Below are 138,180 nucleotides of genomic sequence, written 5' to 3'. Positions count from 1 at the left end.
GTATCTAAACACATACCTAAATATAGAAAAAGTACAGTAAAAATACGGTATAAAAGGTAAAAAAAATAGTACAGGGCACTTACCATGAATGCAGCTTGCAGGACTGGAAGTTGCTCTGAGTGCGTCAGTGAGTGAGTGGTGAGTGAATGCGAAAGCCTAGGACATTACTGTACACCACTTAGACTTTATAAACAATGTATACTTAGGCTTCACTGAATTTATTTAAAAAATTTATCTTTCTTCAAAAATAACCTTCGCTTAATGTAGTAAGCTTTATAAACTTTTTAATTTTTTAAAACTTTTTGACTCTTTTGTAAATAATACTTAGTTTAAAACAAACATATAGTATAGCTGTACAAAAATACCTTCTTTCTTTACATACTTATTCTTTAAGCTCTTTTCTATTTTTAAAATTACTTATCCTTTTTTCCTTTTTAAACTTTTTTGTTAAAAACCAAGACACAAACACATACACTAGCCCAGGCCTACACAGGGTCAGGATCATCAATATCACTGTCTTCCATCTCCACATCTTGTCCCACTGGAAGGTCTTCAGGGGCAATAAGCTGCAGCTGTCACCTCCTATGATAACAGTACCTTCTTCTGGAACATCTTCTGAAGAACCTGCCTGAGGCTGTTTTACAGTTAACTTTTTTTATATAACTAGAAGGAGTACACTCTAAAATAGCAATAAAAATATAGCAAATACATAAACCAGTAACAGTCATTTATTGTCCTTATGTACTGTACATAATTGTATGTGCTAAATTTTTATATGACTGGCAGTGCAGTAAGTTTGTTTATACCAGCATCACCACAAACAAGTGAGCAATGTGTGCTCTACAATGTTATGACAGCTATGATATCACTAGGTGATAGGAATTTTTCAGCTCCATTATAATCTTATAGGACCATCATACTTGCAGTCTGTCATTGACCAAAACATCATTATGCAGTGCATGACTATGTACCAAAGTGAAATGCAGGAGACCTGGATTTTAGTCCCAGTTCTACAACCAATTAACTCCTTAACTTTGGGCAATTTGGTTCCTGTAGTTTGCTAGGGATGCCATAATAAAGTACCCAGGCTGGGTAGCTTAAACCAGCGGGCCCCAACATTTTTGGCACCAGAGATAGGTTTTATGGAAGATAATTTTTCCATGGATGGTGGGGCGGGGCAGGAGGCAGAGCTCAGGGGGTGATGCAAGCGATGGGGAGAGGCTGTAAATACAGATGAAGCTTCACTTGCTTGACTGCTGCTCACCTTCTGCTATGTGGCCCAGTTCCTAAGTTTCATGAAAGATAATTTTTCCATGGACCCAGGTGGGACATGGAGCAGAGCTCAGGTGGTGATGAGCAGCTCTGTTCCTAACAGGCTACAGACCACTACCGGGCCACAGGCTGGGAGTTGGGGATACAGGCTTAAACAACAGAATATTTTTTCTCACAGTTCTGAAGGCTAGAAGTCTGAGATCAAGATGTCAGCAGGTCTGGTTTCTTCTGAGGCTTATCTCTTGGCTTATAGATGACTGACTTCTCTTTCTGTCTTCACATCATCTTCCTTGGATGTCTATGTCCACATTTCGTCTTCTATATAAGGACACCAATCACATGGGATTAGGACCCACCCAGATGACTTCATTTTAACTACCCCTTTAAAGATCCTATCTCCAAATACAGTCACATTCTGAGATACTGCAGGTTAGAACTTCAGCATACAAACTTGTCAGCCTGTAAGAGTTTCCTTTTCTGAATCTTAGTTTCCTCTCTCATAAAATAGAAATATTAGAATTGGTCATTTCCAAAGTCTGTTCTTATTCAATGATTTTTATATAATAAATCACAAATTACTTTATACTTCATGGACTACAAAATTAAAAATAACAGTATAAAGGCTCAAGAATACTAATATTCACCAACAGAAATATCTGAAATCATGATGCCATTATAATGTTAATGAAAACCACAGATGGTAAATGTTCATTTGAATTTCAAGTAGTTGCAGCTTTTCAAATGTAGTGAACCGATTCAGCAAACTGCATAGTAGGGAAAATGTACATAATTATTTTTCCTGATTCCAATAGGACACAGCAGGACACTGCAATATCTGTTGAAATGTCCACTGATAGAAGCTAAAACTAAAAGGGTTTTTATTGAGGCTGCAAATATCAGGTAATTCTATAATACCACATAGTCTACAGTTTGAGAGTATAGGAAGATTTGTATATTTGCACTTCTAGTTATTTTTTTTGGTAATGATTTTATAGCTAAGTTTATAGCATGGTATATGTTTTCTTAAAGTTTAGCTTTCTTTATTAATGACCTGGCAGGGGAGAAATCTTTGTCTCTATATTCACCTAGAGAAACTCAGGCAAAAAGCCACTTATAACCTCTCCATGGTAGATGCAGCGGCCTCCGTAAACTCTTCCTGTACTTTTTGATCAAAGCCACAGCACCATGAATGCCTTCAGTGAGAAGTGATCTAGACCAGTGGATAATTAAATTGGCCACATAAAATTGTCTGAGGATTACATTAAAAATAAACTTATCCAGGCCTCATACCAGCATATTGATTCAGTATGTCTAGGATAGAGCCCAAGAGTCAAAATTTTTGAAAGAACATCATCCCATCCCCCGACTCCTGCCAGAGAAGATTTTGGTGTAGCTGGTCTACCTAGGTTTGGCAATTGCTGATAGAATCCTGGATCTCACATATATAATTTTTATTTGTCAATTAAAAACAAGTAAAGAAAGAGGTAGCATGAACCATTATGAGAAGCAATATAGTGTAAGAGAAAGCCCACAGATTTTTGGAACTGGAAATGCCCAGGTTTAAATTCTGTCTGTCACTAACTGTAAGGCTTTGGGTAAGTTTGAGTCTAAACAGGAGTGCTAAGGCTTACCTTTCAGCACACAGTAGGTGCTAAATAAATAATAGCAATTATTATTATTACCCCTGCTCTTATTTTCATTTTCTTAAGGCTGGTCTTACGGCATCTTCCAACATATTTTATTAAGAACTTCTTTGTGAATCTGTATTTAATAGCAGCAGACATTCCAGATTTTACCCACCTGCCTATTCCAGGATCTAGAAGATCTTATTTCAGTGTAGAGGTACACATCAGTAACAAGTATACATCTGCAACATAAAATATCAGTGCTTCAGTTCTCATTGACTGCAGAAGAAAGATTTTGTTTGCTTGTTTGTTGGCATCTACCAAATAAAGCAGAGGCTGAAAGTACAGCAAATTTACCACGAGGTAGCCCACAGTGTGCCCCTACCCAAAAATAAGATAAAATATAAAACAATTGATAATGTCAAGCATTTAAAAATCTTGTAACCAAATTTAACAGTATATATTTGGTTGCCTCTTTAGTGAGAAAAACTAGAGAACCAGAGAACAGGAGTAGAGGGAGAATGGTATACTTGTTGGTAGTTTTAAATTTTTGTATTTTACTTATTTTGTACATATTACTTATTCAAAATATTATTAATTAAAATGCATCCACTCTGAATTATACTAACATTGTCCAATTTATATTTCTCTTTCAGTTTTATTATTCCCAACTTTTCCTTTTTCTAATTCAATTCTAAACATTTCCTTTAAAAGTAGTACCAATTATCAATTTTTCACTCTGGACAGATAGCCACTCTTGCAGTTTTGCCTCCAATTTCATTAAGCATTTCACTCAGCTTTGGTCATCTGAGGTTAGGAAAAAATTCACCTCTCTCCTGGGTCTCTCCCCAGGGAGAGAAAACAAAGAAACTTCCCACCAGCTTCCAAGCCAACTATTTCTTGTTAGCCACAGTTTAGGCAGTTCATCCTTGGCCTGTACCCAGGACACATCTGGAAGCTGCAAGTTAAACCGCTCGTTCTTCTCTTTTCACCTCTGAGATTGGTGGATTGATGGGGTGTGAGCTGCCCTGGTATTTTGTCCTAGTTCTTGGAACACTGTAATATTGCCTCCTCATTTGAAAGTCAGAACAAGAGTAGGAGGGGAAAAAACATTTAACACAACTTAAAATATGAAAGCCATTTTAATTGTCTTTAAACCCTATTGGGTACAATGAACACTATTCTGGAGATGGGCACACCAAAAGCCCTGACTTAAGCATTATATAAGAAATTCATGTAACAAAAACACTTGTACCCACTTAATTAATATTTTGAAATAAAAAATTTAAAAAAATAAACCTGAGTAATAGTAATTATATCAATGGGCTCAGGGTTCTTATTGCTGCTGGATGGTTAGTGGAAAATATATGTCCTCAAAAACTTTGAAGCCATCATATTCAAGATGCAGAGAAAACAAAACAAAAGGAAATGAAATCTTGAACTGATTCAAAGCCAGTTAACTCCTAATTAGCCGGGACAAACTAAAGTAGAGGCCCTGTCATTGTAACAGGTGTGGTATTATAGTGTAGGGATCTTTGTTGAAGAAAATCTGCTTCTGGCTTGTGTGTAGAGCTGAAAGGTCCTGAAAGGGGGTTAAGTGAAACAGAAGGCATGAGGGTGTGTCAGGCTCTGCACTCCTCACCTCTCTGCAAGGAACTGTAGGGCCTTCTGCCTCAGACACTGGGAAGGCACACCCACCTTCAGACCCTATTTAGGGACCTCATTCTCTGTTTACTGCCCCACCTGCATATTTTTCCTCTCCTAATTCTTGACCTTTCATTTTAAACTCATTAACCTCATGGGCTTCATTTCTATTTTTAATATGACCTCTCTCAGTAGACATGTTTTTCATTGCTGTAGTAGCTGGATCTCTCCTCCTCACTTTACCAACCAGCTGTGTGACTTTGGGCAAAGTACCCACTCTTTCTGTGCCTTCCTTTTCAAGCTATAAAATGGAGATAGTAATGGTGCCTGCCACACAGGGTTCTTGGGAGGATTAAATGAGATAGAAAGAGGTACCTTTCTTACAATAGTGCCTGATATGAGGAAAGCACTATATGGGTCAGATGTTATAATTTCTATTGGAAATTTCACTTATTTTTCACTTATTGTATTTTCAACTTTTAACTTATTTTCTTGAATTTTAATTTCAGCATTATCCTGTTTTTTTTTTTTTTCTTTCTCTAATTGTTAGGTTTCTTGACCTATCATTTTAAATCATTATGTTTGATTTGGTCTACTCTACTGTTTGAATTTTTCAATAGTTTATTTTAATTGCTAGTTTTAGGCCTGTCTTTCTCTTGGGTTTTGTTGATCCCTCTGTTTTCCTCTGTTTTTTTTTTTAAATTTTTTGGGGTGGATTGGATTGGTGTTGGTGTTGGTGGGGGGATATGTGGATTGTTGCTATGGTGGTGGTGATTTTTAATGATTTGTGTTCATAATGGTCAAAAAGAAGTAAGTCTGGAGAAGTGATTAGTAAACTTTGGTGTGCCTCAGAATCACCTGAAGGGCTTGTTAAAGCAGAGACTGACAGCACCACGCCCAGAGTTTCTGATTGAGAAACTAACATGTCTAACAAGTTCCCAGGTGATACTGATGCTGTTGGCTGGTGACCACATTTTAAGAACCACTGGTCTGAAGAAGTATGAATATGGGAGAGAGTCCTTCTTAGAAACTAGGGAAGACCCTTTCCATGTACCATAACCTAGTTCTAACAACACACCCACGTGCTTTATTTGATTCTCCCCAACACATTCCACTCTCCACTCAGTTTGAACTTTTCCCAGGGCCATTAACCCTCCTCTATATATGGGTCACTGATTTGCCGAAAAATTTACTAAAACCTCACACCATTCCCCTTATGAGAAAATCTGTGACTTTGATTCCATGATATCCAAAATGTGTTGATATAATAATTGGGTTTTAGGAAAACCTTAGCAATTGCATTTCAGGACAGAAGAGCAAGGTGAACTTCATGCCCAAGAACACGCAGTTCTGACACTTGTGAGGAGCCGGGCTACAGGGGTCCCAGAGCACACTACCCCTACCCCCAGAGTGCTATGGTAGAAGTCAGTTTCCTGTTACTGCTTTTAAAACAGTCATTTCCAATATAATTTTGGGAGAATGACAGAGACAACTAAAATCCCCACCATGGTCCATTTTTGTGCCTTCTCTTTCTCCCAAGGGTAACTGTTTCTCTAGTGGATGTGTATTCTTCCCATGCATGTTTGTGTAATTTTATTATCTGTATATCTACCAACAATATATAGCATTATTATGTATTATATACTATTTACATAGCATAGTTTGTATCTTTTTTCCCACCTTCTGATCATGATTTATGTCTCCCCTCTACCTCTATTACCCTGTTCCTAAATCCCTTCAGTTGCCCCAAATTCTGTAATACAGAGAAATGGCTGGACTAGGCTTTTCCCATTTTTCTCTGTCCCTAGAGAACAAAGGAGACTATTCGAAGAACATTATAGTGTCTAAAGTATCAACCTTGGGTCTAAGCCACCCTGCTAATTCTGATAACAGACCCCAAATCTCTTCCTCCTCCTCTTTACCCCAAATCTCTTATTGGCTTCGTTTCCTCCACTGAGAGACTTTCCCCTTGAAAGGACTATTCCCCAATATCAAATAATCATCCTGCCTTCTTCCTACTTTACTTCTCATGCTCTGCCCTCTCAAACATACCATGAAGTTTCAGAATGTGGGAAGTCCCTTAGCTCTCTCCACATCCTGACTCCTGTTGGGAGTCTGACCCAGTGCCTGACTCCTGCCATCTCATCAGGAAGCCGCTGTTCAAGGGGGCTAATGGTCAGTCAGAAATCCTGCAGACTCACCACCACCTCGACCCAGGTGGGCTAAAGCCAGGTGGATTTGGAGTGCACTGCCCTATAGGAAATGACACCCTGGCAGGCCATGAGCCACAACCAGGGAGTGTGTCTTTGTAAGTCTGGTAGACCTGGGGCATGATCTGCATTCTCTAAGAGTCCCCTCTTAGATTTTTGCTGGCTGGAAATCTGGCAGGAAGGGCCCCAAAATGTTGTGCATTTTAAATATTAATTGCCTGCTAAAGGTCTGGATTTTAGAGCATCCATTTCCCCTATATTTGGCCTTTTGGGCCTTTTATTCTTCTAGCCAGGAGGGAAAAAATCTTTTTCAGAAATAGGGATGGATCCACCATCCTTACCTCTTTCACTTTTAGGGCTGCTGCTGCAAAATTATCCAACACATCTGGAAAAAAATCTTTTCCTGTGATTTTTGATCTTGCTCCTTGGCAAGCTATATGTGTCTTCATGCTTAAGTAATAATATAGTTTATTATCTAACCTGGACAGAGTGACAAATGCTAACCCATTTGGAGTGCTAGTACAACAGGAGAATACCAGGATAGTCCAGACAAACTAGAATGCATGGTCACAGTCACCCTACATACTATGCATGTTTCCTCTCCAAGGGGAAACTTCCAGAAGAAACTCTCAGCAAACAGGTTGTGGTGTCACTCCTGCCAGGACCATGACTGTGTTTGCAGCTCCAGGAAGTCTTGAGACTGGCTAAGTTGTATAAAATATATTTGCACAAATGTGGAATCTGTAGTCCAACTCCCTGTGTTCTTCTGGTGGGTTAATCTGTATGAATCTATGTTATATAATAAATGGAACTTTCATTATCTGTGCACAGTTGTGTTCCTGCCTTAGCTCAAAACACAGGCATTTCCATCAACGTTTCCTTTCTTTGGAGAAAGTGTTAGGGAATTTCACAAACATTTCTGTCCTCTCTCAGAAAAGCCAAGGAAGAATCTCCCATTCTTAGCAACTCTTAATTACCAGCAACTCTTCATGCAAAGAGAAGTGACTTAACTGATTGGGTAGACCAAGAAGAAACCAGTATTCATTAGGCCACATTTCTCCATTGGTCGGGGCTAATAATAGTATATGTAATATTTATTGAGTGTTTGCTATATGCCCACAACTTTACATGATTTTATATCATGTATTAATTTCTTATGGCTGTCTAGCCTCAATTGGTTCAGAATCTTGAAAGGAGGAAAGGAAAGGGATTGGGATCTCCCTCACCTTCAACTCCATAGACACAGGCTCTGGTACAGGCAGAGCTCAATCCAATCCTCCAGTCATGGATGCTCATAAAGCATCCCACTGTAGCAGTCACCACAGTAACAGCAACAAGCACTCAGAGAGCACCTACTAGTGTTGCACACTCTTCTGTATGCATGTATTAATATTAACTCACTTAATCCTCAACACAACACTATGAAGTTGGTGCATTCAGCTGAAGAATCAGACCAGGAAAGGTTACATGATTCACCTAAGGCCATTGCTATTAAGCTGGCACAAACTGGAAAAGAAGCAAAGTTCTAGAGTTGGAATGACAGTTTGGGGGTTTGGGGTTAGTGAATAAAAGGGAGGAAGAAAGAGCTAATATCAAGCTTTTTGAGTTGGGGTCAAGGGGACATTGTAGGATTGACCTAGATAAACTAGAATTTGGAAAAGTCCTATGTGTTTATAAATGTTATCCTGCATCTGCTGAGATAATTGATAGCTGATTAAACATATTTTTTAAAGATCGCGTAACAACAAAATAAATTCCAGTTATTTTTCAACTAGAACAGCAGACTAGAGCAATCCTCAAATTTATCAAAAATGGTCTTCTGATAGAACAGTTAAAATTTTTCACAAGGGTAAAGCAAAATTATTACCCCAACTATTCTTTGTAACTTGATTCTAAATGATCATATGCTACATTTGGATGAGTTGGACACAGACTCATATAGAACAGAAAGATAAACATTGTTTTATAGACCAATGATGTGGTTATATTATTATCTTGAATTATAAGTGTCCTGAACAAACAATTTGACTCTGCAAGCTCATTATTGCCAGAAAACTGAGTTACGGACGAACTTTTTTCATGTGAAAATAATTGCTTTTTGGAGGATGTCCCAGAACTTTTAACTAGTTTATAAACAACAAGCCAATATAACAAGTTATCTCAGTTAGTTATCTTTGTGAACATTTAACAAATAGGGCATTTCCTTGGAGAGTATGTGAGGAAGTAGAGCTGCTCAAAGTTAGATCATCAATGGCTGCTAAAATGACAGTTTAAAAAATTTTTGTTTGTGTGGTTGTTTTCTGAATAAAGCATCTGGTTATACTGCTTTAAATTGTTTTCAATCTAAATCAATCGTTGCCATGCTACACCAAGCAGAACTTTTGGATTCTATTTTATGTTCATCTGCATGCTAGAATTGATCTAAAATTATATTTGGGGGAGAACTTTCGCTCTCTGCAGGTATTTGTGTAACTCACTTCAAATGGAGGAGGTAGGACAAAGGCCAGCATAGCAGCACGTATGATAATTGAGTACACATCTGCTTTGCATCACACCCTTCTTACTCTTTCTTCTCTTATTCCAGTTCTAATATATCCCATTTGATCACATTTTATGTATTATTATATGTTGCTATAAATCACTTTTTTGAAGAAAGGTATAAAGAGATTATAAGAGAAAATAAATATATTTTAGTACATTATTTCAAATATATTTATATTTATTCAAATATAAATTCAACTACTGGTGTAAATATACACACATACACATTGAAACTCCTCCAAAATTTGCATAAGAACTTGTTTTTCTAGTTGAACAACTCAATTACTTGCTGAATCCAAGGTGCTAGACCTTAGATTATAAAACACAGTTAAAGCCTCTGGGTACTGAATATTTTATTTTCTCAAAAAGGAAAATTTGCAATAGTCACCTTTCCTAAGGAGATAGTATCTTTCTAGTAAGGCATACTTTATCTTGAATAAGAAAATTTGCATGCATATTTAATGCACTATTTCTAAGTATATCTGGAGATAATCCTATTTCTTTACAGGAATGGCCAACACAGAATCAGTCATCCTCTCCAGTTGGTCTTCCAATTGACAAAAGACTAAAATTTTTCCCTCACCCCCATGAGCTTGATACATACGCTGAAGCCCATGTCCAGTGCTCAGACTGTAAGACCTTTTACTAAAATGGTATGCCTGGAATTTAACAGTGACAAGTTCAACCATTTCTGTAAGTCGTAACTTTGGGTGTTATTCTTTACATAGAACATGAAAGGGTTTTTATTGTTACTTGACAAAATATTACTTCTCCAAGTTTGCTTCCCCCCAGGAGAAGAGTCAGAGAGAAGATCTTTGCTACACGTTGTTTATTTGACTGGTGATCCCAGGACACAAGAGTGAGGGATCAAAGAAAATTAGTTCAGAAAATAAGAAAAGCCAGTGTGAGGAGGGTTCATTACCAAAGTTCTCAATATGGGCAAAAGAATTCAATTCACCAAGACCTACTGAAAAGCATACACAATGCTTCCCAGAATGGTCTTCCTGAAGGAGAGGAGGCTGGAGTATCTATCCACCAGCTCCTGTCTCTCACTGGTTTAAGGCTGTCCTGGTAGTTAGCTCACCTGTACTTTCAGGTTCCCCTGCATCAGAGAAGAACTTGGGGCAGAAAGCATGAAAATACTGGCTCTCACTTGAGGTGAGAAATGCAGTCTGAGCTTGCACAGGATATACCATAGCTACAACTGAAATCAGAAGTAGACCAAAGGAATGAAAATCAGTGTTCCAGAGGTGTCTAAAGAGTACCCAAGTGTGGTTGTAGATGGTTAATGTGGCAACCTCCAATGAACCACACTTCTTGTGTAATCGCCCTTCCACTGTCTCTGGGCTGGGCTTGTGAATGCTCCAGAAAGATAACAACAGAAGTGTTGCTGTGCCTGTTATGGGCCTAGCCTTTAACTGATCTGGCAGCTTCTACTTCCCACTTCCTGAAATGCTTACTCTAGAAACCCAGCCACCATGACTTGAAGCTCAACGTGGAGAGGCATCTGGCTGAGAGGTGTAGCTGAGTTCTTGGTCAGTGCTCCAGATGGCTGATGCTGTCCCAGTGAGCAGTACCATGTGGAGCAGAACTGCCCAGTCAAGCCATGGAATCACAAGCCATAATAAAATGTTATTTTCTGCCATTAAGTTTTGAGGTATTCATTTTAGTCAGCAATCAGTAACCAAAATATCAGTCAAGAAACCCATAAACAAATAGTGTTCCCTAAGTCCCTAAGAGGGACAGCCCTGTCTTCCATGACATGTCCATAGGAGAACTGCATTTTCTAGTTTTCTCTATCTCTTATCTAGCCATATAGCAATGCTTACCTTATCCCTGCCCATCAGTGATGGCTCTGGAGGATTTAGAGGAACTTTAATGCCTCTGAAAGTAAATACTTTTTATATCTCTTGCCAAATTCCTTAGCTGAGCATTACTGTGTAAGAGATTTTCATGTGTGCTCTAACCTGCTTCCTCAGAGTGGATGGTTATAGAGTTGCCATATTCATTCAATGTTCATTCAACAAACAGGCATTTACAACTCAACTGAACAAATGTTTATTGAGTACGTACTATGTGGCAGGCACTGTTCTAGGTACTGGCATTATGACAACAAAACAGACAAAAATCCCTATCTTCTTGGAGAGGGGAGATTGAAAATAAGCAGAATAAATACGTAGATAATACAGTATTTGAGAGTGATAAGTGTTAAGGAGAAAAACTAAAGCAGAGATGGGGAATAAAGAAAATATTAAAAGACAGATATAAAATATTAGATTAAATGGCCAAAGATGGCTTCACTGAGAAGATGGCATTTGAGTAAAGGCCTCAAGGGAAAGAGGAAGGGAACCACAAGCAAATCTAGGAAAAAGGCAGAGAGAACAAGAACCAAGAACTTGAGAAAAGACTGTGCCAGAAATATTCAAGAAACAGTGATGAAGCTATGTGGCTGGAGCTAAGCGAGCAAGGGAATGGTAGCAAAAGATAAGGTCTGAGAGTTGATGGGAAACTAGATCTCACAGGATCTTTTAGTCACAGTTAGGAGTTTGGCTTTAATTCTGGTTGAGAATGGAAATCATTGGAGAGTTTGAGAAGAGAGGTAATATGATCTGACTAAGAGTTTAAGAGGATTATTCTGGCTTTTGTGTAAAACACAGACTGGAGTAAGGAGACCAAAGAAGAGTCAGGAAAACCAACAGAAACATCATTGCAATAATCCAGGTGAGGGAAGAACGACTTGTACCAGAATGGTAATAGCACACACAGCAAGAAGTGGACACATTAGATAGGGGTATAATGGAAAACAGACCGAGCAAATGGGATTTGCTAACATATCAGATGTGAGATGTGATTTAAAAAAAAGAGAGAGAGGCATTAAGTATTACTCCAAAGTTTTGGCCTAAGCAACTGGAAGAATGGGGTTTTCATTAACTGTGATGAAGATGTTTGAGGGTTTGAATATAAAAATTTTAGTGTTAGATGTATTAATTTTGAGATGGCTATTAAACCTCCATCTGAAGACGCTAAAGAGGAGATTTTATCAAGCCTAGAATTCAGGATACAGGTTTGAGCTAGAGATATAAATCTGGAAATCAACAGCACATGGTATTTAACACATTAACTACCATGTAAGTTGTATCTAACTCATACTAGTTTTGAGCCCGGGGCCTTGTGAAGCATTATGTAAGTCACATGTCTCTTCACCTTGGGAGACGCATGAACTATTTTTCAAGTTGCATATAATACACACAGAAAACAGTAAAAAATAACAAATTTTTCATTAAATTAGAAAGGATCATTTTGTTTTCTAAGTTTTATTCTATTTTTGTAATCAAACACAGTGGCCCCAAGGAAATTTTTTTTTTTTTCTAGTGTGGCACTCAATGTGTTACAGCCAGAGGACTGGATTAAATCACTAAAGGACTGAGTACAGATAGGAAAAAGAAGGGGTCTGCAGACTAAGTACTGGGCATTCCAAAGTGTTGAGGTTGGGAGAGGGAGAGCGTACAGGGAGAGCAAAAGAGATTGAGAAAGAGCAACCAAAGTAGAAAGAAAACCCGAAAAGTGTGGCATCTAGGAAACCAAGTATAGTCATCAATATCAGTGGGGAATTGGTTCCAGCTGCCCCTGAGGTTACCAAAATCCACAGATGCTCAAGTCCTTTATGTAAAATGGTGTAGGACTTGCATATAACCTATACACATCTTTCCATATACTTTAAATCATCTCTAGATTACTTAAAATAGCTGATACAATGTAAATGCTACGTAAACAGTAGCTATACTGTATTGGTATTGTTTCTTTATTTGTATTACTTTTTTATTGTCATATTTTTTACTGGGTTTTTTCTTTCCAAATATTTTTGATCTTGGGTTGGTTATATCTGTGGCTGCAGAACCTGTGGCTATCAGAGGTCCACTGAAAAGAAAATGTTTTAAGGAGAATGTAACCAACTATGTCAAATGCCACATATTAATAGTTCAAGGAAGATGAGGTTTGAGAGCTGACATAAGGTTTAATTGTACAAATTGTATTGGTGATCTTAATAAAAGCAGTTTTTGTGGAACAGTGGTGATGAAAGCCTAATGGATTGAGTTCAAGAGAGAATGAATTCTCTCTTGAGCAGAGAAAGTAGAGCCAATCACTATAAAGAATTTTTTAAGGGTTCTGTATTAAAGAGAAGAAGCAAAATGAAACTAGCACAGTAAGAAAATTTTTTTAAAGATAGAAGAAATAATAGCAGCTGGTATGCTGATGGGAATGATCCAGAGAGAGAGAATGATTGTGATTGAAAAGAAAGGTGAGAACTGCTGGAGGCATGCGTTTGTAGGTGAAAAAGGATGGCATACAGTGTGTCAGTGAGGGGTCAACCTTAGCCAAGAGTAGGGACAGTTCAAGTTCATTCTTAGTAGCAAGAAAGAAGGTAAAGAGAATGGACACTCATGTGGGAGATGAGGTGGGAGAGTTCATGGAAGTTCTCTTTTAAAGTCCCCCATTTTGTCAATCAAGTCAGACCAAGGTCATCAGCTAAGAGTGATTATGGTGAAGGAGGTATTGGGGATTTGCAGAGAGAGGTTCAGAAAGTACAAAGTAACCAAGTAGGAGAGTATAGTTTGATATATATAGCATCGCTGCAGGGTAGCACAGAGTATCCTACGAAGGGTAGTGGTCACGAGTGCCAGTGAGAGCAGTCAGCATCACTGTGTGCTGCATTCCATTCCCCTGTGTGGGTGCAGGAGCAGCAGAGAGTTGGATTTAACCAGGTTGTGTTTGGCTAATTAAACACAGCAGCACTCATGGAAATATCGTCTATCTCTTTCCTAACACACAGGAATGTTGTTCAGAGATTTTGGTGATTCTGACTCAGCTTTCAAAACTTCACCCAGTGATGCCTTACAAAAGTTTTGTTTGTGTTTTGTCATTCACTTTTCCTTTCCCATCCTACAATTTATATGTTTTCCTATTCTCAATATTATGCAATATAGTTGTACCGTGACTAATTTTTCAAAAGGGGACAATCATGGAAGGAGAGGTATAATTAGGATTCGACAATATCTCAATAATGTTAAATATCATTTGTGAAGCACCTTTTTATGTCCTTGGCATTTACCATACATTTCTAACCCTTTCATCAAGTTCCCCCATTTTAAAGGAATGGAAATTTAGAGGGTAAAAAGAGTTGCCCAGTTAGTACATGCAAAAGTTGAGATCCAAGTCCTTTTCTCTTAATACATGTTCCACAGTACTGACTCTGGCCACTACTCCACACTCACTAGCCCTTATTTGCAAAGGCAAAAATCAAGCTTTTGTTGTCCTAGCTCCAACTGTGGCACTATGAAATGCTATTATGTGGGCTTGCTCAAAGATCCATAATCCAAGGTGTCATTTCTAGTCTTTCTTTGCAAACATCAGATCTCATCTGCTTCTGATCTTGAGACAAAATCTTTCATTTTCATGCTCCAATCCTAACTCATTCTTAAACAATGAACTTGTACTGGTGTTCTCCTGTCCAATTTTAAGCTCAGAATACATTTGCCTATATATATAATACCTTGGCATCATTGACATTTGGGACAGATGGGCTTTTTTTCTGTTTGTTTTTTAACTGCAGAGGCCTGCCCTATACGTTGTAGGCTGTTTAACAACATCCTGGACCTCTATCCACCAAATGCCAGTAGCACCGTTTCCACAAATATGACAAACAGAAATATCTCCAGATATTACCTAACATCCTCTGGGAGGCAAAACTATCCCTGGTTGAGAAGCACTGGATTAGAAGTAAAGATTAGATTAGAAAACTAATTTTAGTTTAAAGAAAATCTTACTCTAAATTTTATATTGCCCTTTATCCATAACAATTAAAGATGTCACAGTCTAAATTAATTGTAATAGCTCCTATGCTCCTTTTATACTTTGAAATAAATAAACCTATAGTAGCATTTATCACATTTCATTATAGTGCTTAAAAAAACCCAAAAAATCTCATACATATTTCTGGCTACAGGACTAGCATCTCTGTGGTGGCAGAGATTGTGTAATAGGTATGCTTGCATCTCCAGCACTTGCAAAAATCCCAATACATAGTATGTGCTCAACGTGTGCTTTTAAACTGTGTTGGGAGGAATTTCATGTGCTGGCTTTTTAAATTATCTATGCCTATAGAAAACCATTTATTGTGTTTTGTGACCTTTATTCACATCACCGTCCTGCCACCTAGTGGCCAATTACCCAAATTATATGTATAATAGCTAGGAAGAAATAAGCTAATATGCCATATTTCTCAAATACAAAAATTTGAAAGTACATGTACTATCACAATATAAAGAAACTTATGATCCACTTCCATATGTATGCAAACATATTTTTAACTACTGAAATGTTTGAAATTTTTAACTTTTTGCCTACTTGAATAAAATTAATTCACATGTATAAGGATTTTAGCTCCAATATATAGCATTTTTACTTGCAAATAAATGAATACGTAATGTACACATTGCCCTCCTTTGATTTTATACAAGGTACTTTCCCAATCAAGCTCAGGCTGTGCTGCTTTTTCCCTCAGAGATCTCTTTCTGTAAAGAATCTAAGACATTCAACAAAACACCTGCAAGGCCTCAAGACAAGCTCCTCATCTAGCAAGATTCATTGATGGATTCAACCAAAGTTGTTCCACTATGTGGTTTGAAATAGGCAGTTTTTGAGCAGTAGCCTACTGGTGTGGTTAGAGCATCGAACGAATTGACCCATCAATTCAACCAAGCAGATCAATAGGAAAGTAGTCTAAGTGTAAAAAATTAACTGTGAAGAAGCATCTTCATTATTGATTGAATGAGCTTCTGACTAACTCAATGCTTTCACCAATTATGATTGTATACTTTTAAGTATCTCATTCACTCATTATCCCATTGTTATAATAACAATATTACAGTTAATAATACAGATTGGATGGAGGGGACCAAAGAACGGAAGAAAGGTAATAGATAAGGGTTAGCAATTCAATTTCAACTTTACTGTTTAGCATTTGAGAGACTATAAATCAATTATTAATTCATATTCACGAGTTACAAAATGTATTTGCTTTAGCAGGAAGGCATAATCAAATGTCTCTAAAATATGCTGAATTTTTCTGTCTCTTATCCATTTGGTTGAGATCATTAAACATGCTTTGAAGTCAAATGTAACAGATGTATAAACTCTCAGATATTTCTCATTCTTCCTAATATTAGCTCCTGATACATCATTGATTTGAAAGATGAACATTTATTTCTAATATTGCAAACTTACCAGTAGCATGACCTCATTTTTTCACTCTCAGATACTTAAAATACCTAAAGAAGTTTAAGAAGTTATTTAGACCAACTCCTCATTGCATAAATGACAGGTTTAGCAGCTTGTCCAAGGGAATGGAGCTAAATGTGGCAGCTGATTCTAGAATTCTCAGCTGCCGTGAGAATAACTATTAGTCCTAAGGCTGCACACACCACCAACAGTATTACAAGGTGAGACTCTCAGGTCCAAGCCCGTCACGCTTCACATCCCAGTGTACCTCACTAATCTGCAGGAGTTCCAACTTCTCTAAGTCATTCTTTTTCTCACAAATTCTGTTATCCTTTCTACTTTGCTCCCTTCCCAAGCAACCCTTCTATTGTCTCTTGTGACTCTAATCTGTGAGTAGAAGTCCCCTTTCCTTCAATTATTCCCATCACCTCCTGGCCTAAATTGAAACCTACCTGGGTCATGGGGGAACATCAGAGCCAGGAGTTGAGATAGGTCCAATTCTTACTCCTACTTGTTCCTTCCAAATGGTCTCACCCCTTCCCTCCTGCACTGTTCTTTTGATGCTTATGCCATCTGGATATATCACTGTTTTTACTCCTTTTTACTATCTTCTGCCAACCTCCTAGTAACACCTCCGCATTTACCAAAATCTTCTCTTCCTTGCAAAGAGTCTTCCATTCTACCTCATTTCCTTCCTTTATCCTTGGCGATTTCCATACCTAAGTGGATGATTCAAAAACTCCCAGCTTCTTAGTTTATTTACTTCCATATTCCAATGACATTTTCCTTTTTCCACTTCAATTACCCATTCCATGTCACACCTTAGACCTTTTCATCTCTTAAAAAAAATCTCTTTCAAAAAATTCAAATAAAAACATCTAACTTTCCTTCTACAGCTTCCTATGCATTCAGCTCATTAATGCAAGAATTCCATACAACCACATAGTTCTTCAATGATGTGGGGACATTCAATCCTTTCATTGCACTACCTTCTTAGTATTGATCAGTCCCCTCCCTTCATTACTTCCCATCTTGTTCAGCACAGATTCCATCATCATCAAATAGTTGCCCCTTTGAAATGCCTTCAAATTCCAGTTCCTTCTTTCCCTCACTTGAGCTCATTTTACAAACCCCCAATCCATGGATGAACTTACTCTGCTTCAGACTTTCTATTTGCACCTGAGCAGAAAAGTGTTTGTAATAGAAATCACTCAGGCCATAATTTGAATCTCTATATAACCCAGAAGTCTTGCTATAGTTCTCTTATGCTTGCTTTTCTGCTCCCAGGATGATCATATCAATTTGGTCCTTCTCTCTATAATCTCCTACCTCATGTCTCCTACCTTTATCACTTAGCAGGTATACTTGCTCCATACTTTATTAGGAATATGGAACTATCATACGGAAGCATTCTCATCCTCCCAGGACCAAATCATCCAGCTATCTGCCACTGAACCATCTTCCCTCCTCCATCAAAAGGAGGGGTTGAAAAGAGTTCTTCCTCTAAGAGAGGCAGTTTCTCTACTTGTATCCTGGATCCCTTATTCCAACAGTTTCTCAAGGATTCTGATCCTTCTAGCCTCTCTCCTTATTAAATCACCCCTATTTCCATGATAAAAAAGTATTGCCCTGAACCCATATCTTCCCTTCAACAGCAGCCCTGATTCTTCTTTGTTTGCTTTCTTATTGATGGTCTGCCCTAATTAGATTTAGGTTTATGACTCCACAAGCATGAGGACATTGGTAAATTTATTCCCTGACGTATACCCAAATTCTAACTACCTCAATGCCTGGCACATAGTTGGCACTAAATATTTTTTATAATAAAAGAATGAAAGCATATCTGTAATATAGCAATAATTCGAAATCAGGTCCATTTTTCTGTTCAGATGGCATATGAAAAAGTACGCAACATCTCTAATCATCAGGGAAATGGAAATTAGAAAAACAAGATATCGTCTCACATCTGTTTGAATGACTATTATCAAAAAGATAAAAGGTAACAAGTTTTGTTTGGTGAGGATGTGGAGTAAAGGGAATTCTTATATACTGTTGATAGAGAAATAAATTAGTATAGCCCTTGTGCAAAACAGTATGGAAATTCCTCAAAAACTTAAAAATAGAACTACCATATGATCCCACAATCCCACTTCTAGGTATATTTTCAAAGGAATGGAAGACAGGATTGTGAAGAGATATTTGCACTCCCATGTTCATTACAGCATTATTCACAATAGCCAGAGATAAGGAAATAAACTAAATGTTCATCAATTAATGAATAAAAAAATGGTATATACATATATTACTTAGCTTTAAAAAAACAAGGAAATCCTGCCATTTTTGGCAATATGGATGAATCTTGAAACAATTATGCTAAGTAAAATAAGAAAATCACAGAAGGACAAATACTGTATGATTCCACTTAAATGAGGTATCTAAAATAGTCAAACTCATAGAAGAAGAGAATAGAATGGTGGTTGCTGGGACTGGAAGATGCAGGAAATGGGGAGTTGTTCAATGAGTATAAAGTTTCAGTTATGCAAGATAAGTAAGTTCTAGAAATTTGCTGTACAAAATAGTGCCAATAATTAACAATAGTGTTTTGTGCACTTAAAACTTTGTCAAGTGGGTAAATTTCATGTTCAGTATTCTTACTATATACTCATACAAAAAATGCAAAGAAACAACAACAACAAAAATCCACCAGGAAACTTCTGGAGGTGATGGATATATCTATTACCTTGAGTAGTGGTGATTTCACAGGTGTATGCATATGTCCAAACTCATTAAATTGTATACAGTAATAATGCACAGTTTTTTGTATACTATACTTCAAAATAAGAAAAATAAAGTAAGGCATGAGTCCTCCAACTTAGTTCTTTTTCTTCAAGATTGTCAACTATCCAATGTCCTTCGCATTTCTATCTAAATCCATTTTAGAATTAGTGTGTCAATTCCTGAAAAAAGTCTGCTATGACTTGCAAATAAATTGCATTGAATCTACAGATCAATTCGGGGAAAACTGACATCTGAACAATACTGAATATTCTAGTACATGAACATAATATACTACTTCCACTTGTTTAGGTCTGCTTTAATTTCTCTCAGCAATATTTTACAGTTTTAATTTAGAAGTCTTGCATATATTTTGTCAAATTTTACAACTACACAAGAAGTTGCCAAAGAACTCAACATCACCCATGTTCTACGGTCGTTTGGCATTTGAAGCAAATTGGAAATGGGAAAAAGCTCGATAAGTGGGTGTCTCATGAGCTGACCAAAAATCAAAAAAATCGTCATTTTGAAGTGTCATCTTCTCGTACGCAGTAACAAACCATTTCTTGATCAGATTGTGACGTACAATGAAAAGTGAATTTTATATAACAACCAGTGATAACCAGCTCAGTGGCTGGACTGAGAAGAAGCTCCAAAGCACTTCCCAAAGCCAAACTTGCACCAAAAAAAGGTCATGGTCACTGTTTGGTGGTCTGCTGCCAGTCTGATCCACTATAGCTTTCTGAGTCCTGGTGAAACCATTACACCTGAGAAGTACACACAGCAAATCAAAGAGATGCATCAAAAACTTCAATGCCTGCAGCCAGTATTGGTCAACAGAAAGGGTCCAATTCTTCTTCACAACAATGCCCAACTGCATGTCATGCAACCAAAGCTTCAAAAGTTGAACGAATTGGGCTACAAAGTTTTGCCTCATCCGCCATATTCACCTGACCTCTAGCCAACTGACTACCACTTCTTCAAGCACCTCAACAACTTTTTGCAGGGAAAATGCTTCCACAACCAGTAGGATGCAGAAAATGCTTTCCAAGAGTTCCTTGAATCCCAAAGCACAGATTTTTATGATATAGGAATAAACAAACTTATTTCTCATTGGCAACAATGTGTTGACTGTAATTGTTCCTATTTTGATTAATAAAGATGTGTCTGAGTCTAGTTATAATAATTTAAAATTCATGGTCCAAAACTGTAATTACTTTTGCACCAACCTAATAGTTCACATGATTCCAAAGTCTTCTCTTCCCTTTCTTCAATGACTATGGAAGCCAAACGTGAGGATGGCAGAATCTTGAATCCCTGAGTCTTTTCTAGGATTCAAAATCCTTCTCATCCAGTTTTCAACCTAATTTTAACAAAATATAGAACATTCTAAAAAATTTGCAACATGTTTTTGTTCTTCCAAAAAGCTTATGCACTGATAAAAGGTTTTGTTAATTGTGCTGATGAAACTGCCTTGATTCAGAATTTCACGACTAACAATTTAAACAGAAATTATGTTTTACTACCTCCACCCTAATTTAAATTTAGTGTATGAAATGCAAAATACCTTAGTGTATAGCTAACTACTGTTTTTTAAAAGACTCCAAAATCTCTGTTATTATACATAATTTATTTTTTATTCACCTGGATTCTGATGTGGGTTGAGCAGCTCTCTTAGGATTTTGAATAAATGGGGTCAGCTGGAGTGTTACAATTCATGGTGACGTAGTCTGGGCATCCTATGCGTGGGCTTACACCTGCCCCTCAGCAGGTAAGAAGCCACAGCAGAGCCTTGAGTGGAGGATATGGCATGATTAAGCGAACAGACCAAGTGGTGAAATGACCGAGAGATACCAATAATCTTTTCTAAATCAATGCTGGGCCATTTATCCCACTAAGGCAAGAAGAGATATTCAATTAGTAACTGATTCCTAAACCAATCTGGAGATTTTAGGTCAGTCTTCTAAATTGGATTTATAGTATTTTGTCTCTCCCACCCAGTCCTAGGCCTTTGCCTATCCCTCCACTTCTTGGACACAAGGAATAAGCTCCTCAAGAGAAAGAATGGTGTCCTATTTAGCTTTAGATAAACAATGATCACCAGAGTGTCTTGCACTCTGCTCTACCATTTGTAGAATTGATAATGGTCAGAAAACAAAGTTCTCTGTTCAGTAGGGTTCTCCTGATTCCTGGTTACCTTGGCAGCTGAAAGGGGCAAGAGACACTACCCACAAAGCAGCCGAAAAACCTAGCTGTGCAAAGACAGCTACTGTTCCCAGCAGTATATGTGTGGTAATAAACACTATCGTGTATTTTCTTTCTGCTTTCCTATGGTGGTTAATGGTATATATACATATACACACGCTACAAACACACACATATATTTTCTCCACAACAGTGATAAAAGTCTTTTTAAAAAAGATGTGTGTATGTGTGTGAAGTGTGCAGGGGGAAGAGAAATTGAAGATAAAGTTGTGTTAACTCTTGGAATTTAGGTCAGACTGGGAATTTCTGATGTGTTTACAGTCATCCATTTGCATAAGTTGATTTTCACAGAGTGAAAAGCAATTACAAAGAGGATCTTTTTCTTCACTCATCCCCATGGTATTCTGCCCAACTCTGATGTTGGGGAAGGAGGGACAGCTACAGAGAGACACAAGTTATTTTCACCAAGATTTTCTGAGACATGAACTGGAAACACACTTTTGAAGTTTTTACCACATTGGTAAGAGTGACTTATTCTGTAAACTCCAGGCCCTTGCAAGTTCACCAGACCATGCCCAGTTATTCTAGGAAAGAGGCATGGGTAGTTCAAATCTTCATCTCTATGACTAAAATCACTGAATTGTGAGTTTGGCTCAGGCTTCTTGAAAGCCACAGCTATTAATACTGTGGTGTTGGGGAGGAAGGTGGGCTCATACTTGCCAAATGTTTGCCTGAAGAACCAATGTTTGGGGGATGTGCAGTTTTATTGGTGGTGATGACCTATGGCCAGACCACAGAGGCTCGTTAGTGCTGGAGGACACGAGACAATGGCAACACACACTTACTTAATGCTGCTTTCACTGTGGCTTGCTTTGAACCAGTAAGCAAGCAGGGCAAAGGACATCTATGAGATTAAGCATATAAATTAGTGGCTGTGACAACTGGGAGGTGTACCCAGAGTTTGGGGAGCTCATCCCCCCAGGGGGATGAATCAGCAGGTCAGAGCAGCTCTGAATTCTGGGCTCACTCTCTGCCTTTTACATCATTTCAGGCTAGATGAGGGACTGTCCACACTCAAGACTCTACCCTGACGCCATGAAATAAATGTTTGCTGTGCTATAGTCAGATAACTAAGTTATTTTGTGTTTCATTTCTTGCTACATCATTGTGCCAAGCTGAAGTTTACTGCAGCAGACTGACTATGGTCTAATAAACAGGAATTTTGTTTTTGAGTAAACAATCCACTTATACCAACTGTGGTGGTAGCCATGATTGCCTACCCAGCAATGTTTAAAGAGGTCTATGCAGACATGTGGAGATGGGCAGAAGCCTCACCCTGTCCTTTGCGTCACATAAGAGATGAACAGGTGAAATCAAATGATGACAAAGACTGGAACTAGGCTAGGCTACTGCTCCTCAAACTCAAGTAAGACACAGACCCCTTTTAAAGGAAGAGGTATTCGTGATCTCTACCTTACTTTGAGTTCTCCCCAGAACAGATCCTGGGGCAAGAATTTAAGGACAAGTAGTTTATTTATGAGAAAACCAGTAAGAGAGTGGAGAAGCGTTGCAAGAAAAGGCAGTCAGCCAACAAAAGGTACACTATTAAGCCAGCTACTATGTTGAGTGACTGGACACATATCACCGAAACTGTTTCACCTCATTGATGAAGAGGTTCAGGTATTTATAAACTCAGTCATTAATTGAAGACTATTCTGTGGGAGTTGCTAATTCCTCAGAATTTCTAGCCTGCCACACATGGACAGGGTTCCAGAAAAAGCCTTCCAATATAGAGATGCATGTACTGACAACTGAAAGTACATTGGAACACACTGAAATCATTTTGAAAGAATTGAAAAATGGTTATTATTACATACCATTTATCTAGAAATTGAGCTAGAAGAGCCACAAAAATCTCCCAATAAAGGAGTAGTCAGGGCTTTGCATTCACAGTATCCCCAGAAAGAACGTGCAGTGGTTTTCAGGGCTCTTGGTGGATTGACTCTCCAAAAGTTCTTATAGGATGCATGGTAACACATTTACTTAAATAGAAAAATAAAGCCAGCTGATGGGCTCTGCCATTTAAGCTCTGCCTTGTAGCTCTGCAACTACAAGGTTTTAGTGAAAATATATTTAAAGCACATAAAGAAAATACTATGTGCCAGAAATTACATTCTTTGTAATTAATAAACTCATGACCTAAAAATTTAGAATTTTAAAGTAAGCATATACAAAGTAGTTTTAGTTTAAATTTTAGTTTGAAAAAAATTTAGTAGCTATTATGAACAAAAATGTTTGAAGATCATTGTAGCTCACTGCTACCATTTACACACCCAAATCCCATATTGAGGAGGGTGAATCACTACGCACTATGCTTCGGAAAATCTCTGTGAAAACCAAAACCATTATACAGTCAGAATTCTTGGTTGCCAGATTTAGGCTGGAAAGGAATTTGTTAAAGGATATTCAGTATCTCACATAATAGTAACTGTTTTACAGATAAAATTTTGAGTTTATATCTACAGATGATCACATATCCATGGATATGTCATTGTCTTTTGTAGGTAGGTAGGTGTGGTATGTCATTTGTAGGTAGACTTTTTCAAAGGTCAGAAGGAATTTATATGCAAATACTCAAAGGCAGGTCAATATTTTTCAGATATCAATACCACTGGGAAGAATAGGAAAGACAACTAGGATATTGTGTAGGCAGAGTAATGCCCCTACCCAAGATGTCCGCATCCTAAACCCTGGGAACTGTGATTATGTTACCTTACACAACAAACAGCTCTTTTCAAATGAGATTAAAGTTAAGGACCTTGAGATGGGGAGGTCATTCTGGATTATCTGGGTGGGCCCACTCTATTCACATGAGTTCTCCAAAGAGGAAGAGATGTGACATGAGAAGGACTGGTCCCTCTGTTGCTGACTTTGAAGTTGGAGGAAGGGGGCCATGAGCCAAGAAATGTGGTCTTTAGAAGTTAGGAACAGCCCATAGCTTACAGCCATCAAGAAAACAGGGACTTTGGTCCTACAATGGCAAGGAACTGAATTCTGCCATTCATCTAAGTGAGAGTAAATGGATTTTCCCCTAGAGCCCCCAGAAAGGAATACATTTTGCTGACACCTTGATTTCAGTCAGACCCATCCCAGACTTCTGACTTACAGTACTGTAAGATGATAAAAGTTTTGTTGCTTTAAGCCACTGAGTTTGTGGTAATTTGTTATGGCAGCAATAGAAAAGTAATATAGATATGCAACCTCATGATATTCCTGAATTTTGACCAAAGAAAGTCACTGGGGAAAATGCACTGGACCTAGGCAATTTAGAACATGTTCGATTCATTCTAAACAACTTAAGTTCTATTGCTCATGACTGTCTTTATCTGAGGCACAAAATCCTAAATTCTAAACTTCTCATCAGAATTTCTGCCACAGAGACATTAAGTAGAAGATGAGTTTCTTCCACCCAAGTTACTGTTTAATTCATTTGTGTGGTTTTTTCATTATATTTTCTTTATTCTAAGGTGGATGCTCCACTGTCATGTTAAGTAGGAGTGGTATATGTTCAATGTTTACCTAAATCTTAAGTCTTCTTGGAAAAGCATCTACTGCATTCTCAGCCTCTATCACTCCTGTGGTTTCTGCTGTTTTTTTTTTCTATAGGCTTTGTCTTCTTGCCCAAAGTCATTGTATTAGTAGTTGACAGAGCTAGTCTTTGAACCTAGATGGTCAGTCTTCGCTGTACTACAGTGCCCAAGGGAAATACACAACAGCATGAATAAAGACCATGATGTAGACAAAGAGTCATTTAAGGTAATTCAGATGAGCACTTGTGACTCTTCTTTCAGATTTCTGGTTAGGACAATTATAAAGAGGGAGAGGCAGATTCAATACTTTTCTGCCTCTGGTGCATTTATTCCATTTTTTTTCTTTAGTATTAGGCATCTGTTATTTCTAGTAAGATTCTGTAACAGGGGTTGGAAAGCTACAGGCCTTGGGCCAAATTTTTTTGTAAAGAAATTTTATTGGCACTTAACCACAACCATTAATTTGTATATCATCTATGGCTGCTTTGGGGCTACAACAGCAGAGTTGATTAATTATGACAAAGGCCCACAAGACCTAAAATATTTATTATCTGGCTCTTTACAGAAAGTTTGCAGACCCTTGTTCTCTAATGTCAAGAAATGATATTTCTAAAGCTTTCCTATCCATATTACCAAATTCATTATTCTGACCAGCCTTACATATTATCATAATGCTCATCTTTGACTAGCTTTATATGATTCATCCATTCTTCTGAACTTAACATCTTATACCAAGAATAACTAAACAAACAAACAAAATAAAACAAAGCAAAACCTCAGGTTAGACTACAGTGGAATATCTGTGTTGTTTCCTCTGTATATCCCTTTCTTCCTACTGTTGGTATTTCAATCAAGAACACGCAGAGACTTTTCCAAGTCTTTACCCCATGTGATAATAACTCACGTAATGGGATTTTTCATGCATGTGCCATGATAGAAAATAAATAATGATCTGCATTTTAATATATGCACCAGAAATGAAATTAAAAATCACCCATGTGTCATAATAATGCAGTGGATTGAAACAAATTCTTAACAGGTTTTTTTGGAAACAAAAAGAGATACTTCAAATTAAAGACAGCTGTTTTTAGGGGACGTTAATCATTGTTTTTCAGCTTCTCAACATCAGAACTATTTCTTGAGAATTCTGTACTTTCTGGGTTTGGGTAGTAGGGAGAGCTCAACAATGTATCAGGCACTTTTTCCCCTGATGTTTCTTATAGCGAGAGAGGCCTTGGCTCTGTTTCTGACCACCCCAGAAGCTGAATTGGGCGATAGTGCTACAAAACCGTGTGACTGACAGAAAACCTACTCTGATGGTCATACCAGTTGTAGCAAGAACAAGTTCATAAAGGAGCATGCCATTGATGCTAGATGGTGGCATCTAGGACAGTAGATACTGGGACATAAGCTTCGTTCTGTATTGTTTGGCAATGGTGGCCACAGGGAACTGACCCAGCTTTGCTATGTGTTGGGGATATGCTACCTGGCTGTTCCTAACTTCTAAAGACCACATTTCTTGGCTCATGGCCCCCTTCCTCCAACTTCAAAGTCAGCAACAGAGGGACCAGTCCTTCTCATGTCACATCTCTTCCTCTTTGGAGAACTCATGTGAATAGAGTGGGCCCACCCAGATAATCCAGAATGACCTCCCCATCTCAAGGTCCTTAACTTTAATCTCATTTGAAAAGAGCTGTTTGTTGTGTAAGGTAACATAATCACAGTTCCCAGGGTTTAGGATGCGGACATCTTGGGTAGGGGCATTACTCTGCCTACACAATATCCTAGTTGTCTTTCCTATTCTTCCCAGTGGTATTGATATCTGAAAAATATTGACCTGCCTTTGAGTATTTGCATATAAATTCCTTCTGACCTTTGAAAAAGTCTACCTACAAATGACATACCACACCTACCTACCTACAAAAGACAATGACATATCCATGGATATGTGATCATCTGTAGATATAAACTCAAAATTTTATCTGTAAAACAGTTACTTTATATTACTAATTATTGTATGAAGAACTGAACTAGAATCCAGGCGGCCTTCATTGTAGGTTCCACTATGTGATCACCAAGCTTCTTTGGGACTTAGTTTCCTAATCCACAAGATGAGGAATGTGGACATGGAAATTTCTAGGTTCCCTTTTAGCTCTAAATATCTATGATCCATGGTCTGAAAGAAAAAGGGTGTAGATGGGAGAGTAATTCTCTTTTAGTTATAAAAACAAAACAACAAAACTTATATAATAAGAATTTACTAGAAATGGTAAGCAAAAACTTTGATAATTTTTTCATTTTTTCTGCCTCATAGGTGTTTTAATGTAATTTCAGCCATTTGCTTTCCATTACTGACTTGAGGTTACTTATGCCTAGCTTTTGTCAATATTATTGTTATACTTCACTCTCATCACTCCATTTATCTTTCTGTACCTTCTCATATTATACATCCCTCATAGCCTAACCTCAGTATTTTTCTGAAAAGAAATCAATAAATTAGCTTTGTTCTCTCTTGCCATATAATGTTAGTAACAAGTCCAAATCAATCTATTCCTTTATTGTGGATTATACCACTCAAGAATGAGTTCATTCAGATTGAAGATTCTGGAAACTTAAAGTAATTTTTGCCATCAACATTAGTTTCCAATTTTGGCATGCCAAAACCACAATGAAAAGGACAATATAATTTTACTTGTATTGCAATATAAGCCACTAAAAGCAACTAATCTTTAAAAGCCAAGCAAAACAACAAAAAAGCAAGCAAATACACTCAGCTTAAAACAATGTTTCTTATTCTGCTTTGCTATACTGATAACGCACACATAGTAATTTAGTTTAAAAAAAAGTATTGAAAATGTTCAGGTGTGGGTGCTCCACTTGGATTAGTCATCCACTCTGCGTGCTATCTAAATAAAGCTAGAGTCACACGAATTCAAGTACCCTTCTAAGGTAAAGTCAGAAGTGTAAGAACTGCCTACCCCCAAAAATTAGACTGGTTCTTCAGACCTTTAAGGTAAAGCATATGCCACTGTAAGTACAACCAGTGTGTTCTGTGGCCTCACCACTGGCTGGCAAGAGTGTAAGTCATGTTTACATAGTTCTACCAAATGGCCCCATCTACTTTGTTAACAAGCAGTCCTGTTTTCCTGTGTCTCCCCCTACTCTTCCTATCCTTTTGATTCACCAACCACTACTATTAATACTATGCCACCCAGGATTTGCTATCTGCCTCACAATTGCAGAGGTTAATTTCTTAACCTCTTTTAATCACATTGTTTCTGCCTTTCCATTCTTACTGCCACAAATCAGATACACCTGGACTCCTGCTAGCCTTATCTTCAGTTCCTACCTCCACCATATTTCCCAAAAGTGTTTGTGTACATTTTCCTCAAGCCCCAATTTAGGGGCTTACCTTTTTTGTGAAATCTTCTAAGATTCTAACTCATATCCATCTTCCCCTTAAGCACTTAAAATGTGTACAGCTCAATTTGATCATAAAAAATGCACTGAATAAAATATTGTATTGGAAAGAGCTCTGTAACTAAGAAAAGGTTACCTATTATGTAGTCTATGTCCTTGAACAGTAACAACTAATGTTTATTGAGTGCTTATTATATGCCAGGCTCTATAAGAATTACTTTTAGTTCCCAAAAAGCTGATGAGGTAAATACCATCATTTTCTCCATTTTACAGATGGGGAAACAGAGGCATACAGGGTTAACTAATTTGCTTAAAGTAGCACAGAATCAAAATCCAAACAGTTCCCGAGTCAAGAGTTCTTCATCATGATCCTACACTACTTTTCAATTAACAAGTCAGTTGTATTTTTTTCCATCTAAGAAATGGAATTAAAAATACCTGCATTTTTTTTTTTTTTTGAGACAGAGTCTCACTCTGTTGCCCAGGCTAGAGTGAGTGCCGTGGCATCAGCCTAGCTCACAGCAATCTCAAACTCCTGGACTCAAGTGATCCTTCTGCCTCAGTCTCCCGAGTAGCTGGGACTACAGGCATGTGCCACCATGCCCGGCTAATTTTTTCTATATATATTTTTAGCTGTCCATATAATTTCTTTCTATTTTTAGTAGAGACGGGGTCTCGCTCATGCTCAGGCTGGTCTCGAACTCCTGAGCTGAAACAATCCACCCGCCTCGGCCTCCCAGAGTGCTAGGATTACAGGCGTGAGCCACCGCGCCCGGCCAAAATATCTGCCTTTATTACACTAAATGAAATACACGAAAAGCACTTTGTAATCTATAGTGTTAACTAAGATTTCCATATCAATTACTTTTATTTAAAATTTGAGATATTTATTTTTTTCAATGCACTAATTACTTCATAAGCAAAGCTCTGTAACTACTCAGGAATTTCCTTTTAAGGAGAGACCATGATTTATATATTAATGTACCCTTTTCTGCTTAGGAGAACCCCATATAGATCCACTCAATACATATTACTGATTGGTTAATACCCCTGCAACTTGCAGGACTATAAATCAGTTGTAAATAAAAGTTAGGTTAAAAAATATTATTTTAATTTTCAAATTACTATTGGGATAGTTTTGCATGAATTATTCACAGAGAAGAGACAATTCATTTTCCTCAGATTCTAGGAGTCTGATCCTTCAGGTTGATGTTTTCTGCTCACAATCTAGATTCAGAACTAATGGAATGAGTGTCTCTTCCAAGCATACTTTGGTTGATGCTTTATCAGTGATAGAATATTATTCAAATAAGTAGTACTTTGGAGAGATTTTGATTTGTATTAAGCTGAAACTCACTGTATCTCAATTTTTTAGTTGTCAGATGTTTTTATATATATATCCATTTTTCTCTGTTGGAGCTTTAACTTTATTCTTTATGAAATGCTAAACTATGTTCATGGACTCCCAAGATCACAAGCTAATTGAGATAAATCAAGTATGTATTTTTGCATCCAGATGTAACTCATTTTTTGTCTTAATAAATGAAATTTTCTTTATCCATGGGGTTTCTCTCTACATCTGTGATCCTCAGGGACTACAGAAAATACAGCAGTTTTGGCCAGGCGCAGTGGCTCATGCTTGTAATCCTAGCCCTCTGGGAGGCCGAGGTGGGTGGATCGCTCGAGGTCAGGAGTTTGAGACCAGCCTGAGCAAGACCCCATCTCTACTAAAAATAGAAATAGAAATTATCTGGACAACTAAAAATATATATAGAAAACAGTAGCCGGGCATGGTGGCACATGCCTGTAGTCCCAGCTACTCGGGAGGCTGAGGCAGTAGGATGGCTTAAGCCCAGGAGTTTGAGGTTGCTGTGAGCTAGGCTGACGCCACGGCACTCACTCTAGCCTGGGCAACAAAGTGAGACTCTGTCTCAAAAAAAAAAAAAAAAAGAAAAGAAAATATAGCAGTTTTAAGTCATACGTAAAAAAATTTTCAGACCAAAGAGATTTTGTGATGCTCCATAAACACTGCATATCTGCTATTTACCTAGCATATTAATTTAAGGGAAACTATACAAGAACATACTTGTAATGTATTTATGATGAAATTAGTTATATAAATTACCACATAATGTCATGGTAACAAAAATTTTCAAAACAAGCACACTCTAAGGGATGAAAAACTATATAGATTATTCATTTTAAAAAGGTGGCACAGAGTTTTTTTTTTAGCTCCTTACTAATAGTACCTCACTAACCATTAATTAGTACTTGGTTTTCTTTTAGTGCAATGCCTAAAATCTGCAAAAAAATATCTATTTTTTTCATCTAGGGAAAATACTTTTATTTGCTTCCCAGAAAATATAGGACACTCACAACCTAATTCCTATTTGTGGTTTCAAATAGTTCAGAATAAGTTTCACTACATAAAATATTAAACATTTGGGAATTATCTTGTAGGTAGTTTTGTGGGTATGCTCTAATGAAAAGAAATTCTTCACTTTTCAGAGGAAATCTGCTGACATTGCAAGTTATTTCAAAGCCATAATTCTTTAGCTAAGAAATTACAAGCCTAACTGAAATCATAAAGATATTTTGTGAAAAGGAAATCGCTCCTGCATGTGTTTTATGTATAAATTTCTAACTTTAAGCCTTTGTAAGTTAGGCCACCACAGTAAAATGAGGCACTATGGCGTTTTCCAGTGCTGTTTGGATATCTGGAAAAATTCACAATGATAGCTGTGATAGAAGCTAAGGAAACTGAGGCCCAGAAGAGTTTAAATGACTTGTGTAAAGACAACAATTTTTTAGCAGGGCTAAGATTAGAACCCAGTTTGGTGCTTATTCCCAAGTCTCTTTCGGAATCTGTCCTTTCATGTTGGTGCGGCAGCCTTTCATTTACCAATTTCAACCTGAGGAAAGAGAACTCATGGCGTGGTGGAAGCGTGAACATCTAAGGGATATTCGCACAAGTTTTCCTATTTGGCTTCAACTTCTTAAAGACGTAACAACGCCTCCATTTTGGAGCACTTTTAGAGACAAATACAGAATATACGAACATGCTTTTCAGTTGAATTCTCCACGGTTGTACATGTGGTGCAACGTGCGCAACCTTGTCCCTCGCCATTTACCTTCTTTTTGGTTATTTCCGTCTCGTGCGGCACAAAGCTAGAGATTCCTCTGCCCGCACCTACATTCCATACGAGACAACACTCATTCCTCTTCTCCTTTACTCATAATGAAAACACTACTCCATTTCTTCCTACCGGCCCTTGTCTTTTCGCAACATTTTCTCTCGTAACTTCTCCCACATTGCCTTCCACTAGACTAGCAAAGCCCTTCCAACTTCTCCCTCCTACTCCACCTTCAGGAAGCTGCTTCCACCTCTCGCTCGCTTTTGTCTCTCGCGGCTGCCAGATCCCTGCCCGGAATTACAGTGCGCACGCGCACTAACTCGTCACCGCTTCTCTGCTTCTGCTTGGTTGGCCCGTTCTTCCCTATTTCCGATTCACGGTGGTGCGGCAATTCTCGCGATAATTGCTGCCGCCTACGGGCGCGAGCGTCTATGTGTTTCTGGCTGGCCCTTTTAGCTCTGCTTGTAGCCGGTTCCTGTGTTGCCCGGAATCGCCGGGCCGAGCAGCATGACGTCCGCCCTGGAGAACTACATCAACCGTATCCTCGGGCTGGCCGGCGCGAGGGCCGCCGGGGCAGCGGCAAGGCCGGCGTCCGCACTGGAGCGGGGCGGGTGCGGGAGAGGCCGGGCTCGGTGGGCGGTTGGGACGACCGAGCACGGCGGGATCCGGGAGCGGGTGAGCGGATGAGGACCCGGGAGCAGCCGGTCCGGGCTCAAGGCTCCTTAATTTTATCCTAAAAAAATAAAAGTAAAAACCCAATGTAATTATTCCGAACTTTACTCTCTATAAAAAAGTATGCTCTTGATTCCTTTTTAGTATTTTCCTAGGGCCTCTGTGTTCAAGTTTGGCAGTAAGATGAACAATTGCCATAGTGACCACGATGGTTTTGTAAATCTGTGTACTTGTTTTATTCACAGGCTTTGCTTATTGTTCGAGGATAGCAAAAAGTTTAAAGATGGTTCACAAACTGAGTTTTTGCCCTTTACCACTTGAAATCTCAACTTGTTGATAGAATGAAAATAATGCTTGCTGTAGTAATGGATAATAGCGAGGTGCAAGTAACTTAAAAACCCACGTGAAGTCTTAAAGTACAAATGTTACCGTTTTAAAGCCTCAGGACAAAAACACTACATTGTTTCTGTGTACGAATTGGGGACAAAAATTAAATACCGAAGGCTTTAAATTATGCAAGCGTTATTGGCACCTTGTGACATTGGTTATAGGTTTTTTTCTTTTGAACTCTAGAAGCCAGGTCCTGAAACTGTGTTAACGTGCCTGAAATCATCCAACATTGATTAACTTAGCATTTATCCAATTTTCATTTTAGAAATGAAGAAATAGGGCTAAGAAAGGGAGAAATAGCTTGCCCAAAGTCATAGATTGTCAACATTCCTAGTTTAAAAAAAGTTCCAAAAATCCAAGCTGTTTGAGACAGGGTACACTGATCATATACAGAAAGAGATTTGCTTTCTTTCTTTTTCATTTTTTAATTGTGTAATTATGACAAGGACAAAGTAGTTAGAAACAGTTTTTATGCAGGGAATGTAGTGGCTGTGTTGATTACTTTTACCCTAATTCTGTCACTCTTTTCTAGTAATTCAACTCATTCCCTCACCAGAGTCTAAATTTTCAGTTCACATTCTCTAAGAAATACTTTCCTTGATTCAATGATCAGGAACTGTTGCTGTTATTACTTCTGATGGGAGAATGATTGTGGTAAGTCTTTGGCATTTTCATTCTCTACTTTCTTGTAGCCTTATTGTTTATAAATTTTTATGTAGAACCTAAGATCTCTAATGCCTAGGCACTACGGTACCTGTATTGCAGTTTTATTATGATTCAGCTCTTAGCACTTTGCTGCCAATCCATATTTTCTTCATTAATAAATATGTTAGTTCCAAGGCTTCTAGGAGCTAGAATAATAGGTTCTGCCCTTAGAGAGCTCCTAATTTAGTCTGCAGGTCTGTATTTTAAACTTATTTATCTACCTCTTCCATTTTTTATTTCCTTCCCCTTTCAGTGCCCTGACATTTGCCACATGAATCATAATTTTTTGAAAATTTGAGTATACTTCTTAGAAACTTTTTTATGATGTAGATGCTACATATATATGAGTATTTAAGGCTTCTTTGGTCTTAATATTCTTTGAATATTTTAAGGTTTAATGCCTTATGTTTTCTGTAGGACATATTATGATTGACTCTAAATTTATATATATTATTGACCTCCTTTAAAGGCATTTCTCAGTTGCTAATTTATCTCTATAACAAAGATAAAACCTTCCTATGGCTGATATTTGTATTTTGAATTTGATCTGAGGAATTTATCTCATGTTTTTGGCTACTTGATTATTTCTTCATTTATAATTCATATTGTGATTGCTTCCAAAAAGTTTTAAGGCTGCTAAACTTTCTCTTCTTTTTAACTTTACCTAATGTCTTCAGATAATTTAATCCCTTATTTTCCCATTCTGCAGTTTTGTTTTTGTTTATTTTCTTTTTAATCCTTGTGATTTTTTTCCCCCAGTGGGTTGTTAATGACTATTACTAGTCAAAGTTTTTAAATGTATATCATGTACCGGGCACATATGTGTGCCCATTATTTAATCTGTAGTACAACCTTGTGAAGAATTACCGCTATATTCTGTGTTGGGAACCAAGCTCAGAGAAAGTGAGTCACTTTCTCAGAATCACAAGGATAACAAGTGGCAGAACCAAACTAGGATTTAAGTTGAGTTTTGACTCGAAAACCAAAGCCAGTTGCCTTGCTTCTTTCTTAATTAAGGAAGCAATGGTGGTTATTTTTTAGGCCCCTCACATTGTATTTTGTCAAATGTGGGCAGTTTGAAATATTTTAATCTCAACACTTCAAGAAGCCTATTGCTCTTAACAGATATTTGCAAATAATTTTTTTTATTTTGAGTAAACCTTAAGTTCACATTTTCTTGTTTTCATTAAGAGGGTAGATAGTAAACTGGAGAATTATTTTTTAATTTTATAGAAGAAAGAAAGCGATGTAAAAAGAGTATCTTGAGTACTAAAGTTCAGTAGTTCTGTATTTCTTTGACACATAGTTTACTTGATGGAATAGTTATGTGTAAAATGAAGCCAAGAGGTTATGTATGGGTGTTTATGATAACAACCATTTGCTTACAAGTATAGTAAATGATCCATGTTTTGTTTCTCTTCCAAATTCTGGGTTCTGGGTTTCTCTTTATTTCATTCTGATTTTACGTATTTTGATTTTCAGAACATTAAACAGTTTAACAGTAATCTTGAGAGATTTAACCAGCCCAAACCAATATAAGCTGCTGTTTCTTCAGAAACTTGAATAGAATCTGAGTTACCATGTTATGCAAGGCCCATGTCTCCCTTTATTCAAAACCAAGCTGCTTTCATAAAACTTTTGCTGATCATTTTTTTCAAGTTCTGTTTCTAATTATTACAGTAACATTTGCATCTACTTTACTGTGTTATTGGGAGAATTAAATAATAAATACCTGTGATACACATTAAATAATAAATACGTGTGAGACACAGAATACTGGCAGCTAGTAAGTAGTCATTAAGTATTATCTGTAACTACCGGTTGAAGTTTTTATGTATTCATGGGACTAATTTGAATCTCTGAAAAATGGCAAATTATATTTACTTGTTTACAGTGTTAATAGTATAATGTAGTAGTTCACTGGTCTGGCCTCTTGTGGTTCAGATCCTGGCTCTGCTGCTCACTTCCCATGAGACCATGAGAGAAATTCTCTGCTCCTTAGTTTTTCTTCTTTGAAATGGGGACAATTATTGTATTATCTTGAAGGGTAGAGATTAGTTGAGATAACATGTGCAGTGTGTCTAACAAACTGTCTAGTACTAGTATGTATAATAGTATGCAGTGATACTGTTACATTGCTATAGTTGGTATGTAGGGTTTCTCCTTGTTTATATATTTATATATCATTTTCCCTTAAATTTCCCTTCTTTTAATTTGTGTCCTTAGAATGTTAGTTCCTGGACTACATGAGCTTTTATGATACTTGGAAATACTCACATTAGTACATATAGGTGCCCTTTGTAACTCTGAACAACTCTGCATACTAGTCAGATACGTTGTATAGGTTTTTTTCCCCCCCTTTAAACAACCAAGAGGTAGGTTTTGTACCCTGGAATACTGTCGGTTATAAAAAAGGCATTTTATTTGACAGTAGAGTTATATTTAAAATCCGTACTTCTGTTGGAGTATCTGACAACTAAAATGGTTGTAAGGTTGAATTTACACATTCATGTAAACCCAAATATTTCTCTTTTGCTCCTGGATGTTTTCTTTACAGGGGACACTGAAAGGTTTTGACCAGACCATTAATCTGATTTTGGATGAAAGCCATGAACGAGTATTCAGCTCTTCACAGGGAGTAGAGCAAGTGGTACTAGGATTGTACATTGTAAGAGGTGACAACGTGTAAGTAGATTATGTCTTTTTAAGGCAGGTTAAAATTATACTACAGGTGTACTGCCTTCCTTTATGTAGACGTTTTCCCCAAAATATCATACTATATCAACCATACAAAGTTAGTAGAATCAGGCACTCATTTGTTTTGTGAATGTGGCTTTTCTTAAATTTGCTTAAAGTAAAGCAGTTCTATACATTTTATGTCAACATTTCTTCAGGTGCCAACCAAAGCCATCTCTTTACAAATTAAACTTTCTCCTGAGATCAGTTCATACCTCTGATAGTTAGGTGTCCTGGATAGGGTCCAGAAAGGGCCTTGCTTCATACCAAATACTTAATTAGAGAGGCTTCTTAAAATGGTCTTCCAAATACCTGAATTTCAGCAGAACGTAAATATATTGCGAGAGTCCAAGGCTAGAAAATACGTTTGAAATCTCTTCTTGGCACAATTTTAAATAATTCGTGGTCTGTAATATGGCTGTTTTATAAACAAGGACTTATGCATTGCTTATTTTCTTTTTTTAGTATATTGACCACTTAAGATGTCCCATTTTTATCCTGTGGCCTCAGTTAACTTGGGACACACTGATACACCAGTTTGAGAGTATTTTAGTGGTAGCAATTTAAGGGAAGCCTGCAGCTGTATGTCCAGTACTGTCCAAAAGAACTTTTTGTGATAACGGAAATGTTGTATACCTGCATTTTCCAGTACAGTAGTCACTAGCCATTGAGTACTTGAAAAGTGGCTAGTGTGACTGAGGAGCTGAAATTTAAATTTTATTTAGTTGTAATTAATTTTAATAGTTATATGTGGCTTTTATTAATATAGTTATAGAGGCTAGAAGAATTTGGATCAATTCTCTAGTGAGTACTGTATTTAACCAAAATATGACTGGAAGGTAACAAAATATAAAAAGATGAAGGTACACTTTATTTATTTAAGTTGTGTATGTTAACTAAATTGCCTTTACATGGATAAATTATTTGATCTTTAATCAAAATTAGGGGTTTAAAGCTGGGCACATGGCATGCACTGAGTAGTCCTAGCTACTCACAAAGCTGAGGCAGAATGATTGCTTAAGTCCAAGAGTTTGAGGTCAGCCTGGACTAGACAGCCAGTGAGAAAAAAAATCAAGGGTTTATAAAATATTCTATAGAGATGACTTTTTAGGTGGAATTATAAGGTGAGCTGTAAAGAATAAGAGGGAAGCAAAGCAGGTAGGGCCCAGGTCCCCTGATTAGAACAACATTGATTGGTTCTGGAATGTATAATAATTGATTTAAAGAAGATTTCTTCTACTTTAAAAATGTTTTTTTTTTTTTTTTTTTTGGGAACTTCAGTTAAAAAAAATTTAAACCTTTGCCCTAGACCTAGTGGTGTGCTGGAGCCAGCTAATACTGGCTCATGAAAGCAGATTGTTATATTTTCAGGAATTTGGCAAGCTGGTTGATTGTTAGTAGTTTGAAATTGGGCATGGTGGGAGTATTTTGCAATGGATCTTAGTAAATGCTGCAAACCAGCCTCCCCGTTTTACTCCAGAGAGCTGGTTTTTAAACACTTACCAGCATTCCACTACCTACTTACAAGGATTTTAAATGATACTAAATATTTAAGAGTAGAATTGAGGTCTTTAATTTGTTTTATTTTGAGAAAATATAATCTACCAGAGCAAAATTGGACCAATTTCTATATTATAAATATTCATCTTTAGAATTTACTCTCATTAAAATCAAACAAATGTAAACCCAACAAATAACAATTTTGTATGGGATAATGTTTCATAGATCAACATCCTGTCGTCTGGGTAATAGCATTGATTATATCAAGTTAGAGGGCTATGGGTTGGTTACCTAGCATGCTATTAATGAATTTAATGTTATAGATGTTACGTTATTGTTGAACAAGGAAAAGTTTCCTGGCTTTAACCCTAGCCAGTCAATATCAAAAAATCATTTGTTAGATACCAGAGTACCTACTGCTACTATTATCTTTGTATATGAAAAACTGTACTTTTTAAAAAGTCTTAGATTTAAGCGGAAACTGAAATATCATAAAAAGGAAACTAGTAGGTATATTAATATATCATTTATGGATATAGTTCAAGATTACTCAATAATTGATACTTACATTTGCCGATTATTTTAGTAGTAATTTTTTTTTCTTCAATACAGTCCCAGAATTGAATTGAAATCATAGGATTTGGAAGTTTTGGGTTTTTATACCATCCCTATCCCATATGTGTCTTTTTCCTTTAAAGACTCATGATCCAATCACTTTATGCATTCTGTCCCTTAATGTTGGTTCCTGTTATAATGTTTCTTCAAATTATTTCTTCCTGAGTTTTATGACTTAAATATATAATTCACTGACTCATGCAAATATTTGCTTTTTACCTTAAGTAGTTCTTTTTACTATGCTCTCTCAGTTTTATGTTTTGGAAGAATGCTACTAAGTGCTTTGGTTTGATTAGTAAGATTTTTGGAACACATGCAAATTTATTTCAGAAATGCAACTGTTTTAACCCTTTTTTTTTCATAAATAATTATAGTGCAGTCATTGGAGAAATTGATGAAGAGACAGATTCTGCGCTTGATTTGGGGAATATTCGAGCAGAACCTCTAAACTCTGTAGCACACTGAAGAAAAACTACATACTTGGACATCTGTAAATCTTTGTACAGAAACTGCTTACTCTGAGTATGATGTGTGGAATTTTTATGAACATGTAATTGTGGATTTTGACTATATTGATTCATTGTAATATGTAAATTAAAATATTTCTACATTTTATTGAAAAAACTTTGTTTTTGCCTAACTCATAACTTTGGCAGCTTGGTTTTATTTTTCTATTAAATAGAGTGAAAATCTCATAATCATTTTGAAAACTTAGAAAAAAATCAGGACTTGTTCATATTTTAATATTTATGGAAAACTAGTGTAAAAGAGATATTTGTATGCACAAGTCAAGCATACAGACAACATCACTAGTACAGGGTATATATGTTTCTTACCCTGATTTTGAGAAAGTCACAGGAAGGTAAATCCCATTTTCTACAGTTACGTGAATCATCAGCATTTATCACACTGCACTGGTGGTGGTTTACTAGTGCTTTTGAAAGTTTCTTCCCAGTACTTAGGCACGGGTAGCGTAAAAATGTGTCTGGTTGATAAAATGGAAAATGCTGTCAAGGTTTTAATAGATTGGGCCCAAAATTGAGACTGGAATATGAAGGATGACTGGGAAAGATAGGATTGATGGAGAGGATATTGGTAAAATCTTTGGATGCCCCTTAGGTTACATATGAAAGAAATATGAACACATTAATATTGAATTTTGTAGACAGTATATAATCTGAAAAAATTGATTCTATGTAGTTTTAAAAGCCATTGTAGCTTTTAATTTTGAAGAATTGTGGAATTTCTAATATTAAAGTTTTTATTGTTTATAAATGTTGAATAAATTAAGTTTATTTTGAAGCAGTGCTTGCTATCATTGCCAACAATTTTTCATAACTCATTGGTTTCATAAACTTGATTTAAGAAGAAGTAAACGTGGTTTTTTAAAGAATCCATAGAAACTATGTTCTAAGTAGTGTTTAGATATCCAATCTAGTCCGCAAAAATTCTCATTGACTCGTGTAGGCCAAAGTGTGTATCTTTGTGATGAGAAGAAAATAGAAAAGAATTTGTCCTTGTAATTCAAACAAAATTTAAGTAGTTTTTTTTTTTTTTTAATGAAAAGTACTTAAAATAGATGTTGGCAAACTTTTTCTGTAAGATCCCTACAGTAAATATTTTCAGGCTTTGAAGGCCATGTGGTCTCTGTCACAGCTACTCAACTCTACTGTTATAGTACAAAAACAGCCATAGATAATATTAATACATAAATGAATAGTCATGGCTGTCTTCCAATAAAAGGGCATTTATAAAGCAGGCAGGGGTTGGATTTGATTTGAAGGTAATAGTTTGCTGACACTTGGCTTAAACAATACAAGTTCAGTAAGAAAAGATGAAGGCCAGTTTGTATAAATTCTAGAATGGAACTTTTCAGAGAGTTTAGAAGTGGCTTTCATTCATATTTTTTAACATTTGAAACTTTTATTAAACATAGTTTGGGGGGAGGAAAATATCTTCACTCACAGAAACAAGCCTTGTACGGAAAGAAATGTTAAGACAGTTTTCTTCATTGGTTACCAAGCACTTATCACCCTGGAATAACTTGGTTGATATTCTATGCTGTCTCTGGGAGGATTAGAGAGAGGCTAGCTAGTATTGGCTATTCATAAATATTTGGCTTTTGTAGTATGAGGTTTTGTAATCAATTTAGTAATAAAATGAAAATGATTTCAAAGTGTAAGGCAAACTTAGGCAAGTTTAATTAGGGACTGTGAACCAAATATTCTATTTTAATAAATAATGGTATTTTAAACTGGTAAACTAATACCAAAAAATCAAGAATATATATCATTCAATTGCTAAAGAAAATGTATTCTAATGGTACAAGTGAAGTCTAGAGTAAGATCTTTTCTCAAAATACTTGACACATCAGCAGACTACACAAACAAGGAAATAAACCGTAGTTGTTTCCTCAACAGTAATGGGTATCTTTGAAATCTTCTAAAGCACCTTATAAAGATTGATTTTCCTGGTTGATGTTGGAAAAAGCATTCCCAAAATATAAATTATTGCCTTTATTAATGGTTTATGGGGAAAATGAATGATAATGTACCAAATGGTATATGTAATTCTTTATTCCTGAATGCACATGGTAGGCTTTTGATGCTCACCATTCAAATTGGATTTCTTTTTTCATGAGAATTGTAAGGGAACCACAGCCAGAGTGGTAACAAGATTAATATGCAGTGTCAAGTTTTTTATATTTAATGAGACTTTTATTCTATAATCAGTTTCTTATTTATAAAGAAGCTCAAATCAATTTTAACCTGTAATTACCTCTGTGCTTTGTGACTCAGGCACAATCTAAACCCAGCTTAATAATGACTCAAAGAGGTGTTTCTTGGCAAGATATTTTCATTAAAGTAATTGGAAAAGGGCAATTAACTGCAAAAAGGACTGAATTTTTTTTTCTTTTTAACTGAAAAGATACTATCTAAAATAATAATTTAAAATAACGTTGCACTTTGATAGGTTAAATGGCTTCACATGCTGATAATTTTGGCTTAAATATTACAAATCTTAATCCAAAAGAATGAGATACTAAAGATAACATTTGTTTAAATATGCTGCTTAACAAACACTGTTATAAAATCATTTTGAACTCTTAAGCTAATGTGAGATTTAAGTATGATAAAAACTTTTAATTGGTATTTAATGCAAACATAGTATAACCATGTCAAAACTTTTCTCAGACATGTAATAGCATGTGAACCAAATTGTCTAGTAGCTAGAGTTATAAAGCAGCCCTTAACTGCTGATATATTAATAGTATATTCTGTGCCCATCACCTTTAAAATTAGAAGGTAGCATTTATTGAGTGCCTGCCATGTGTCAGGCATAATGCTAAGTGCTTGCAAAAATGATCATTTTACATATAGAAAAACAGAATCAGGAGGATTAAATGCCTTATAAGAGGTAGCACTAGTAATAACATTTCCAATTTGTCTTTGTACTCCTTATACAATACTGCCTATCAACAGAAAGTATAGTCTCAAAATCTCTGCTATCAAGCATCTACCAGAAGCCTGATTGAGAAATACTTAGACAATCTAAGGCTGTTCCCAAAGCTGTAATGTGGGCCATTTTCATTATAATTACTGGAGGTGCTTTATAAATATTCTTGGGCCCTGTTCTCGTTGACTGTGGTTCAGTAGGTCTGTCTGTTATGGGGTAAAAAGGAGTAGTCACTAAACAGCAAAGGAAAGCGTGGTGGAATTATTAAAAGACAGTGCTTGCCATGTGCTGGGATGAGTTTCTAGTTACCCCATAGAATCCTTATCTTTAAGATAAAAATAATAACATCTATCTTCCTGGGTTGTGACAAATAAAATTAGACTGCATTTAAAACACTTGGTATGATTTCTAGGCAATAATTGTAAACAGCTATTCTAGTATTTAAAGGCCAATGTGGAAAAGTCACAAATGTGGGTCTTCTGCCACCTTAGTTTTTCAGTCTGTCCCACTAACTACTATATTTCTACAAGAAAATACAATATATAAATTTTGAAGAATTCAGATTATGTGGAAGTTGTGTATAAGTTTACACTCTTTAAACAAGTATACAATAAAATTAAATTTATTTCTATCGCAATCATATTCCTCGTGGAGTTTGAAAATGAAAACTCAGACTTGTGTAGTTATTACCTCATTTAATAATTTTAAATTCCATTTAAATTATTTTGAGTTTTCTTTAACTTGGGCTTTTAATCTCAGTTTTTAGGTTATGAACAAATTTGATAAAATTGCTTTCTGTTTACATATAAAATTGAAATGTTGACAAAGGCAAACCTATCTCCATTCAGCTTGATGCTGATCCATTAAATGGCATAGTGCTCTCATTCAACCAACAAAAAATTCATTTAATTGTGAGATATCTAGTATTTATGCTCCGTCCTGTGTATAGGAATTATTTATGTGAAATTTGGTCAACTGCTTTGATGTGATCTTCATTCCTCTCTATAGTGGGAAACTACATAACCTGGACTCAATTAGTCTTTGTGAATCGATGCTGCCTCCTAGTGGTCACTGCTTCCTTTTCTTCGTGTCAATAAACTTTAAAAATAGACTTTGGAATTTTGTCAGGCACATTTGTCAAACTGTTAGTACATGCCGGGCACTGTAGCTGACATTCTGGGTGTACCAGAGAACAATATTAATAACTTCTTGTCTTTGTGACGTGTGTATCTATCTACATCTACCTCAACCAAATCATCTTGACTCAAAGATCTACCGTCCAAGGTCGTGAGTTATTTCATCAGATTCTTCTAGTATCCTAGGATAGTTTATCGGGTCTGGATTCATTCAGAGAAACTAGAAATGGTCTTTTTAAATGGATATAATTTATATCAATCATTTTCTCCATCTATTTTTCTGTTTTGATATTGCTAAGTCTGTGTAGGTTGCGTAATTCTAAGGATAAAGACAAAGTTGAACTTCGCCAGAAGAGTTTTCTATCATTAATTAACAGTATGCCATCTGCTGCCCATGGGCATCATGTGGGAAGTGGAGGAGTTGGGAACTACTCTTCAAGACATTTTTCAGATTTTTTTTCAAGACATTCAGGCTGCGACTGCGCGGGGGAGGGGGGGCGCGGGGGTGTTGCCTGGCAACCTAGGCCCGCGCAGGCCCAGGCCGGGGGTGGGGGGAGGCCCAGCCTCTTCTGGGCTCCGCACGGGTCTACTTGGGTCGGGGTCTCCGGTGCGCCGCCTGCCACGTGCTGAGAGGCAGGGCTGGCGTTTAGGAGCCCCAGAAGCTGCCTGGCCCGACGTGAGGAGTGCAGCCTGCGGCGCCATGAAGAAACTTCTCCGCTTCTGGGGGAGGAAGGATGAGTCCCCCAGCCGTTCCTCCTCAGACTTGCCCATGGGCCTGGGCTACGACCTTCGAGACCAGGATTTAAAGAAACCTCACAAAGCTGCTTCAGTCGGGGATTTGGAGAAGCTGAACAAGTACTTCCAGCTCAAGAAATTTGATGTGAACATGCGGGACAAAGAATACAGGTGACCAGACCTGAGGAGCCGGCGGGTAGGAGGCGCTAGGGCTTCCCTGGTTCGCCAGTCAGAAACGAGCCACGGTCGGCTGTTTGACACTGGTGGTCTCTGGGTTTTACAGAGCAGAGAGATTGGTAACCATTGGCAGAGAGTCACACTCCAACTCTCATCTTCTTAATTTTTTTTTTTTGTAAGTGCTTACCTGGGTGCTTGAGGGCGTTTTTGTCCTCCCTGATTCTGTCCACTCCTCCCACCACCTTAACCTCCACGAGCACTCCATCCTTTGCCCATCTTGGTGTTTTGCTCTTGTTCCCAGCTGTGTAAAATTTACCATTTTACTAATGGAAGAATAGGAAGAGATTAGGGGCGACCCCCAAGAACAGTGGTTGTTAAGATTTTAAGACTTCAAAACACCAAAAGAAGTAACTTTTTTTAAACAAAAGAAACTTGTTGACTTTATTAATATTTAACAAACTTATTTGGGCAGAGGATAATTTTTTCCTCTTCTTTGCTGCACATTCTTTACCACCAGTTTGCTTAGTTCTGAATTCATCGTGTCAACAAATATATACTGCAAATACATGTAACAATTATATAAACTAGGTAATGTGTTAGATTCTGGGATAATATGGTGAATAAGCTAGACAGACTATTTCATAGCCACATTCATTACCATTGAACTTGTCAAGTCACAAAGATTCTTCATAGCCAGAAAGTGCATTGATACACTGCAGTCAGCTATATAGCCTCTGTTACACCATTGACTTGACTTCAGTTACAAGCGACTTTTGAGAATCTCCAGACTCAGCTGCTCTTGAGCTGGGCTTGACAGACAAGAGGGACTTCCCATGTATTAACAGCTGAGTATCCAAGTTAGCTCTATAACAAGTACAGTTTATAGGATCTGTCTTGGCACACTTGAGAGCACAATGGCTGCTTCAAAACAGGCATTTGAACTAATTGTTGAATCAAAATTTAATATGCCAAAAAATGTGCTAATTTAATGGTAGGCAGTAGCACATATTATCCTACTCACATATTTATTGTGTATATTCATCTGCTTGATTATGTCCCATAAGTCGTTTAAGCTATCTTCACTCTTTTTCATTTTTTTTTTTTTTATTTCTCTGATTGAATTCTTTCCATGAACCTGTCTTTGTATTGACTGTTTTCTTCTGCTTGATTTAGTTTGATGTTGAACCCTTTAGTAGTGAATTTTTTAGTTAGGTTATTGTGTTCTTCAACTTTGTGATTTCTGTATGGTGCTTTTTAATATTTTCTGTCTCTGTTGAAATTTTCACTTTGTTCCAACATATTCTCTTGAACTCTATGAGAGTCATTTTTAATTCTCTAGCAGGTAATTCATATAGTCCATATGATTAGGGCTGGTTTCTGGAGCTGTATCTTGGGTTACCTTGGAACATCAATGCTTGTTTTTTCATTTTTCTTTACTGTGGATGTTGGTGTCTGTGCACCAGACAAAGAAGGAACCTCTCTCAGTTTTCCTGGATTTGCCTCATGCAGGAGAGAACCCCTACCAAAAAGCCTGGCCAGAGATTCCAGAAGTCTGTATCCTCCTCAGGGAGAAGCAGACAGCTGTGCTGTTTTGTCTGCGTATTTTGTGTTGAGCATCTATCAGCCCAAGCTGCCACCTCCATTCTCCCTCTGGTGGCTGGACTCTGCTGGACCTGTCAGAGCTCCAGGACTGGAGAGATGGAGGCCAGTTCTTTGGACAGCACCAGAGCCGTTGGGGCACTGGACACACAGATCAACTCATTTCCCTAACAGAAGTTGAGAGCTGAGATTTTTCATGCAATTGCTCTTTGCTGAACAGGGGGTAGGATCAATGGTGTCTACCAGTTCAAGCTGCTACCTCTGATCTTCCCTTGTCTACCAGACTGTGTTGAACCTGTCAGTGCTTCAGGACTGGGAAGAGTCTCTGGGGAGCCCCCTTAAGGAAGTTGGTGTGCTGGCAAGACAAATGCTTTTCTCTCCCAGGTAGAACTGGAAGCTAATGAGTCTTCCTGATCCTATGGCACTTGGTGGTGGGGGCAGTGTCTTCAGCAAGAGGGTGTCCTGAATCTTCTTTTTAGCTTTGATGAGTCTGGTTTTGCATTTTCTCAGGGTTCAGGAGACTTTCAATTAGTTTCTGATTTCTCACAAAGGAAGTTTGTCCTTACACTATTTCTAAATGGGTATATTGTTGGGGGAAGGAAGGTGCAGAGTTTCCTACTCTGTCATGTTACTGATGTCACTCTGTTTAACATTTTTAATATGGATTACCTATGAAAAATTTCCTCAAATTGAAGAGTATCTTTAGAAAGCTCAACAACCACTTACTGCAAAAGCAAAATTAATACATATTAAGAAACAAAATTATGTGTTTGTCATTAGTAATAGGAAATATGTACTATCTGTGGCTGCCTTAAAATCTTTGGGGGAGTTTTCAAGTCATAGAGTATGAAAAGTTTCATCTTTCATCATAATTGGATAACTGGAAACTACATGGTTAGAGGATTTGTGTTCAGCTTGCTGGTAGCATTATGTCCTTCTCTTTTAACAAAAACAGAGTTGTCCAATCTCTTATATGGCTTTTATCCTACACTACACCACTGAATTAATTTACAGGGTTATGGATAATTTTGGCATGACTTCATTCAGCAGTCAGTTCTCAGTCTTACTTTGCTGGCATGTCAGTCAAGTATTTTATTTGCTGTATCAGTAATATTTGAAATATTGTCTTGTCTTTCAGAACACTAGATTCATCTGGCATTTATACTATTTTTGTGGATACTTCTTTTCAGACTCCTTTGCTGACTTCTCTTCATCTTTCTGACTTGTCAACATTTAATGGGTCCTAACCAGAAGTGATTCTCATTCTCTCTCTCCCTCTACCCTCCCTCCCTCTCTCCCTCTCTTCATTCTCCTGGTGAAGAGAAATTGGCTTTACATATCTATATTCCCAATGCCTTTATCTCTGGCCAGACTTCTCTCCCAAACTCTAGATTCATATATACATATATATGAATATATATTATATAAATATATATGAAAAAAATATATAAAATTGCCCATATTTACACTTTGATATCTGAGATGTAGTGATGTGCTGGTTTAATAATTTGGGGGTTGGGAGAAGGGAAGGAAAGCTCTGATTCATAGAGTTTGTTGATAGTGGCCAATTTTAAGCCACCAATGTGATGTCAACTGGCTTGCAATATTCCTGAAGATTTAACATTTAGCTTATGAATGCCACTAGCTCCATATCATTGATTAAACATCTCAAACTGAGATCTCAAACATCCCCAAACCGAAATCCTGTTATTCTTTCTTTCTCAGACCTGCCCTTCTCTTTCTATAAATGCCAAATCCTTTCTTTAGATTGCTTAAGCCACAAACCTTGGAGTTATTTTTGACTCCTCTCATTCATTCACATCCTCTTTCTGATTAAACAGTAAAACTGTTGGTTCTACCTTCAAAATATATCTAAAATGCAACCATTTCTTGTCATCTTCGTAACTACTACCCTAGTCAAAGCCACCATTATGTCTTAACTAGAATTGTGGTGGCCTCTTAATTAGTCTTTGGTCTTTTTCCCTTTTCAAGTTTGTTCTCAACACAGCAGCCAGAATGATCCTCTAACCTGTATGTCAAATGATATGACTCCTTGCTTTCACACTGTCTAATCACTTCCCATCTCATTAGAGGTGAAATTCAAGTCCATGCAATGGCCTGTATAGCCCTACATGATCTTCATCCTTACCCTGTTACCTCTCTGATCTTAACTGCTACAACTCTCACTTTCATTCATTTATCTCCAGCTACACTGGCCTTATGTTCCCACAAAAATGCAAGAAATGCATTTCGAATATTGGGACTTGTTGGGTCCTCTGCTTGGAGTGCTTTTCCCCAAGATAGCCATATGACTTGCTTTTTCACTTTTTTTAGATGTTTATTCAATTGTCACCTTACCAGTGAGGACTTCCCTGGCTACTGTCTACCTACAGTTGTACCCCTTTCTCATTACTGACATGTCTTATCCTTCTTCCCTGCTAGATTTTTCTCTGTAGCGCTTAATACTGACTGACATACCGTGTATTTTTCAAGTTGTTCTTTGTTTGACTCTTTTGCTGACATGTATGGTTCATAAGAGCAGATATTTTTGCCTGTTTTTGTTTTGCTGCTGTATCCTCATCACCTAGAACTCTGCCTAGCCATAGTAAGTGCTTAATAAATAATGTTTGCATAAATAAATTAAAGGATAAATCAATATATATACACATAAATATAAAGGTACTATTCAGCAATAAAAGCAATGAATTACTGATACATGCAACAGCATGGCTGAATCTCAAAAGCGTCATGCTAACTGAAAGAAGCCAGACACAAAAGACTCCATTTATATGAAAGTCCAGAAAAGTTATAGTGGCAGAAAGCAAATTAGTGGTTATCAGGGGTTTTAGATACAGAGGGGAGGGAATGACTGTAAAGGGACGTGAGGGAACTAACTTTTAAGGGTGATAGAAATGTTCTTTATCATGATTATAGTAGTGGTTATATGACTATATTTTGGGCCAAAACTTATAAAATTGTACATTTAAATGTTATATATAGATGATACCACAATAAAGCTGAATACAAAAAATCTCAGACTATATTTCTATTTGAATATTTGTGTGGGGGGAGGGGAGAGTGTGAGAAAGAGAGAGAAAATCTGAAAAGATATGTACTGAAGTTAAATTTGATATTTCTGAAAAGAGATGAACTTTGGAAAAGTGGATAGAGTAAGATGGCATTGGGTGCTGCTTTGTGCTGTTTGAATTTTTTAAATGGTAAGTTACAATGTTTTATAGAATGTTTAAAAGACTCATTTTAGATGCATTGTGTTGAAAGTTTCTGATACCTCATGAGCATATTATGTGCATATTAATAATGGCCTATGGAAAGATATTGTTATATATGTTTTCTAGTAAAAATAATGATACTACAAGTTGAAATTTCTGATTAAGATGGTAGGGGGAAACTATGAGCAGGATAACACAATGGCCTAGTAGGAAAAGCATTGTTTTGAGAATCAAGATCTGAGTTGGAGGCCTTATCTGCATCTATATAACCTTGACCCTAAGTCTCCTCATTTATCAAATTGAAGCTACTACAAGATTGGTGTTTTTTAAACCAAGATCTGCAAAGCCCTATAGCAAGCAACTTCTTATTAAACCAGAAAAACTTCCTGTTCACGTGCTCTCAATAGTTGTCTTCTATTTTTGTTTTTATTTCAAGAGCACTGTGCCTAGTAAGTTTGAAAATGAACAGGAGGTGTTTAATATCTCTTCTAGCTATAAAATCACTTTTGTGGTTTTTAATAAAAAGTTCAGATCTATATGTAGTCTGGTAAGTGAAGGGTCATTTCCAAATTAATATGTTCAGCCATATTACTCAAACCTAGATTAGATATGAAGTGCCCAGCCTAGAGTTGAAAATGACCTAGTAGTATGAGATAGCTTCCTTGGTTACCTCTCCTTCACTTACCCTGAATTCTAATTCATCAAGAGCCCAACAAAGTCAGTTAATAAAAGAGGTATTGTCATGATGAGACTCAATTGAAGACTACGGCTTTCCCTGGCTCTTACTGTCTAGTGGAGAATACTTTTCACTTCAGCTTCCATAGTAATCATCCAGTCTTCACATCCATTCAAGTCATGCCTTTTGCTAAAGTTCAATTTGAGATTTCAGGGATCAGATCATTCATCACCTGTCCACAGTGTATACTGACAATTCTTCCACCAGTATATGAGAGTGAGAGACTGGGAGAAAACAGAACTTGAATAAAACAAAATGATACCAGCTAACCTGAAACCTTAGAAACCGGGATTAGGCTTTGCAGGAATTTAGCTTTCTGTTTAGATAAGTACTAAGAGTTAAGAAGTAACAGTATAAACTAAAGTCTTACGTTGGGAATATAATACATTGATAAAAGTTAAGGATTTTTGACAAATGGAATAATACTCTTTTTTTTAAAAAAAATGTTTCTCTAAGATATCTATAAATATACTTTTTGCATTCAGCCATTCCAGAAAATAGAGTGGGTTTTGTTTTTTATATTAGATGGAAAAACATTTATATTGGCCTTGAAGCATTTATATTATATATGTAAACATTGGGATTAGTGGCCACACAAAGACATTATTTGCTGCATACTCCAGTGGTGAGCCTTAAGGACAGTTAAACTAAAACTTGAATGTAAATGTTAAATGTGTATGCTCTTAAAACATTTTGTCATTTTAAACTAGGGTGAATCCTTTAAAAGGATGCCAAATATTCTAAGTAAATATCTTCTTTATAAGACTGTTCTGAAGATTTGAGTGATATTGGGAACTTTGTAGTGTGTTTCATGCCTGCTCAAGAGAGACTGTTTTCAGATTTTGTGTAAAAGACCACAGGCTATATTGCTAAATACTTACTTAGAAAGCTGAATCTTTCATGGCTATTTTACATTATTGAATTTGTGGCTGATTTCCTAAGTTCCTTGGAGCATACGGATGAGTTCTGAGATTTTTATCAAGGATTTAATTGTTTTAGAAGGTTTTAGACTTCAAACGGAAGAGTGAAATTATCCAGCAGGGTGCAGTAGCCACTTTTGGAAGACCTCTTGGGACTTACCGAAATGCCCTTTACTTTCTCTTAAAAGAGAGTGTTGTGTGTTTGTTGTAAATTAATTAAAAAGAAAACAAGTTGGAGTGGAGGGAAAGATAGATCTAAAGTTTGGGGGGAAACTGCCAAAGTTCTTTGGGACTAAATTCTTAATATATGTATAATATATGTATAATGTATAGTGGAGGAGACAGATCCAAATGTTTGCCAGGATTTGCTATGCTACTGCAGGGAGTTATCTTAGGTGGGCTTAAAGCTATTTAGCCCTATGTGTTTGGGTTGAGGGCTGGAAAAACTTCCTATTACATAAGGAAGTTCATCCTTAAGCCACATTATGGATGATAACAAAAAGGTTAATCCATGCTTCCTTGTATCAGGATTGAGAAACCAAATTAGTTACTAGAAATTTGCTTAGTAAGAATGGAATCACAGCAAGGTAAGGTAGATAGTTTGGGGGGGATATTTTATTTAGGTCATAAGTCTGACGAATCATTTTTGTCTTACAACAAAGTATTCCTTTCCAATGACTGAAAAGTTTGGGTTCCTTAAATTCAGATTGTCTTTTCCATGGAGGATATTAATTAATCATGGATAACTTTTGGTTTTATTCTGTCATCCTAGCTGACCATCCTCTTCCTGATTATAGTCTTTCTTCAGCTAGGGAATAATATAATTGATTAGAGCTCTGGTTTTTATATTGTAGTTATATTACAGTCTTGCTTTGCAGAGATTACATTCAGGTAAATTTGATTGGAATTTCAGCATTTCCAAACTGTTACAAACTATTTTTATATTTTCTTGATTTATTTCCATAAGTGGTAAGTTATATCATTGTGTATGAATTTTGATAATTTTACCTTTTGAAAGTTACCTTAATTTTAAATCTTTGAAGATTATTTTTGCTACTCCTACGTGTCAAAAACATGTCTGTTGAGGTACCCATAAAGTACTTCTGAGGACCTAAAGTGAAGCAGGGAAATGCTATGTAAGTTCTTTTGTTTGGGACATGAGCTATGCATATATAGATTCTGTATTACAAAATTATTTAAAAACAAGGATATAATGGTATCACCTTTGTAAATAAATAAAAATTTATTGAGGGCCAGTCCAGTCTAAAAACTTCAAGTTAAAATGGAGTTAATTAGTATTCTGTCATACTTCACAAATGTGTGTTTGGTTTCTGGTAGGCTACCTAGAGTGGGGTTCTTTGAGAAGTAGAAACTAGTGTAATAACTTAAAATGAGGTAGAGATCTACAACTTAGAGGATCCTTAGGCTTTGACCTTTGCGTTCATTTCTCAGATGCAAATGCCAGCTTTACTAGCTGACCAAATAGAAAGAAACACACAATTAGGGGTAGCATGTCATCGAATAGGCAATGTCTTTTCCTCCTTTTACCTATTGGATGTATCTTAGGTTTTAAATACAATTCCTAAATTTTATTGTGATACCTAATTTTATCATACTTTCTAACCTATTTTTCAACTCATATAGTTAAGTTTTCCTTAAAGTGAAACCAGTTAAATATTTGATCTTCAAGGCATTTACACAGCCTTTTAAATTCAGTAAAAAACAATTATAATTACTGTAAATTTTGTGTAAATATAACTAAGTGCATGAAGCAAACACCTTAACAATATACAATAAGTAACTTCTCAAACAAATACTCATCTCTAACTTTGTGTTTTGTTATATTGATATAGAACACCTTTGCACTTGGCCTGTGCTAATGGATATACAAATATTGTATATTTCCTAATTGAGAAACAATGTGAAGTAAATGTCCTGGATAGGGAAAGCAGATCTCCATTGATTAAGGTATGTTCTCTTTCTTTTTCAATATGAATGTGCTTGAGTTCTCCTAGTTAATTTTCATTAAGTTTCATACTTTAAAACATAGTATTAAACATTAATTTATCGTATCTTAAATAGTAAATTGATTACACATCTATTCTCGTTGCATTGACAGGCAGTACAGTGTCAAAAGGAGAATTGTGCTACTGTTCTTCTAAGCTATGGTGCAGACCCAAATCTGGCAGATTTTAATCATAATACTGCTCTTCATTATGCTGTCTGTGGTCAAAATGTCTCATTAGTTGAAATGTTGCTTAAACACAGAGCTAATCTTGAAGCTAAAAATAAGGTAGGTTTCCATTAAAGAAAAAGAGTTTACACTTTAGAAAGAAGATATTTATTTCAGACAACTAATATATGTTGAAATACATGTCATATGAAGAATGAATTTTCCAAACTGAAATTGGGGAGGAAATGAGATTATAAAAAACTGACAGAATTTTTCTTCCTTTAAAGTCGTCATCCATTTCATTGCAGATTGTAATGCTGACCTCCAAAGTAACGTCATATTTACAAATGATAATTGTGCAAAGGGCCATATCAAATGAGAAATATTTGATTCCCTTATAAGTCGATATTGATAAAAATTATAAACTCCACCCTTTTTTCTATTCTATTCATATACTCATGAATAATAAAAAGCATAGGGTTGAATTAGCAAATTATATTATATTAAAAGTAATCTAACTCTCCTATTGAGACATTTTGGATAATTGATGAATGCTTTTTTTAAAAAAGCATCTAAATGCTTAGTTTACTGATATTTTATATACATGACTATCCAAAATAAGTGCCAGTTTTAGAGATTTAAATGAAACCCCATGGAAACCTGTTATGAAATTATGAAATGTGAATTGGTGATATGTATGCTGCTCATCACTTAATTATTCTAGGCTGCTGTTGCTCACAATTTGAATTAAGCCTAAATTAGAAATTTTAATTATTTTTGGCTGGCCCAACTTTGTTTTCTTGATTTTTAGAATTATTTTTTGTTGTGTGTCAAAATCTTTTAAGAGTTAAAGTATGTATTCAGAAGTTTCTTATAAGCACACTTATTTTTTAAATTGAATTTAAATCTAAAAGACATGTAACTTTAGTATGGTATTTTAAATAATCATTTTGAAATATTTTTTTTTAGGATGGGTATACTCCACTTTTACTTGCTGTTAGTGAAAATAATGCAGAAATGGCAAAATTTCTTCTGAGGAAAGGGGCAGATGTGAATGCTTCAGATAACAATCAAAGGTATAATTAATAAAACTAAATATATAGCCTATAACTACAGCTAAAAGGATAAGAAATATATATATAATATATATATATATATAGTTTTGATATTGGGAATATATAAGGCTGTATGACATATGATTTTGGGCAAATTACCTAGACTCCAGGATCTGTTTTTCTATTTATAAAATCAAACACTTGGACCAGATTGGTTGGTTATTATTATTAATTATTGTTTATAACATTAGAATCTTACACAGAAGACCAACTATTTTAGTTAAATGGGGGTAGGGGAACCAAAGCCTCAGACACTCTCCTTCATGGAATTTTAAGACATATTCTTGAAAACACTGGCTTTCAGGGAGCAGAGATTGAAAACTATCAACCCAGCTGCTTCGTAGGGACTCTTTATCTTTAGACTCCGTGATATAATCTATGATTGGCACACTTTTTTGAGCAGATCTGTCCGATTTTTTACATTCTTACTTTGACTTTTTTCCTCATATCCTACATTTGAATAGTAAATTGAGAAGACTGATTTTAAAAAATGACATGTCTAAGATCCATAAATGGACGTTTATTTATATCTCTTGCTCCAGAACAGCCCTTATGATTGCTATCAGTGATGAACCAACAAGTTTAGTAAATCTTCTTCTTCAGCAAGATGTGGATCTATCTTGTCAAGATATTTATGGATTCACAGCTGAGGAATATGCTTCTTTTAATGGTTTTAGTGTGTAAGTGATACTGCATATCTTTTAACAATTGTTTAGGGTTTGGTTGTAAGAATTAAAGCATGAAGCCCAAAGTACAAAGGTATAATAGGCTCAGCAGCAGGTGAGCAGATCTGTGGATCCAGGGATTACTGATTTCCTCCATTTGTAGGGTCTAATCAATATAAAAAGTAAAGGTGAACCAAGTGTACAGATTAACTACCAGTGACATGAGAATGGGCAGTATGCCAGGACTAGGAGTTCAGGTGTCTAGTAACATAGCCATTAATAAACATATGGGCAGCAGATTTGGGCAAAAGATGATTCCTTCGCACAGTGCCCTTTTATTGTCTTTAGATATTAGTAATGTAAGGATTTTATTCATGCTTTGAATATGATTGTCAATGTTTCATTAGTTAACTTTGGTGTGGTAAGTTCTCAGAATTCTTAAGTATATTTTCATTATACCCAGAATAAAAAACATTTTCATGTTCAAACCAGTTTTGCACTGAAAAAATAGAAAAAAAATAAAAAAAGATAAAAAACATTTTCATTATGAACATGAATTTCTGATTTTTAATAGTTAATAAGAAAACAAGATACAATGAACAGAAATTTAATTTATAGCAAATGAAGTTAAATAACATATAGGATTTTAAAAAATAATTTTATTTTAAGAGCAATTTTTAATTATGCATAGGTTTTTTTAGTTTATTGTTATTCTACCTACTTTATTCATATTTTAGTAATACTTTTTTTATCATTAATTACATATGAAAAGCATAGGTAGGGGGAAGAAAAATAATCATATACACACATATAGATGTTTATTCTTAAAGTCTTGATTGATCTTTACACACTAAAGAACTCATATTTTATTAAATGTATGAACCATAATTGAATACAGTATTTCCTTCTTTGTAATATTAAACATGTGTATCTTGTTTTACCTTACTTTAATCGAGCCATATACATAAAAATTTAGATAGAGATAAATAACTGGTGAATATTCATACTATAAAAGGATTTTTCCCTCTATATATATGAGATCCTTAATGATTGTTTTTAAATTTGAAATTTTCATGATCACTTAAAAAATTTGGGTCTATGAAACTAGGAGACACATGTATCTGTTCAGTAATGTATCTATTGATCAAAAAACAGTACTTGTATATTGAAATAACTTGTTTACATCTATAAGTTTTATGAAGCCATTATTGGGTAGTTAGATGGGAAGGAAATCTCACAGACTTTTTTCATCTTCCCCAAATGGCCTTTAGAAATTCTTTTTGTAGATTGCTCCATCATTAATTGAAGAATAAATAGAAGCATGTTGACCATGAAGTTTTTATCCTCTCAATATTTTCATTTTTTCAGCGTTGAAAACTCTAAGAGAATTGCATTTTCTCTTTTTTTCAAAGAGGTGAAAGGGAAGAGAGGTAGTTTCCCAGTGACTAAGCAATTACCTTTAGTAAGGTATTGTGGGAATGATCAGCATTTAATAAAAATTCTCTTGTAAGCTACAGTCTAATTCCTCCATTCCTTCTTCTGTATTTTGTCCCTCTATGCAAGGGGACCTAAGCTTTCTTTGATTGTGACTTTTGTTGCTGAAGCGTCTGTTGCCTATCTAAGCTACTTAAGCAGGTTCCTCTGCTTAATAGGATTATTTGTTGGTGCTCTTCCCCAGTAAGTAGGTTCTGTGGCTTACTCAAATGGAAGTACAGACAATGTTTCTTATATAGTTTTTAAAAATAAGCAACACTGTCACAAGTGAGGGACTTACAGTTAGCTTTAACCCATACATTTCCTCATTCCTTTCACTGAAATTCTGAAACCATATGCCTGCTAATCAGTGACTAGAATGGACTCTTTTCAGTCATGGAGAAAGGTTTATTCTTCACTGGGTGTGTTTCAGTCCCTGACTGAGTTAATTGTCTTCACTTTGTTAAATTATAATTCAACCCAAGTGCTATGAGGTGAATTTTGTTCCTTCAAAATTCATTTGTGAAAGCCATCACCCTAGTACTTGAGAATGGGACTATATTTGGAGATATGTAAGTTTAAAGGGGTGATTAAGTTAAAGTGAGGCAATTAGGGTGGGCCCTAATTTAATCTAGCCATATCCTTACAAAAAGAGGAGATTAGGACATAAAGAGAAACACCAAGAGTGCTCATATTCAGAGGGATGACTTCAGTGAAGAGGACAGTGATCTACAAGGTGAGGAGAGGCCTGGAACAGATTCTTCCCTTATGGTCCTTAGAGGAAACCAACCCTACCACAGCCTACAGAACTGTGAGAAAATAAGATTTTGTTTAAGGCACTCAGTCTGTACTGTTTTGTTATTGCCGTTCTAGCAAATGAAAACACCAAATAAAATATAAAGCCATTTCTTCTATTTTGTTAGTGACTTTTTAAAAAAATCATATTTGTGATAGCAGGAAGAAAAGAGGTGCCAGAGAATGGGAGTACATGAAATTAAAATGATGTCTGTTGACAGAGTTGGCTTGAGCAGAAGCTTGAGGGAGGGTCTGACATACTTGGGAAGGCACTGGCTGGTGCCTCAGGTTTTTTTAAAAATAATTATATGTTATGAATTAAATGAAATTTTTGTGAATGCTGGAATTCATACAAAATTTCTCTTTATGGATAGATACCCACAATTAATTTGTAATTATGGAATGAAGAAAAACATTAAATAGACATATTATACTGAATAGACAACTTTGGGTACTTACATGTGATACAGAAGAACTGAAGGAAGGTAAGAAAATACTAACTGAACAAGTTTTTCTTGTTGCTTTTTGTTTGTTTTTTTAGGAAAGGAAACAACTTTCTTAAGTAATACTTAAATTTGAAATTGAAATTTTCTTATAATTTGAAATGCCAGATATTTTTAAGAACTGTTCTTAAGAATATTTGTGATTAAAATATCCTGATAACCATGTTGACTAACAATGTAAAGATGTGATGTAAAAATATACTGAATGATTAAGATCTTTTTTATCTGCAGTCTCTTGACTAGTTATAAAAGACAAAATTTTGCACATATATAGATATTTTACTAGATACAAAACTCTCATAAAATTTTTATAAAGATACTTGAAATAAGCACATTTGGTAATAGTTAATATATAACAAATCATTACATAAAATTTAAAATTAAGTAACATTGCGAAGAACTAAATTTACAATGCATCAACTAAAATAATTTTTGGTGTTCATTTTCAAAAATACATGCAGTTATTTTAAGTCTGTGAAACATAGCTGTTTTTTGGGTGAATATGTCTTGCACTGACTTTTTTCAGTTGGATTAAAGAACAAGTCTTAGAACTATCCTCTGTATTCACCAGGAACCACACTCCTACACTACCGTAAACAAGAAAAAATTAGGGCAGAGAGGGAGCATGAAGGCAATTGGAGACCATATAAGTGTCACAACTGTTCGAACCTTCTCCATCCCCCAAGTCTATAGTGATGATGCTTACAACTATGCCTGGCCCTATGGACTACAAGTGAATATACTTAAAAGAGAATGTCACTGAATTCCGCTTAATCTACACCCTTGTTTCCTTCTCTTCTACACCTCTGTCTCTTTTTGAAATGTCCACACAACTATAAAAATTAAAGAATTTCTATGGTTTACACGTCATTTCTCCAGGGAACTAAGACAGTAGAAACTATAGAAACATTATTCCTACATTTTGCGTGTCTCCTGAGGGTAAACATTTAAAACCACCCCCAATAATTTTATACTGGCAATCAATCCGTTTTGCCAGTTTCTTGTGAAATGTTAATCTTCATATGCTTTAAAGCATAACAGAAATATTACATCAAGAAAATTACCAAAAGACACAGCAAAAGATGATAAACTTAAAAAGTTCTATTTCTGTCAGATTCAAAGGGGACAACTTAATAATTTTGATAAAAATAACTATAAAATGAAGAAGTATCAATGCTAAGTTATAATTGTGTTGTTGCTAGGCATAGAATTGAAGAAATACACTTAGGAGTGAAAATATTTAGACATAAATGAAGACATTACAAATGTCATGTGTTTTCTAGATGTGCAACCCATTTCCACAAATCCTTTGCTGATTCCTTGGATTAAAAAAGTCTACTTTGAAGGAGCTATGAAGTGAACTATCATAACATTTTTGCTGACTACCCATTTGAAGAAAAGTTTGTTAAATGGAGAATAATTTTTTTTTTACCTTAAAAGCCATGATGAAATTTCAAAAGATAAACATCTGTATCATGAACCATCAGCTGAAAAGATACAATTCGTTTTCAGTACATAGACAGAGAAAAATTTGTAGTTAAAATATTGAATGATATACTGGTAAGAGTAAACTGTGTTAGGCATGTATTGGAACATTTAAATGAAATAAAAATACTAACATCTCAGCTACAAAATGGAAGAAAAAATTATAAATTATACTGTGTACATCAAAATTCTCTTTTATTTGCAAGTACTTTCATTGACAAAGCCTTTTTGATTGTTTTGCGATATAATAATACTTTAATACCCATTCAGGAAACTTGGGTATTATATTAATAGAAAAGAAAGAAAGAAAATGCATAAGCCAATGTCTCATTACCCAAATAAAACATTTATTAAATTTTTGGCATTTTTTTAGTCTTTTAAAATTTGCTTATCTTTTTCTTTTTTGTCAAAGAGAATTTACAATTTTACATTTTTATTTTTAAAAACACAATGCACTGTATGCAGTTTTCCCTGTTCCCCTTACTGTAGCTTAAACACATTAAGCATGGTCTGGCTCCAGGACTCTTCCCTGGAAGACCCTTTAGCTATTGCCTAGGACAGCTCCTCAAGGGACCTCAGTGGCTACTCTGCCATTCTGTAACTTCCAGTGCATTGCTATCTGTTCTTCTCCTCTTTACCGTTTGGAATGCAAGCTCCACGAGAGCTTGAACTTTGTGTTCCCTACCAGTAGTAAAATGCCTGGTGTATAGTAGATATTCAGTTTGCTGAATTCATAATAATAACTGGTACTTGTCAGACACTGTTCCAAGAACTTTACATATCTTAACTCATATGATCTTCACACAGTCTTGTTGAGGTAGAAAATACTCCTATCATCATTTTAAGATGAAGACATTGTGGTACAGCATGGTTCAATGACTTGCTCAAGGTTACTGAGATAGGAAGCTGAAAGCTGGCATATAAACTCACGCCCTATGAATTTGAACCTAGCCAGTCTAATGCCAGAATTTGTGCCATTAACCAATATACCACACCATCTCTATCATGAATGGATGAATATATATCATCCTTGTAAACTCTATTTTTAATGGCTCAAATGGAAGATTTTAGTATTATTTGAAATTTACTTAAACAACTCATTCATTTAAATATATTTAACTCCTTTCTAGTATTAGACGATATTGAAGAGCTAAAGTGGAGGAAAAAAACCTGCCAATTCCTGTTGTTATAAGTCAACAAACACTTAATTTCCACTATGGTTTCAATCAATGATTCTTAACTGAGAGCAATTTTGCCCTCCCAGGGGATATTTGACAATATCTGGAGAGATTTTTGGTTGTCAGGACTTGGGAGCGATACTGCTAAATAGCCTACCATGCACAGGACAGCCCTCACAAGTAATTAGCTGGCCCAAATCGTCAATAGTGCTGAGGCTGAGAACCCTGATCTGGATTCTGTGTTATATGCTGGGGAGCAAAGTTGAAAAAAACATATTTTCATATTCTGTGCCTTCAGTGATCTCACAGATGTTTAGTTTCCCCCATCCAAGTCTTTCTCAACTTAGTAAATGAGAGTCAGAACATGTGTAGTGTACCTTTACCATTAGCAGAGAAGGAGGCAATGATAAATCACCTTGAGTAGATTAGGGAAAGTCAGAGCAATTTCAAATAAAAAGGAACTTTTTGGCCAGGCTTGAAGGATAAGTAGGGTTTTTCTGGGTCTTCCAATCAAAACTTATTCAACTTTGATAAAAAATTTAATTCATATTAGAGGCAGAAGCAAAACATCCAAGAATCCGAGGGGAGAGAGAGAGGTCATTTGTGGAAGTCACCACCAGTTTAACACTGGTGGGGTAGATGAGATTTGAATTGGGTCTTGAAGACTAGGTGGAATTTTTACATGGGGCATCTAAGGAGAACTTAGGTGGGACAGAGAAAGGATTTTGTGTATTTTATAATTGAATTTCTGTTGACTACCCGTTGGGGAAAATGTGTACTCTAAGATGGTATGTTGTAGTACAGATATAGTGCACAGATATTTGGCCTGAGTTTAATTGCCAGCTCAGCTTCTCTAATACTGAGACATCTCTAGGAGCATTTTTGTGAATTCTCTCAAGTATTTCAACTCTTAGAATATTGTCAAATTGAGAATGTGTCTGATAATATCTAAAATAGAGCTCATTTACTTTTCCTTTAAGAGGTTTGACAACAGAAAACAACTATTTAATGCATACCCAACTTGAGATAAACATTTAAACTTCCTTTAAGTGATCATATAAATAGACTACTTTTCCCATTCATGTGGTCAGCTTGGAAGGAATATACTTCTTGATAAATGAAGTCCTCAAACTTCAATTCTCCTTCTTCCCCTTACTAATTTAGGGTTATGGCACAAAGTTGTACAAACTTAGTACATACTCTTGGAGGGAGCAAAGCTGGCCAAACCATGTGCTTTGACACAAGTCTGTGTCAAACAAAGAAAGGGCACATTTTTCTAATTTTCAAAGATGCGTGGAAGTGACAGGATGTTTTTTTTCTAGCAGAAGCCCATCACCCTCTTGCACTCTTGGCATCTTCCCTGAGGAGAGTGTGCTTAGATAGCAGCTACTTCTTCAGCCTGGGTCTCAGAAGGAGACACACATGGTGGAGATCTGAACTCAAGCCTAACTGATATCAGGAACCTAGCCAGGCTGGGCAGGGCCACAGTCCTTACCCATAAGTAAGAAATAAATGTTTGTTGTTTAAGCTCCTGAAATTTTGAGATTGTTTATTGTCCCCAGCAAAAAGCTGACTAATTGTGGGGAGAGGGCCACAACATATAGCTCCTGGCATTTCTTTCACACAGTCCCAAGAAATGTACTCCTTGCCCCATTCCTGGATTCCAGATCCTCCGTTCCCTAATTGTCACACAGCAGCTCAGGACTGCACTCCTCATTGGTCTCTCTTATTATGCACAGTTGTTTTCTTCTTGCCAGTGAAAATTGCAAGAGACTTATCATTTCCACAGTGTGCATCTCACTTGCACTGAGCTTACCTAAGTACATTCTGCAGAAATCAGGCCTATCCCCACAAAAGATTCTTTTATCAGCTGAAAAGAAAAAAAAATTCTTTATTACATAAGATCATGCTTTTATCCTGCAGTCTTTTCTGAGATTCAAATGAATCTCACTCAGGTTTAGGTAATCACTTTTTTACTTTAAAAAGATATACCTGGTATTTATTTCCTAAGAAGTTATAGTTTGCTGTTGTTGCTGTAATATGTTACCACACATTCAGTGACTTAAAACAACACAAATTGATTATCTTACAGTTCTGGAGGTCAGAAGTAAAAAATGGATTTCAGGGGGCCAAAATTGAGATGTTGGCAGGATGCATTCCTTTCTGGCAGTTCTAGGGATGAATTTTTCCTTACCTGTGTTTTCTAGTATCTAGATGCTATTCACAGTCCTTGACTTCTGACTCCTAGCAATCACATCACTCCTCCCTCTGCTTCTGTCCTCAAATATCCTCTGATTTCCTGACTCCTTCTCTCACTTATAAGAACGCTTGTGATTACATTCAGTCTACTTAGATAATCCACCATAATCCCCCCATCTCGAGATCCTTAATCTAATCACATCTTTAAATCCCTTTTGCCTTGTAAAATAACCTATTCCCAGATTCTGGGCATTTGGATGTGGACATCCTTTGGGGGAGGGTGCATTATTTTGCCATGGAAGTATATATTTAAGAGCTGAAGAAGAGGATTTGGAATTACTTACTAATTTTGTTTAGTTTTAATTTTGAAATGATCTCAAATTTAGAGAAGAGTAGTCTAGTTAGTTCAAATGATTTTTCTGAACCATTTGTGAAAGAGAATATCTGACCTTATGTTGTATCACCCGCTAAAACTTTTGTATTTTCTCAAAATAAGAACATTCTCCTGTATAACCACAATACTTACCATGTAATTCTCAGATTTCATTCATTTTCCCAAATCTTCCAATAAAGCCCTTCATAGCAAAAGAATCAAATGTTGCCTCCATTTATCATGTCTCTGTATTCTCCTTCACTTTCCAATAAATCTTTGGTCTTTCTTTCGTTTTTATGACCTTGATACTTTTGAGGAATTATGGTCCAGTTTGATAGAATGTCCTGATTCTGAGTTTGATAATGTCTCATGATTGGATCCATGTGATGTGTCTTGGATAGAATTATCTCGGAAGTATTGTTTGGTTCTTTTCACTGCATTTCCTTATGTGGCAAGCCACTTCAATTTGCCGTTTACTTTGATCACTTGATTAAGGTGGTAGTGTCTGCCAGGCTTCTCCAGTATAAAGTTACTCTTTTTTCTGTTTGCAATAATATGTATTTCATGGAGAGGCACTTTTAAACAATGTAAATATCCTGTTCGTCATTAAACGTGCCATTTATTCCTTTATATGAAGCTTGAATTCATGGTTTCCTATTTTATTTAATGAATTATATAACTACATGATGCTCAAATTTTGTCAGATTTGCATTTCTAATTTTTGTTAAAGACTGGATATTTTAGGTAATATATTTAGCAAGTCTAAGTTCTGTTTTGTTGCTTTCCATCTCATGGTTTTGTTGCTTATGTTATTATTTTGTTAGCATTTTAAGCTATAGGGTTCTACTCTGCAACTTAATTCCCCATGTCCTTAATTCTTCATTTTGATTTATTACTTGTTTCATTAGATTTTGTCAGAAAGACTTACCTGCTAGTTGTCTTTATATTTAAACAATAACTTGACTGTAACATTCTTGGTTTACATTTTCTTTCTCTCAGGATTTTGCTTTATTGCAGTTTGCAATTGAATTCTGTTGAATAAGTCTGAGGCAAACCTAGTCAATTCCTTTCTTCTAGGTGACTTGATTTTTCTGTCTGGATGGCTATAGTGTTTGTTTTTTTAATCCTTGAAGATCAATAACTTAACCAACAAATATCTTGATGATTGTTCTCTATTAGTGATTCTTTAACATTTTGGTCTCAGGACTTCTTTATTACAAATATAGTTTTGACCTCATTGGTCTCCACACTTTGAGAACAGCCATTTTTATTAATTCCTTTTTTCAATCCACAGATTCAGTTCTTCCATCAAATACATAACATTTTTCTGCATTAAAGCTTTAAATACTTTGAAAACTTTGTTGTCAGATTATCTCTTTCAGGGACAATAGTTATCCCTAGATCACTTTTTTCTGGTTTTTGTATTCCTCATCTTTTCTGTAATTACTTTATCCTTTTTCCTTTTATACCCTAGCCTTTTTCTCAATGCCTTTGATTCAGTTTTCAGCAATTTATGTTCTATGCCTTGCTATTTTTAATTTGTATCAGTTCTGTAATGGTATATTTTTAGTTTTTGGCTAGTTTTTCTTAACTTGACCGCCTCTCATTTTTTCTCATTCTGTGTTCTACAGTCCTGTTTTTGAGCAATTATTTTGTTGGACTCTTGATCTTATTAACTCACTCTGTAGCATGATTAACTTGAGCAGTATCTCCTTCTATTTTGGGGGTTATTTTTCTTCCAAGTTGTATTTATACAAATTGTACTTTTGTGTGCTAAATTCCTTCTTTATTTATTCATTATTCCCCTTTTTAGGAGGTGGGTACAGTGTGATTCTATTACTGCCACATCATTTCTTTTCATTTTCTCATGTTTAGCTTGGGCAGTTCCACTCAGTTCTTCTGTTTGTTCTTTTGCTTTTTTATTATGCTTTTTGTTATTAATTATTACTGCCTAAGACTAGTGTATAGAATTCTGTTTTAACTACTTAAATAAGAGCAGTATTTTTAAATTTGCTTTTAAGGACTAGTTTCTTTTTTAAATATTTGCTTTTATTGTCTGATTTTAATTTGAGGTTTTATATGGAAATGTACTTATAATGGCTTAAAATTATCTTATTGTAGAAATGTTTGTAATTTCTTTGATAGGGTTGGATTACAGTCGAGCTAAAAATATAATTAAATTTGAAAGTGATAGTATGTGTCTTTTTGTCATATCACAGCACAGCTATATCTTAAGTTTCATCTGAACAACAAAAACTTTAGTCTCCAAAAAAAAAAAAAATATATATATATATAGCTGGGTGTGGTGGTGTGTGCCTATAGTCCCAGCTACCTGGGAGGGAGGCTGAGGCAGGAGGATCACTTGAGCCCAGGAGTTTGAGGTTGCAGTGAGCTATGATGATGCCACTGCACTCTAGCCAGGGTGACAGGGTGACAGAGCGAGACTCTGTCTAAAAAAAAAAAAAAACACAAACAAACAAACCACACACACAAAAAAACTTTAAGTATGTGTAGTGTCTCAAATAAATGTCTGATAAAATACTTTCAACCAAATATTCTGTTAAATCTATTTAGAAATAACTGCCATATATCTTTACAGCATCAATACTTAAAGTATTTCCTTATGCACATTAGGTAGTCATGCTATATCCAAAGATGATGTGTTCAAAATTTAATATAAATGTTAATGTAATCAGGTCAGGTGCAGTCAGAAATTTTGCATAAGTTGAAGTCTTTCTACATTGAAGTCAATGAGTGATAGGTAGAGTTATAAGCCATCTCATTTTTCTTAAGTAAATAACAAAGTAAATAACAAAATAACAATGACAAAGCATTTTTAACTTCTTTATCTTGCATTTTGGGCTATACCAGAGAAAATAGCAGTGTTTTAGTGCTATGCTCCAATAAAAATAAAGAAACAGATTAAAATGAAAACCATGAAGGTTATTTTCAGTTTTTCACTATTATAAACAACATTTTGTTGATTCTTTTTATATGCTCAGATTTGTATACTTGTCCAATTATTTTTTGAGGGTATAATTCTAGAAGTAGATTTGCTGGATAAAAGATGTTTTAAAGCGTTTGATACATGTTCCCAAATGACCTCAGAAAACTTGGGATCCATTTATATTCTTATAAATAGAGAATAAATTTATTTATCCACCACCCCTTCCTGTCTCTCTCTTTTGCTCCTGCCAGCCCTGGATATTAGCAATTTTCAGAATCTGCCAGTTGGATGCTAGTGGAGGGGAAACATTTTGCATACTTAATAGCCATTTGATTTTCATGGGGCAATGGGGGCGGAGGTGAGAAAGTGTGAAATGCCTATCATATCCTTTGTCCATTTTCCTGTTTTTTTGTTTTCATGAGTACTTAAAATATTAAGGCTACAAATATGCATTTATTGCATATGACAAAGTATGTAGTTGATTTAACTTTGGTTCAACAGATTTTAAGTTGGTGATTCCTTGTAGTAGTCAACTCTACCTCTAATATTATATTTATTCTTCACTGAACTCTTACATATTTGAATATTTCTTCTTCAATGATAATATTTCCTTCTAGACATAGTTATTATTTATAAATGATTACAGTGTTTTAAAATCTAGACTGGGTGTGGTGGCTCATGTCTGTAATCCTAGCACTCTTGAGGTCAGGAGTTCAAGATTAGCCTGAGCAAGAGCGAGACCCTGTCTCTACTAACAAAATAAGTTAAAAATCTAGACTGTTTTACTCGTGGAGCTACTTATGGCACATTTTCATCTTATTTATACTTATTTCAATGATGAATAATTATGAATCTTTTATTTAATCCCTGTAGTTAAGAAAGATTTCTTTTATATAACCTTTCACTTCTTGTCTTTTTTCTTTTTTTTTGCCATGCTTTTGATTCATAAATAATTATAAGGTAATAGGAATTTAGAAAGATTTTGTTCTGGATAAGATTAAGATTTAGGGTGCTTTTAGAATATTTTATTTGTTATTTGCTTCCTTTGTGAAAAAAAAATCTGTCTTTATAACAAAATCTATAATTCTATAAAATCTTTTTCCTATTTCCCTGTGTAACTGCTCGCCATCTAGTGGACAATCTAAATGCTGCTCAGCTTGGTGAAATAGAGGGCATATGCAGGACCTATGGAGATAAAGATTGAAACTGATCAGAGATAACCCATGGCAATGGGTGCTTTCCATTAGTGTCCACCAGAGCAGATTACATAGGATAAAAATATTCACAATTTCTTCTGCTTAGTCGTTATAGGCTGATATTAAAGATATGTAACCTTACTATAGATGAACATTGTTCTTATTACACATGCAGTATTCAGCAACTGAAGGTGAATAAGTAATTTGTATAAAGATATGCAGCAATTGTTTAAAAGAACCAGTACAAGTTGGGAAGAAGAGATAAATCAGAAGATAGGACAGTAATGAGAGGTGGAGAGGAAAAGGCAAAGTCGAAATGGAAGAAGTATTAAAAATGTGTCCAAGGGAAAAGAAAGATAGGATTAAAAATGAATTGAAAGAAAATAAAAAATATGCTTTAATTTTTTTGTAACGTATTTTAAATTTCTGAATTTGATTCTTTCTTTCACAGTGTTCTGTAGGGAGAGAATTCTTTATCCAAGTTTTAAAGTTTTAAGATATTTGAATACATAGAGATCCATGAGTCAGTTCTAACATATAGAAGACTTGTTATTTTGAAAGAATTTATATCTTCTCTAATACCTACTACATTTCTTAGCACATAATAGGCACGTATTAAAATTAATATTTGTTGAATAAATGAAATGCTTAATGGATTATAAGTGTCTTCCAATGATTGCAGCATCTATAATTTTTATACTTCATTATATTTATTCAGTTGAGTTATTAGCAAGGAGAAGGATTAGAAGCCAGAGGGCTTGTTCTATTATTACTGAAGAATGTCTATACTAAATGTTCAATTTATACATCTGAACTACATGTGCATGTGCGTTGACTGATTTGATCCTTTGCACTTTTTCCATATTCAAGATTCTCATAATTCAGGGACATAATGGGTGGAGTTGTACTACTTTTACTAGGAACTATCATTTCACTTGGAATTTTTTTGAGTATTTAACTAGCAGAGACCTTCAAGTAGGATTGAGGACTCCTGATTGCCTTGAGCTACTGAGGCAATTGAGGGAGGGTGCTGGAGAATAAGGTTAATCAATGTATGCTTTAGAAGTTTGTATTCACAAATAGAAGTCAAGTGCTTCATCCAACAAGTACTTACTGAGTTTCCATTATATTTCAGGTATGTACTAGGCATGACAGTATTAAGATGAAAAACACCTTATAATCTAGAAAGATTTTTCAGCTAATTGGAGAGGTTACAGATTGAAAATCTCTTACCTTCTTTAAGAAATTATGCTTTAGTTTATATGAGTCCTCATGCTTTGTGTGACAGGCACAATAGTAAGGTGACCCCAAGTGATCTATGCCCTTATATAATCTCCCTTTGAGTATTTGTGGAACCTGTGAATATGATAAGGTATGCTTCCTGTAATTATATTACCTTAAATGGCAGAAGGGAGATTATCCTGTTTGGGCCTGACCTAATCATATGAGCCCTTTAAAACTAGGTCTGGAGGTCAGACACAGAAGTCCAGAAGTCAGAGATACAAGTATGAGAAAGATGTGAGGGGAGGGAAATTCACTTGCTGGCTTTGAATTTGAAGGGGGTTATGTGACAAAACCTGAGAATAGCCTCTTGGAGCTAAGTGTATCTCCCAGCCAATAGCCAGTAAGAAAAACTGGACCTCAGTCTTGCGGACACAAGCCATTAAATTCTTTCAGCACCTATCTAAGCTTGAAAGAGAACCCTACGCACAAGCACAAGATGAGAAAGAAGCTTGTGGACACCTTGATTTGAGACCCTGAGCAAAGAGCCCACCACACCATGACATACAGAACTATGAGTTCATCAGTGCTTTATAGCTTTCAGTATGTAGTCTTTCACCTCCCTGGTTAAGGGTGGTTTTTTTTTTGGTGCTATTATAAATGGGATCATTTTCCTAATTTACTTTTCATATAGTTTGTTGTTAGTGTATAGAAATGCAACTGAGTTTTGTATATTGATTTTATATACTATGACTTCACCATGATCGGTGGTACCATGGATTCCTACTTCCCGCTTCAAGTTTAGATATCTGTATCCTACTGCTCTTTCAGACAGACACACCCCCACACACACACTTCTTGCTAGAAGAATCACCCAACTTTTTTCATAAGGGACTTTCTTCATAGCCAAGTGAGCCACGTCCACTCTGGGGCTCAAAACTCTTGGGACTGTTGAAGAATCCAAACTTCAGCAGAGGCCCTGCAGCATTATGGGTAATCTCTAAAGCTCTCATGCCGTGGAATATTTTTATTATTATTACTAATAACCTGTTCACCAGTGTTCACAGCTTCTTTATTTGTAATAGCCATAAACTTTTCACAGCCTACATGTCCTTCAAGGGGTTAATAGCTAAGCAAACTGTGGTACATCCACATTGTGGAATACTACTCAGCAATAACAAAGAACAAACTATTGATATACATCACAGCCTAGGTGCATTTCCAGAGAATTATGCTGAGTGAAAATAGTAAGGCCCAAAAGTTTACCTATTATGAGATTCCACTTACAGAAGATTCTCGAAATGACAAATTCATAGAAATGGAGAATTGACTAGTGGTTGCAAAGGGTTAAGGAGGTACTGGGGAGCAGGAGGGTTGTGAGCATGGCTAAAGAAAAGGTAACATAAGGGTTCCTTGTGATGATGAAAATGTTCTATGTCTGTCATTTTGCATGGGGGAAACCAGGGTAAAGAGTAAATGGGATTTCTCTGTATTATTTCTTACAACTGCATGTGAATTGACAATGATATAAAAATAAAAAGTTTAATTAAGAACTATATACACATAAAAAATGTTACTAAGGCAAAACACTTTGAACATATGGGCACTTCAGGATAGTTTATTTCCTCCAACCTAATATAACTATCAGAGAGCTTTATTTTATATTTTTATGTCCTTGAAAACTCTATTCTATGTAGTTGGAGAGCCAGGTTCTGTTCTATGTGTAAATATTTATATTTCTCCAGACATGCAAGTTTTTAGTAAAAATAGAACTCTAAAAAGAATGATGTATTTATTTTTCTAAACAATAGGTGGCATCTGAGTTTCACAAATAAAATTGATGATTCATGCTCATGTATCAGGAAATGTAATTATATTTTTCAAATTAATTTAAAATTTAATTTACATAGTACTCATCTTAGTTTGTGATATGTTTATAAGTATTGATTAATTAAAAGAATACATTTTTTTCTAAAATTAACACTGGGAATTTTGTTACTTTTTGAGGAAAATAAACTATAGATTTCATGATGTAATTATATGTCCCTTTGAATATAATTTATATGTTATATGAAAATACACTCTTATTCTTGAATTTGTACTGGAAGTTTTAACTAAAATTTAGTAAATTCTAATGCATGTCAAATGTCAATTTTTCTAATTTCGGTTAGAATTATTCAGATGTGTAGAAAGGTCTAATATAACTATTCAACATACGAATGATTCATAGCATTATTTTCTAATAAATTTAAGTTATTTAGAATACCAGCTTTCTCACTCTGTGAACTTTGACCACTCTCTATGTCTCCAGCACAAAATGTTTTTTTCTTCCCTCCCTTTCAGGATTTGAAACTTATTCTTGAGGGCTGTTTTAAGCCTGGGGAACCACACTGGGTGAGACTAATCATTTCCTATTGTTTTCAGGTGTTCAGTACCTCTATTCTAGTTTAAAAAAAAAAAAAAAGGCCTGGAGCGTATTCAGAGCTTTTGACTTAATGATTTCCTAAGAACCACTAGGCTATATTTGTTCTGAATATGTTTATATTTTATGTTTTCATTCTTTCATGGTGCCTGCCATCATATAACCATGAAGAAAGGCCATTAAGAAAGCCACTTGCCAGCCTTGCTGTGACTGTCTGGGTCCTGGCTTTCAGGCTGTAGCCCCCAGACCAATGGGATAAAAGCCCAAACCTCAGGAGAGTGGTAGAAACAATGCCAAGTTTTCCATTTAGAGAATGGATTTGAATCCATGCCCTACCATTTTTGAGCCCTGAAACTATGGTAACGTTTTTAAACCTATCTGAAACTCAGTTTCATCTACTACATGATCTGTAGTGAAAATTAATTTCAGTTAAATCATATATATGTAAGTTATTCTATAAGAGATGCCCTATTCATTGTTTTCTTCATTAGAAAATAAAATTTTAAAAATGAATTCAATTTATAAATTCAAGCTATTGTTAAAAGAGTACCAAATATAAATTTGCAGTAATACCTAGCTAGCAGTTGTAAGCTATGGGAAATTTAAAAAAAGAAAAGAAAAGGAACAAAAAAGTGAAAGAAAATTTTCTGTCTTTTCGCTTTGAAAATTAGTGCTTAGGGTAGAAATGTTCTGTATTGTTACAGTCTCACCCTATTTGATCATAATATTACTATAAGATCTTCAGTCTGGGAGTTTGGGAAACAGAAGCTGTCAAGAAAAGGGAATATTTTCACTGGAGAAGGTGAAGACAGATTTGAGGAGAGGTGAGCAATGCTGGCAGGGCTTTGGCACTCCAGGAAGTTTGTGTGTGTGAGAGGGCAAGGGGTGATTAATACTGAATCAAGGATGTGAATGCATGGTTTAAAAACCTAAACTAAGACAACATCACCTCACAGCAGTATACTATCATATCATAGTCATACACTGTCAGATATTTAATAATTTAATGAAACTGTATCTTATCTCCATAAGGACAGCTTTTTGAGTGGTAATGCTTTATATCCTTGTGTCCCTTAGAGTGTCCAGCACTATAATATATGATCTGATTACATAGTAAATGCTCAATAACTGATGGCTTAAATTAGCTTTTCCTTCTGTAAAAATAAATTCTTGAACTACGCATCTAGATTACAAAATGGTTTTTATTTAACTCCAAGGTATGTATCAGTGCACATATTTTATTTCAGTTTTTACTTTTATCCTTGTCAAGGATTTACTGTAGCCAAATCCCTTTAATCAAGAGTTATTTATTTTATATAAATGCCATGCATTGTAATAGAAAGATTTTAGGCCCTAGCTATATTTTCCACTTGAGATGGCTGTACCTTTAAAATATATTTGTAACTGCCAGGTCTAGGTAATGAGGAAAATATTTTGTCTAAGATCTTGCATCTATTAATAATTAGCAGGTGAGGGAAAAATTCTTATAGCAATAGAGTAACCTAATCACTTGAGCACTCTGTCAGAATTTACTAAAAGTTTGACTTGTGTAGGGAATATGGGTAAATTTTAGGTACTTTAATCATGCCTTAACAGCTTTTTTCTTTTACTTCTCAGTTTATGCTGTCTATAAATTATCAAAGCATTTGCAAATGATTTAATAATATATCCAGATTTTTTAAAAAGAATGCTATACTAAGTTATTTTAAATTGGATTCCATACCAATGGGAATTGTATAACCCTTATGGTGCACTAAGACCATAACTAAACTCCTCACTGGGGAGAACATGGTTGAAAATTATAGTAATAATTGTAGTGTTTTTTTTCTTAGTTGATTTACTTTTGTAATCACTATGTTACCATTAACTGGTCAAATCAAATTAAACCTGCTGAATTTAGGGGAAACATGGCCTTTGTGTTCTGTGCTGAAACATTTCATCCACAACCTGACCATCAGCAAATTCCATCAATATTCAATTCTACAGCCCAGTATGAAGCAGAACCTTCCCCCACTGCACATGTACTCATGGGGAGAGAAGTTAAAGAAGAGGGCAATGACATGGTCTGTTGGTTTTTATTTATGAAAACATGGTTCTCATCTAGTGTGCACTGGATAGGAATAACGTAGCACATTGCAAACACTTTTTTTCACTTCTCTGTGGAAAATGGTTTCCATGAGCAAATTTAAATAAGGAGGAAATACGCTTAAATTTTTTGTATGGAACAAATGCTGCCCTCATATAATGTGTTTTTTTTTTTTTGGGGGGGGGTGGTTTGGCAACACTGATGAGGTCAGCATAACCTGTTGGTTTTGTAAACTGTCTAATAAATCTCCAGTCCTGCTATATATTTAGAATAACACTGTGATGGGACAGAAACATCAGCAGTAGGAATGATTGTTCATGCAAAATGATCTAGTGCTAAGATTAGTTTAATTTTATTGGTGTTAGTGAACGTTTTATATTGTAGAGAGTCTTTGAGATCTTGTCTTTCATGTTCCCTATTAATCTTAGTAACATGGAAATTAATCCTTCAACTGCTAAATTGTAGCTGTTGTAATGTATTTGGCAGTGAGTGGTGGTAAGTTGCCTCCCCGATTGGGCCTCTTCTGATAGGTGCCATTTATAGAGAATTTGACCTACTATTGCAGCTTGAAGAAATTCTAAGTTATTACATGAATGGAGTGATTCTACGTGTTGTATGTATCACACGTAGAATATCAATTATAACAGAGTTCTAGAAAGAAACAATCGAACTTAGGGATTAGAAGAGATGTTAATAAAAATGAAAAATTAGAGAGTTATGTCAGAATTAAGGAAACCAGCAAGGAAGTTGGGAAATTTAGACAGTAGCAACATTGAGATGTCCAATCTCAAGCCAATATTGAGAAGCCCAATGAGAGCTGGAGTCCTTAGATGAGGGGTGTAGGACAGGAACTGTAGTAGTGAAGGGATAAAAACACTGTCAGTAAATACATCTTAGACAGGGAGTCGGGAATATACAAACATCTTTCTTCTCCCACCCTCTGATCTACTGACGCCTCCAACTGGCTGAATACAAATGGGAACCAGTTGGCCAAATGCAGTCCAGAGGATTCAGAACCTTGGGGCACAGAGAAGGGCTGAAAATAAATCTAGGGCAAGATAGGTGGACAAAAAATGAATAACCAGCAAACTCTGACAAATATAAATTTTATTAAAATAGCCTTCTGCAATGGCTATTTCTTATATGAATTTTTCTACTTTGGGTACCAAATAGACCCTTAATTGTAAGGCATCTCCATTTAGCAATACTTGGAGAGGTTCTTTAAATCAGAACTTAATGTGCTGTGGCTTACTGGCTTCTGGTGTGAAGACTTATAGTGGAAACTAGATATTTCTATAGAGTAAGTGGGCTTGAGTGGTGCCTCAATCTCAAATCTCCATTTGTATCTTCTAATATACATGGAGATCATGAAGCCCAGGAAGAAAAAGTCTTTGTTCTCTGCTCACCAATGGGGTTCAGACAACTTGATGGTTAAAGGGCTGCTCCAACAGATGGTAGTCTGCAAGAATAAAGGGAAAATGGAATCTGTTAATCCAGCAGTGGAGCTTTAGTTGGCAAGAAAGTATAGGTTACAACTATATGACTGATTTTGAGCAATTTTACTACTTCTCACCCCATTGCCTGGGAAATCTTTGCTGAAACCGTGTTGTAGTGTTGGTGGTGTTGCTCAAACCAGGGAAAGTAGTCTGCTATGCAGGGGCAGTGCCTCTCCATAGGGTTATCCTAGATTGAGCTTTGAAATCCCAGCTTGGTTTGTTGGGGCAAACAATGAAAGGACTATATCACTAACCACCAGAATATTTTATACCTCAAGCAGCAGGACCCCTTCCCTACTTGTATTGAATGTAACACAGAATACTCATTCTCTGTACTTTTCAAAAGCAATAATATAGATTTCCTACTCATAAGCCACAGCCTCGGTGATCTGAAAGGTAGCACTTCTTTTGTCAACTTTGATGTAGTGGATTTTCAGATTTATTTGGCAACAGTTTCTCTAGTGTGGCAGCAAAGAAGATGACAGTGGAATTCCAGATTTGGACTAGCCTTCTGGAGCTCCGTTATCACTTTTATAGGACAGTGAAATCAGTTGTGCCTTGTTAGCATAGGCACCAATGATTTAGGTTCTGTAAAAAAAGACTAAACTTCCCATAGCCTAGCATGTGGGTAATTGGAGCACTGAAGTTTGAATATTAATATGATTATATCTGCATTAACCACCTGGTGGAGCTTACATATTAAAGTTTTAGCTTACATACTAAACATGTAGTTTATAAACTATGTTTATGAACTATATGTAAAAGGATAATCTATTAAAATATTATGTATATGTTCCCCCTATAGCTTTTTTTTCTCCCCATTTTAACTAGTTGATAGATTTATTGCTATCTTGCCTCAGGAATTGAGGAAGGTGGAAGTCAGAAGGGCTGGAACTCAGAGGTTGTTCTCTTCTTTGACAAAAGCCTTTTGAAGAGGAAATGTTAGCAGGAGAAAGCTATTGATCACATTGATAGAGGATAACTTCCTAGAGACTGGGAAGGGGCAGATGTCTGCGGGTTCTGGGAGTGGTTCATTTTTTTCATTATTAGCATCCCAGAGAGGCAGTATGATCTTAGAACTGGTTTGCCTATCTTCCTGAAAGATTCCCATGTCCCAAGTGTGGGATAGATAATCAGAGGACAGAAGCTCAGGCAGACTGGAAGAATGATTGTCAGTACAGATTAATTGGCAGTAACCAAGAACCTACCTGGACCTCTATATAACCTTGGGGGAGGAAGGAGCCCTGAGGGTAATTTAGGTTGAATTTCCTATTAGCATGGTCAGTGAGGTTCCAGAGTTGTAATTAAATTCATTTACATAAAATGTTGACATATTTGTTATATTCTTGAATGTGTAGACTGAGCTTCCTTAACCTTACCAATGATTACTATAATTGGGGTTTTCTGCCAATTACCTATGAATCCTTTTGATTAGAATGTGATTAAATGTTTTAACCAATGAGGATAGGAGAATCATCTTTGTCCTAGTCCAAATTGGATTTCTCTTCTTTTCTACCTCAAGTCACATGAATCCTCATATTATTGTCTCCTCTTGTGGCTGCAGAACCATGCAAAAAACCATTGAAGGCACTTTTTCTTTGGCTCAGGAGACACCCTTTTCACTTTACACTCCACACCTCTCTTCCCATTATTCTCTCCTCCTCACAAATGGCTCTTAACCTATGTTTACTTTGTGTCTTGTTTGGATCTTCTTATTTTTCTCTTATTTGAATTTGGTAACCCAATCCTAGATTTCTTTATCCAAGGTGGAAGACATAATGGAAATTGTCCCAGGTTTCATGACAAAACTCTTTACCCAACACAGCTCAGACCTCTTTGATGCCATTATCACCTCTGTCCTCTTCCTCAATACCTCAGCCCCTTACTTAATCCAAAGAAGGTTTGTGAATCCAGGGAACACTTTCTAATTTTTAATTTTTGAGTGTTGTCTAATGTTTCTCTTCTCCCTTAGAGTTCTGAGTTCTGTGTTCACTGGAGTGAGTGGGTGAACCACCATGACCACTGGTAGCCTGTAGGGAACCTCTAAGGAGAGAAACTCACAAAGGCTTCCTATGTGGATGGGCACAGCCACGTAGGGCAGCCTTTGCTCTGTCTGCGTACAGCTCTGCAAGTGGAGCCTGGGCTGGGTTTTAGTTCCCACTTAATTCCTCAGTCACGTGCCTTTGTGCCCAGACTCCACAAGTCCTGTGAATAGTATGAAGTTCTATTTCCCACTTCTTTTGGTGAGAAAAGTTAATTCCTAATTTGAGATTGTTATAGTATTCTGTTTTTATAAGATGCTGTTCTGTCTTCCTCACAAGGAAGGTGTACCAGCGTTTCCTATATGCAACATGACTCGATTCTCTGTTGTGTCACCCTAGGAAACCTATAAATTGAAGTGAGGCTGGGAAAGTTTATTGTAGCCATTATCACCACAATTTTAATGTGTATGTTGTTATGCATGTTACTACTTTCATTGGTTGTCTTATTGTCTATATCTAATGGATTAAATTGGCTTTGGAATTTGACTTATTTTTTTCCTCTAAAACATGGTTTCTCAATGGCAACACTATTAGCAAGTCAAGATGGATAATTCTCTGTTTTGGGAGGTGGTTCTGCACATTGTAGGATGTTTAGCAGCATCCTTGGCCTCTACTAACTATATGCCAATAAGCATCCCCTTTCCCTGCTCATGACAACCAAAAATGTCTCTAGACATTTCCAGATGTCTCCCAGGGACACAAAATCACCTCTGGTTGAGAACTACTGTTCTAGGAGAAGCTGGTACGATAATGCATAGTAAAATTTCTTTTTGGATATGTTGTTAATGTGCACAACATATACTGAAAGTTTTGTATTCCCTTTTCTTGTTTCTCTTGTTTATATGAGGAATCATTTACCATTGGAAAAATGTATTGGTGGTGTTTTGTATTACAGCAATTTCTCTTAGCTCCACAGTTAGAAACCTTAGGGGAGGATCTCTTAAGAAGGCAACATTTAGATTAAACAGAAATGCTTACACACGTAGCTTATTTGTATGTACTTATGTGAATATGTTCATATATAAATTTATTTTTTTCTGTTATATCTGAGGACAGAAATTCAAATGAATTGGTGGAGCTGAGCTTAAAGAACAAGGCTGGAGAAATGGTGTTTTAGTTTTTCAACACACGCACAAAAAGAGATAACATTGTAGTAAAATTCGAAATGTAAGCATTTTGCGGTAGTTTTAGAAACAGGGAAAACAGATTTCCTCAAAAGGCAATATTTTAAAAGATATGCCCAAAACAGAATTTTCCTGTGTTTAAAGACAATAAAGTTTATATCCAACACATTTAATTTGTTAATAAAAACTATTCATTCTTAAGAAATTTCTAAAAGGCATACAGTAAAAAAATACTTGGTTATTTCCAGAGAGGCTTTATTCCAAAATTAAGCAAACTCAAATTTAATCCTTTTTTGTGCTGTGTTAAGTACATCTATTACACTACTTTTTGCTATAAAATCTCTTCTGATAGAAAGCAGCAAAAATGAAATCTGTGTTTTGCATGCCAAATCTTCACAGTGTTTCCCAGCTGTGTTGGTGTTCCAAGCCAGGCTCTTTCTCTTTAGAGTTGAGTGTAATGAGCTATAATTGATGATGGCAATGATGATGATGAAGCATGAAGTTTCTCATGTAAGCTCATTCAAAGGGGTTTTGAGAAGTCACTTCTGTGTCAGAGTCTTAAGTTTTTATAGTGAATGAACAAAATTATATTTTAACAAAAACTCTTCATTTTGAACCTGATAGCATCTTTTTATTTTTTTGCTTACCAATATATATTCAAATTCTTTTTTTATTGTGGAGATTTAAAAGTAGATTTATTTCCCAGAGCTTAAGCTTCCTCCATTCTATCAATGATCTTTTCTTCATTAATACTTGTGATATAGCTTAAATAGCCTTGAGAAGAAAGTTTATAAGTTAATAAATATACTGCCTTCATTCTTTTGGGGGCTGTTGCAATTTTGCTACAGATTTTCGAAGTAGTGTGCAGCATTTTATGTCATTAGCAAGTGGAATGGGTATATCACATTAAATTCAATAATATCGTGATAAGTTGTGCTCATATATTCAAATTTTTAAAGCATGCATATTGTTAATTAGAGTTTAATAATACTTATTTATATTTTTAAGGTAACATTTGTATACAACGAAAGGTCCAAATCTTAAATCAAGAAAAATAAATGTAGAGACCTTATACTAAAAATATAAGAAATTCAGTTAGGAATCACTGACTTGTCCAAACATAAAATCCTAGAGTTGAAAGAGACCATTAGAGGTCCTCAAGTTCAAATATTCTAACTCACTACAAATACCCTTCCCATAAACATGATGTCCCCTAGAATGACAGTGGATGAAGAAACTTCAAGGAATGATGAGAAATATGAAGCTGTCAAAGGGTTAGTATCCTTTCCTGGGTAAACATCTTTACAACTCTGTTGCCCACATGTTAGTATTCTTATTTTATGGAATAGAAAACCACATCTGAAGAAGGAAAAGTAACTTGTTTATAAGTTTACAGATGGAAAGTAGTTGAGTTGGCACTTAAAACCTCTGGTTTTGCGAATTTATTGTCAAATCTCTGTCCACTCTAAAATATCACATAAAAAAATTTAAATCCCTGTAAAAATCATATTTTCTGTAATTGCCTTTTTTACCCCGATATTTTTGAAAAAAATTTTCATATATTCAGAAAATTTTAAAGAATTTATATATGCCCTTTACCTAAATTCTTATGTTCTGTACTTACATTATCACATATCCATCTATCCAGCTCTGTGTCATCTATCAGCCCTTTTTATTAATTCATTTCAAAGTAAGTAACAGACATCAGTACTTCTCTTCAAATACTTAAGCATGCATTCTTGTGAACTAGCATTTAATATTTATATTTTAAGGTAACACTTATATACAATGAAATGTCCAAATCTTAAGTATACCGTGAGATGAGTACTCACAAATGCATATAACTGTGCAACTCAAACCCCTATGAAGATATAGAACATTGCTCAGGAATGTTACCTTCCCAGTTAATCCCCTTCCTCCATCAAAATTCTTTTGATTTTTTTTCCACAATAGATTAGTTTTGTCCTTTCTAGAATTTTATATAGATTGAATCATACAGTATTTACTTTTTTGGGTGAAGTTACTTTCACTCAGCATAATGCTTTGAGATTCAGCAATGTTGCTGCATGTTACTTTTTTCATTTGTCATATTGAATAGTATTCCACTATAGAATATACCACATTCTGTATATCCATTCTCCTAATAACACCTGAGAAGTTTACAGTTTTCAGGTAACATGAATCAACTGTCATGCGCATTTTTGTTTAAGTATGTGTGGACGTATCTTCTTATTTCTCTTGGTTAAATACTTAGGAGTAAAATTTCTGTGTGATAGGGTAGGCTTATGAGGTTTTTTTAAAAATAAGAAATTGCCGTATTTTCTCAGAGTGTTTGTACCTCTTTACATTCCCATCAGCAATGTATGAGAGTTCCATTTGCTCCACATCCTCACTATCATTTTAGTGTTGTCTGTTTTTAATTTTAGCTATTCTGGTGGGTTTGTAGAGGTTTTGAATTGTGGTTTAACTGGTATTTCCCTAATGCCTAATGGTAGTGATCACTTTTTCATGTGGTTATTGGCCATTTGTATATTTTCCTTTGTAAGCTGTCCAAATATTTTACCTTTTTATAGATTTACTTTTATTATTGTGTTAGTAGAATTGTTTATATATCCTAGATACTAGTCATTTGTCATATTTACATTTTGCAAATAAGTTCTTCTAGTCTGTAGTTTAACTATTTATTTTCCTAATAGTATCTTTCAATGAGCAGGAGTTTTACGTTTATGGAGTCTAATTTATATATATATTTTTTCTTTTTTGGTTATTGTTCTCTGAATCTTCCTGGAGAAACATTTGCCTACTATCAAGTAATGAAGATATTTTCCTTTGTTTCCCTCTAAAATTTTATAGTTTTAGCTTTATGTTTAGTTTCTTTTTATTTTTAAACTTTATTTTCTTATTGGTATATAATACATGTACATATTTGTGGGGTACATGTGATAATTTACTACATTTATATCATTTTTAAAGTTAAAATCAGTGTAATTGAGATATCCATCAACTTAAATATTTATCTTTATGTTATAAACATTTAAATTATTCTCATTTAGCTATTTTGAAATATATAATACACAATGATAAACTATAGTCACCCTACTGTTCTATCAAAGACTAGATCTTATATCTTCTATCAAACTGTATATGTGTACCCATTAATTAACCTCTTTATCCCTCCCACTGCCCTACCATTCCCAATCACTGGCAGCCACCAATATATTCTCTATCTTCATGAGATGGACTTTTCTGTTTTTGAGAAAAGGCATATAAATTTATGAATATGCACATCAGGGAGAACCACAGAGTGATTACCCCCATGAGGTACACTTTTTTTTTAGCTCCCACATATGAGTGAGAACGTGTGATATTTGTATTTCTGTGACTGGCTTATTTCACATAACATAATGGCCTCCAGTTCAATCCATGTGGCTGCAAATGACAGGATTTCATTTTTTTATGGCTGAATAACATTCCATTGTGTATATATACCACATTTTCTTTATCCATTCATCCACTGATGGGCACTTAGGTTGATCCCATATTTTGGCAAATGTTAATAGTGCTGCAATAAGCATGGAAGTACAGGTATCTCTTCAATATATTGATTTCCCTTCTTTTTGATATATACTCAGTAGCAAAATTGCTAGATTACATGGTAGTTCTACTTTTAGTTTTTTAAGAAACTTCCATACAGTTTTCCTTAGTGGCTATGCTAATTTACATTCCTACCAGGAGTGTACAAGTGTTCCCCTTTCTATACATCCTTGCCAGCATCCATTATACCCTTTTTGGTAACAGCCATTTTAACTGGGATGAGATGATATCTCATTGTGGTTTTGATTTGCATTTCTCTGATGCTAAGTGATGTTGGACATTTTTATATACCTGTTGGCCATTTGTATGTCTTCTTTTGAGACATGTCTATTCAGATTTTTTGCCCATTTTTAATTGGATTATTTGGAGTTTTTGCTGTTGAGTTGTTTGAGCTCCTTATATATTCTGATTATTAGTCCTTTATCAGACGTATAGTTTGCAAATATTTTCTTCCATTCTGTGGGTTGTCTCTTCACTTTATTGACTATTTCCTATTCTGTGCAGAAGCTTTTTAGCTTGATATAATCTCATTTGTGTATTCTTGTTTTGATTGTGTGTGCTTTTGAAGTTTTACACAAAAAAACTTTGGCCAGACCAATGTCTTGTAGCATTTGCCCCATAGTTTATTTCCTAGTAGTTTCATAGTTTCAGGAAAGTCTTGTATTTATTTTTATTTGATTTTTGTATATGGTAAGAGAAGAATCTAGTTTCATTCTTCTGCATATGGTTACCCAGTTTTCCCAGCACCATTTATTGAAGAGACCCCTTTCCCCATTGTATGTTTGTGACAACTCCATCAAAAATGAGTTGGTTGTAAATATATGTATTTATTTCTGGGTTCTCTATTCTGTTTCATTGGTGCATGTGTCTTATTTTTAAAATTTCAGCTTATTGTGGGGGTACAAAAATTTAGGTTATGTATATTGCCCATGCCCCCCCATCCCCTCGAGTCAAAGCTTCAAGTGTGTCCATTCCCCAGACAGTGTGCAATGCACTCATCATGTAGGTATATACCCATCCCCTGCCCCCACCCCCCACCTCAGTCTGAAACCCAATTGGTATTATTCCCAAATGTGCACTTAGGTGATGATCAGGGAAACCAATTTGCTGGTGAGTACATGTGGTGCTTATTTTTCCATTCTTGAGATACTTCACTTAATAGAATGGGTTCCAACTCTCTCTAGGAGAACAAAAGGGATTCTATATCACTGTTATTTCTTATAGCTGAATAATACTCCATGGTATACATATACCACATTTTACTAATCCACTCATGAATTGATGGGCATTTGGGTTGTTTCCACATCTTTGCAACTGTGAATTGTGCTGCTATAAACATTAGGGTACAGGTGTCTTTTTCATAGAATGACTTTTGTTCTTTTGGGTAGATGCCCAATAATGGGATTGCTGGATCGAATGGTAGGTCTACTTGAATCTGTTTAAGGTATCTCCATAATGCTTTCCACAGGGGTTGCAGTAGTTTGCAGTCCCACCAGCAGTGTATGAGTGTTCCTGTCTCTCCGTATCCATGCCAACATGTATTGTTTTGGGACTTTTTGATAAAGGCCATTCTCACTGGGGTTAAGTGGTATCTCATTGTGGTTTTGATTTGTATTTCCCTGATGATTAGAGGTGTTGAGCATTTTTTCATATGTTTGTTAGCCATTCTTATATCTTCTTTTGAAAAATTTCTATTCATGTCCTTTTCCCACTTTTTGATAGGGTTGTTTGATTTTTTCTTACTGATTTTCCCGAGTTCTAAATAGATTCTTGTTATCAATCCTTTATATGATGTGTAGTATGGAAATTTTTTTCCCACTCCTTAGGTTGTCTGTTTATTCTCGTGACTGTTTCCTTGGCTGTGCAGAAGCTTTTTAATTTAATCAGGTCCCATTCATTTATTTTTGTTGTTGCTGTGATTGCCTTAGGGGTCTTCTTCATAAATTCTTTGCCTACACCAATGTCTGTAAGAGTTTTTCCTACATTTTCTTCTAGAATCCTAATAGTTTTGCACCTAAGCTTTAACTCTGTTATCCACCATGATTTGATTTTTGTGAGAGGTGAAAGCTGTGGGCCCTGCTTCAGTCTTCTACATGGTGTAATATATTTTTAAGTCAGGTAGTATGATGCTTCCAGCTTTGTTGTTTTTGCTCATTATTGCATTGGCTATTTGGGGTCTTTTGTGGTTCCATATAAATTTTAGGATTTCTTTTTCTATTTCTGTAAGGAGTGTCTTTGGTATTTTGATAGGGATTGCATTAAATTTGTAAATGCTTTGGGTAGTATTGTCTTTTGAACAATATTAATTCTTCCAATCCATGAACATGGAATATTTTTCCATTTTTTTGTATCCTCTTCAATTTCTTTCATTAGTGTTTTATAGTTTTCCTTGTATAAATCTTTTAATTCCTTGATTAAATTGGTTCCTAGGTATTTTATATTCTTTGTAGCTTTTATAAATGGGTTTTCTGTCTTCATTTCTTTTTCAGATTGTTGGCTGTTGGTGTATATAAATGCTGCCAATTTTTGTTTGATTTTATATCTTGTAGTTTCACTGACTTTGTTTATCAGTTCTAACAGTTTTGGGGCAAGAACAATTAAGAGGGGGAGGGTAGAATGGAGGAATGAGAAATTAGAGCAGGGAGAGCAGCTGAGAGGCTATTGCAATAAAGCATATAATAGAGTTTAAGAATCTAAGGAAATTGGTAAAGAGGAGGAAACAAGTTTCAAAGTAAAATTCTAAAACCTACAGAATACCATGAGATAAAAAGCTTTCTTCTCACAAGACATTGTGAGAGTCAGTATTTCTTGGATTTTTCTTAAATCTCCCTTTTACTTTTTAATTGCCTCCTCCAGCCTTTTATATGCCATAAGTTAAATTGCTTTTACTGTTACTTTTAAAAAATTTTAGATGTAACTGTTTTTCTACTGTGGACTAGCAGTTCCTAAACTCCAAATAAACCAACCATACTGGCTAGCTACATACAATGCTCTACAGTCCTAAATTGTCTGTCTAGAAGACCCCTCCCACCATGCGGTTTGGTAATAGAGATTCCTTGTCTATGTTTAATAAAGTTTCTTTATAACTTCTAAGATGTTGATTTATCTCTATCCTGATTATATACTTGCATTCTTCTAAATTTTATAAGATCCTTCCTTATATAAATAAAAAATGTTTTATTCTGTCTGATATCTGTGATTTTAGAAAGTCCTTGCTGGGAAAGTGAGTACTGTGAAATGTTGTTATAATATTCACTGTTCTAACTCTGCCTTATATACCTAGTATTCTGGTCTGGAAAAAAAAATATCCCCTACTTTCTGTTCTCAACACTTTGAAAAATATTGGTTAAGATCATGTCATTTGGAATGGAGCACAGTTTATATTATTCTCTGCAATTAGATTGATCAATTCAAGTTTATATTTGCAGATACTCAAATTTATTTTGGGGTTAGAAATATCAATGTTTCCTTCATGCTTCCCTATGGAAATGATAGATTTCATGATTAAGAGGTTAATTAGTTCAGTGAGAGAATATAATTTTATAACCAAAATAATTAAACTTATACTGTTTCTATAGGGATGCTATTATCTAAGGAGGCATCAGTAATCTTTGCATCGATGAAACAACTAGAGTTGTAACTTAAGCATTTTTGGACATGGGATCAAATTAAACAGCATCTGTCCCTCAAGTACAATTTGTGCTGGTAGGGGTGAAAAAAAGCATACAGATTATTTTGTTTAAAATCTTCTATTGGTTTTAAACCTATTTTTCTTAATTTAGAATGTAACTCGACAAAAAGCTGTGGGAAAAATATTTCCCAGTTACCAAGTGTCTGAAGCTCTTTCTGTGTGTATTGATTGTCCTTTAGAATGTGGCTCTTAATCATTTCTCTCCTTTGAGAACTAAGAGTGACTATCCCGTGTTTTGTCATGATAAATACTATCTAGTTTGTTTGTTTGTTTTTGTTTTTATTTTTTTTGAGACAGAGTCTTGCTCTGTTGTCTGGGCTAGAGTGCCCTGGCATTAGCTGAGCTCACCACAACCTCAAACTCCTGGGCTCAAAGCATCACTTATCTTCTGTGCTACTTACCGATCACCATCCTCTTCTTTTTTCTAAATAAATTATTTGGCTATGATGAGCTTTACTTCTTGGCTCAAAAGAAGACAAATAGAAAGAGCCTTTATTTTGAAATGAAATTTATGAATCTTCCCTATGAGTTTTAACATATGCGTAGATTTTTGTAACCACCATCCCACCTGGATACAAAACAATTTCAATATGACAGAGAGTTTCCTCATACTGACCCTTTTTAATCAGACTCTCCCCTACCCTTAACCCCTGGCAGGCACTGATTTGTTCTCTGTTCCAATCTTTTCATTTGTTTGTTTGTTTTTTTCCAGAATATCATATTAATGGAATCATTTGGTATGTAACCTTAGGACTTCTTTCATTCAGCAAAATGCCTTTGAGGTCCAAGTAGTGAATAGCAAGAATTATTCATTTTATACAAAGGAGTAGAATTCCTTTGTGTAGATGTACCACAGTGTGTTTATTCATTAACCCATTGAAGTATATTGGGGTATTTCCAGTTTGGGGCAATTTCTACACGTACAGGTAGAAATTAAAAACATTTGCCCTGGCAAGAACAGTTAAGGGAATGCAAGGATAAGCCATACTATGAAAAAACATTTGTAAATCTCATTGAATCCAGAATATAGAAAGTTGATTCTTGAATTATATTAGAAAGAGTTTGCTTGAAACAAGAAACAAGAAAGAGAATGTTGAAGATATTTAATGGTAATTTTGTGAAGCTAGCCAGGATTACATTTTGTTCTAAAATGAAACAATAACAACGGTATAATATGGGTAGAATAGTAATGTAAAATACTACAGAAATTGGAAAGATGCCTAAATGAGGGCAGGCTAGATTATGGTAGGTATATATCTATGAAAAAATAGGAGTAAGATATTTGATACAAAATTTTAACAGGGGAAGAAAGAGGTCATTGCGTTTATAGAGCCACTGCGCACATTTGAAATGTGAGAGCATCTGAGCATGAGGCCTGGCATTTGGAGAGCCTTAGATGTAGAAAACCAGGTCACAGAAGTGATCAACCAAAATGCCATTATTCATAAAATATGAATATATGGGAAAGAGGGACACGTGATTTCCTGGTTGTCTTAAAGCTGAACATATTAATGGGGACCAGAGAAGGGAATAGAAATTTGAAAAAGAATTGAATCATAAATCACTTGGAACTCATAAGGGTAGTTGATGTCAAAGGTTTTGGGAAACAAGCATAAAAGGATCTGTAGAGAGGGCAGTGAATGCGAAGGCATTTATGAAGGAGGTGGAAAGAAAGGACAACTAGGTGGTAAAAAAGAAAAATGCACAAGTGGCAGATTGTGGCTGTGGGTGTTTCAAGAGATGGCAATACTATTTCTGAGTGCTGTCCTAAGGACAAAGATATATACTGTACTTAAAGGTTAGCAACAGCTGCGCACATGGAAATAAAGAAACTTACATGGCTTTCAGAAGGAACTGTCTTTGAGAAATTTAATGCTAGTTATCACATTCCTTTTCCAGATGTTTTCTGAAATTAAGCTATATTCAGCCCTAGCAATTTTTACTCTGATATACTTTTAGAAACCATAGTGTGAAGCAGAGATTTCTAAGGAGGACGGCATTTCCCCCTAAGGAATTGTGTTATAATTAGTGATAGCAAATAACTCATGTATGACAATTAATCTGTAGTAAAAACAATAATGGAAAGGGATAGACAATGAAATTTAGTGAACATCTATTATATGCTATTATGAGGCTAAGCACTTTCTAAACTCCAGATGTCGTTTCAAAAGTAAAATGTGTTCCAGTAGATGTTAGGGCTGGAAGGAAATAACTATCTACAATCTTCTATAACTTAGATTACAGGTCACTTAATTTTTTAAAAAGATATGAATAGCAAACTAATTTTTATCTATTTATCTATATGTCCATATCCCTATAATTTTATCTCTGTGTATTTTTAAAACAACAAATATAAAAGGAGAAAAAGACCTTGAGTTAAGGGCTTTTAGAATCCATAAATTGATGAAGAAAACTTGTAGGTGACATAAAAAAAATTGGAATCAGTTCTTTTTCTCATTGCTTTAGAATTCACAAAATTTCAGCCCTTGAGATATGCTAAGAAGAGAAATGTTAAGTAGGAAGGGGGTGTAGTTAGGGTTGGAGATGGATTTTAATCTTATTGTACAGCTCCCTATAGAATAGCCAGAAATCTAATTCATTGCATCCAAGCATGAATTGGAATCTGTGTTCAGGCTTGGCTCCTATCAGTCACAGTAGAACTGATCCAAAGCTGTAGCATCTTAGGAAAAAGGTAGTAGTTATAATTAGCTATCTGATGTTTCAGACCTGGAAATCACTTAAGTTATAAAGGATTACAGGTAGCAGAGTTTGGGATTTAAGCCTGTGGAGCTGACAAGAGTGAGGTAAGTATTAGTCAAATGGACTGGGCTTCAAGCAGGCCTCCAGATTTTGTTTTGGTTGCTTGGTTTTACAGGGTAAACTGGAAGACAGTCAAAACTGTGAAGGCAAGACTATCATAAGGAAGGGGGAAACAAAACATACTGGAGTTAAGGAGAAGACTAAGGATGCTGGGATACTTACCATATGTTGGGTAATTTTCATATACTAGTTTTTTTTACCCTTTTGATTAAAATTGTTTGGGGGTTGCTTCTAGGTATACCGGATTTGGGGTAGAAAAATGTTTCAAATTTTACCAAAGGAACAGATTCTTAGGTTTTTAGACTTTGCTGTACCTTGTCAGATAACATCGGTTTATGCACTGAGTAGAACTGAACTTAATTGGTTGTTGGTCTTAAATAGCCACAGCTGGGTGGAGCCAGGATGGCAAATCTCATGCATTTCCTAAGCTAAATGTTCCTTAGCTGTGGCACATTCACTGTGTGTGTAGTGTCCACATGGGCCTACCTCTTCATTGCCTTGTGGACTTAGTAGGGCCAAAGAACAATGCCAGCATAAAGCTCATGCTGCCTGTTATGCCATAAGTAATAAACTATTGAAGTCCATTGGGATTCAGGGCTATTTTGGGATATGCTATGGGACAAGGTTGGCAAGCCTGACCTGGGAACACAGGTAAGTGAGTCTCCTAGCAGGTCTCTGCCTGGGCAGAACTACTTTTCAACCACAGATAAGAGGGGCTGGGGCCGAGATTCAGGGTTGTTTTGAGATCTGCTATAGGTCTCAGTTTGGCTTATACAATTTTTATATGTTAATTCAAAAATAATCCTTTTGGAGTAGTCATCTTTTTACTGGCCAAATCTGTGGAAGTGTGGCAGGCCAGCCTAGCAGCAGGCTCTGTGCTGCTGCTTAGGAATTGCTTGGCTGCTTGCTAGGCCAGAGGGAAAGTACAAAGTATCACTAATTGTGGCCTGTTTTGCCTCCTCTAAGTTTATTGATATAAAGAGTTCTTTACCAAATCTTGGGAATTGAATGGTGTAAATGTTGCAGGAAGTGCTCATTAGAAAAATATAGAGAAATTGATAATTGTCACCTGTTATCTATATTTGGACAACTTGGTTGATCCATTTACAATGGATCTAAGTTTAGAATACTTATTAGTGAATGTTTGCCTGTTCTTCGTCATCCCCCACCCTATTGCCAAACAAAATTGGTTTTTGTTATTTAAAAAACATATCTTTAAAGTAGAGAGCTTAATATATTTATAATATAAAAGAAAATATATTGTCATACATTTGACAAATTTTCTAATTGCATATCATTTGCTGTATTATGCCACATTTTATTAGGTGAAGTAACACATGGGGAATGAAAAAGACCATTTGAGACACTGAAAAAAAAATTCTAGTGTCTCCAAAAATCATTAATCTCTGGTTGAAATAACATTTTTTTGCTGAATACTGAGCATCACTAATCATTAGGGAAATGCAAATTAAAACCACAGTGAGATGTCTACCATCTCACACCTTTAAGAATGGCTTTTATCAAAAAGATGAAAGGTAATAAGTGTTGGTGAGAATGTGGAGAAAATGGAATCCTTGCACACTTCGGTGGAAATGTAAATTAACATGGCCATTATGTAAAACAGTATGGCAGTTCCTCGAGAAACTAAAAAAGAGCTACCATATGATCCAGTAATCCTACTCTGGGTATTTATCCAAAGGAATTATAATTAGTATGTCAAAGGATATTTGCACTCCCATGCTCATTGCAGCATTATTCACAATAGCCAAGATATGAAATCAAACTAAGTGTCCATCAGTGGGTGAATGGATTAATAACATGTGGTAGATAATATATAATGCAATACTATTTAACCTTAAAAATAAAAAAAGACTGTCACTTGTAACAATGTGGATGAACCTAAAGGACATCTTGCTAAATGACATAAGCCAGCCACAGAAAGATAAATAATGTACAATATTACTTATTTGTGACATATAAAAAGTTGAACTTACAGAATTAAAGAATAGGGAAGGGGATGGAGGGAATGAGTAGTTGTTGGTCAAAGAGTACAATGTTTCAGTTAGACATCTGGAATAAGTTTTGAGATATGTTGCATAGCAGTGTGACTATAGTGAATAATAATGTATATTTAAAAAAAACTGAGAGTAAATTTCAAATGTCTCACCACAAAAAATGATAAATAAGTAAGGTGATATGTTAATTAGCTTGATTTAATCATTTCACATTGTATACATATATCAAAGCATAACATTGTACTCCTTAAGTGTGTACAATCATGATTTGTGAATTAAAAATAATATTAATAAAAATAATGTACTCAATAGAGATTTTTAACCACTGTCTGTTACCATATTGGCTTTTTCTTCCCTGGATGATAATTTTTGTTTGAAGAACATCTGCAATATGGTCGAAACTCTGATGACTTACAAAGTTAATAGCCGTATTCAGGAAAATTATATCTCTAAGTAGAAAATTTACACATTTTAAATACCCACTTGTTTGGTAAGTTAAAATTGGTCTAATTTTATCATCACAATAGCTTTGAAGTGTTTTCATATCTAAAAGCAAACAAAACCTTCACTCAAAATAGAGAGATGAAGGGACTTTAGGAAGCTAGTGGCACAGACTTTATTCAAGGTCACATATTCTGATTTTCAGTCCAATGCTCTTTCCATGATTTCAAAGTATTCCCCAATAATTTGGGGGAAATAAATTACTGTGCTTGTTGCAAGCTAGAGGAAAGGTGATTAAATCCTTCAGGGAGAAGAATACTTCCTTGATTGTCTTTGAGAGAATAAAACCATAAGGGAAAATTTTCTTCTACAACCTAATGAATATTTTATAGGAGAAAATGTGTGCAGGTTGTAGAGCATGAATCAAGGCCAAATAGGGCCAAATGAGGCTCCTGAGAGCAGAATGCAAGGAAATGCAGTAAAATATGATGAAGTAAAATGCCAGACCTTCAGATGACCATGGAGAGTGTCACTATCAAGGAAGGTGAGAGGTTGAGTCATTCTAGCTGATCATGTTATGAAATAAGCATCTTTTGTTAAACATGATAGTCACCCTGGTGTACCAGACTTGGGTTCCTATCTTGAGAAATTTATTATGTGGAAGTGACAGATTTGCACGTTTTTTTCCCCCTAAAACTGCACCAGACCTGGGTACAGAGATTTTAGTGAATTCAGGGGGAGTATAGTATTCAATCAAATAACTTTTGTGACATCATCCCATAATATACCACAGCAGTTTTCAAAAATAAATCATTGTAGGTGCATCTACATGTCTTTCAGCTTATAAGAAAGTAGGATTTTCTGGGGCCATTGGGTGGTGTATAAATTACACATATAAATTTCTTTAAGTTTTCTAATTCAGGGACCTTCCTCTTGCTTCCCAGGCATCAGCCACAGTCTATGTTAGCCAGGAGCCCACCTAAATCCTCTGTGCAGACATAGGTTTATGACTCTAATGGACCTGTCTCTTCCCTGTTGGAAAGGAACTGAAAAGCTGGTGAAAACTGTATTATTTTCAATCTTTAAATGGCTTTCAGGTCTATACTAATAAATTTTGAGTTCAAAGTTCATAACTTTTAGTTCAGCCACATAATTCTTCTTATTTTGTTTATCATCTCAAGAGCCTTAACATAAAATGCTACTTTCATCATTCTAGACCCTTAAGAAAAATTACCTGTCAGTTTGAATTAAAAGTAGTTTATTTTTTAAATATTGTAAGAAAAATCTTGTTCTTAGGAAGTACTAAACAAGCCCCAAATCTTTTGTTCAGGTATTTTAAAAATATATATAGTAGAATAAAAAATAAGTAATAGAGTTATATGTTTAAACTTATTTTTTATTATAATTCTGTGTTACTATATGGATAATTTCATTTGTTATAAATCATGCTATAGATAGAATGGAAAATATACAAGGTACTAGAAGTGTATGGTACAGTGAAAAGTGCAGCACACCAGATTTAGAAAATTCTAGACTCATTTCTGTTTGCCCTTGAATATGTGTCCTTGAATGAGTCATTTAATCTGTGTTTCATGGCTCTTATCTGTAAATGGGGATAATGTTTCCCTCTAACACATCATTAACTGATTAAGTTATACCCCACATTTCCAAAAATAATATGTGGGTACCCATGGCACGCATTACATAAGCTCCTGGTGTTGATCAATACCACCGCTGGGTAATAAAATGATTTATGTTAAGTAGTGAGAGGAATTTTAGTTAGGGTTGAAAATAAGTGCAATATAAGTCGAGAATTTTCTGTGATCTTGCATAAAATGAACTGATTATCTACGGTGAGGTCTGGGGCAGAGCTTCTCAATTCCATGCTGGGAAGACCTCACCAACGATCTCACTTTACGAGGTCCTTTCATCAGATTGAGGCATGTATATGGCTAGGCAATGAGCATGGTTTGGGGCCAGTGTCTGGGCATGGACATAATAAAACTGAAGATATTTTACTTGGAGAAGTTATCAGTTAGGGATTTGATCAGTATCTTTGATTATTTGCAGAAATGGCATATGTAGCAAGATTTGGACTAGTTTTGTGAAGCTTTCTTTGGAGGACAGGAGTAGGATGAATAGGTAGATGACTTAACATAAAATAATTTCTAACAATTAGACCTGACTTCAAAATGGATCGGAGTAATAAATTTCTCAGTACTTCAGGTATTTAGTCACTGTCTAGACAAATGCTTTAGGGAACTTTTTATAAAGAATTAGCTTAAATTATATCTTAACTGCCAAGGTCCCTTTTCATGTAAATATTTTGTAAATTTCTCATTTTTATTACTGTTTATTATTATTGGTTGTTAAGTCATTAGATTACAATAAATTCCATCTTTATTTATTTATAAGTATATTTCTAGAAAACATCAGCTGAAAATCAAATACATTTATATTACTACATTGTTCTAGTTCATCACATTTCCTCAGGCCCATATTCTTGAAATATATATTACTTACTGATAAATGAACTTCTATTTTCTGCTTTAGCTTTTCAAGGTGTTTTTGAATTGTGAGAACATTTTTTCAACTTTGATATCATCCATACCTCAACTACTCCTCTTTCTTCTCCTCAATTCTAGCCTCTTAAAATGGTGTCATGAAGACAAAATAAGATCCAGTCAATATAGTTACAAGAAATTAATAAATTAGGTGAATTAGCAAGTTGTCTGACCTCTGTAGGGATGCAAACTTGTTGAAAGGAGGTTAATTTTTACTATTTCCTAAGGAAAATATAAAGATGTTACTTTGCTTATAAGAAGAGAAGAATAAATTAAATCTCCTAGCTATTAGCTCAAGTACCTGAATGAGCATTTTACAACTGTTTTGGATCATTCCTATGTTGGCTGCACCTTTGTTAGAATTTATGATTTTAATTCAAGATTGATTTAGGGTCTGTATCACGCAAGATTTGTAATCCTGTAGTGGATTTGTTACTTCACCCTTCGTCAAATGTGGGTAGAAAAAAAGATCTTATATATCTTTTAGAATATGTGTGTATGTATTTTTTCCCGAGTATGATAGAATGCAGTAAGCTCAAAGAGAAAAAAAGGTAAAGAAATTATATTAAGATATTCATATTTGATTTGTATCATAGGTATTTATTTACATAAGGAAATGCTGAATTTAAGGAAGGAGGAAATTGTCTTAGAAATTCATCTGAAAGTCAGGAAGCAAGAGTTGAAACAACACTGTCCTTTCACTAGAAAAAAGGATGTCTCAAAACTGAAAATATTGATATTTTCTTACTAACATGGATAATTGATAGAACATTGGTCTGAATTAATGAAAACACTGAATTGCAAAATCTATTCAAAGAAAGGAAGGTTAGTTCCAAATTCATACAATTACTCAAATAAGCTTAATAAAATATGTCCTTATTCAATGTCCTTATGTATCAGATGGAAAAGATTCATCATCAATGTATTAGTTTCCTAGGACTCCTGTAGCGAAGTACTACAAACTGGATGGCTTAAAAATAATTTTATTCCCTCTTGGTTCTGGAGGCTAGAAGTCTGAAATCAAGATGTTGGCAGGTTGGTTCCTTCTGACAGCCTTGAGAGAGAATCTGTTCCATGCCTTTCTCTTAGCTTCTGGTGGTTGCCAGCGATCCTTGACATTCCTAGTCTTCTAGATGTATCACTCTAATCTCTGCTTCCATCTTCACCTGGTGTTTTTCCCTGCGTGTGTCATTCTGTGTCTAAATTTCTCTCTTCCCTTGTTTTATAAGAGTCTAGTCATTGGATTAGGCCCACCCTCATCCTATATGACCTCCTCTTAACTAATTACATCTGCAAAGACCTTATTTCCATATAAGGTCACATTCTGAGGTTCTGGGTGGACCTTAATTTTGGGAGGGTACAGTATTTAGCCCCATATAATCAGTATTTTAAACCACCAGCCTAAATAATCAACTTCAACTCCCCCTTCTAGTGAGTTGTTTACATATGCAAATGTATCTGTAATGTTTGGATTTGTTCTTTAAGAAACAAAATTTGCTCATATCTATATTTTTATTACTAATTTATTAGTAGCTCTTTTATATTGATATGACAAATATAAACTTTAGCTCATTCCCTCTTTTAATTACCACACATTCCAAATGTATTAAATTAGGGCTAGTGATTTTATGGCTACAATTATACTTGGAATTCATTGGTATAACCAGCATCCTCATAGTAACCCCCAAATTTTTTTGGAGGAAATAATGAGGCAAAAAAGGGAATGCAGTGGAAGTATATTACTATCTAAAGTGATTTTCTTCAATTAAACAGCTCAGGCATGTGATTTGTTCATACCAATGTGTATTGCTGTAATAAAGATTTTGCCAAAATGTTTTCTTGCTGCCATGTGGATGTTTGAAATAGTTACAGCTGCTGGAGAAATAAACCATAAGTTATGGCTAGAAGATATCACATTGGGTTGCGCTGATATCTTCCTGTCTTCTAGTGTTCTCAGGCCAGCCTTATTTTTAAATCTAAAAAGAATATATTGGCATCCACACTACTTATGCTGAGCACATGCTGCTGCTGTCCTTTTTCCTTGCCCGGCTTCATCTCTTCTTGGACACCATCCCTCTTCCTTCACTTTTCTGTGGTATCACTGTATGATTGTCATATCTGGCAGTCTTTCATTGAAATTTTGGTGATTGCCGAGAGCCTGGGAGAAAACTCAGACATTAATACCAAAAGTAATCACTTATTACTGTTCCTAGAAACTTCCTGCCGTTAATTAACACACGGGCTTTCTCATTTGCCACATCCCTCTGGATGCCCCTGTCCTCCCACCATATTGCTGGGCCTTGTTTTGTTTTCTGACTATTTCCTTCTCTTGGGCTATTCTCTAAAATGTCACATTTTCCCCTCTTAGTTATACAGAAGGTTTTAGGTTTTTTGTTTCTTTAAACTGCACTTTCAGCAGTAGTAGAGGTAAATATGGCAATTACCTTTCATGCTCAAAGAGATCCATCAAGGTATTTTTCTAGACAAAATAAGACAAGAAAAAGCACCACCTCAGATCAGTATTGACATTTCTCTTAAAGCCCCTAAAGCCACTATAGTCAGCAAACCATAAACTTATCCTCAGATTCTACTATGTTTTCGCTGATAACAACGCCTTTTTGGCAACCTAATGAGTAAGTGTTCTGAGCATTAACCCTAAGGGAGTGTTCTGAGATGTCTCCCTGTACTTTGTGATCTGCATGACTGAAGGAAGAAAATTTACATTATAGATCCTGGGGGTAAAATGAACCTCTGGTGTTAACACAAGGAACTTAGGACGTAGAGATGATCTACACACAGGACGATGTGAAATAAGTAGAAAGCTGTTTTTTTTTTTTTTTATTTCAGCATATTATGGGGGTACAAATGTTTAGGTTATGTATATTGCCCTTGCCCTCACTTCTCCCGAGTGAGAATTGGTTTTAAATGTTATGAAGTCCATTGCTTGGGAGCAACTCTCTTTAATTGTGTGGCTTTGATAGCTATTTTCCTGCTCCATTACTTGAGAAACAATTTATGCAGAATATGTCCACAGTAGAAAATCAACATCTGGTAAAAATATAAGAATTTGTTTTCCATCATAATTGTGAGGTGTCATTGTTCACATTTTACAATTAAATAAACAAGAATGTAAAGTAATGAAATGACTCTCAATCCATATATCATATGAGTGGCACAGTTGAAAAATAAGGTCATTGAATACTGATTTCTAATTCACTTATCTCTAGGTAAGTTCATTCTCTCAAGTATGGAGAAAATTTAAGGAGCTCTTTTTATCACAGCGAAGAAAATTATGTAGTATATTCGTAGCGAATCAGTTAAACTTAAGTAGTGAATGGCTTGTGTGATCTGGGCAGTTAACTGATGGGTAAACTTTCTCCATATTTATGTATTCTTTGTGGTCTGAAGCCTTGCAAACTGTACATCATTAACTAACTCCCTACTTTCATTTTTGAAAATGTTTAAGCTATAATTTTTCATCAGCCAAATGTAAAATAGTCAGGAATATGTACATCATAAATTAGTTTAGGTTGAAGTAACTGGTCATGGATTGAGATTAATGATATTACTTAGTTTTGCATCATCTTGCCAAAACCACAAGGAGTAACACAGTTAAACACAGCAAGAAAATAAGTGGCAACTGAAATGGATAATAAGTATGAGTTGTCTATCACCAAATGAAAGTGTCTGCAGTAGTTATTACCTCAAATCTCTCTTGTATCATAAACAATTGCAAAATATCTTCTCCCAGCTTCAGTGTAGTGAGAGACATAGTCTCCTTATAGTTATGATGTAAGAGGATTTAAATGGGATAATGTATGTAAAGTACCTTGAACAGTTTCTGGCATTTAGTTGGGGAAAAATAAACATGAATTTTCCCTTACCATTGCTTATTAAGTTTTTTTTTTTTTTTTTTTGGGACAGAGTGTCACTTTGTTGCCCTGGCTAGAGCGAGTGCTGTGGTGTCAGCCTAGCTCACAGCAACCTCAAACTCCTGGGCTTAAGCGATCCTACTGCCTCAGCCTCCCGAGTAGCTGGGACTACAGCATGTGCCACCATGCCCGGCTAATTTTTTTTTTTTATATATATATTTTAGTTGGCCAGCTAATTTGTTTCTATTTTTAGTAGAGACGAGGTCTCACTCTTGCTCAGGCTGGTCTCGAACTCCTGACCTTGAGCGATCCACCCGACTCGGCCTCCCAGAGTGTTAGGATTACAGGCATGAGCCCCTGCGCCCGGCCTTTAAGTTTTTATACAGATAATGAAAGAAAGCTTTTCGTAAGGGCTGCAGAAAAAGTAATAATGCCTATGAAAATTTTGAATAAGTTTTCAGGGTATTTTCAGCCTTTGTAATGAGCATTACTTGCTAAATTAGTTGGTTTTACTGTGCTTTTTATATTACTCAGCTGACACTAAATAAGTTATCTACTGAGTTGGTATTTTTTTCCCTTTTGGACACAGATATGGATACAATATTAAACTCGGTATGCATTCACCTAAGAGAACCATATACAAGAACTTTCTGAAAAGGGTAGGGCAGGGAATTAAAAATCCAGGCTCTCAGAATGTTCTGTTCTTGGTATTGCCAGTTGGATTAAATATTTGTCTCTAAATAAGTATTATCCTCGTTAGTGTGTCTAACATTTTTCTCATCTTCCCATCTGCTTGACTTTGCTACAAGAGTTGCTCCAAGTACCTTTGTTCTTAGGGATTTTCCAGATATTTGATCACCTTCCTCAACTTCCTTTCTGCTTATCTTCCTCCCAGTTCTTTCTCCTGACTTTGAGTTGCTGCATTTGCTGGACATTTGTCTTGCTTCATTTTTGATTCAGATTTACTCTGAAGCTGTAATTAGTAGTTTTTAGGCCCTGAAATATGGTTTTCCCCTACCCCCAATTTCTGTATAATCTTGTGGTCTTATCAGAGTGATGCACATGGTGAGTGTTCAATGAGCAGTTGTAGATTTGATTTCCTGACTTTTCTCATCTTTGATTCCTACTGTTTTCCTACCGCTGCTTCTAGAATTTGACAGGTTGTATTTATTCAATTAGTAATAAACACACAGAAAAAAGACAGGAAGATTTTACCTGTGCTTCACTGATATCAGATTCAGTTTATTCACTGATAATTAATTCCCTGATTTGGAGCTAGTGAATATGTTGTACATACAGCATAGAGTAATATTTGAACTAGAGAATAAAAACCACAGCCCACCAACTGGATGTTTTATGTCAGAAACCACATATATAGGGCATTTCCAACATGTGGATCCTGGTGTCAAGTATTAGGCAAAATCTATATTGTTAGCCATGTGAAAACATTAAACTAGTAGATATTTTACTTGGCATGTTATTATCCAGTGACAAAAAATACCAACCAAAAAAATCTTAGTAGAAGGAGTTACATATAAAATATTTCATAATAGGAATAATAATTTAAGACAAACAGTAAAGGTGTACATTAAAATATTTATCTAAGTCCACTTGGGATGCTCTATAACAAAATACCTTACACTGGGTAATTTACAAGCAATAGAAACTTACCGCTCACAGTTTTTGAGGCATAGAAGTCCAAGTCCAAGATCAAGGCACCAGCAGATTTCGTGTCTGGTGAGAGCTTGCTCTCTGCTTCATGAGATGGCACCTTCTAGTGCTAACCTCACATGGTGGAAGGGGCAAGAGAACACCCATGAGCCCCTTTTATAAGAGCACTAATTCCGTTAATGAGAGTAGAGCCCTCATGACTTAATCAGTTCCCAAGGGCCCTAACTTTTAATATTATTATATTAGGCTTTAGATTCCAACATGAATTTTGGGAGACACCAAACATTCAGACCATAGCACTATCTAAAATAAAATAATTGTGGAAATTACCATTTTCTACCGAAATTTGTTTTTAAAGTTTTGAAAATCTGGTCTGTACTTAAGCAGAATTGTATTTCTAAAAATGGATAACTTAGGATGATTTTTTTATTCTATCATATAAAAAGAAATAAAAAATTATGTTTAGTTATTCTAGGCAAGGCTGATGTTTTTAAAAACAAAACTATTTGAAAAGAATTTTCTCTGGAGTGTTCATTCTTATACTGCTCATGAAAGCTTTGCTGTCTTAAATGAAAGGAAACAAATATATGTATAAAAGATAGCTTTTCTTCACAAGTTTTATTTTATCTTTAATAGAGTCTTGAGACGGTCAAATATTTTTCCTATATTTTTTGAAGGAGTTTTTGTCATTAAAATTCAGTCCCTTATCTGCCATTGATCCAAAATAAACTGCTAACTAGCATTCAAATAGTTAAATTGTTTTCTGAAATCTATGATGATTATGTTGAAGCACTATTTGATAGTGTTCTTTTTTTCACCAAGTAATTTTTGTCAAAATATGCTTTCAATATTCACTTTGATTACAACTAAAATGCTGTCACAGGGTTCCTAAGATGCTGTCAATGCAATTTTGTAGTAAATATTATAATGTCAATGTATGACCAAGGTGACACGATGTCAAGGATACACTCAGCATGGCTATATCATAAATTTAATGGAAAATGCATATTTATGGAGCCCTTAAGATGTCAAAATCGAATCATGCAAATGTTATATTACTGAGAATAAAGAGATCAAGTGAGAGGAAACTTTGTTAAAGATTATGTAAATTCTACTGAATAAAGGAAATTTCAAGTTATAGCAGTCAAGGTGCCTTCCGATTATAAAATGCTATCATATCTCTCATGACAACTCTGGAGGACTCCCCCAGCTCTGTTGACAATACTTGATGTCCTTGGACGTGAGGAATTTTGTGTAATTCACAAGTTCTCCCACCATGATTTGCCAATATTACTGGAGAACTTTTAATTTCATGAAGGGGGTGAAGTAGTTAAAGGTGCTCTAATTCCAAGTCCTGCCCACTGTGATGACACTTTTTCTTCCAGCCTGCTCTCCTGTTTTAGTAGTGGAAAGATGGAATTGAGATGTTGGACCTACCACAGCCTTCTCTATGTGAAAAAGAGGAGTGTCTGTATGCAGTTCTGATACACACTCAGCTGATTTCTAGATTTCTTCTATTATAAATTCATTCCTTTTTGTTAAGATTTTAAAACGTCGTTTCTATTAGGGAGAGGAGCACATCAGACATTGTCCATGTTTATCAACATGTTTTTCCAAGTGTGGTCAAAGAATGGTATGCATCTGAATTCCCCAGGATGCTTGTAGAAAAGGCAGGTTCCATTCTGGACTCTCTCTCATATGTCATGAGTCAGAATATTTGGACATTAATATTTATTTCCTGCCTATAAGTGTGTCCTGCGAAGGCCTAGCCACCAAAAGTCATCCCTTTTCTCTGGGCTAAGAAATACCTACTACCCATTAATCATCTTGGCTCCAAGTCTGGCACTCATATTTTTTTCCATATTTGGTTTACAGAGTATTGTCTCTCTGTCGTGACCAGTGTGTGCTACTCAGTATTTTTCAAAGATCCTGTGAAAGGGCATTAAATAGATAAAGATCTTTGTTGCTCCTTTCCCCCAGCTCATTCGCTCTCTTGCCCAGGAGACAGAGAAGCAGCAGCCCTTACAGCTTGCATACATTTTGTATTTCATGCTTATAAGTAAGTAAGGTGACCATATAATTTATTTTTCCAATTGGGGCACTCTTAAGAAAGAAAGGGAGTGCTATTAATTATTATTCTGGGGCATAGGAGAAAACCAAGACTCTCGCAGACAAAGCTAGACACATGATCATCTTAACTCTATTTGCTAAAAACAGTGATACCAATCAAACTTTATCAATCAATTGTAAGTTACCCATCACAGCCTCTTGATCAATTATTCTGACAGAATATCATAACTTAATGCCCTTCTATCTATGAGGCCAATTATAATTTTGCTGATGTTCTCTATTTCCTCCTTCATCTCCCTCTGCCCACACATACACTCCCTCAAGTCTATGGTTTTCTACAGAAGGTTCTTGGCCGGAAGCATCAATAGTAGCTGGGAACTTGTTGGAAATGAACATTCTTGGCTCCATCCCTGATGTCCTAATTTAGAAACTTGGTGATAATTAGTATTTTAACAAGCCTCCAAGTGATTTTGGTACACTCTAGAGTCTGAGAACCACTACCTCAAGCTAGGACTTCTAGAATTCTTTTCCTGGTGTTCAATTCTTCCCCCACCTTTTTATTCCCTCTCTTTTTCCCTTTTGCATGATTGAACTTATGATGTCATTAATTCTATATTTCTTTTACTCAGGTTGGTGAAGTTGTAAGGAAGATGTAGGGTCTAATTTTTAAATTAAATTCATTTTTATTCATTAGACAATTTTTGAGCATCTAACATGTGCTAGGCATTGAGGGTATGGATGAAAATCATATTTAGATCCTGCTCTTTTAAATCTGTGACCTATTAGAGAGACAGAAATGTAAACTAACACTTGCGAGCAGGTGAGTGCTATGGAACTGGGTATTGTGGGAGCAATATTTCTTTATAGGGAAATTTTATCGAGTTCTCACTGAAGAAGTTCACCTGTATCTCTCTGGAATAGGGAGCTGGAGAGTCTTCAGCCCTTTAAGCTCCCCATTTGGCTTCCTCTTGGCGCCCATAAGATCTTTCATTTCTGTTTATTTCTGAGTGTGTTCCTTCTTCTTCCCCTCACCACTTTGCTCTGATTCCTTCACTTGCACAAGATCCTTCATAATCACTTCTTACCACCAGGGACTATTCCATCTGTGGCTTCCATTTATGAATCTCAACTGACCGTTGCTGATGAGAAAGAGAGAGGGAGAGGATCTGATCCACCCAAATTATTGTTTTTCTTTTTGGAATAACTCTCAAGTTATTAAGACTGGCCAACCCATGGTTGGTTTTCATTTGAACCATAGTTTAAACTTGAATGGGAAGTTGGATAAGGCAAGTCTTACTCAATGTTGCTTAATTTGTTAAAATCTTTGTTTAACAAAGACTACAGCTTGATCTAGAATGTCAGAAATATGCTCTTTGTAGAAATTAGCTTCAAAATTATTTGGATTTGGATCTTCTTCATAATCATGCAAAATATTTTTTAAATTTTTAATTTTAATTGGCTATCACTTTTGCATATTTCACACAAAATTTCTTTTGATTAAAAAACACTTAGTCTAAATTAAAAATATATAAACTTCTTTTAAAAGAGAAGTTGGAAAATTTAGATCTGTTTGGATTTTTCATAGGTTTTGCTAACATTAATAGCATGTAATAGTTCATATCAAATAGCTTTGGGTATTGCAAATTCAAAATTATTTCTGTTTTATGCCAAAGACCATGATTTGCTCCATGAAGGTCTTCTGTTATTTTACTCAACACTTACAATTCATTTTATACTGTGTCTAAAGTAAATCTAATTTCATTACTAGCATTTAGTCAGCATTCCTATCATATATCTGAAAGTTGTTTTAAGGTCAAATTTGATATATATATTTACTCAAGATTTTTCATCTTCAAGCAGATTCATAAAATATTGTATGTTATTTTTGAATTGCTCTAATGACTGTCAGAGCTCTAGCTACTGTTAGGACCATTTCACCTAGTAACAAATTCAAACTGTATGTATTTAAAGACTCTTTGAAATGCATAAGAAAAAAAAGACAAATTCAAACTGTGGGCTACCATGTATGGCACAAAAGAATACATCTAGATTTAAGGCAAAATTCTTGTTTTGTATCTTTTCCTTTACCAATAAAATTAAGCCATTACCAAAATGGCTAAAATTAAAAAGACTTACAATACTAATTGTTGACAAGGATGTGGAGCAATTAGAGGGCTCATCTGGTAACATTCAGTTCTCAGTTAGTCTGAAAAATATAGATTCATGACTGTTTCTGTAGACTTACATATATACAATTTAAATAGTAATATGAATTATTTAATATTGCAATATATTCTCCAGCTGTCATGTGCAAAGTTTGCAAATATTGCCCTAATTCATGACTATCTTTAGAAACACAGGTGTTTCCAGACAATTTATACAATTTCCAGACAATTTTCCAAAACAAAATGAGAAGCAAGAGAATAGGCTCTTTGTGCTATTGGGAAAGGTCCCATGCAAGAATTCCTGTCATTCATGCTTTCTGTGAAGAAGGATTTGAGAAGTTAACTAATTTGTCTTTCCTCTTTCCTGTTTCTACCTCTCAAATACTCCCCACAATTCTAATCACCTGTGTTAGCAATAGCACAATTCTTAAACCTTTATGGTTTTGGATTCAGTTGTCTTTAGTTTGAAGATACAGGGTCAAGTGATAGGGGAAGAATTTTCCTGGGATTTGGACAGCGTTTATCAGGAGAGCAGAGTTACTGGTTCTTCTGAATCAGCCTTGGTCCTGGAGCCTGAGTGACTGAAAATTATGGATGATCATTGTGCAATGCTCATTCTAGTATAAGAAAATCTTATATTAAATATTTTATATGGGAGCTAAAATCCCATTATGAAAAATTCCATGGCAATATCCAGAACCTTTGTTTATATGTAAATTTTATTGTACTTTACATTGTATTGTGTTTGCTTGAGAGAAATGGTCTATAGTCTGGTCTTTGAGTAGTTAGAAAACAAAACCCAAAACCTAAAGTATGAAAGACTACCTAGAACTGAGCTCACTACATAGTTGTTACTCAATATCTTTTACATTAGTTCAAATCTGAAGCAGCAATTTTTGTATAGAGCACTTCTAATTTGGGCCTATATGGAATTAGGTCAGTGTTGAAGCAAACAGATGATTTTTTTAGAGCTTGAGAAATATAAAAGCAAAAAACAAATATCTATAGTATTCATAAATTTAGCATTGTTAGCCCTTTTAAAATGATCATTCATGGGATAATTTTCCAAATAGATCACAATTTTCAACATGCAAAAGTTACTAAATTGTTTGTAAAATTAATTTTCTCAATATTATGCTGATATCTATTTATAAGCAAATGTGCTAAAGATTAGAGACCAGACTGAAGTAGATGGAAATGTTTCTCATCAAAGTTATTTAAATAATTTTTTTACATAAATTTAGTCTGACTTCTTACTGTTAGAGCAGAGATCAGACTAAACCTGTGAAAAACAGCCCTTTCTGAGTGTGTGAAGAACTGGTAGAATTAGCCAGAGGTTTTTTTTATTCTCCTGGGAAAGTTCGTTGGGAGAATGATGAGGGCACCGTGTACTGTTGGTTTCCTAAGGGATAAAAGCTGCCTGGAGTTGATTTTTAGAAAGCAGATTAAAAAAACCACCATGCTGTGGTCTTCATTTTTAAATTTGATTAGCTGTGGGATAACTACTATTTTATCTTCTCACAGAATTAACAGTTATCAATTCCTAGTCTGAGAGGATTTTTTTTGTCAAAATAAATACTTCAAATGCTGAGAAATCAAAATGCAACGAATATATCTACTGGGTTTTTAAGTACAAAAATAACCTTGATCAATATTATTCAAAATTTCCTCTTCTTGGTTTCCTTATTAGCAATGTGTATATTAGAATAATAGTGCTTTCCTTATGTGTTTGGCATATGAATCAGACAAGTTAGAATTGTGTTAGACACCTAACACATACTCGATAAATAATATTATTTTTAAATTGTTTAAATTTAAATACTTTTGGATTTTTAAAGCAATGTTGTACAAGTGTTTCTTTACATAAAATCCTTTTAAGATTGTAAAGGTATATTGGAGGGGTCATTTATGACCTTCTTTTTGCAAATAAACAGTGATTCACAGAGAGCGGTCAGAGGCTCAGACACACAGCAAGGTAGGTTTATTAGACTAGATGGGATGAGATGAGATGAGAAAGTAAATATCTTGATCAGAAAGGAACCAAAAAAATGGTTAGTTTTGTTTGAAAATCCATCAGTGTGGCTGATTGGCATCCCGACATGAAAAATGGTCATGAGATGACTTGTTCACTTTTCGACTAAATTAAGAATTATAAAAACTTAATAACCACATGCTGTTAAAACCAATTTAGAAATCAGCAATTGATTATATAGCACCTTACAATTCTTAAGGTCTCTTCATTAGTAATGAGTGTGATATAATCACATTTGCAGAGGTAGAACTATGCCTTAGGTAGAGATAGTCTGGAGCTAGGAGAATTGGTCCTCCCTGAGGCTTGAGGTAAAATACCTAGCCGTATCTAGCATTTCAGGAGGGCCCTTTCCTGTCATCCGAAAGAGACCCACCCAAGCCAAGGTGTTAATGGCTTAAATGGTACTTCCTAGGAATTATATTTTTTTTGAAAGAAAAAACCTATAAAGACAACAGTTAATAGCAATTCAGAGAGAATTTTAGTAATCTAGAGAAGAATTTTTTTGGGGTCAGATTATTAAATAGGTAATTGCTATATTCTCTCTATATAATATTTATATACACATATATATAATGCAGACACAATATATGCACACATAGTATATGGTGAATATGTAATGGATATATAAAATATGATATAATATGTATTTGTATATATTAATACATATACATCAATATACACATACACATACGTAAATAATATATCTGTCTTTGGTCCTTATGGGGATTCTACTGAATGTTTGCATGTCCTGGGGAATGACTGAAGACTCTCCATCTGGATAGTAGAAGATAGAATGTGTGGCAACTGTTCAATTTACAATTCCTCTTTGTCCCACTTTGGGACATACCCTGTCAGGACTCAGCAAACACTTAGGAGGATTTCTATATAGATGTCTGGAGCTCCTTTTTCTGCACAGTTCTTTTCTCTCTGGAAGTCTGCCATACATGTTGCAGCCAACTCCTCCTCCCTAAACCCTATGGAATCTGGCACTTACTATCATTTTGCTGGGTTGTGTAGCCTCTAGCATTTCTTCCTGCTGCTTAAGTGATTTTTTTGAAAAATTAAACTCTGCAAGGAAAACAAATATGCAGTTATTTTCCTCAAAGAAATATTTTACAACCTACACAATTTAGTATAATTTCAGAATTTATAATACCTTTGTGGAAGAGAAAATCAATAACTTTTACTTAATTCTAATAATTATTTTTATAAAAAATAGAGTTGACTTATTGTATGCCCCAACAGAATCACATAACACACATTTTTTTACCCCAAGTTATATACAGGAGTCATTCTAAGAATTAAAGTCAGAAAAAATGAATTCTGGAAGGTGGCTCAATGCACATTCTAACTATCATATATGTCATTTCTGTTTATTTTTATAGTTCAGCTCTGCAGAACTTTTTTCAAAAGACAAAACCAGATTGAATTTCAACCTAGTTCTTCATTTCCTGGGCTTTTGGTTAGAATGTTTTTGCCTTTGCTACCTGAGTGCTTTTTCTCTTTGTGCTTATAGGGCAGTCAGTTCATCTTCCCTCATTCTCCTCCCCACCTCACCTCCACTCTTAAGGTAAGTTTTCTCCATCCCAGGAAGTAGAATCTGCCTCAGTGAATGCCTAAATTGTTAGTGTGAGCCCAAGCCATTGACCTATTTCAGTCTGTGGAGATTTCCAGTCTTTCCAAACCTCCAGCAAGATCAATTCCTCAAAGGTTTCAATAAGACTATTAAACACTGTAGTTAGTAATATCATTTACTGTATATATTGGGCCTTTCTTAGCCCTCAGCATTTTCTGTATTAGAAAATTTCTCTTCAATCTTGTAATTTTACATATTTTAAATAGAAATACAGCACTATTAAAGGATGCATCTGTGTCCAATAACCTATACTAATATGAGAACAAAATTCTGATAGGAGAGGATTCTACAGCATATGTTAACTGGGCAGGTGGGAATCTTGAGGCTATCTTAGAATTCTATCTATCCACCATACACACTAGCTTCACCTACTTCCAGAGGCAGATTTTTGATTAAGTTTATGTTCCTTAAATTTCAAGTCTTTTTACTTGCATGGGTCACTGTGAGTGCTGGGAATGGATGGGAGTTAGAGAGTGTTCTAGGGAGCAGAGAGAAAAAACTAAGTTTTGATAAGAAAGCATTTTCATATAAGCATTTCTATGTTAGCATTTGTAATTCAAGAAGAAAAACACGTAAGACCTCCAGTTATTTGTTGTAATATTCTTTCTCATATACCGTTTCTTACCTAAAAAAAAAATAAATTTTGGTAGATCTTTAGATACCATTCATTAATATCTCTGAACAGGCCTCCCAGGCCCAGGTGACTTATGACTTAAAGATTGATTCCGGGGGAAAAATTAAAGTGTTATACCTGAAAACACAGCACCTGAAAATTTTTTGGTGTTCAAGTTTCAATATTCTGCTCAAGGTAAAAATAGGGGCAGCCTCAAAAGTGATTCTCTGAAAAATTAAAGAAATGTTAAAGCTATGGAAATTTTAAAAAAGAAATGTATGGAAATAAATGAAGAAAACCCAAATGAGAACAGTGGCAATTTATTTAGAGCATGCTACAGAAAGGGAGTCAGCCAGAATCACTTCCATTTATTTGGCAGAAACTCAAAGGCGAGCAGGGGAATGGGAAAATTTTTCAGGGAAAAACAGAGGTTTTAGGTGGGCTCTGATTGGAGGTTGTTGACATGGGGAAGCTGCAGGCAACTGTTATCTAGAATCTAGAAGCAGGGCATCCTATTATGATTTAGGGAGCATATTTATTTGGCTTTGTTTTTTTTCTTATTGGACGTCAGTAGGGAAGCTGTCAGTCATTGACCAAGTCTTGACCATCTATTGCTGCAGAGGTTGTAGATCAGCTTTGGTTGCTGCATAGGTTGCACATTAGGGTTTTATTATCATAAATGGTCTGGCCATTGCCTGTTTTATATTCAGTCTTTCAGGTATAATGATGGTGAATTTTCTTTACTATTTTTTAGATACTGAAAAATAGATTACAAAGACACAATAATGAAAACAGTGTTGAAATCATATCAGGAGAGTCAAAACCATAGAACAAAACAGATAATCCAGAAACTGACTCTGGTTTGTATAGAAAATATAGAATGGAGAAAGACTAATAAATTAAATGAGAAAGGAAAATTTTTTTCCATTAACCAAATAACATTGGAAAAGTTAGTAAATTATTTGGAACCCTACTTCCACATAAGAGGAAGGAAGGAATTTCCAAGGAAATTTCAAGTGAACTAAAGCATAAGCGAGAACATTTGACCAAATCTATGTAGACAAATATTTGTTTAATCTGTAGACAAATATTTTCTAAAAAGAACAATTAATATGTAACTCAAAAGGTAAAGGTTGCTTGAATCTGAACACATGAAACAAAAAGTTAATGTTCTTAATATAGAAAATTCATACAAATCAGTGTAGGGAGGACTGCTAAGGAACCTCACAAAGATAAGTAAAGGCAAAGAAAAGACAAATTATAAAAATTGAAATAAGTATTAACAGTAAATATTTAAAAATTTAATCCCATTGCAGGTGTTCTTCCCATGCCTGCACGTTCTCTTCAATCCAGAGTGGCCTTCATTCAGCTGCACATCAAGCTGGCCTTCAAGGCACAGTTTGAGGATACGGCTATTAAATCGTCTCTCATTCTCAAAGTCAGAATTCATCGTGTGACTCAGTACAGCCTTGGCACTCTCTTCACTTAACTTGAAACTTGCTTGACGTGTACATAAGAAAGCACCAAAGCTATACTGAGAACATGCAGGTGTAGGAAGAACACCTGCGATATCACCTGGAGAATCCTGGTTGCTTATCTTCTTGATCCATATAGTTGCATTTACCTTGTGAAATTTTCACTGTCCAGATATGGGCTTTCAGGTATTGAGGCTCAGAAACTCCATCTCATCAGTGTGCTCAAAACTAGTTGTATTGGGGAAGGCGACTTATATTATTAAAGTTAAGAAAAACCTAATGTACAAAATCAGGATGTGAATTAGTTTATTTTGAATAAGAATGTAGAAGCAGATGAGATATTTGTGTTAGTCATAGCAATGCATTCATTCCAAGTAAGCACGCTACATGGATGCCTTGAATACTCTCAGAATCAATGCAATCAGGAAAAGGGTTTCATCCATGAGATTCAAGTGTTTAATGGCATCATTTAATGGCCATAATAAGATGTACTAACAGCCTACATGATACTTGACATGTTGAAGCACACTTTCCTATGAGTTGACATGACCAGAATTTGCCTCTGAATATTTCTTTTTTTCATGTTTTATAATTATCTTAGTTGGCTTATAAGGCCAATTTGATATTTAGTATTTCCAGTCAAATTATAGGAGAATGATGGAGGCAGGAAAGCATTCTGTTTCTTTAAGGCATTGTTTTGTTTTGTTTTGTTTTTTCCCCACCTTTTTCTGTCTCTATACTACAGGAGCAATACTCTCCCATCCACTGCATCTCTTATAGGAATCAATCACCATGAACTGCTATTGGGGTGAGGGAAGAGAGAATGTGTATAATATGAAAAGTCAGGCTTTGAGATTTAAATATATGCCCTTCTTACTCCTCTGCCAGGTCCAGGCACCTAAATAAAACCATATACCCTTTCTTTCTTTCTTTTTCTTTTTTTGCCACTGTGAATTGCTACTTTATGGTTACTTTGTCATGACAAAATATATTGCTTTATGGTTTTAAGTAAGCAGTTATAGATAAGATGGCATTTAAAAAAATTGGTTTTGAATGCTTTAGTCTTACCAGATGCTCCTCAGTTTATTTCAGTCCCCACAACTCCCTATTTTGTTAAACCAATCCTTATCCCTCTCTTAAATTACTTTGTAGATATTTGAGTTTCTCTTACTAGGTTTCTGTGTTATGTGCAAGGCTACTCACTCTGATTGGGATAGACCCTGACCTAGAGAAGGCTTTCAAGCTGATACAAGTTGAAGTTCAAACAACTCTGCCTCTTGAGCCTTATGCAGCAACTGATCTATGTTAATTCAAAGAATCTGGGAGATAGACATGCTGTATTAATTCTGTAACAAAGCTGATCTGTAGGGTTTTGGAGGAAAGCTAAGCCATCTTTTGGGCAAATATCTGTTATCTGGGCCCTGGTAAAGAGTGAATGCCTGATCATGGGACACCATATATCATATACCAAAATTAATTTTAAGAGGAATAAAGACCTGCAGTTTATTTATAAACTATTAGAAGACAATATGGCAGAATATGTTTATACATTTGAGGCAAATTAAGGATATCTTAAAGAAGACAGAAAAAGCATATATCTTAAAAGATGAATTGATTTAGCAATATTACAATTAAAAACTTCTGTACATTAAAAAAATCTATTAAAGAATGAAAAGATACATGACTGATTGAATATGTTGTTTTGAAAATCATATAACCAATTAGGATCAGTATGCAGAACATATTTAATCTTAGAAGTCAATAACCCAATTGCCAAGGGCAAAGAATATTAATAGTTGATTTATAACAGAGGAAAACCAATGACCCACCCATAAACATATGAAATGATACTTAACCTCATTAATAATCAGTAAAATGCAAATTTAAGATTAAGATTATATTTTATAACCATACATTTGTCAAAAAATAAAAAGTGGCAATATTAATTATTAGTGAGAACATGGAACAATCACAGCTTTTATAAACTGCTGGTGGAAGTCTATATTAGTGCAAAGATTTAGGAGAACAATTTGTAAATACTGGTGAAGTTAAAGAAAGGCATACTTTTTATCAGGAATTTTATTTGTAAAGAAGAAATATTGCCAATATAAGCAAAGATTTATGTTTAAAATTAATCAGTGCAACATTTTATAATAGTTGAACATTGAAACTACTTCAGTGTTCATCAATAGGAAAACAATTCAAATTGAGGTATGATCACACAATGTACAATATATTTATTCACAAATACCATAGTATCAATGAACAAAAATAGTATATTTATATATAAATTTAATGTTGATAGAAAAAGTTTACAGAAGAATATCATAAGTATAAGGCTATTTATATGAAGATTAAAAACAAAACCTCATATATTTTCATTTGTATGCACCTATTTGGTAAAATATGAAAGCATACATTGAAACAATAAATACAAAATTTATATGATTTTTTATTTGCGGGAAAGAGTGATTGTAATGTGAAAAGAGTGTTACCCAAGGATGATATAAAAATGACTTGAAACAAATATGGGAAAACATCAAGATAGGACAAGGATGTGAGATGGATCAAATGATGTTTTATATTCTCTCTACATTTCTATATGCTTAAAATATACCATAAATACTTAAATATATGTTCTTTTCATATTAAAATATCCATAGCCATAAAATAATAATTCTTACATGTACTATATTCATGTATATCTCTCTCCTTTTATATGTTTCATAATTGAAGTTGGCTAAAGATATATTTTGTCTAAATCTTTTGAATAAAGGCCATCTTATATGAAGTAATCAGTGAAGAATTAGAAGTTTTTCCATCTTTTTTTAAAGTTAGAACACAGAGTTTGAGTTGCATTCAGTGTGATGATGGTGTTTCTGATGAGGTAGAGCATTCACATTGGGAAATTTGAAGGGTGTCAAGTTTCACTTGACAATTTTATTTAGGGCAGAACTCCCCATAGAAACATCAGCTGTTTTACTTCTAACAACTACCTGAAGTGTTTGCCTTGGAAGAGTAAAAGCTTTAATGGGACTGGAGAGAAAATGGTGTTTTTAGTTTGTTTTTGTTTGTGTTTTGAGACAGAATCTTTCTCTGTTGCCCAGGCTAGAGTGTGCCGGCATCATCACAGCTCGCTGGAATCTCAGATGCTGGGCTCAAGTGATCCTCCTGCCTCAAAGGTTGGCTTTTGATTAAACTATTTTACATTAAGCATTAAGAAATAACTGACTTACTCCTTATTTGACAGTTTTAGGTACTGCCAAATAAATTTGCTTTTGAAATTATTTACCTTAATAACCCAAATAAATGTACTCTTTCTCTAACCTTCTGTCATTTTTGATACCATATCTAGAATATGTCTTTAATTAATTTTAATTGCCTATTTCTCTTATGAATTTAATATACATGGTGATGAAAATTCCAAATAGTTTTAAACTCTTTAGCTTTCTGGAAACAAAAGTGTAAAACAAAGAGCTGATTTAAACAGTGATAATGTATCTTCATTAGAAATTATTACTATTATTAACATCTTTTTAATCAAAGATTGAGCCCTTACTACATGTCATCGTCGTAGTGAAGCTATAGTGTGGTCTTTGTTTTTAAGGTATCCTTAAAACCTTCTTGGAAACTGAGAATTGCTTTCCATTCACAAATATCAAATGCATTCTAACATACATTGGATATATCATTTGGCTTGTCCAATATAAAGATTGCATCTATAAATATTGCTAGCTATCTGGATTGCTTATGCCCCAAAGCACTTTTAATTAGTGCATTTACTTTTTAAATTTTTTAAAAGGGTTTTACATTCATGAAATCACATTCTATCCTTATTCAGGATGGATATATTCTTGTTCTTTTGCCTCTGTCACTTGTTGGTCAGCATTTAAAGCAGGCAGAAAGGACACTCAACTTTTAGTGATCATTAATATCAGGCAAAAACATTGCTTTTAATTCTGTTTCTATCTTAGAATAAAATTAGTTAGAAACCAATCATTTGAAGATAGGGGTTTAAAACCATTACTTCTAGTAAAACATGTATTTATATTACACATTGTCAGATTTTAATACTTCAATATTAAAATAACATAATACGATCCCAATTTTTCTTTATGGGAAAAATAAATTTTCTGTTTAGCATTTACATACCCATTAAAGAGTGAATTTTAGGCTATATAAAGATAGCAAATATTATAGGTGGTGCACTTGTAAACAGCATATTGTCATTTAGCAGAGTGAAGGACTAAACTCTACAGAGCCAAAGTCTTTATATTACAAAATGATTTATTTATTTACTTAGAACTTGAGCTTTCTATTTTTTGGATGTGAGCGTTTCAAGCTATTAGTTTTCCTCTGAGGTATGCCTTTGCTGTTTCCCGCAAGTTTTGATAACTAGTGTCTCCATTATCATTTAGTTCAAAGAAACTCTTGATTTCCCTCTGTATTTCTTCCTTGACCCAATAGTTATTCAACAATAGATTGTTTAACTTCCATGACTTTGTGAGGTGGTGAGTCTTTCTGTTGGAATTGAACTCTAATTTTATACCACTATGATCAGAGAAGATACATGGTATACTTTCTATTTTTTTGAATTTGTTGAGGTCTGATTTGTGGTCTAGTATGTGATCAATTTTGGAGAAAGTTCTATGGGCTGATGAGAAGAGTGTATATTTGGCTTTATTTGGGTGGAATGTTCTGTAGAGGTCTGTCAGACCCTTTTGTTCTAGAGCTCTGTTTAAGTCCATTATTTCTTTGCTTATTTTCTGTTTGGAAGATCTGTCCAGTTCATTCAGTTTTATTTCAGCATATTATAGGGGTACAAATGTTTAGTTTATATATATTGCCTTTGCAGCCGAGTCAGAGCTTCAAGTGTGTCCAACCCCCAGATGGTGCACACTGCACTCATTAGGTATGAATATACTCATACCCTCCTCCCCCTTCCCACCCGCCCGACACCCGATGAATGCTACTACTATACATGCACTAAAGTGTTGATCAGTTAATACCAATTTGATGGTGAGTACATGTGGTGCTTGTTTCTCCATTCTTGTGATACTTCACTTAGTAGAATGGGCTCCAGCTCTATTCACGATAATACAAGAGGTGCTACATCAACATTGTTTTTTGTGGCTAAGTAGGACTCCATGGTATACATATATCACATTTTATTAATTCACTGATGTATTAATGAGCACTTGGGTTGTTTCCACATGTTTGCAATCGTGAATTGTGCTGCTGTAAATATTCTAGTGCAGGTATCTTTTTTATAGAATGTCTTTTGTTCCTTTGAGTAGATGCCCAGTAATGGGATTGCTGGATTAAATGGTAGTTCTACTTTTAGCTCTTTGAGGTATCTCCATATTACTTTCCACAGAGGTTGTACTAGTTTGCAGTCCCACCAGCAGTGTATGAGTGTTCCTATCTCTTGACATCCACGTCAACATTTATTGTTTTGGGACTTTTTGATAAAGGCCATTCTCACTGGAGATAAGTGATATCTCATTGTGGCTTTGATTTGCATTTCCCTGATTATTAGTGATGTTACGTATTTTTTCATGTTGTTGGCCAAATAAGGGGCTTACTTGAAATTTATACTTCAGGATCATTATACTTGCCAGGAGATGGCACTAAAGCACTTTGTTCTGTGGTCCAGAAAACAAATCTATAAGCCAAAGGTTACCTCAGCAATGCATTATGTAATATTGTGTGAATTAGGCATTTTGTTTCATTCTACTCGTACCCTTCAATTATTTATGTTGTATGTTAAGATTATCAGTTATCTCGCCATGTCTGTATTAAAAGCTCAATTTATTTTACCTCAGGAGTATAATGTATGCTTAAACAACTGACCTGTTTCATTTTGCAATTTATTTTAAGAAATGGTCTAGACATAAAAAGAAGAAAAGGAAAAATAATTTATGTATTAAAAGTACAGAGGTTACTAGGCTTCTAAATAATAAAAAAGTGCAAGGATACCAATGGAGATCAAACTCCACATAATTTGGGTTGAGGATGATGTTAGAACTGCTGTTACTATTAATTTCCTTCATTATTTGTAATTCTTATAGGTGGATAAAATTTTTTTCTTTATGAGGAAATTTGACTTTTCATATCAGGTTATGGATGATCTTATTCAAGGATTCAATACTTACTTAACACATTTTCATTTTAAATTAAATGTTTTATATATATTTATTACAGTATGTTATGGGAATAATATAGATATTTGCTTGCTAAATCATAATGAAAAATTGGATGTGTATTTATGAATGATACTCAAGGAATATTAGTGTGTTATATGCTCTGTGCTAGACATGCCAGCTGCTGGGAATATGAAGATGAAAAGGTTCAAAATCTCTGCCTTCAAGTAGCTCACAGTAGTATATGAAAATTCTAGTACTTCTTCTTTAGTACTTAGTGTGGTCAGTTTTAAACATTTTCTCCATTGTAATAGATGTATGGTATCTCATGATTTTAATTTTCACTTTCCTTATGATGTTGATAAATCTTTTCATGTTCTTTCTCTATATATAGCTTCTTTGGTGAAGTAACTGTTTAAATCTTTTGCCCATTTAAAAAAATTGTTTGTTTTCTTATTATTGAGTTTTTAGATTTTTCTTAAAAAATATGTATCTTCCACATAGATATGCTTTATGGGACCTATGACACATAAATGTTTTTTCCCAATCTGAGGTTTATCTTTTATGTTTTAAAGAGAAGTTTTAATTTTGATGAATTTCAGATAATTAATTTTTTCTTTTATGTTGTTGAGGCTCAGAAACCAATACCCCAAAATATGGCACTTTGACATGCTGAACTGAAAAAGAACCCCCAGGGTCTCTCCAACCTTACCCGCTACCCTTCTGTCTCACAATCCTATGTCTCTCCAAAAGCACAGGATGAAATTGTTCTCTGAAGTTCCCTTATCTGCCTAAAGTCTGGACCTGCCAAAGAAGAAAACAATTACCTGTGGTTCCTTCCCTGAGCTTTCATTAACTGAACTCATAGTGCAGGAAGAACGACTGAAGTCTGTCACCACAACTAGGCAGACTTTTGTCACAAAACATTGTCCTCTCTGTGGGTCCAACAGACTTTGTCCCAGTCTATTGCATGTTGTTTAAGTCCATTGAATTCCCATAAAAATCATTTACCTAGCCCCCTAAATCAACCACACTTCCCCATCTCTCTTTGCCCTAAAAGAGGTACATATAACCATCTGTATCTCGTTAGGTTACTGGGTAATCATTCTCCTATGATTCCCCTAGCTATGCGCATTAAAATAAGTGCATATGCTGTTTCTCCTAATAATCTGCCTTTTGTGAGTTGATTTTTCAGAGAACCTTCAGAGGGCAAAGGGGATGTTTTCCCTTGACCCCTACAATGTACTGTGCTTTTGGTATCATACCTAAGAAATCTTGGCCTAATCCAAAGAAAAAAGATTTTGTTCTATGCTTTTATCTAGAAGCTGTATAGTTTTGGGTTGTATATTTGGGTATATGACACATTTTGAATTAGTTTTTTATATGATATAAGATTTGGATTGAAGTTCATATTTTTTTGCATAGATAACCAATAATTCCTGCACCATTCTGGGGGGAAATCATTCTTTCTTCACTGAATCACCTTTGCATCTTTGTCAAAAATCATTTGTCTGTTTATGTATGGGATTACATCTGGACTCTATTCTATCCTGTTGATCTATTTGTCTGTCTCTATGCCAATATCACACTGTATTGATTACTGTAGCTTTATAATGTCTTGAAATCACATAGTATATTCTTCCAAATTTATTGATCTTTTTCAAAGTTTTTTGGATTTTCTAAGTCATTTGTATTTCTATACCAACTTCCGATTCAACTTCTCAATTTCTACCAACCTCCTACAACACACATGGAACAAACCCTGATGGTACTTTAATTGTGATTGCATTGATACTATCGATCAGTTTAAGGTGTGTCAACTGAACAATCACAAGGTTCATAAATTTGGAGAGGAGAGCTTTATTTTTTATAAAGGGCTGCAGCCTGCAGGCTGTGCATCCTTCAGGCTGGGAAGGATAGCCTCCCGCAGAAACCAGAAGCAGGCAATTTGAGGGAGGGAAAGGGGAGACAGAAATTTATGCTGAATGGGTCAGCCAAGTATACTTATTCAACAGATACTTTTATAATCCTGTGTCTTAGAAATTCCCTAAAAGTCTTCTTTTCATTGGTATGAAAAACATCTCAAAAGATATTAAATTTTCACAATTATAATAAGTGTGTTATTCTTATATCTATTAAAAATTTCTTTTTGAACTCCTGAAAAATTAAAATAATTTCTGATTACCGTTATTCTTCCTGTATACATCATTTTCATTGGAGATTAAGTTAACAATGCAAATTACTATAAAAAAGAACTTCATTGAAATTAGCTCAAGTTGTGTGTGAATAGCGGCTGCCAGACAGAGTACAAAGCTTAATCAGTATATATAGTTTGCAAAGACAGATTTGTATTCACAAATGCATAAGCATTAATGACAAGGCAGAAGAATTTTGGACAAGCAATTGTTTCATTGTGAAAACAAATTTTTAGCTATTATTCAAGTTCCTTCAGGCATAACTTTGATATTTTCTCAAGTTGGTCAAGATATAATTCTGCTTATATATTTTATTATATGTTTTTGAAATAGATCTTTGATCCTGGAAACTATAGTATGGGATTATTTTATTGCAAGTTGTCCCATTCTCTCTTTGGAGTGCTTCTGTCCTTACCCTTTGCCTAGCCAACTCTTCATCTATTGGGTACCAACTTCAACATCAGTTCCAGGAATTCCCAAAGAAAGTCTTCCTGATTGCTGGAATAGATCATGTGCCCACTCTTACTGTAATACTAGTCTATTATAGCAGTTATAACAACTGTGATTAAAATTATTATTTAATTTTTGTCTCCTTTGAAGACATTATATAAGTACTCTCAGAGAGTAGGAATTATGTCTTTCCCCTGAGTCCTAGTAACTAAAATACAGCGAGGCACAGAGTAGGTCCTCAGTGACTATTGATTGATTTTATTCATTTATGACTGAAGAGAGGAAAGTGGGTGGATGAAGGGTAGGTGTAGATGTTGTACAGAAAAGCACCCCATAGGCAACTCGGGACCAGCACACTTTTCCCTGGCATGGTAAGGGATTGATCTTCAGGGACCCAGAGACAGGCCCACAGGCCAGATCACATATACCCAGGACTTGATTATGTTGCTTGGGGGCATGGAGAGAAGATTTGTGAACAAATCTCAGGAAACCAGAAAGCCTGCATGGGCAGAAATGAGAGGAGTGCAATGTGTGTCCCATCCACAGCACGCTCATGGAGCACCCTTCCCCACACAAGAAAGCTGTGCTCTCAGCCCAGGGTGGGATCCTACACAGGGAAGATCCCATTCTACAGTGGCATTGCTGGGGAGCTCAGCTAGCTTGAGCTCCTGCCTACTGGCAGACGCCTGAGGGACACCATGAAGCAGGGGAGGGGAGAGAAGAGCAAAACCCACTCCCAGCGGTCAGATTGTGGATATCAGTTAGCCCCCACCTCCACAAGCAAACTTTCTGGCTGGATGGGGCCACCTCAGCCCCACCCTGATGGCTTGCCCGAGAAGGCTGGGAATGGACCGTTGGCCCACACCAAAACAGCTACCTTAGCAGTTTGTATGAAGCCTGAGGGAAGGTTAACCCAACCCAGCCCTGTCCAGCCTCACTCCCCAACCTGCCTCTGCTGTGGTGAACAATAAGGACTCACCTGGAAGTTTCAGGGCCTCACCCACCACCGAGGACATTCAAGTGCTTCTCCTGAGGGGCTAGAGCCAGGAACAGGTCCCAAGAACAACACTACAGCTTGTTCCTTCAGAAAAGTGCCACCTACTGACAGGGAGGTCAATTTGCACAGCCTTTTGTAGCATTTACTGAATCATACAGGGTGTGGTTGACTCTTACCCATAAACCACCTACTGTCTCAGAGATTAAACTGGACATGCCAATACAGTTCTAACTGTTAAGAAGACCACTGGACTGGGGAAAGAGAAAGGATCTCAAAGACCTCTATCTTTCCTTATTAAAGAGAGACAAGGAATCACATAGCTCACAACTGCCACAGCCTACAAACAACTACCAACTGAGAAAACCACCGCAACAAGAATATATGCAACCAAGGCATCCAGCCAGAACCCCATCAAAGAAACTACAAGCAAAGCCAACAGATGCTATAGACATTTCCTTACAAATAAGGGGGAAAGAAAAAGAAAGCCACATTTAAACAAAAGAAAATCCAAAAATAAGAAGTGACAACTTCCCCAGATGAGAAGGAGTCAGCAAAAGAACTCCAGAAATAAGAAAAATTAGAGCAAAAGACACTCCCACAAGGGAACACCAGCTCTCTAGTAGTAATGGATACCAACCAAAATGAAAATATTAAGGTGACAGATAAAGAATTCCAAATATGGATTGTAAGGAAGCTTATTGAAATCCAAGAGAAAATGGAAAACCAACTCAAAGACACCAGAAAAATAATTCAGGAAATGAATGAAAAATTCACTAAAGATATTGACATATTAAAAAAAAAACCAGAACTTCTAGAAAAATTCATTTAAGGAAACACAAAACACAGTGGAAAATTTTAAGAATAGACTAGACCAGGCAGAAGAAAGAATCTCAGAGCTTGAAGACAACTCTTTTGAATTAACTCAGTCAGTCAAAAATAAAGAACAGAGAATTAAGAGGAATGAGCAAAGCCTAAAAGAAATATGAGATTATGTAAAATGGCCAAATATAAGAACCATAGGTATCCCTGAAGATGAAGAAGAAAACACGCAAAGGCTGGAAAACCTATTTGAAGAAATAATTGAGGAAACTTCCCTGGTCTTGTTAGAGATTTAGACATCCAGGTATGAGAAGCCCAATGAACACCTGGGAGATTCATTGCAAAGAGGCAATAATCAAGACACATAGTCATCCGACTGTCCAAAGTCAACACAAAGGAGGTAATCCTGTGAGCAGTGAGGTGAAAACAACAAATAATTTACAAAGGAAGACCCATCAGACTAACTGAACACTTCTCAAAAGAGACCTTACAAGCCAAAAGAGATTGGGGCCCCATCTTCAGGAATCAGAAAAGAGCCTGAATAGCCAAAGCAATCTTAAGCAAAAAGAACTAATCTGGAGGCATCATATTACCAGACTTCAAACTATACTACAACGCTATAGTAACCAAAAGAGCATGATTGGCACAAAAATAGGGACATAGACGAATGGAACAGAACAGAGAACCTAGATATAAAACCATCCACATACAGCCAACTGATTTTTGACAAAGCAGAAAACAGTATACACTGGGGAAAAGAAGTCCTATTCTATAAATGGTACTGGGAAATTTGGATAGCCACATACAGAAGAATGAAACAACGTCCATATCTCTCACTAGTCACAAAAATTAATTCAAGATGGATAGGACTTAAATGTAAGGCATGAAACCATAAGAATTCTAGAAGAAAATATTGGAAAAATTCTTCTAGTATTGGCCTAGGCAAAAAATTTATGAAGACGACCCTAAGGATAATCACAGCAACAGCAAAAATAAATAAATGGGACTTGATTAAATTAAAAAGCTTCTGCACAGCTAAGGAAATAATCAACAGAACAAATAGACAACCTACAAAATGGGATATTCACCAGCTATACCTCTGATAAAGAACTAATAATCAGAATCTACAAAGAACTCAAACAAATCAGCAAGGATAAAGCAAACCACCCCATTAAAAGGTGGGGAAAAGACATGAACAGAAGCTTTTCAAAAGAAGATAGACAAATGGTCAATAAACATATTAAAAAATGCTCAATGTTACTAATCATCAGGGAGATGGGAATTAAAAACACAATGAGATATTACCTTACCTCAGGTAGTATGGCTTTTATTAAAAAGTTCAAAAACAATAGATTCTGGGATGGGTGCAGAGAGAATGGAATGCTTATACACTCTTGGTGAGCTTGCAAATTAGTACAACATCTATGGAAAACAGTATAGAGATTCCTCAAAGAACTAAAAGCAGACCTACCATCTGATCCAGCAATCCCACTATTGGGTATTTACCCAAAGGAAAAGAAGTCATTTCATCAAAAGGCACCTGCACTCGAGTGTTTATTGCAGCACAATTTACAACTGCAAAAATGTGGAATCAACCCAAGAGCCCATCAATTTATCAGTGGATTAACACAATATGGTATATTTTTACCATGGAATACCACTCAGCCGCAATGAAGGATGAATTAAGTCCTTTTGTAGCAATTTGGATGGAACTGGAGACAATTATCCTAAGTAAAGAATGGAAAAACAAATACCACATATACTCACTGTTAAACTGGGACTAACTGATGAGCACAAATGTGCACAGAGGAAAGTAAAACTCAGTGGAAATCAAGCCAGGGGGAGAGGGGAGGAGGGGATGGGCAATAACCTACCTAACAATTACAATGAACACAATCTGGGTGACAGGCACACTTATAACACTGACTCAAGCATAACAAAATTGATACTTTTAACCAAAAACATTTGTACACCCATAATATTTTGAAATAAACAACAAAAAAGAATATGCATTTAAAATGTGATATATTCCTATCATTATATAAATTATACTTTATAAACAGTATCAATATTTCACTTTATGACTCCATTCTATTTTTTGTTATTTTCCATAATTGTTCTATATTATACAGATCAATTATGTTTGGTACATTTATGGGTTATGTATTTAAATACTTATCATATATCATGGTATTTTACATGATTCATTATAATGTTTCCTTGGTACATTTGAGTTTTTATTGTTTATTTAAGTTTATAAAGTACAGTAAAGTCAAATTTATAATGGGCATTATTTCAAAAGTTCATTATTAAGTCAGTTGTTTTGATTTTAGAATTTATGTTCCCAAAAAAGTAAAGCTATAAATGACAATTAAATTGCAAGCCAGTCAAGCAGAGCCCATTTAACTTGTAATAACCTGAAATATAGTATACTGGTAGTATTCCAATTTTATTTAAAATAAAATAATACTGGAAAGAAGAACAACTATTAATTTTCCCTCATAAGCTGCATTCTGATTTCTTAGTGAATAATGTCAGAAATACATTTCTAGGGCTATCGTAACTCACCTGGGTTAGGGGAAGCCCAGAGAAAAGACGGAGGGAAATGTAGTTTACTTGTTGCTACTCAAAGCATGGGCCATGAAGCAGCAGTATCACCATCACCTGGGAGCTCATTAGGCAGAATCTCAGGCTCACCCAAGACCTGCTGAGTCAGAATCTACACTTTCACCAGATGACCAAGTGATTCATATTTACACTAACGTTTGGGATGCACTGGAGATCAATGACTTTTAATCTTTTTATACCTATATTTGAAAAGGGATATCTCTACTGTCAAACAGATATTTGAGGAACATGTAAGAGGAAGAACTACTTGAGATCATCAATATTGGGTAATTATTAATTATTAATTCAGGGCAAAACAATATTTCTCCCATTGGGGTCTGTGAAAGGATCCAGGACTTGTTCTATCTTGCTCACCATTGAAGTACATTGCTTCTTTAAAAGAAGGAACAATAAGTGTTTGGGATAATTCAAATCCCCTGCTTTAAATATGATTCCAAATTAGTGACTTCAGTTAAAAATGTAACATCAATGATGATATACATTATATTTGTTTGCAAGTTTTTAACTGACAAGATATTTTTGATTTAGAGAGTTTATTGAAATAATTTAAAATGCCAAACAATGCTTGTTCATCAACAATGTAGTAGAATAAATATAAAGTTTTACACAAGTTTTACTAATAACACACTATACATTATGTGTAAATAAGTATACACACACTACTATAATTAGCCCAGAACAGAATATTAATAGGGATATAAAAATAAATATGGCATAGACAAAAAAATATTCCCCAAATGGCTAAATAAAAAGAAAAAAAAAACACAAAACCTTCAGTTTTATAAATAAATGATGGACACCTGAAATTAAAAAAAATTACATTGGGTTGTTTTTGACACTTTAAAAATAATATAAATGAAACTATTAAAGATATAGCAATGAGTTATATTCATTGTACACCAACTAGGTTAATACCTTGGTGAAAAAAATAAATATTTATTACATCTTTCAGTGTTTTCTGCAGGTAGCATTTGAAATTCATTTTCAGATCTTCTAATAGAATAAAACATAATTGGTAAATGGCATCTGTAAATTCAGGTGTTTAATCCAGCCTTCTTTTCTGGTGCCTAATTATTATGGAAATTAGCCAGCATGACAATATTAGAGAAAATCTCTTCTGCACTCTATTAATGTTGACTATATACACTAACCATTATTAAATATAATTAGTATTTAGTACAGTTGTTTACTCATAGTTTCCACTGAATGTTTCCATGTGTTATCTTTAAAATAAATACCTAATATATCACCACATGTCTTTTGAGAACATGTACATGTTTTATAATAAATGAAATTATAAGAACAATAAATACTAAGATATTACCATTATCATCTCTTTTTCTAGATCTAGTATGTTAAATTTCTATTCATTTCTATTCAAAATGTAAAACATCTGTTTAATGAAACAGGCTAAAATTAAGTCCCTTCTTACTTCTGGGATATATATCATGATGTAGTAGAAATAGCACTGTACTAGGAAAAAAGAAAGAACTTTAAATCTTCCTGTATACTTTTTAACTTTGTGGCATTGAAACAGTCACTTCAAGTCTCCTGGCCTGAAAGTAGATTCTGAACTAAGATACTGCCTTAAAGACTTTTCTAGATTTAGATTTATAATTAGGGAACAGTGATTTAAAATTCCCATATTTATGTTTATGTTTTTTTCTAATACAGTCAGTATTAAACATAGAATATAAATCAAAATGATGCCTCTAACAGTAAATTCATCATTAAATATTAATTGATTTTTAACTAACCTAGGTAATATAATTGTGTTTTAAATATATAATATGAATTCAGAAACACAAAAAACTGATTGACTTGTTATGACATTTTATCTACAAAATCTTTTTATTAAATTTTAAGTAATATTAATACTTAAATTTTTGTGGTGTTCTAGGTAGCAGATATCTCAACAATTCAGTTATTCTAGTGATAATAGTTTAACTTTATGAACTTCTATTGGTATGAACTAAAAAATTAGCAATAATTCTATCAGCAAAATTCTGCTTTTTGAAACAGTCTATCTGTGACATGGAATAACTTATCAAAGATTAATTGGCTGCTAATGAGTTAAACTACCTTTCCCAAAACATATTTCCTGAAATTGCAATTTAAATTATAGATTGGCTCATGGGGATCCTTCACACTATAAATATTGAATAAATCAAAATTCTGTTACACTACAAGAAAAAAAGAACTTTTTTCCTACCAATTTGTGTTTAGCACCTAGATCTAAAGAAAATAATTTTTCTCCCACATGTAGACATAAATTTGAGTTATATGCTAAATTTACTTCTAAACTATAAGTGACTTACTCTATAACATATGGCAATTTATTCATTTAAAGTTGACATAACATTATTAGGCAAAGTATAATATCAACAAATCTTTAAGTAAATGCAAAAAATAACATAAAATTGCTTAAAACATTGCCGTTTGATTTTTTTTAATAGATGAGAGACTTTTTTTTTTGTAGATGAGAGGCTATGAATACAGTACAGTGAGTTTGACCTATTTAGTTTAACTTGCTAGATGTTGACTATATGTACTAGTTGTTACTACTTTAAACTACTGTATGTACTAAGACTACATACAGTCAACATTATATTTTCACAGACACATTTTTGTGCTTCCGTTAGCACCCTCTTTGAGGGTAAAGATCATATTCAGTCTACTTTTCTATTCCCTTCACCTTTCTTAAAGCAGATGTTGAAATCACATAGGTCTTAATTTGCAGAGTTCTTTCAAATTATTAGCAGAGACACCTACCTTATCATACTTTTATATTGATCCCCCTTTTAAGTCATTTTCTCTTCTGTATTTCTGATATATGTGTTTGTGTTGTGATCTCTGTGGTACTAGAAAGCCTTTATGTTCCATATTATATAATCTGGTAGAAAGGGACTACTCTCCCATTATAGTTTGTGAGTGGTATAGATTATAATTTATCGAAATATAGTTACATGGGTGGGACTGTGAGAATCAACTCCTGGGGTGTAGGGGTAAGGGTTAAGATGACTTTATTCATGGTTTAAAGTATTATTTTCCTTTGCTTGAACAATTAAAACTATTCTTAGTGCTTTAAGAATGCAAGTAATAAAGTGTTAATTGTCTTTGCATACATTTTTTTCCTGAGTTTTTATTTCATTAGGGGATGAAATTTTATTTCATTGAAGGGAGATTACTAGGAAAATGGATTTAAATGATTTAAGCCTTTTTGTATGCGTTGCCCAAGTACATCCTTGAGAATTTTGGTTTGTGTCATATTTTGACATTTAAATATTTTATTATATATAATTTTGATTTGTTTCTAAAGTTGAGCATTTTTCAAGTTTGTTAAACATTTTGTATTGTGTTTCCGAAATGTCTCCCATACTTTCTGTAACTAGGAGACTTCAGAGACCGGCTGGTCAATCTTACTCTTCTTTTACAGCTTTTTCTTGGGCTGATGCTATTTCTTTTACCTTAAAATTTCATTTGCTTTTTAAAAGCAGCATGTTATATAAAATGCTCTGCAAAACATCTTTGCTTTGTCCTATTTTTTCTGTTTTCTTACGTCTCTTATGTATCCATCTAATGCTCTGATTCTCTAATTCATCATTTTATTCTCACTGTTCTGTATTTTTTTAAATTTTAGTTTGTGGGCATTCTTGAGTTCAAAATCTTTCAGAAGCTCCTTATTATCAGTAGGTAGAAACTTCTCTGCTTGATAACATAGGCTTTTCAGAAAGAGTATCTAGCTCTCATTTTTCCAGCCATATAGGCTGCAGCCTACCTGGTCTGAATGATCTGTATCCATCTTCCTCTGAATTTATCAAATATATTCTCACATTTGTGTTCCTGTTGATTTTGGTCCCACTTTCTTGACATGTTTGTCTTGTTATCTCTAATTGAAACTTTCAAGGCACATTTCAAATTTTACATTTCTTCATGAGAGCCAATTTAATCTTCAATGAGAGTTTATTGGAACCACCATTTATGGCATTTACTATGCTGTATTATATAGAAGTTGTCCTAAGTTACCCTGTGGTAATGGTGTGGGTACCTCAAGGGCTGGTCTGCCCACTCCTCTTTATGGCACTATAAGACTTTGTACACAATGGAGTATCAATATACACTTGTTTAATTGAATTAAACCTAAGTGGTAGTTGGTTAAATCCAGATTTATTAAAAAGCTTGAATTAAGTCCTATGGGAAAGGTCTCAGAAGTTCTCATGGGTTTTCATATTTGATTTACACACTGAATCAAAAGCTTTGAAATTATTACTTCCCTGGCTTAGAGAACATATTTATAAATATTACTTTGAGGAAATTTCTTTTCTTTCATTAAAATAAGATGGACCCACTGCAAATAATTCCACAAGTAACCTTTCTAAAGTCACCATGTGCTTTAGGCAGAAAAACCTCAAAATACAGTTAATATTTAAAGAGGGCAGTCTGAATATGAGCAATCATGAAAATTTCTCTCCATGCTTAGAGAGATTTCAATTTGACAATGTTAATAGGACTGATCTTTAGAGAGCTACTTTAACAAAGATAACAGAAAATCTATAACTAGCATTTTAATTGGAAATCAGTACTTCTAAAGATGTGAGAAGACATCTACTTTTGACCAAGATGAAGTAAGAGGGGCTGGATTTACTACTCTACCACCTGAAACAACAAATGAAATATAAAATGAGCTAATATATGTATATATGTTATATGTGTATACACACACACACACATACACACACATGACAGTGATCCTTGAGAAACAGCAACAAACAAGATGAGTCATATAATCACCCAAGCTTATGGCCTTAAAAGAGTTTTCAAGCTGTAGTAAAGAAAGAGGGGAACCCAGGCAGACTCCAGATAGAACAGTGTAGGGAGGGCAAAGTGGCTAAAGTTTGTAAGACAGAGAACTAGAGAGAAGACAACTGAGCAGAGAATTCCAGAGATGTTCTAGGCCCCACTCAAAACTGATATCCTTTTTTGTCACCTGGTATATGGTCCAAAAACTAATGTTAGGTGTGGAATGAATGTGTCCCCTCCACAGTCCAAAGAACTAGGCACTGTGCTTCCTTCTTTGTAGTAAGGTATACAAAATACAGCAGTCTGTGTTTTACTCTGGAGGTGTTTCTCAGTGCCCATGGCCACTGGGCCTTTGAATCTCTCTACTTACGTGGCAGTTCCCTGAATCTTAAAAATTTCATGTGTGTTTTTTGTGTCTTCCAGTGTTCTAGCCAAAAGTTGCTCATGTTATCCAATCAGCTTTATGCCCAAATAGTCAATGTGATGTTTTGTGGGATGTTCAGATGGTCCAGATCTCTTGAAATTATATTGTGACAGAAGGTAGGAGAGTTAGCCTAGCCCTGAACTAAAACTCCATATGTGTATTTTTGTCCGTTACATGTGAATTCTGTTTCTGGAACTCTTTTCTTATTGGGATAGAAAAATAATTTGGAACATCAACGCCTATATACCATATACCTGAATCTGAATTGTACACATGGTCTCCTTAATATCACAGAAATCAGTATGTGTATCTTTTTAAAATTTATTTTTTAATAGATGAATTGTAATTGTACATATTTATGGGATACAGTTTGATGTTTTAATACATATATATGTTGTATAGTGTCTTCACTATTATAGCTCTTATTTAACAGACCAAGTATCCAGTGCTGGGGTTTCTGTAACATACAAGTGTATTAATCCCAGTTATACATTTTGGGACTAACAGCATTACCACTGGATGAGTGTGTGGACCTGGTTAATACAGTGGAAGCCAGACTTTGGTCAGGACTCCACGTGTTACCTCTCTCCTATAGGCTCCCACTCTAACGTGGAGGTCATGATGGCACTTCATTGTCTTCAAGTATCAACAACATCTCGAATCCTGTGTTTTCAAAGCGTCTGGATATTTCCTGGTATACAGTGTCTTGAGTAAATAGCCACAGGTCTGTTTGGAGAAAGATGGGGGATCATTACATTGTGTATTTGTCACCATGTTGCAGGATCTTCCGCTGGAGATTTGCTCACCTCATCTCAAGTCAGTAAGTTCTCATCCTGAAACCTGACTCCAGCCCAGAAACTAGACATTTGATTATGACATTTTAGTGAGGTGACCACTTTCATACTTTTGCTCATCCATTCTTGCTTTTTTTAAACATTGTTTATTGTAGTAAAATATATATAACATAAAATGTACTATTTTAATCATTTTTAAGTGTATATACAATTCATTGGCATTAAGTACATTCGCCAATACAATATCCATCTCCAGAACTTTTTCATCATCTCAAACTGAAACTCTGTACGCGTTAAACAGTAACTCTTCACACACTTTTCTCTCTTTTTAGGCACTGGTAACCATTATTCTACTTTCTGTTTCTTGCTAACTTTTAATATTATATTAGGAAGCACTCTTGATGACTGCCTATTTTGTCCCTGGGGATTCCATATTCTATTAACAATCCCTACTGGTCAGGCACCCCTGGCTGTCACTCTGATTTTGTTGCTCATTAAAATAATACCCTTGGCTTCTGGTGGTTAAGCCACACCTCCTGGCTTTTGTTGCTTCAGGGCCCTGCCATCCCTTTTGCTATCAGCAAACCGACTTCTGTGATAGCCTCTATCCTCAGTCCTGGCCTACAGAGGAGAGCTCTCACTGAACATTTTAGTGATGCTAAGGATGCTCACACCAGCTCCTTTCTTATGGTCTTGGTAAATAGTGTGTCCTCCAGGCCTTCTCAAGAAAGACAATGCTTTTTTGAGTCTTGTGGCCTCATATAACTATTCTAGCAGGCTCAAATCCCTGAGGCATTTTACTCCCTTTCTCTACCATCTGCCTCAGCAATTCAGGTGTTTTAACCTTAGTCACCCTGAGTCATGACTTTTTCCAGTTTTCTGCTAGAAATCCTAGCACCAAATTTGTACCATCTCCTGGTTTTTCATCAGGATGTTAAATCTGTTATCTAGAGTGGGTGCCTCCAAGTCAATAACCTCTTCCTTATCCAGTCTTGTGGTCCAACCTCTGTGAGTATGTTCAGGATATAGTTTCCTAAGTGCTCTCTCAGCTCTGCTGTATGTGCCTGTCACATAACATATCTCCTTTGGAGGTATAGTCTGTTTCGTCCTTCATTAGCCCCAGCACTTCCCAGCTGCATTGTTGTGGCTTAACCTTGGCAATAGGTCTGATGATGGCCAGGAGACGAGGACAGGGAAGCTCCTGAAAGAACATTTGTTTTGTGCGAGAGAATGAGGGAAATTTCTGTATGATCTTTCCACACGGGACGAGTTTTTGTTCTTAGTGGGGAGCAGTGGAACCATTCTGTACCTTGAAAATATTCAGAGAATGGTGGGAAGTCAAATCTTCAGGGTTACCCACCTAGATGTCCCTCTACCATGTGACAACATCTTGACCCTACTCGAACTAGGGACTTGACTTTGGCAAGAGAGCCCTGGCTTGAATATTTTAGCCATCGTTGAAGTTTAGCAACTCTGACCTTTTTTTTTTTTTTTTTTTGAGACAGAGTCTCACTTTGTTGCCCGGGCTAGAGTGAGTGCCGTGGTGCCAGCCTAGCTCACAGCAACCTCAAACTCCTGGGCTTAAGCGATCCTACTGCCTCAGCCTCCCAAGTAGCTGGGACTACAGGCATGTGCCACCATGCCTGGCTAATTTTTTCTCTATATATATTTTAGTTGGCCAGATAATTTCTTTCTATTTTTAGTAGAGACGGGGTCTCGCTCTTGCTCAGGCTGGTCTCGAACTCCTGACCTCGAGCGATCCACCCACCTCGGCCTTCCAGAGTGCTAGGATTACAGGCGTGAGCCACCACGCCCGGCCTGACTTTTTAGTACTGGCCTGGATCTTCATTTTTTTCTGCTCACCCATTTCATGAGAGGAGGGCTGCTTGTTAGGCACCAAAAAGCCTCTCTTTATCTCACACTTAGCTTTCAATTATGTGTTAATTTCTCTTAGCTTTTTATTATTCATTTTTAGGAAAGCAATGAACTTAGTAAAAATCATTTAATTCCCTTATCCTTATATTTATTCATCCCACTGTACAGTTCAAATGCTTGGATCCTTCCATTACTTAGAGTATAGGTCTCCACCAGCACATTCTCCCAGGTGGCCATGGGTGAAAGTTTTAACATTCGGCTTCCTTATATCGCTTGCCACTCAGAATGGAGAGTCAATCACCAGCTGAGAAATGAGTGACAGTTCCATATCCCACCTTACTGCCTCTCTTCTCAGACCATGCCTGGTACCAACTGTGCTCATTGGATTATCTGGAAGTCATATACTGGGACAAAGTTAGGAGTGCAAAAGATTCACTGCAGCCTAATACCTATGAAAGGAAAAGGGAGTAAGGAAAAGGCAATCTGACTATCGTGCAGCACTAAGAATGTCTGGTAAGGAGCTCTGGAGCAAAGATTTATGTTAGAGGAAAGCTGAGTTAGGTAGTCTTTTTTACTTAGCTATTACCAGTTTTTGGCGGGGAGCCAATGTAAGAGTTTGGCTGAAAAGCTAAGACAGACCCAGAAGGAACTAACAGCTGGAGGCTATCAACTAACCATACTCCTCACAGCTGGGCACTGAGTGTCCTCTTAAAGGGTGATCTGTACTCCACATCATCATTTCTGCCAAGTTCCATAAAGTATTAACTCTTTACTTTGATTTCTGAATCAGATTCTGATTATAACAATAAATCCAGATTTGGAAGATTCATTTGGAAGTGTTCTTTACAAAGGTAGACATAGACAGCAGATGCTTGGCAATGTTACACTGCAAGAGAAGGGCTTCAAGGGAAAATGCATTCATTTGTGCTGATTAAGTCATTATCTTATTGATTTTAAGTGTATGTGTCCTCCTCTAACCTCTTATTTGCTTTTTAATGCATTTAATTCTTGATTTCAGTGAGAGTGCAGAGCTTAAAATAAAAGGATTGAATGCTGCTGAGACATCTTACATAGGAGATATTAAACATTTTGAGTATTTTTTAAAAAATACAATAGACATTTTGGACATATAATAGACATTTAAAATTAGAAATATGTTACTTGTTTGAGGTAGTCCACATGGAGAAATACTAACATTATAATTAGACACCTAGAGTGTGTTTTCCTGTCTAGACCACCATAGTTCAGGTATTGTGGTAATTTGGAACTGGACTGCTAAATTTTACTTTTTTACTCTTTATTAAAAATAGGCTAACTCACTAAATGAGTAGTTAGTGAATAACATTGCAGAAAATCTAACTCTTTCAAAGCCTTTAAGAAGCACACCATCTAATTATGTTACTTCCATCCACTTCAAAATTTATTATACTTGTTAATTAAAGCATTTCCCCCAAGACCTCTGCTGCTTGCCAACCATGTGTTACCCTGGCTGAAAGTGCCCTTTACTTGAGGGTAAAGATATTTAATAAAAATATTGTATAATACAATCATTTTAGTCTCCAGATTGGCCTTCCCCCCTCAGGTGAGCAACATGTACTTGAAAGTAAAGCATCTCACTTAAAAATTATAAAAATAAGATATTTCACTAATCCACATTGGTCTTTGCCAATGTATTATACCTTTATTTGTGAGTTTGGGATGTGGCACAAGCAAAAAGCCAAATTTATTATACAAGTGATGGCAGGAAAAATTGCTATCTAAAACAACTGCTGTCTAAGGAGGGTGGATACTATTAATTTCTTTTCTAGAGAGTCCTTGGATGAATTTGAAAATGCCAATTTGGGCTTTGAGCTGCATTTCAAAGTAGTGTTCTGAGGATAATCTGTAGTTCTCCTGGAAAGGAGAAGATGAGAGTGCAGATGGGGATAGAGGAAGGTAGGAGTCAGCAAGATGGGGAGAATCTGAAATTCTAAGGGTGGGGGGCAACAAGGTCAGTAAAAATAAATCCTGAGATAAGGTGACCAGAAATTTAATATTCAAAATTATGTTGTTTATATTTCTTTATTGTAAATCCTATTCTGGCTCCTTCACATTTTTAGTAGAATTTGTTGTACACACAAATGCCTTGAGATACAGAATGTTTTCTTGTAGTTGTTCTGAAGTTTGCCTCATTGTTTTAAAGAATTACAAAGATATTTAGGCTGAATTCTATGACTGTACTGACACGAATCAGAGAAGGACATCATAAGTTAGAAAATTAACAGAATTAAGTCAGTAGAAAGCCAGAGATGACCATGAAAATAAATCTAAGCCACTTCCATGTCCTGTCCTCCCTCTTCACAATCCCTACTGATTAAGAGAAGTCTTGGGAGGTTTTTGGAATTGTCCACAAATAGTGAAGTTAGGGTTCAAGCCCATTAACTAGGTATCTTTTAATGATTCTAGCTGTTAAATCTTAAGGGGTAGGTGATCCAGTTTAAATCTTAGTTGCTTTAGGACACTGAATCCAAGGATGGGATATACCTAAGGCCTCAGTAACAATGGAACCAGAAACTCAAATTCTAGAAGAGTTTCCTCAATGTCTCACTCCTCTCAGTTTCCCTGGGTGTATTACCTTTTACTTATCTTACTGAAGACTTGCTTTATCCTCATTGTGGGAAACTCAGCTTCCAACAGTTACCTTAAAGGAATGATTAAACTTTCTGGGTCCCAAATTGCAAAATCGAGGGGAAAGGTATGCTTATGCTTGACCCAGATCACGTCAGGTGACTTCCTCTTCACCAGCCAACTGTGGCCTTGTATGGTTTGCATTGTAAACTAGTGCAAGGATTTGTTTTTAGAACATCAGCATTTTTGTATATATTATTCCTACCTTCCTACAGCCATCCATTTATTCTTCTGATGTATGGATTTGGGGGCATTGTGTGACCCCAAATGTAACAACTGTTTTAATCCATTGGTTACAGAATATTATAAAACTGCCTTTTCCAATTATAAATCATGTCAACTTTGAAAAATAACATATACTGAAAGAATTTAGGGACATGGCAGCAAATAATTAATAGAACAACAGAGACAACAGGAAGAATGTACTTATGATAGTCAGGAAGACTTGATTGATGAGAGAGCAAATTTTTTTCATGAAGAATTTATGTTACACTCCCAAAAGACCATCTGGAGAGTGTTCTCTGGATGTTTACCTGTATATTTTGAATTTAATAACAATTCTAGACATCTTTTAATTAATCACGTTTGTCAAATGATGTTGAAGATTGACAGCTAAACAGGATTTCTTCAAGGACGGTCTCACTTTAGTGACTAAGGATTTAATTCACTCAGATAAAGAGGCTTGCAAAATATGATATATATTAATTTTCAACTGCTCTTTCTTAAATCCAACAGACTATAGAATATTTACAATATGGTTGAATATATGTGTAGTTGTGAGAGTGTGTATGTATTTAAGTGTCCTTTTTAGGTAATATTTCCTATCTTCATAACCAACACTACATTCATAGGTCACGTAAATATAATGATGTATGACTCACTCTTCTTTCTAAGCTGTGTTTCCATGATGGAGGGACAGGTAGAAACAACAACCTCTTTTTCTTTGCATTGTTCTTACAGTTATTTCATTATTCTTGCAGTTTCGTTACAATATGCTGAAGTAATGAATTAACTTCAAAATCTAAAAAGATTAACCCAAGAATTTTTTTCCCATGAAACATGTCCAATGAAAATTAGTAGCTGAGGTTGATTAGGGGCTTGGATCTAGTCACTTAGGAACCCTGGCTGACAGAAGCTTCACCACTTTATATTTGAACCACCTGGAGCAAGTTGCCTTTCCCATCCATGCAATAAGCAAAGAGGCACTAGAGGGTCTTTTACTGGTAATTAAGTGCTTTGCTCTGGAAAAGATGTGCGTAATTTCATTGGCCAGAACTAGTCACATGGCTTCACCTAAATGCACTAAGATTTTGCAGTGTAAGAGAGCACCTAAAATAATCAGTGGGCTCTTTGCCATACTATATTTCAGAATTGTATTTTTAGGGCAAAAGCAATTTTAATGAAACTAACTGAAAAAATAAAATACCAAACTCTTTGTTCCTTTCTTTTTATTCCAAGGACACAGCACGTGTAAAAGCAGATGACATATTTAGACTCCTCACTTTCCTCTTTTTTTTTTTGAGACAGAGTGTCACTTTGTTGCCCTGGCTAGAGTGAGTGCCTTGGCATCAGCCTAGCTCACAGCAACCTCAAACTCCTGGGCTTAAGCAATCCTACTGCCTCAGCCTCCCGAGTAGCTGGGACTACAGGCATGCGCCACCATGCCCAGCTAATTTTTTCTATATATATTTTTAGTTGTCCAGATAATTTTTATTTCTATTTTTTTAGTAGAGACAGGGTCTCGCTCAGGCTGGTCTCGAACTCCTGACCTCGAGTGATCCACCCACCTCGGCCTCCCAGAGTGCTAGGATTACAGGTGTGAGCCACCGTGCCCGGCCTCCTCTTTATTTTTTATGCTGCAGATATACTGCTCTTCCTCCCTCTAACAGTCTAGCTCCTGAGTTAGATGTGGCCTACTCAATGTGCCAGAGAATTACTCAATGTGCTGAGAGCACTAAGGTAACCCTGCCTAGAGAAAGTAAACATATAAAAACCCACACAAAACAAAACAAAAACCATTGTTTTTATAATGAAAACTTAATTTCTGTTTGAGAACTTATTGGATAGGGTAAAAAACACACCATAGTTTCTGCACTTTTTTGACCCTTTCCTCAACTTCTCATTCATCTTTTATCCCTAATTTCCTTCTAATGAGAAGCAGTGAACAAATCCAATTACAATCTCCAGCTACTGTAAACTACCCCTCTTTATTTACCCTTGCTCCATATAATCTATATTAGAGTTGAGATGGATAAAAACCAAATGAGATGTTGGTGAACTGCAACAGTAAGTAGCATTAACACTGTGAAAAACATCAGGTCTTATTTTGAAGTGATTAATTAACATAACACCTAAGATTATTCTTTTCATTTAATAACAATGTAAGGTGTAATCTGAAAGTAATGTGCTGATTTTAACAGGTACACCATGTCTAGCTATTTAATAAAATAGCACAAACTAGTCCTGAAATGGATTCAGTAGCAATTCAAATTGCATGCAGAGATAGACATAGTCTCTGGTGGGGAGTCCTGTAGAGATTCTCGTTTATGACAGATCAAAATTATTTTTGCTTCATTCAAATACAAACACATACTTACGTGACAATCTAGGAAAAGACTTTGTGGAATATGGGTATGGATGTATTTCTCATGATGCTTAATTTTTGCAAGTTTCTTTTAAACATCTAAATCACTGTTGTGGGTTCTTAGAGATGAACCATCTGTCACAAACCAGAATCAACATTTATTGTAACTGCTTAAGAAAGGAAAAGTTGCTAGCAAAAACCATTTAAAGTGTAAAATTGGATATTGAAGAATTTATTTCCCACAGAGGGCTTTAAAAACCAGATTAGATGTTCATCTGTGAAAACGGTTTTGACTTTTGCAAATAGGTAATTAGCTCGTATTGTGGAATCACTAACAAGGTGGGAAATGCCTGGGGAAGGCCGGCAAGCAGAGGAGCATAGCACAGTGTGTGTGTGTGTGTGTGTGTGTGTGTGTGTGAGAGAGAGAGAGAGAGAGAGAGAGAGAGAGAGAGAGAGAAGGGAGAAAGAGAGGAGGAGCTGCATCTCCCAGGGGGTTGTGCACACCACAGGGAGGATACAGGCTCTTCAGATGGCAGCAGAGTGTGGAATAGAAACCAATGAGATAGCAGAGGTCTCTATTGTGTGTGACCTAATTCCTCTGTGAAAGTCATCCAGTCTTCAATGAAATTACCAAATGGACTCTTACGACCAGCTCTTTTATAAACCAGCAAAAGGGCTAACATCTGCCTTTTCAGATGATTCAGGAGCTGAATCAAGATCTTTCTTTAGACGCAAGAGCAGAGAAAGACAAAGCCTCTCAGTTTGGAGATTTTTAGAACTTGTGGGGAGAACACCATTCATTCAAGGTAATACATAGTTTTAAATTACATTTTCTTAAGTTTCCAAATGGAAGGTAAGTCCCAACTGATATCTGGGTTGCACGGGCATAAGATACTGCACCATGCTTTATTGCTTTAGATAAACCCAGGTGAAAGCAGCTAGTTATTTAATATACTCTCAGGAGTTAGGGAATTCCTACAGTTCTCAAGATTAGACAAGGACTTTTAATGGTAGTAGGCAAAAAAGCAGGAATTTGGACCAGCCACTCAAATGTTAAAAAAACACAAAGTATTATTAATAAGATGTTCTATATGTTTTTCTAAAATCCCCAGACTTCCACAATTCTCAAGTTATAGGTTTTTATTTTTAAATGCATCCTCTTTTTAATATTTTTCTTTTGATTCACTTTAATTACACATTAACGACATTGAACTATTCTCCTTAAGTCCCATATCTACAGGGGATGTATTACTGATTTCTCTGTTGTTTCAGATGAATACACATGATTAAAGGATTCTGGAATTTATATGTACCCAAAATACATCACTTAAAAATTAATACCAATTCACAGAAAGTTCAATCTCATTTTAATTTCTTTTTTTTAAATTCAGGTAAAATCTTGAATACTTGGTAGATGTGAAAAAAACTGAGGAAACTTAATGTCTGGTATACTATGCAGTCATTCCTAATAAGTGTTATTTTAAATTTTATCTTGCTTTTTTTTTATTCTACAGTATAAGAAGCCTACTTCTAGAGTGTTGTAAGATTTAATTGTTGACTCCAGGTCAGTGTTTATCAATCATTTACAAGTAAACCATGTCTGCTTTTGATAAACAGGCAAATCTAATTTCTCTCTAAATCCAGTTTTGAATGCACTTCCCTCAGTGACATCTCCAATACTTCCCCACCCCAAGAATCTCTAGGAGGTAGAAAGTAGTCTACCTTTGGTCTTTACTACCATAAAATAAAGTGTCTTGGAGCTTTACTTCCAGTAGTTTGCATTACATCTTTAACACTTTTTATTTTCCAACTAGATAAGCAAGTGTCTGGTAAGGAAGAATCTGGAGAGGATGAGCTATTGAGTCCCTGATCTTTTTTAAGAAGCTCTAATGCCAGTGGGTATCGTTGTTTTGGGGAAAACATACATTTAAGAGTTTTTTGTTTGTTTGTTTTCCTTCAAAATGCCACAGCTTTACTGTGGGCAGATAAGTGAATATGGGATATTCTCCCCCTTAATTAGGTTACATTACATGGTAAAGGTAATAGAATAGTGATAGCCACTTCCCTGATTACATTATATTATATAAGACTTGCCCTAACATCAGAGCGATTCCATATGAAGGAGCATTGTCTTGCTGCCTGGAAGAATCAAACTGCTATATCATGGTGGGGGTCATGTGGTAAGAACATGTGAGTGACCTCTAGGAGTGGACAGGGGCCCCTGGTGACGCTAGCAAGTAAGTAAGGTCCTCAGTCCCACAATTCAAAGAACTAGATTCTGCCCACAATTGATGAGTTTGGAAGAGGATCCCGACCCTCACATGAGATTATAGCCCTGATCTGCCTGAATCTTGTTGGTAGCTTAGTGAGATACTGAGCTGAAGATCCTATTACAATGTGCCAGCCTCTAGACCCACAGAAACATTGAATTAAATTGAAATAATGAATTTGTGTTCTAGTAAGCCACTAAATTTGTGCTAATTTGTTATGTAGCAATAGAAAACTAAGAGCAGTGAAAACATATTTCCACATAAAACCTGTGTATGAATGTTAATATTACCTTCAATCAAAATAGCCAGAACCTGGGAACAACCCAAATATCCATCAGTGAACAATATATGATGCATCTATACAATGGAATACTACCAAGCAATATAAAGGAACACCCTCCTCATATACTCAACAACCTAAATAAATCTCAAAGCCTTCAGCTAAGAGAAAAAAGACATAAATGGCTCCACACCATATAGATGCACTTACATGACATTCTTTTAAATGCGACGCTATGGGGACATAAAAGAGATCAATATTTGGTAAGAGCTAAAGATAAGGTTGAGATGATTGCCTACAAAATGGCAAGAGGAAACTTTTTGGGGTAATGGAAGTATTCTATGTTTTGTTTGTGATGAGGCTAAATATCTATCTATATTTTTAAATTTACTAAGTGTATATGTATAAAGATATGCACAGCAGAAAGAACAGTTAGCCAATTCACAAATTTTATTTTCTTCACTTCCATTGCTGATATTCATGTTTTGGAAAGAGATTCTCCCTTGATTATTGGTCAAAAGTCAATGAACTTTATATGCAATTCCTGTGTATATTTAATTCACCAAATATTGTACTTAGCACCCAAATGCTTGATTAATCACATATATTCATTTAATAAACTATAGAAGCTTTCTTAAGTGAATTTGATTATGAATTGTCAAAAACAATTTTAATAAGCCTTAAAAATTTCCAGCTATAGATATTAGCTACAATTTGTCCATTAATATTATCATGGACATTTAATACAGAGATTTTCAAACATTCCTCTATATAAAGAATTTCTTACATGTCAATAAACACTTTAGAGAGAATGGGAAATTTATAATACTTTGTTGCAAATAACATTATAAGGTTTTGGTTACAGGTAATCTGATTAATAGCCCCAATAATAAATAATGTGATCCTTTTTTCTAATTTATAATATATTTAAAAATTAATATTCTACAAGACTGAAATTCATTTATGTTTTTAAAAATATTGGACCCCTTTGGGAGATTTTTAAGGTACTTTCCAATTCTCAATTAGGATTTGTTTTTGCTTGAATTAAATGATATTTGTGTGTTAAGCAAACCTAAAATATATGCAGTTGTTTGTTTTTAAAAACTGTATTAATATGGATGACTAGTTTAATGAAACTTGATACCTTTAAAATTAGGTTTTAATAATATGGATTCATTTTATTTGCTTTCCAAATAAACCTTCTAGTTGTAGTATTTTCTCCTTAGGGTATAGTCTTTATATTAAATTTCTTTCTAGATGACTAAGTCTTATAATTAACTGTATTTAATAACCATCTCAGTTGAATCTATTAAAATACAATATATTTAAATATTTAGATAATTAAGATGAAAATATGCACATTTCAGTGGCTGGTACTAAACACAGATTTGTATTTGTAATTGTAAAACAAACAGACTAGTGGCACATTCATTTTTGGATTCCAAGGATGTGAAGGGAAAGTTCATCTTTTCGCCTTTAAAACTTCCTGTATTATCGTGGATAGAGCTTGGGCCCATTCTACTAAAGTGAAGTATCACAAGAATGGAAAAACAAGCACCATGTATACTCACCCTCAAATTGGTATTAACTAATCAACACTTAGGTACACATATAGTGGTAACATTCATCGGGTGTTGGGCAGGTGGGGGGTGAGGAGAGGACGGGTATATTCATACCTAATAGTGCTGTGTGTACCGTCTGGGGGATAGACATGCTTGAAGCTCTGACTTGGGTGGGGCACAGGCAATATATGTAACCTAAACATTTGTACTCCCCGTAATATGCTGAAATAAAAGACAGT

The 138,180-nt window shown here is 35.4% G+C and overlaps 2 protein-coding genes across 4 annotated transcripts; both read left to right on the top strand.

Moving 5' to 3' along the window:
- The first annotated feature begins 32,016 nt into the window (after positions 1–32,016).
- On the top strand, positions 32,017–38,936 carry LSM8 (LSM8 homolog, U6 small nuclear RNA associated). Its single transcript, XM_045564253.1, has 4 exons — positions 32,017–32,232; positions 33,370–33,410; positions 36,019–36,146; positions 38,687–38,936. Exons 1-4 carry the CDS (start codon positions 32,202–32,204, stop codon positions 38,775–38,777), a joined length of 291 nt encoding a protein of 96 aa, XP_045420209.1. The 5' UTR covers positions 32,017–32,201; the 3' UTR covers positions 38,778–38,936.
- A 4,535-nt stretch (positions 38,937–43,471) lies between these two features.
- ANKRD7 (ankyrin repeat domain 7) lies at positions 43,472–87,004 on the top strand. Of its 3 annotated transcripts, none has more exons than XR_006738117.1 (6): positions 43,472–43,810; positions 52,155–52,269; positions 52,421–52,594; positions 53,444–53,550; positions 56,897–57,007; positions 86,955–87,004. XR_006738117.1 is itself a non-coding variant. In XM_045564252.1 (5 exons), the coding sequence occupies exons 1-5, from the start codon at positions 43,605–43,607 to the stop codon at positions 54,271–54,273; spliced, it is 744 nt and encodes a 247-aa protein (XP_045420208.1). In that variant the 5' UTR covers positions 43,472–43,604; the 3' UTR covers positions 54,274–54,317. The 3 variants fall into 3 exon arrangements, 1 of the variants encoding a protein (XP_045420208.1); XR_006738116.1 differs by lacking the exon at positions 86,955–87,004 and adding an exon at positions 58,309–58,729; XM_045564252.1 differs by lacking the exons at positions 56,897–57,007; positions 86,955–87,004 and adding an exon at positions 54,132–54,317.
- Positions 87,005–138,180: the final 51,176 nt, after the last annotated feature.

The sequence above is a fragment of the Lemur catta genome, chromosome 11, assembly GCF_020740605.2.
Source record: "Lemur catta isolate mLemCat1 chromosome 11, mLemCat1.pri, whole genome shotgun sequence".
In the NCBI taxonomy this organism is placed as follows: domain Eukaryota; kingdom Metazoa; phylum Chordata; class Mammalia; order Primates; family Lemuridae; genus Lemur; species Lemur catta.
Note: the sequence above shows the minus strand (reverse complement) of the source record. Positions and strands in the feature narration are given on the sequence as shown.

Coding starts and splice junctions, on each gene's coding strand:
- LSM8 (XM_045564253.1), top strand. CDS start 32,202: ATGACGTCCGCCCTGGAGAACTACATCAACC. Junction 32,233..33,369: donor CCTGGAGAACTACATCAACC/GTATCCTCGGGC, acceptor TTCAATGATCAG/GAACTGTTGCTGTTATTACT. Junction 33,411..36,018: donor CTGATGGGAGAATGATTGTG/GTAAGTCTTTGG, acceptor TTTTCTTTACAG/GGGACACTGAAAGGTTTTGA.
- ANKRD7 (XM_045564252.1), top strand. CDS start 43,605: ATGAAGAAACTTCTCCGCTTCTGGGGGAGGAAGGATGAGTCCCCCAGC. Junction 52,595..53,443: donor ATCTTGAAGCTAAAAATAAG/GTAGGTTTCCAT, acceptor ATTTTTTTTTAG/GATGGGTATACTCCACTTTT. Junction 53,551..54,131: donor GCTTCAGATAACAATCAAAG/GTATAATTAATA, acceptor CTCTTGCTCCAG/AACAGCCCTTATGATTGCTA.